Genomic DNA, 144,179 nt, shown 5'->3' with positions numbered 1-144,179 from the left:
TGGTAAAGGGGATTAACATTGATATGACCCAAGATAGAATTGTGTGGAGAAATGCAATTAGGGAAGCCGACCCCGCATAGGGATAAGGCAAAGAGAATGATGATGATGAATGAAAATAATACGAAATAGGTTAAAAAATATAGGTTTAACACATATTTTCACTCCAAAGTAGTACTCAAGACTAACTAATATCTCGAGGTGTAATACTCTACCTAAAGGATTTCGCCACCCAGGAAGATTACGGTGTAATTTGCATAATAGTAAACAAACTAAATTTTCATAAAGTTTATTGTATATTGAAATGTTTATTAGTACTAAGCAAGAAACATTTTGCCTAGAAAGTTGGCTTTCATTATTATGTTGAAACCCTTCTGAGAAAAGAATAGGTGAGTGATTAGATTAGCCGACGTACCGATAGAACGTGTTTATTCCGACAAAACCCATCTTTACAAATTAAGTAGGACGCATAAGTAAGAAGAATTATTATAAGTTAATACTTTGTCATATCAATTTACTATTTTTTTGAGAATAAGCCGTAAAATTGAAATAATAATTCTTATTATTTTCGCGTTACATTCACTTTGTAAAGATTTTTTTGTTAGCACTGTAATAATACAGCTTATACATAGCATCCCTCGGTAGACCGCAAGCTGTATAGTAGAAACATTATTATATTTTTTAATATCTTATATTATTATGTGTTTTATAAGTTAATTTGACCGATAGAATATTATGTTTACTTGTATTACAGCTTCAGCGGTCTATACAGGGTGTCCAGAAACTCTACCGACAAACGAAAACAGGAGATTCCTCAGATAATTTTAAGACAATTTAACCCAATTCACCTAGTCCGAAAATGCTTCTCAAGGGAGCTAGAGCTCTTTGAAGATGGCGTCATGAAATTAGTTTTTCTTAAATACCTCCAGAACGCTTCTATTTAGAAAAACGAAAATTGGTATGCATATTTACTTTTCAGAGATGAATCGATTCTATCCATTGCAAATTTCTAGTACCGGTCATAGGCGTGCGTTTTGGGTAGAGCAACGGGTATTTTATCGCATAACTTTTTTGTCCTTTACTTTTATGCATCTTTGACACCGGATTATTAAATTGTGAGGTATTCTAGTACTAAAAGATACTCTTGATTTAAGTCGGTAGGACACATCGTTTTCGAGAAAAATCGATTTGAAGTTTTTCGTTTTTGGAATTTGAAAAAAAAATGAAAGAACTTTTCAACAAAAAATAAGAGTAACTTTTAGTACTCGAATACCTCATAATTTAATAATCTAGTGTCAAAAATGCCCAAAAATTCAAGACAAAAAAGTTATGCTATAAAATAACTGTTGACCTACCTAAAACGGACGCCTATGACCAGTATTAGAAATTCGCAATTAATGAAATCGATTTATCTCTGGAATATAAATAAATGTACCAGTTTTCGTCTTTCTAAACAGTTTTTTTTTTGAAATTTTTTTTTTAATTCAAAAAGCGAAAAGTTTTCAAATTGATTTTTCTAGAAAACAGTGTGTCCTAGCAATTTAAAACAAGAGTACCTTTTAGTACTAAAATACTTCCCAATTTAATAATCCAATATCAGAAATGCATAAAAGGTAAAGATAAAAAAGTTATGCGATAAAATAACCGTTGCCCTACTCAAAACGGACGCCTATGATCGGTACTAGAAATTTGCAATGGATGGATTAGATTTATATCTTGAAGATAAATACGCGTACCAATTTTTTTTTATTTATTTAGAAAGTATAGCCGCATCCACCTTAATGGTGATTAGCGGCGGCTACAGAATACAAAGGTAAATTCTATAAAATATTCCTATGGATTTTAGAAATGTTACAATATTGTCCATTGAGTAATTAGTGCCCAATAAATTACTTATACATTAGGTATATCCACTTGCACAAAACACGATTCTTAATGTAAGCTTTTATATCACTCGCGGTATTTCGGCACTCATTTTTTCTATATTAGCACACACGGCAATTTCACTCGTGCACTGGTTGGATTTTTCGTTGCCTGTAATGCCAATGTGGGATGGTATCTATAAAAATCTGATTCGTCTAGCGTTTTCTTGAGCCTGCATCAGTTCGAATTTAATGTGTTTCTCAATAGGACATTGCGGATAGATCTGTTAAAGGGTTTGAAGAGCGCTTAGTGAATCACTAAGTTAACTGAATCAGAAATGCCATTAGAATTAATAGGCATGATAGCTTTGAGCACAGCATAGAGCTTAGCAGATAAAACCGCAATAGAAAATTCAGAAATAAGTGTTTGAAAGGTTGGTAGTCGATGGAAAAATTTATCTATATTCTACTCCAGTAGCTTAGTGAATTTTATTATATGAAAATTTAAGTTTACTGGCTAACCTGATATGACTCGCCCTCGGATTCAGAGACCTCGTTACCCAAGTGTCGTAGGATTTTCTTTCTGAGAGTGGTGATAAAGCGTTTGAGTGATCTGTTTTTCAATTGTGTATAAACTTCAGTTAACATATGGTGTAATTGCATTAGGTCGGGAGTAAAATCTTGAATAATGATATCAATAGGATTTTTCGCGCCAGTAATATTGCTAATAAGAAGGTTCAGTTGGTCATAATTGAGGACAAAAGGGGTCGAACGATTTTGGATAAAATTTTTGACAGGTTCAAGGTCATATGATTTTGATGATTTCGATGTTACATGCTCCTCGTCGCTTTTAATCTTCTTGACTTTAGGTTTAGATGTAGGTACAGTAAAGGGTTTTTCTGTATGACTTGTTTCTGGAGAAGTGAGAACCTCGCTGATACTACGTTTCGACTGAAGGTCGACATTAATGGCTATGAAGGTGTCCATGGTGCTATCTTCTTGACTTTCTTCTATATTAGAATTGTTTAGATTATTTGCTGAGCTTTCTTCGATAGGAATTTGTTCGTGAGATAGAATTGTAGCTGTAGGTTGAGGCATAGTTTCGGGTAAGGAAGAAGAGATCGGTTGACTGTTATTTGAATTTGCTAGTGATTCCATTTTATCGGGACAGTTTGTGGCGATGTGTCCAGCCTTTTTGCAGGTATAACAGGCCATAGTTTCTAAGAAAATGCGATATGTTGTATTATCGAAGTCTAAAAGGAATGAGTCGGGTAAGGAGATATTGTGAGGACTAACGTAAATTTGTCTTCTGAAGCTCAAAATATGATTGTATTCAGGAAGATTAGAACTGATTTTTAGGAAGGTGACTGGGGAGAGAAGATTAAGTCCTATTTTTTGTAAATAATCAGTTAACAAACTGTGTGGTATACTGGGACATACGTTTGACAAAACAATACGTTCGGCTGGAGAAATCAGTCTTCTAGCTTGTACAATATTATTCTCGATTTTTATTTGTCCGTGCTTTTGCATAAATTCGTCCACCAGTTGTTTGCTTGAAAGGTACATACATATCCGATTGTTCGACAATCGAGACGAAAATATAATATTTTTTGGTTGAATTAGATTGCCCAACGGAATTAAGTAATCTTGCAGCTTCGTATTTTCTAAGGCGCTGAAGACAATCGCTTGCAGTTTCGACGGAAAAGAAGAAGAATTTGCTAATGAATAGGTTTTATTGGTATTTGTCCGGTTGTTGTACATGTTGCGAGTCAGAGAGACTCTGAATGTTAGGTTCCATTTTTAAATTTAACACGAGACATGTGTTCAAATCTAATACGGACCTGACCAGTAATTAAGCATGTAATTAAACCAGTAACAAAACTGGAATAAATTGTAGCTTATATCGTACTTTATTGATGTTATTAAATAACAATTAGCCAAAACTGGTTTACCACGTTATGTTAAACAAAAATAATACGATGGATGCACTTACTGGTATCTAATAAACTTGTCACTGAACTATTTATAAATAAACTATTACTTTTTCTGCACAAAATTTGCCATTTTGTTGAGACCAGAAATAAACACACCTTTCGTTAGGTCATTCAGGGCCGTATTCAAAGAGCTCTAGCTCCCTTAGGAAGCATTTTCGGACTTAGTGAATTGGGTTAAATTATCTTAAAATTATGTGAAGAATCTCCTGTCTTCGTTTGTCGGTAGAGTTTCTGGACCCTGTATACTTAGTGTACTAATACGTACATATTATTATGACGATTAGAACTCTTTCAACTCTTTGAATCGTTGTATCAAAAACTGTGGCTCTTAGGAAAAAATGTATTAAGATTATTTTTATAGATAATTATCTGATCTACATTTTTTGTTAGAACTAATTTTATGATAAATCTACCGTTTCGCTGAGAATCGCTAAAAACCATATTTGGTGACCTTTGACCCCGCGTACATTTTTTAGCTCCGGTCGGATTTATGAGGACTTTTTAGATTTCATTTATGATGGTATTTTGAACAATCCTGCCAATTTTCAGCTTGATGGTAATTATTGTAACCTCACTCTTATTTTTGAGACTAACTAGACCGGTCTATTAAGTAAATGATAATTTCGTAGCAGCTTTTATTTCTTTGTTGATACATAGTTCGATTGTGAAAATTTCTTGTGAATATGTTTACTTATGCAATTAATATACATATGTATAGGAAACACGAATGTCTAATCTTTTTATTATTACTTTTTGCACGACCTCAAAAGCTTATTCCCAAAACTATCCATTTTTGATTTAAGTATACTGATTAACAGATAATTATAATTTCAGGTTTCTCTTGCAAAGATAACCAAACTGATGCAAGTAGCCTATTAACCAATCATGCTAGAAGGAATGTACATGCTGGGGAAGAATCTTTTGGATGTGAAGTTTGCACCAAACAGTTTTCAACGAAGGACAATCTAATAATACACATGAAATTGCATAGTGGTGAAGAACCATTTTCAATGAATGTGAAAATGAATGAAAAACCATTTGAATCTGAGATTTTCACCAAACATTTTTCAACGAAACCCCTTTTAAAATCTCATAGGAGAGTACATATTGGTGAAAAACGATTTAAATGTGAAATCTGCACCAAACAGTTTTCAACGAAACAACTGTTAAAAGTGCATTTAAGAGTGCATACTGGTGAAAAACCATTTGAATGTGATATTTGCACCAAACAGTTTTCGGCAAAGCACCATTTAAAAAATCATATGACAATGCATACTGGTGAAAAACTATTTCAGTGTGAAATTTGCACCACACAGTTTTCACTAAAGGGAAGTTTAACAAAACATATGAAATTGCATACTGGCGAAAAACCATTTGCTTGTGAAATTTGCACCAAACAATTTTCAACAAATGGTAGTTTAAAAACACATATGACAATGCATACTGATGAAAAACCATTTAAATGTGAAATTTGCACCAAACAGTTCTCAACGAAATATATTTCAAAATTACATATGAGAGTGCATACTGGTGAAAAACCGTTTGAATGTAAAATTTGCACCAAACAGTTTTCAACGAAACCATATTTAACATCGCATATGCGAGTACATACTGGTCAAAAACCATCTTTAATGACTGTGACATTTGCATGTGACATTTGCACCAAACAGTTTTCAGCAAAAAGTAGTTTAAAAACCCATATGAAAAGTCATACTGGGGAAAAACCGTTTGAATGTGAAATTTGCACCAAACAGTTTTCAACGAAACAACTTTTAAAAGTGCATTTAAGAGTGCATACTGGTGAAAAACCATTTGTTTGTGAAATTTGCACTAAACAGTTTTCAACAAATGGTATTTTAAAAAATCATATGACTATGCATACTGGTGAAAAACTATTTGAATGTGAAATTTGCACCACACAGTTTTCAATAAAGGGAAATTTAACAATACATATGAAATTGCATACTGGCGAAAAACCATTTGCTTGTGAATTTTGCACCAAACAATTTTCAACAAATGGTAGTTTAAAAAGACATATGACAATGCATACTGATGAAAAACCATTTACATGTGAAATTTGCAACAAACAGTTCTCAACGGAACATATTTTAAAATTACATATGAGAGTGCATACTGGTGAAAAACCATTTGAATGTGAAGGTTGCCCCAAACAGTTTTCAACAAAGGCACATTTAAAAAGGCATATGAGAGTGCATACAGGTGAAAAACCATTTTAATGTAAAATTTGCCCCTAACATTTTTCAACGAAACCATATTTAACATGGCAGATGCGAGTACATACTGGTGAAAAACTCAGTGTCGAAGCTTAAGAATAGACAAGGTAGACATTGTCTACCCAAATATAAAAATCCCCACAATATTTTTAGAAATGTCTTTAAAAATAATTAATATTAGCCAAACATACTAAAAGCCTGCACTATTGTTACAGAAAAATTAAAACTAAACTGAACAAATTCTAAACCTTTAGGACGAATAATCTTTAGTGTTTATAAAGACAATACTATATTTGTCTAGTGGGTATTACATTATCCTAAATTCAGGACCGATATTCAGGATACGATTTAGGACACTAAATTCAGTCAACGAAGCTAGCGATTACACGATCCTAAATTTAGGATCGTAAATTATAAAAGGCAGCACAAAGATAGGGTTTGAAAACCAAGTGTGAAAACCACAGGGGTTCGGTTTAAGTAGGTAAAACTTTTAAAAGCAGGTAAAAAAACAAAAGCTTTTCCTAATCAGATTTGAACAACCACTTGAGTGACGGACGTGTCGAGTGAATAATTACGTGTCGGTGACATGTTTATCGTTTTGGGTACAAAAGGTACAGATTGTACAGATTGGGTACAGGTATTGTACCAGATGTTCTCTGATTTTACACCCATCCGATTTTAGACGGCGCTGTAGCGTCGCCCCCGTACGAAATTATTCCGATTCGACTTTTTTGCACAAATTTACTCAAAAAGAGGTCCTTATATCATATCCACAGGGTGCTGGGAGGTGCCGAGGTCGGAACATTGTTTAAACATTTTTTTAAACAAATTCAAAAAATCAATTTTTCGCTTCGTATACTTTTTTTAGATTATATGGGTCGTTCTGGGCAAAAAAGGTCTCTTGTGATTTTTCTCTAAAATTAATTTTTGTCGAGTTATACGCAATTTAAAATTTGAAAAATGCGAAAATGGCCATTTTCAAGGCTTAATATTTTAATTAAAAATAATTATTATTATGAAAGTCAGAAAGTGACCAAATCAAAGTTTAAAACCTCTCCTTCTGAAGAAATGCCTGAAGAAATTTTGTCATTATTTTATTACAAAGCTATTATTTTTAATTATTAACAATTAGCGCTATATAATACTCATTTTTAATCGAGTTATTAAGCGTTGAAAATGGCTATTTCCACATTTTTCAAATTTTAAATCGCGTGTAAATAGACAACAATCAATTTTAGAGAAAAATCACAAGAGACTTTTTGTGCTCAGAATGACCCAAATTATCTAAAAAAAATTGTTCGAAGTGAAAAAACCTGTGGATTTGTTATAAGGGGACGTTCAAGTATTACGTAACGCAGGTTGGGGAGAGGGGAGGGCAAAAATCTTCAAAAATTGCGGTACGTAATACTTAAAGTTAAAGTTTGCGCAAAAAAAATATACTTAATAGGTTATTTGTATTTTATTTAAATATTAAACTAACTTTCTTACCTACCACTTTTAAAAAAAATTTATTAAAACAATACCAAAAATTAAAAAAAAAAGGAATATGAATCGTCTGGGGTTTCTCGATCTCCGGTCACACGCTCGACCACTGAGCTATATTCCCTTTGCTTTGACAGGTTACACAAGATTTCTCATACATACTGACACATTTAATAGACTAAGTGAAGTATACAAAAATACTTTAAAATATACTTATTATTATTATAAAATATCTTATTCCCGAGGAAGACAAATCCAAAGACACAAAAATTATAATAAATAATATATTTACTAAAAACACTAATATATCCTTTTAATTCAATTAATTCTTCAATTCTGTATCAAGAACTAATTCATCACGAGTGTCCATTGCCACTAAATATTACAGCTCTCCTTTCTTCCTCAGATAAAGCGGTACTAGATTCCATCATTAATTTTATCAGAAATTCAAAAATAGCGGTATAGTTTAGAAATAGACAATATGAAATCATTTAATGTAATTAAGAATTTACATGTTTTGTGGCAAATAGATTTTGTCTGATGCCAGGATCTCTCTCTCACACACACACACACACACACACACACACACACACACACACACACACACACACACACACACACACACACACACACACATACATATCTTGAAAGATTAGCAACGAACTACATACTGTCTGTGTGCGATGCGCCCGGTATTAGACAATTTCACTCCCCATCGTAAAGAAGTATAACTTCAAAAATCTAATCGAAATAATTTCGCTAACCGGGGAGACGATACAGCCTATATCGCTAATTGTTAATATGTAATTAAAAATAACAGCTTCGTAATAAAATAATGACTAAAGTTTCTTCAGGATCTTGAAAGAGGGGGTTTTAATCTGTGATTTGGTCACTTTTTACTTTCATAATAATTTTTAATCAAGTTATTAAGCCTTAAAAATAGCCATTTTTGCATTTTTCAAATATTAAATAGCGTATATCTCGACAATAATCAATTTTAGAGAAAAATGACTAGAAACCTTTTTTGCTCAGAATGACTCAAGGTATCAAAAAAATTTGTTCGAAATGAAACAATTATTTTTGTGAATTTGTATAGAAAAATTGTTTAAACAATTTTTCGACCACTGCACCGCCTGGCACCCTGTGGATTTGTTATATGGACCTGTTTGTGAGAAAGTTTGTGCAAAAGAATCGAGTCGGAATAATTTCGCTAACGGGGGCGACGTTATAATCTCAACTATTTAGCCATTTAGGATGTCGAAAACCATCCTAATTAGGATGCTAACTGTCTAAATGCGATTACACTATCCTGAATTCAGGACGTTCTAAATATCGGACACTAAATTTAGGAAGATGTAATAACCTCTATATCAGGGGTGGCCAAGCAGCTTGATAGTTCGAGCCATTTTTCAAAATTTGAAATTTTTTGCGAGCCGCAATTAAACAATTATCTAAAAAGTGTATAAAAGGTATTAAATTTTTTTCTTACCGTTTGGATTTCACGAATTTTAAAGTGAAATAAAATGGTTCACGTCGTTGTTTCAAATATGCAAATAATTCTATAAGCAGCCTTTACTAATTCAGGATACTTCGATTCTTCATCATCCTTCCAACTTTTTCTGGGATGGCCTATTGATCTTCTATCAAAATACACCGTCTTTAACACTATGCACTCCTCTGATCTACCACATGACCTGCCCATCTTATCTTAGCTTTTGTATGTCTGACGATGCATGTTTTCATAATCACGCTCCTGTCAATTCATCTCTTTGATGACCAAATATCATTCTGAGGAGTTTGCTTTCAAATACCAGCAGCTTATTTATTTCCCAGTAGCTTATTTATTTAATTTGTGACAACATAGCCGATCTTCAACAACTTGTCACTATAGTCGGAGAATACAGTAAGTGAATGGGATTAGAGTGTAATACCAAAAAGATCAAATTCGTGATCATCTCCGGAAACATGGATGCACTTTGAAACTCCACCATAACACTGCATACCAAGTCCATTGAAAAAGTGAGCAAATTTAAATATCGGACAGGGAAGTAAAAGGTCGCATTGAGCAAGCTCGACAAGCTTTCGTAAAATTCAGGAAGGTACTGACCTGTTCAGAGTTCGATCTCAACTGGGACTAAGGTTTACTAAGTGCTACGTATGGTCGGTGCTGCTATATGGCTTAGAGGCCTGGACACTCAAAACGAGGCATATAAACAGATTAGAAGCTTTCGAAATGTGGCTTTATCGCCGTATCCTAAAGATACCGTGGACAGTGAAAGTCACAAATGTAGATGTCATTAAAAGAGTCAGCCAAGAATGCCAACTTTTCGAAACCATCAAGAAAAGGAAAACTGTGTATCAAGGTCGCACCATGCGAAATGAAAGATACCAGTTCCTCCAACTTATAATCGAGGGTAAAGTTTAAGGCAAGAGAGGAATGGAACGCAAGAAAATGTCCTGGCTCCGAAACATAAGGCAATGTACAGGTATTAACGACAATAAATCTTTGATACATTTTGCAAGAAACAGAGAGTTAATGAAAAATGCTATCGCTAACATCCATTACTGGATATGCATCTGAAGAAGATTTATTTCCCACTGATGTAAAGTCCAAGTTTCACTTCCATATTTACCAATTGGGCGAATCATTGGCTGTATAGTCTGAATTTAGATTGTTTTTTAGCAGCTTAGATCTTAGTAATAATGATAGGGAGCATAATGCTCTCTTCCAAGCAGCTATCCTTGCTAAGACCTCTTTTTATAATGTGATTGTCATCTGTGATTACCGTTCCTAGATATTTAAACTCATTTACTACTTCGAAGTTGTGGTCATTAATAGTTATGTTCTGCCTAACTCTTGATCTTAGATTTTTGGTTACTAGCATGTATTTCGTGTTATCTTTATTAATTCGAAGGCCCAGACTACCTGAGAGGTGTGAAAACACCTCTCTCACTTCTCTTGTAGAATGATTGACTGGACCTATATCATCAGCAAAGGCCAACAATAGTTTTGATCCTCGATTTGCAAATCCTCCTGTCAGCTCAGATGATATTTTACTTATTAGATATTCTAAGGCCAAACTGAATAGCAACAGTGATAAAGGGTCTCCTTGGCCAAGACCTGATGTTACGCTTAGTCTTTTATATTTGTTGCCACATTAAAAAAAATTAAAAGTAATTCAGGGACATTTATTGAGAGCCACAAATAATCCTTCAAAGAGCCACATGTGGCTCGCGAGCCACAGTTTGGCCACCCCTGCTCTATATCTTTGAACCGATAAACGCGTGGATCTCTCACAGTCCGACCGAGTCCGAATGGTTGATGATCGCGAAATTTATGTTCAGAAGAGACAAACTGATTTGTCTATCACAGCCACAGCGGACCAAATTAAATCGTTGATATGTGTCGCGCGGGTTTTCAACAATATTTAGCACTTATTTGATTTGTTTAGTTGTCTCGGTCGGAAAGGGATTTAAGAGCGTTCAAGTTCAATATCAATAGATCTATTTTCTTAATTTTCTTTTTTAAATACTTTATCATGGATTCAGTTGATTTCGACGCCGTCGTGTTTTTAAAAGAGAACCTATTTTCACATCACAGACCACCTCTATTTGATTTTACAGTCAAAAATTTCTGGCGATGTAGGCTTATGTGTCGAAGAAATACATAAACTGACACAAAATATTAACAATCTGAGAAATGACCAAAGAATTGAAATATGCGTAAATGAGTGCACCAAACAAACAACTCTTGATGTTAACACAGTAAAAACTTTTAAAAGAATAGGTTTTGAAATACTGGATACAATCTGTAGGTATGCAATTACAACAAATATTCGAAGATACCCATTTACTCTCATTTGTCAACTTACTAAACAAAAACAGTTTCGTAAATTATAATAAACAATTTCCAAAAAATCTCTTAGTTGTTCTAGATAAAGTAGGTATATCTTTTTATATGAGAAAATTAGAAAACGAGTTGATTGTAATTTATTCAGATGAACAAAAACATTTATGCCCGGTTGCACCAACAGATCTTAAGCTTAAGTCGAGAATATCATAAGAATTAATATAATATAATTATAATATATTACAATAAGAATACCATAATATAATAATAGATATAATTGATAATAAGGTAAGAATCTAAAATTATTCTAAATTAGTCTAAGACAGACGACAGTGCTCCCGATAAAAATAGTTCGTCAAAATTCAGCAGAAACTAGTGAGTAAGCATTGCAAAAAGCATAATAACCTCTCAAACAATTAATAAACAACGACAAAAACATTCCGATAAGAGGTGAAGTTCCGTCGAAAATAAAAGCGACGTTGCCGGCTATTGAAAAATTTCTGCAATAAAGCCGAATCATTAATACGAAAATCTATATCTGAGTAAAACTCCAAAGTGCTGAGAAGGGTTGACGCTCCGCCAAGTCGATTGGGCTGACCCCCTTACCGCGGTACAATGGAGCAAATATCAGAAAAATTAGAGAGAATGGATGAAAGAAATGTAAGAATCGAAAGCAAAATAGATAAAATGCAAGTAGACCTGGATAAAGTAAATAAAGAAAACGAGCAGTTGAAAGCAGATAACCAAGCAATGAGAACTAAAATCACGGAACAAGAAGTTAGAATCGAATTACTGGAACGACAAGCCAGAAGAAAAAACATAATAATACAGGGGGTCGAAGAAAACCAAACAGAAAGCGAACAAGAGATGATAAATAAGATAAAGGGGATAATGGAAAAAATCGACGTACAAACAAACCTAGATGAAGAACTGGTAGAGATGAGAAGAATAGGTAGACAAGGTGATCCCCAAAATGTACCCAGACCCATCTTATTAGAAATGAAAAAGGAAGCTACGAGAATGGAAATTCTGAAGGCTGCTAAAAACCTAATAGTCTAAGAGCTGGGAGCGGATTTTGTGCGTGATAAGTAATATGGAAAAACTATACGGGGATATGTTAAATTAGTTGTGTACATGACTTTCACCAACGGCCGGAAACCAGAGTTGGGGCCGAGGGTAGTTATAAGGGGTCAAAGTCGCGGATTTTATTATTTTTTTTTTATGACGATTATGATCGAGATAGTGCACCAAAATTTGGGAATAAGTAGGTCATGACGTACCTAAGTAAAATCTCTAGGGGCTCAACGCTGCGTGGCAGACAAAGGGGTGGGAGTAGGGGTGAATATAAAAAATATAAGGGTTTTTTGCGACGTTCGTGATTGAGATAGTGCACCAAAATTTGGGTATAAGTAGACCATGACATAAATAATTAAAATCCCCAGAGCCGGAAACCAGAATGGGGAAGGAAGGTAGTTATAAGGGGTCAAAGTTCCGTTTTTTATTATTTTTTTTTTGTGACGCTCATGATCGAGATAGCGCGCCAAAGTTTGGGAATAAGTAGGTCATGACGTAACTAAGTAAGATCTCTAGGAGTGGAATGCTGCGTGGCCGACAAAGGGGTGGGGCAGGGTTGAATATAAAAAATGTAAGGGTTTTTTGCGACGTTCGTGATTGAGATAGTGCACCAAAATTTGGGAATAAGTAGACCATGACATAACTAAGTAATATCCCCAGAGACGGAAACCAGAGTGGCGGACGAGGGTAGTTATAAGGGGTAAAAGCCGCGGTTTTCATTATTTTTTTTGTGGCGCTCATGATGGAGATAGTGCACCAAAATTTGGGAATAAGCAGATCATAACATTACTAAGTAAAATCTCCAGGGGCAGAACGCTGCGTGGGGGACAAATGTTGTGCCGGGTCACAAAAAAATAATACACACTGCGACTTTGACCCCTTAAAACTACCCTCATCCCCAACTCTGGTTTCCGGTTCTGGGGATTTTACTTTGCTAAGTCATGGTCTACTTATTGCCAAATTTTGGTGCACTATCTCAATCTAGCACGTCGCAAAAAACCCCTTATATTTTTTATATTCACACCTACCCCCACCCCTTTATCGGCCAAGCAGCGTTCCACCCCTGGCTACTTATTCCCAAATTTTGGTGCAATATCTCGATCATGAGCGTCAAAAAAAAAATAATAAAAACGGCGATTTTGACCCCTTAACTACCCTCATGCCCAACTCTGGTTTCCGGCTCTGAGGATTTTACTTAGTTATGTCATGGTCTACTTATTTCCAAATTTTGGTGCACTCTCTCAATCACGAACGTCGCAAAAAACCCCTTATATTTTTTGTATTCACCCCTGCCCCACCCCTTTGTCGGCCACGCAGCGTGCCACCCCTGGAGATTTTACTTAGTTACGTCATGACCTACTTATTCCCAAATTTTGGTGCACTCTCTCGATCATGAGCGTCACAAAAAAAAATAATAAAAACAGCGACTTTGATCCCTTATAACTACCCTTATCCCCAACTCTGGTTTCCGGCTCTGGGGATTTTACTTAGTAATGTCATGATCTACTTACTCCCAAATTTTAGTCCACTATCGCAATCACGAACATCGCAAAAAACCCTTTATATTTTTTATATTCACCCCTACCCCCACCCCTTTGTCGGCCACGCAGCGTTCCGCCCCTAGAGATTTTTTTTAGTTACGTCATGACCTACTTATTCCCAAATTTTGGTGCACTATCTCGATCATAAGCGTCATAAAAAAAATAATAAAATCCGCGACTTTGACCCCTTATAACTACCCTCGGCCCCAGCTCTGGTTTCCGGCCGTTGGGAAAGTCATGTACACAACTAATTCAACATATCCCCGGATAGTTTTTCCATATTACTTATCACGCACAAAATCCGCTTCTATCTCTCCGACTATAAGAGGAACTAAAATATATATCAATGAGGACTTCCCGAAAAAAATACTACAAGAAAGGAAGCATCTTCTCCAGCACATGAAAATGGTACGCCAGGAAGGACACACAGCCGCCCTAAAATACAACAAATTATGGATAAATGGTGAACTGTTCTCACTGGAGCAACTAGAAGGCATGGATGTAAATTACTGGAAGAAACCTGAAGAGTAACGCTAGGACAATAAACGACAGATCCCCCCTATCTGATGATATAGATCCACGCGGAAAATTGATAAAAATGACGTCAAAAAACTAGCAGAACATATAACAAAAGACGGCGACAGTATAACGGAGCTGGCAATGAATACGGACATGAAAATATTTTGTAAGAAAAGACGCAAAAACAAAACAAACAAAAATAAAATAAAAGACAAAAACAGGAAAATAAGAATAGGAACGTGGAACATCAAAACACTTCTAAGACCAGGCAAAATAGAAGAGTTGGCAAAAGAAATGACAAAATACAGGATGGGAATACTAGCGCTACAAGAAATAAGGTGGGCAGGAGAAGGGATGATCGATAGAAGAAACCACACAATGTACTACGCAGGAGAAAGCAAACAGGGTCGCAATGGAACCGCCTTTCTAGTTAGTAATAGCGTAAGAGACAAGATTATTAACTTTAAAGCGGTTGATGGAAGAATATTATATATAAGAATGAAAAATAAACAAGCAAATTTAACATTTGTTAATATATATGCACCTACAGAGAATGCTCCCGAAGAAGAAAAGAATGAATTATATGAGAAACTTGAAGAATTGTACGAAGAACTACCAAAGAACGACATACTAATCCTGTTAGGAGACTTTAACGCACAGATAGGGAAAGAAGACACGAACAGAGAAATCGCAGGAAAAGAAACGATCCATCAAGATACGAACAACAATGGCAGGAGAATATGTAATCTAGCAGCAGCAACCAATACTTTTATTATTAGCACCTAATTCAAGCACAAAAAAGAGCACAAAGTAACGTGGCTAATACCTGGAACGACAGACGGAAACCAAATAGACCACATCCTAATTTCAAAAAATGAAGAACAATTGTACAGAATGTGAGGTCCTACAGGGGAGCCAATGCTGATTCGGATCACATTTTGGTGATAGGCGACATGAAATTGAAGATACTTAAAGACAAAAACGACAGAAAGAAAATAAAGAGGTGGAATAGGTCAAAACTAAACACAGATAATGCAAACAGAAAATTCTGCACTAAGTTGGAAGAAAAACTACTAGTCCTAAAACCATCGGACATAGATGAAACATGGCAAGACATAAAAGATAGTATTTTAACAGCAGCAGAGGAGACGATAGGACTAATGAAAGACAATAAAAGAAAAGATTGGTACGATGAAGAATGCGAGCAAGCTAGTAAAGGCAAGGACCAAGCAAGACACAGGTGGTTGGCCACAGGGAAACAAGAAGATCTCCTACACTATAAAGAGAAAAAGAAAGAGTCAGACAAATGTTGCAGAACTAAAAAGAAGAAATGGATTGAAGACTTACTGCTGGAACTCGAAGCTAATAGTAACGATAATGCAAGACTATATAAACACGTAAAAGCACAGAATAAGAAAAAGATACCGGCAAATATTGGAAAAAAGGAATGGGAAACACACTATAGAGAATTGTTTAAAAAGATAGGCGATGCTGAAAATGCAGAAAATGAAGAACAAACAGAAAATAGGAATGAAGAACAATCAGAGCCTCCCTCATACAACGAAGCATTGGCGACAATAAACAGACTAAAGACAAGGAAAGCAGCAGGACCAGACGACATTATAAATGAGTTCTTCAAGAAAGGAGGAGAGGAACTAGCCCACAGAATCCACAAGCTGATAGAACGAATATGGGAAGAAGAACGCATGCCGAACGACTGGAATTGCGGTCTGATAACACCAATCCCTAAAAAAGGTGACAAGACGAAATGCACTAACTACAGGGGAATCACGCTGTTAAATACAATGTACAAAATATTAACTAATTTGATCAGACAAAGAGTAGAAAAAGAAACTAGAACAAAAATAGGTGAATACCAGCATGGATTCAGGTAAGTCAACAATAGATGCAATACACATTGTAACGCAAATCGTCGAAAAAAGTTACGAGCATGGAATAGATCTACATATACTGTTTATTGACTACAAGCAAGCTTTTGACAGTGTAATAAGGGAGGAGCTAATTAATGATATGAAGCAACTAGGCATTCAAGAAAAACTAGTAAGTCTCACGAAAATGACGATGAAGGAATCCAAAGCACGAATCTTAACAAGGGAAGGCCCGTCAGATGAAGTACAAATGGAGGTAGGTGTCAGACAGGGAGACTCCCTATCAGCAACATTATTTAACATTGCCATAGAGGGTGCAGTAAGAGCAGCCAAAATTAGGGGAATAATTATCGTATCTTCAGCCCAACTGATAGCGTATGCAGACGATATTGCACTGGTTACTAGAGATTTAAAAACCATGCAGAATATAATATTAATACTAGATAAAGAAGCAAAGAGAGGGCTAGTAATAAACCAAAGCAAAACGAAATACCTCAAGTGCTCAAGAGAGAATACGAACATCGAGAAAGAAATTAAGCTTGGAGCATATACATTTGAAAGAGTACACCGTTTCAAATATTTGGGAGTGATGGTGAATGGCAGAAATGATAGAACGGATGAAATAAATGAACGCATCCTACTGGGTAATAAAACCTATTGGAACCAGGGCCCCGTAACCGGGCGTGCAACGCGTGCGGCGCACGCGGGCGTAACCCCGAAGGGGCGCCAAACCGAAGGTTTGGTAAATAAAAAATATTTATTTTAAATGAGATAATCATTTTTTATACACAATTTTAATTATTTCATGAACAGCTAGAGAAATCTCAAAAATCAAATATTGTCTTATTACTGAAAAAATAATTATTCCCATCCTGAAATGTTGAAGTTACTCCGTCAAAAATATATTACATTTTTTTGTTCTTACCTAATTTTTTTCTTTGAAGTAGATTGAATTACGCTTGGCATACCTACCATCCAATCGATTTTATGTTGTAAACTAAAGCGACACTCAAAATAGCCAAATAAACATCAAATCACACTCCTTTACGAGTAGAAACATAAATTAACACCCATGAAATGCAACGCAGTTTTACTCCAACAAAAACACAACTTGCTGGATCAAGCAGTTTTACTCGTATAAAGTGAATCTTTTACTCGAATTTATGATAATTACGAATTATGATTATGTATTTGACTTGAGTATCTTTTCCCTTCTCGTCTATGCCTTTATTAGGCACAAACATTATTTACTGTTAGTGGTGAACGGGTGGCTCCCTGCAGTGAAAGGTTTAAAATTTTATTTTTATATTGGTGTTAATAATTATTACCTACGACTACTGATTTTAAACTTTTGTTTTCGTGTAATATTGAATATTGGACAATCTTTTTTATTTGTTGTTATTTTAAGTGGTGTGAAAATTAAATTAATTGTGAAAATGGTAAATATCATAATCATTGCATAGAATAATAATAATTCATTTTAAATAGTTATAATCGGGTTTCCTCTAATAAAATCCACAATTTACAATTTATTTTGAAAAAAAAAAAAGAAAATAATTAAGACATTGTGTCTGCGTAACTTGAAACCATATATGGGAAACTTTTTTGTTATTAATTTTACGGAAAAAATGTATTCTTCATAAAATGCTTTGCATAGTCTAAAAACTAAAATGGAACCAAATATAAAATTGTGTCAATCTTATGAGTATCAAAAATATGAGTTTCGATCAAGAGTACCTTATATTTCACAATATCGAAAATTATTATTATGAAAAGTTGTTTGGAATTAATTAAAAACTATGTTTTAATATGCAATTACACCCTTTTAATTGAATTTTTTTCTCAAATTACAGATACCTAACGCCATTTTCATTTAGTAAAAAGTTCTTTCTAAAAAGCTTTGCATGGTCTAAAATCTAAGATGCAACCATCAAATCATATCAAATTTTTTTAATTTTATATGAGATATATGTAAAAAAATATGAGTTCCGATCAAAAGTAAAGTGCCTTTCTAGATCACAATATTTGAGGCCTTGTGTTTAGAACACAAGGGGTATAAAGTGGCAAGTTTTGAGAAAACAATGTTCAAGTAGGTAATTTTTTTGTTTTTTTGCCAATTTTGCCAAAATTGACAAAATTACTAACTATTTCGTAATTATTAACTATTTAATAATTATTTTTTTGCCAATTTTACCAAATTTTCAAAATTACTAAAATCACTAGCCAGTTGTGTCTGAGTTTAGCGAACCGACTATAGGAACTACTTAGCATGTTTTCAATGACATGTCATTTTTGATCATTTTATTGTTAGTTTATGTAGAAAGTTTGTTTGCGCTGGAGCGATGACATCAAAAGAGTCGCAGGACCAATGTGGAAACGCCTCACACACAACAGAGATGAATGGCGAGAAATGGGACAGACCTTTATTCGACATTTCAAATAGAAAAAAAAAACGTACTCTGCTCTTGGCCGAAATTCATATTTTTTGACATACCTCGTATAAGATTCATAAAATTTGATATTATTTGATGGTTGCATTCTGTGTTCTAGACAATGCAGAACTTTTTATGAAGAATAACTTTTTCTCGTAAAATTAATAATAAAACAGTTTCCCATATGGTTCCTAGTTATGTAGACACCCTGTATAAAATTTGTTATGTCCTAGTTATGTTTGAAAACTTTAAGATGACAAAATATTATTGTTTATTTACTTAAATGTTTATTTTTAATTTAACATGCAGTGTGCTTCATCAATGTTGCAACAAAATTTAAGGGGAAAGGCGCAAAACGTCGCCTGTCAAAATTTTCAATGCGTTTTAAATGTATTCATTTTTTTTCGAATCCTGAGAAAACTCATAAGCATTTTTAAAAAATTTAAACGCACAATGAAGGATAACGTTATTGCCAAGGGTCGACAGTCCCTTAAAATAAATAAAAAGTTTCTTTTGAATTAAATATTTGCAATTATTAAAAATCACACTAAATTTTCTCTTTTATTTTCACCCCTGTAACTTATTAAAATAAACATATTGAAGTTTTCGGCCTCAGTAGTAATGTAGCCTTTCATTCTGGGTTTAAATTTTTCAAAAATATTTATTAGTTTTATATGTATAGTATATTTAAAGGGCGCTAAAATATGCCCCGCACGCGGGCGCCAATCAGCCTTGCGGGGGCCCTGATTGGAACTACCAAAAATTCTTGAAAGAAAAACACATTAGTAAGACAACCAAATTAAAAATTTACAAGACTGCAATCAGACCAGTGATCACCTATGGTGCAGAGACGATGTGCCTAGCACAAAAAGATGAAATGAGATTAGAAATCTTAGAGAGAAAGATAATTCGGCGAATAATGGGACGGGTGAAGATAAGTGCAGGCGAATGTAGAAGATTAACAAATGAAGAAATTAAAGAAGTCATCCAGGGCGAAGACATAATCAAGTTCGTGAAGGCGCAGAGGCTCAGGTGGCTGGGACACACAGAAAGAGCTAACCCAGACTCTACGCTAAAGCGAATAACTGGCTGGAGACCAACAACAAAGAGACCAAAGGGAAGACCCACAACAAGATGGAGAGATCAAGTCTTAGGAGACATAAAGAAGCTGAGAATCTACAATTGGAAGGAGCTTTGTAAGGATCGGAAAGAATGGAGGAAAGTTGTAGACAAAGCCAAGTCACACACGCTGCTATAATAATAAAAAACAACAGCGGACTGATTCTCCGCAACAAATGAATCAGAGAGCCCAAAAGGGCGGCAAACACTCCGCCAGGAGTGAATAAGCCATGATGATATTCGAAGATACCCATTTACTCTCATTTGTCAACTTACTAAACAAAAACAGTTTCGTAAATTATAATAAACAATTTCCAAAAAATTTCTTAGTTGTTCTAGATAAAGTAGGTATGTCTTTTTATATGAGAAAATTAGAAAACGAGTTGATTGTAATTTATTCAGATGAACAAAAACATTTATGCCCGGTTGCACCAACAGATCTTAAGCTTAAGTCGAGAATATCATAAGAATTAATATAATATAATTATAATATATTACAATAAGAATACCATAATATAATAATAGATATAATTGATAATAAGGTAAGAATCTAAAATTATGTTGCAACGTAAGTGATACCCAAGGAGGCCCTATCTATAAGTAGAACTTAGCTAAGCTGTAGCTTAAGATCTGTTGGTGCAACCAGGCATTAGAACCTTACCAACTTTTTTTCATAAATTTTTGACAACGATAATATATAAAAAAAATTAATATTTATTGTTTAATATAGCGAATAAACATTATAGTTAAGTTTATTTATTGTTTTAAAAAATGTGTCCATGTTTTTGTTGTGTTTACTTGTTTATGAAAATAAAATATTTAAAAAATATTCTATTTTATTTTCCACACTCCTGAAATAAGGATTACTCCTTTAAAATTGCCTACCCAAAATTTTTCATCAAGCATCGCCACTGGAAAATCTATCTTTAATGACTGACATTTGCATGTGACATTTGCACCAGTTTTCAACAAAAACTAGTTTAAAAACACATACAGTAGGAAAAATTAAAGAATACCCACGAACGAACATATAAAACACGCTGTATTTTCCTGTCACCGTGTCACACAAAAAATTGGCCAGCGCAAGTACATGTAATAATTATTGTTACATGTACTTGCACTGGACAATTTTCTTGGTGACACGGTGACAGGAAAATACAGCGTGTTTTATATGTTCGTTCATGGGTATTCTTTCATTTTTCCGACTGTATGACAATTCATACTGGTGAAAAACCGTTTGAATGTGAAATTTGGGTTTTCAAGGAAACAAGCTTTAAAATGGCATATGGCAGTGCATACTGGTGAAAAACCATTTAAATGTAACCTTTGTAGAAAGCAGTTTTCAATGAAGGCTAATTTAAAAGTACATATCAAGTTGCATACTGGTGAAAAGCCATTTGAATATGAAATTTGCGCCAAACAATTTTCATCAATGTGGAATTTAAACGCACATATGACAGTGAAAAACCATTTGAATGTAAAATTTGCACCAAGCAGTTTTCACCGAAACCATTTTTAAAATCACATATGAGAGTGCATACTGGTAAAAAACCCTTTAACCCTTAATATCCTCAATTTTAATTTCTTGGCAAAATTTTATTTTTTTTATTTCGATGTATACCGGAGTAGGTTTTAAAATAAAATACATACACTTTTTTTCTTAATTATTTTGGATGTCCTAGAAAATTGCCGTAACATATATGTAACCAAGGCCGGTTCTAGGGTTTTGAGCGCCCCGGGCAAAATAAAATTGGGCGCCCTTTCATACAAAAATATACCTACAAATTTACTACAAATATAAAAAAATAGCAGAATAGGCAAAAAAAAATCAAAATTTCATTATAAGGAACTATGTAAAAATATATTTATTTAAAAAATAGTACACTAGTTTTTATTTATAACTGATCCAACATATGACATAGCATAAGCAAGTTTAAACGACGAAGGAGCGAGCTAAAAGATAAAGATAAATGCTCATTGTGGACAAGCAGAAAACAATGTGTATAATGTTGTACAATACCAAAAAAGATTTTGATTGTGCGGAAAGCTACATCCCAATGACATTGAAGGGGTGGCATCCATATGGCATAAAAAGAGCACAACGATATTCTTTGCAAAACAAAGGTGTACAAGCAACGAGCTTGTACACCTTTATTTTTTTCATTCATGTTAGAGTCACTGGCTTATCCTTGGCCTTACAATCATCTAAATTCAATTAAAAATCATTCATTAATTTTTTATTACTTATCTCTTATAATGTGTAGGACTATGATTCGATACTTAGAACCAAACTATAGGAAGCAATGGGAAACATCGATATTCCACGAATATTAATAAGAGCAGTAAAAGCAGTCTTCAAGAATAACAAAGTAGCTATCAAAATGGATAATAGAATATGCAGTCCATTTAGACAATACAGTGAAAACTGCTTCAATCCTTAGTAATATGCAAGGTGTTTCTAAATAAGTGCGACAAAGTTTAAGGTCAAATGGTTTAAATGAAAAAAATAATGACAATTTCTATACAGTGCTAGTCAAAAGTCCGTGCCCCCCCCCTCGTATCTTTTGAACGGATATACCTATAATAGTGAAATTTGGATGGAGGAAATAAACGGATGTAAGCTTCTTAACTAGACATGACAGGTGACGTAATAGTGACAGATGACGTTACAGAGCCACTGTGACCGATAATTTTAAATGGGACCTTATGGCAAGCGATACCTCGTTTGAAAGGTATTCAAAATACCTATTTAGTCATACTAATTTTTTTTGAGTTTAAGCTAATTTTGATGAATAAATGAAATAAATATAAAATTGAAATTTCGCATTTAATTAATAAAAATTCCAAATTCCGCATATAATTACTTGTCAAATAGGTTGACGTTGACGTAAAAACTACTAGAGAATTGAAATACGTCAACCTTTTTGACAAAAAAACCATAGGCGGACATTTGAATTTTTATTAATTAAATGCGAAACTAAAATATTATATTCATTTAATTTATTCACCAAAATCAAAATCAACCAAAACCCAATAAAATTAGTATGACTGAATAGGTATTTAGAATACCTTTCAAACGAGGTGTCACTTGCCATAAGGTCCCATTTAAAATTATCGGTATCATTGGCTCTGTAACGTCATCTGTCACTATTACGTCATCTGTCGTGACTAGTTAAGAAGGTCACGTTCGTTTATTTCCTCCCTCCAAATTTCACTATTATAGGTATAACCGTTAAAAAGATACGAGGGGGGGTACGGACTTTTGACTAGCACTGTATAGGGGAGTGCAATTAGAACGAAAAGATACAATGTTTCGGAAAAAATCAAATAAGTTTATATTTTTCTAAAACTTTTTTTGTTAGTTTATAAATATGTTAAAGTAAAAAGTTCTACTCCCAAATTTCGCCGCTAATTTTTTATTAATTGTTTAAACAATAACAATTGTTTTGTATAAATAATGTTAAGAATATGGGTGAATTCAACATTTTATTTTGATAAAAAATGTTTTTATTTTAGTTTTGATTATGCTGAACCCGAATCTGACATTACAATTTGCAAATTCAAAATGGCGGATATTTTCCTAAAAATCCTTAAAAAGCAGTTGTAAAATCCGAATTTTTTTTATAAAACGTGTTTGTTTACATATATGTGGATATTTTTGAGAGGTTGCTGAACCTGAATCAAATTTTGATAATTTAAATTATAAAATGGCAGATCCAAAATGGCGGATAACTTAAAAAATAGATGTAAAATCATAATTTCTTTACAAAATGTATTTATTTCTACATATATTTATTTTTAAGAGCTTTGATAAACCTAACTTAAATGTTAACATTATAAACTATAAAATGGCGGATCCAAAATGCGGATTTTCTAAAAAGAACATTTTTCTAAAACATTTATTGTCTTTATTTTTATCAGGTCGTTGAATCTGAATTAAAGATTAAAAATTTCAATTTCAAAATGGCGGATCCAAAATGGCGGATATTTAAATGAAAAACAAGTAGAATTCAATCAAACAAATATGGAATTTCATTCTTATAAAAAAGATAAACAAATAATTTTCACAATAATATTAAAAATTAAAATGTATTAGAAAGAATGAACAAATTATTTAAAATCTATCTCTTCAATATTCAAAAAATTGTTGCAATGGGATCATAAATAAAAAAGTTATTCTTAGTAAAAAGCTCTGCATATTCTAAAACTTTAAATGCAATCATAAAATATCAATTTTTATCAATTTTGTACAAGATATGTCAATAAATAAAAATTTCAGTTAGGAGTAAAATACCTATATTTTTCATAATACTGAACATTGTTATTATGGAAAGTTGTTCAGAATTAAAAACGATGTGTCAATATGCAATTACACTCTTCTAATCGAAATATTGTGAACTGTAAAGGTACATATTTATTGCGCGAAATATAATTTTTTTACATACCTCGTATAATATTGATAAAATATAATATTTTATATTTGCATATTAAGTATTAGACCATGCACAGCTATTTATGAGGAATAACTTTCTTCATAAAATTAATAATAAATCAGTTAGCATAAACAATAAGTGAAAATTTAATGATGTATATCTAAGTATAATTAATTTGAAACAATATTAAAAAAAACAAATTTTTGATTACAAGGATATAATTACATATTGGAACAGTTTTTAATTCCAAACAACTTTTTTTTATAAAAATTTTCGATATTGTGAAATATAAAGGTACTTTACTCTTGAGAGAAATTCATATTTTTTGACATACCTCGTACAAAATTAACAAAATTTGATATTTGATGTTATATGTTATATATCTTATGTTATATACGATGCAGAGTATTTTATAAAGAATACCTTTTTTTCGTAAAACTGATATTAAAAAAGTTACCAATAGGTTCCAAGTTACGCAGACATACTGTATAAGAGCTAAAAAAAATTTTTTGTTGAACATTTATTATTGTTGAAGCTTATTATTAAATATATTTTAGGTAAGTTTTACAGAAAAAAGTTTTGATCACTCTGTATATACATTTTTTCAGCTGGTAATTTTCGGTTTTTGTATTACATTTTTGTTATCTTTCTTAGCTTTCTCAAAAAGAAATTATTTATTTCATTTTTAAACTAAAATAATTTAGTGTTTTTTTAAAGATTACATCCTAAGCTTTAAAAAAATATCAATAAAATTGTATTAGATTTATTCAAACTTGAGTAATACCGTCTTAAAGGGTACCCCGTCAAAATAGCCCCGTCAAAAAAGCTCCGACAAAATAGCCCCGACATAATATCCCGCACACAAAATAGCTCCGACAAAATAGCCTGCAGACAAAATAGCCGCGGAATAATAGCCCGCCGACAAAATAGCCCCGACAAAATAGCCCCGAAAAAAAGCTCCCTTCAGAATCCATCATGAAATAATTCCTTAAAAATACATTTTTTCGGAAATGGTAATTATTCTCTATTCAGATGTTTATCTTAACCACATTAAATAAAAATTGTCTTTTCAGAGAACTCGAGTCCTGTCTTTCCTGCCTCTTGGAAGTTTGAACATTTAAGTTAGCGAAAATCAATGTTAATTTATGATATAAACATTTTTTTCTGTTTTCGGGCAACAGTAAAATGTATTTTAAATTAAATAAATTAAATACATTCTTCCTTTTTGTCAAATAATTTAAATAAAAAAAAAAAGTTTTTGGACACCTTATTTAAATAATTATGTACCTAATTGTTTATAAGAGGCTATTTTAGACGGGGCTGTTTTGACCGGGGCTATTTTGTGTGCGATCTATTTTGTCGGGGCTATTTTGTTTGCGGGCTATTTTGTCGAGGCTATTTTGTGTTCGGGCTATTTTGACGGGGCTGTTTTGACCGGGCTATTTTGACGGGTCACGGTCTTAAAGTGGTGGGAATTTTGTAAAACTACGAAGTTTTCAAAAATTATATTTTTTGAGACAGCGTATTATTTGAACTAAATTTTTGAGATATTTTTTTAATAAAACATCGTTTAGTAAGATGATTGAGAAGTAAGTTGTGCAAATTTGAGAGTTTTATAAGTAAAATTGTATTAGTTACACATTTTTAAATCATTTTTAAACAAAATTCATGTAAGGCTCACTTTCCGCCCACACCGTACTTATGTCCATACATTTTATTTCTTTTTATTACAACCATAAAATAGCTTATTTCACCTTCTTTCATGTCCAATTTGTAAAATTTCTTTTGATCCGTTAGTTAAAGAATTACATTAAAAAAACTCAACCGTGCACTTCTTTCAACGCTAGTTTACAGTGCGCCAGTGTGTGTGAGAAGGGTGACTTAAGCGTTATAAATAAAAAATTACAGAAGCTAGAGAATTAATTTTAGAAAAATCTTTATACAAGGTTTTTTTTGTAAAATTTTCTGAATTTTTCAATGGTTAAGTCAGTTTTTTTCTAAAAATTATATTTTCGGAGTTATTTAAAAAAAACAACTAACTTCGCTGTTCATTTGTTTAATAAAAAATGAAGCACCCACTTCTCGAGTAGAACTTTTTGATATGTTGTTTAATAAACATTTCTTAATGAAATTACAAAAAGTTTTATCTTGTTTGATTTTTTCCGAAGTGAAAATCTAAATGCACTCCCCTAGTTATATTTATACTATCCTCAATTGTTATATCGACTTGTTATTAAATAATATTATATGAAACCTATTAAATTTTGTTTTGAAATGAGTAGACGTTGTTTATAGCATTACATAGAGAGTAGGAATAGATAGATACAAAAAATGTGCAAATAAAAAAACTACATATATATTTGATTCTAGGATACATTTTGCATATAATAGGATAGTACTTTTACTTATGAAATTTGCTATTTGTAAATTAATTTAACTTTAATAGTTATTTATGATATAAGTGTTAAAAGTACACGTTTAAGGCACGCATGTGAAAGTTTGCAGAATGAGCGATAGCGAGTTCTGCAATTCACATGAGTGCCTTAAAAATGTACTTTTTAACACGCATATCATACAATATTTTTTCTACAAACGTAATTACAGGACAATATCTACAAAAACTTTTACTTGAACTTGACTGACATTCCATTTTTATATTTTTTTGACATTACATCAAAATTGCCTATACGGTTAATACGAACTGCAGTGCCTTAAAAATATTTTAAAGCACTAGTGCCTTAAAGTAGCATTTTTAACGCTCGTATGGAGTGCTAAAAATTGCATTTTTAACACGGTTGTAGAAAAAAATATATTAATACAAAGATTAACTTACTGTGACAGATATTTTATATGGATTACTCTGTATTTAGACCGCTATATATTTTCAATTATTATTAATAATTCAGAAAATAAGTGAGCCTAATTTATACACCACTATAGACAAAAAAATTAAAAATAGATCTGAAAATGTAAAACAATTTTGATTAATAAATCTTACGGTTTATTTAAAATAAAGTAGTCTAATTTTAAATATTTAAGAATTTTTATATAACTCATTTTATGTATTTGTATAGACGAGATTTATAGACAAGCCGAAAATGACGGGTTCGTTGGAAAAAATATGCCCATGAGATTTTTTTGCATAAACACATTCGTGAGACATCCCAGAATATGGTTCAATAAGTCGCCCAAGTGGTCCAAATTTTTTTTTAACAATTTTTTTAATCAAATTGCAAAAATCAATATTTTTGGCCTGGACATTTTTTTTAGGTTTTTTGGACCATTCTGCACAAAAAAAAGTTTCTTATAATTTTTCTCTATTGATCGTTTTCGAGATACAAGCAATTTAAAATAAAAAATACGAAAAATGGCGATTTTCAAGGCTTAATTACTTGGTTAAAAGTTATTATTATGAAAGTCAGAAAGTGACTAAATCAAAGTTTAAAGCTCCCCCTACAAGATCCTAAAGAAATTTTTGACATTATTTTATTACTAAGCTGTTATTTTTAAGTAATAATCATGAGCGCCATGCACGTATTAGCCGGCCATCAATGGTGAGTGCGAGAAAGATGCCATTCCGGCAGTCAATGGTGCATCTTACTCGCACTCACATTTACAGCCGCGTCAATACGATCTTACCGCTGATTGTTAATAATTAAAAATAACAACTTAGTAATAAATTAATGACACAAATTTCTTCAGGATCATGTAGAGGGGGCTTTAAACTTTGATTTAGTCACTTTCTGACTTTCATAATAATAATTTTTAGGCGAGTTATTAAGTCTTAAAAATGGCCGTATTCGCGTTTTTCAAATTTTAAATTGCTTATAACTCGAAAACGATCAACTTCAGAGAAAAATTAAAAGAGAACTTTTTTGTCCAGAATGGTCCAAAAAATTTAAAAAAATTTTGTCGGGACCGAAAATATTAATTTTTGCAATTTGATTAAAAAAAGTGTTAAAAAAAATTTGAACCACTTTTCGCGTGGGCGACTTCTTGAACCTTATTCTAGGGTGTCTATTAATAATTTGGTTGTAGAAGCTGATACAGTATTTCTCATGATCATCTTTCAGTGCGTCACAGTTTTTCGATTTCTTTCTAACGCTTTAAATTGTATGTGACAGAAAAAAAGGCACGTTGGTGATTACATTTCGTCGGTGACATTTTTATAACATTTCTTCTAGTTATTCTAGTTGTCGATAGATGGCGCCATAATAAAAAAATAATTTTTTTTTAATTAGATAATAATATTACAAATGTAATCTGTATAATTTATAAGACTATACAAATCAAAGAAAATACCATTTTATAAATGCAAGAAACACATTTGATTTGTTTTTATTCCAAATTGAAAATAAAATGTGACAGCTGTCAGATTTAACTAAAATGTCATGTTAGAATAAATGTCATAAATGTGTATTATCACGGACTTACCCTTTTTCCTATCATTTGTTACGCACTGAAAAATGATCATGAAAAGGACAATATAACCCTTCGCCTTAAATTAACGACATTCACGCTTTTAGAAAGCGCTATACTTGACTTGTATGTGTAATAAACGTGTTTAATAAATATTTTTTACAATGATATTGGTTGTTTATCTTCAAACATAATTTCTTGTAATAGCAAAATATATCCTAGAAGAAAGTTTATTGTGCATCAATTCATTTTTTTTAATTAAGCTAATACCGAAATACCGGTATTTTTATTATAAATACCGGTATCGAATACCGGACAAAAATCGTCCGGGATCCCGGAATTCCGGTATTGTAAGCCCTACTAACAATGGACAGTTCGGCGGTTGACCTAAAAAAATACCCCTTTGTTCGGGTGGTATTCTGTCTGCATCTTCTTTTATTGTCAGAGTTTTTGTAAAAATCGCCATTTTATTTGTAATCAATCGAAAACTAAAGTAGGTACTTTTTGGGGATGCACCGCTAGCCTCATATGGCCACACTAAACAACAACAAATTTTATATTATATACGATTAAATATATGAATGGCAGTCCAAAGATGGTGACATTTCGTTCATAATTCTCTTGCACCAAAATTTACAGATTGGCTTCTTATGTATACAAATCTAAACTCTCTTTTATCCAAATTTAATGAATTTATAAGTACTGTTCAACTTTTAAATCCTCATATTATTCTCCTAACAGAAACATGGCTTAATTCTTCAATCCCCGATACTATTGTAAACATTGATAATTTTACTATATTTCGCAGAGACAGAAGTACTCGTCGGGGGGGGAGGAGTATGCATCTATTTAGCAAATGAAATTACTAATATTTTTTCAATAACTAATAAAACAATAGACTTGCCAGGTATAGAAGTTATCCATTTACTTGTTACTAACAATTCTTTTACATTTAATGTAGTTTGCATATACCGACCTCCGGATACAGTACTTACTGAGGACAATATGCTTATTGACAAACTTGAGGAATTATCATCCCTTGAAAATCTCATTGTCGTTGGAGATTTCAATTTTCCAATTTTCCTGAGATTAGCTGGCCCATTATTTCCAAAACTGACACTATTAACTCCCAAAATTTGTTTAAAAACTTTGTCATGAACTCAAACTTAATCCAACTAATAACTGAACCTACAAGGTTTAGAGTTAATAATCATCCTTCAATTTTAGACTTATTTTTTACAAATGATGATCAATTAGTTTCTACACTTGATGTGTCCTCTCCTGTGGATATTTCTGACCACTCACTTATTACTGCTCACATTCAATTTAATCTAACACCACTTTGCAAAAATAATCTCGTAACGTATGCCACTACTGATTTCTTTACTGTTAATTTTGTTTTGTCCCAGATAGACTGGCAATCTATTTTTCTTAATCACCCAGATCCATCGTCAATGTGGGACTCTTTTCTTCATACTGCTATTACAACAATTTCTGATAATACAACTGAACGTCAAATATACAAAAATCGATTAAAACCTTGGATTAACCTCTCAGCTATCCGCTTAATTCGACATAAACGAAAGCTTTGGCGAACGTATAAACTTACTGGTTCCCTGCATGATTTTCTCGCTCACCGTAATTTTTCTAACAGAGTCAAACAATCGTTGCTAAAACTAAGAACAGAATATGAAGAATCTATCATTTCTAGTGGTAACAGTAAAAAAATTTATCGGTACATTCGCACATCTTTATCTTCTAAAGTCTCCATACCATTACTTCAAAAAGATGATGGGTTCATATGTTCTTCTAATAATGAATCTTCGGAATGTTTATCCTTATTTTTTTTCTCAGGTTTTTACAGACGAACCAAATGACACCATTCCTCAAATAATGAGTCCACGTCTCCTTACAACTCTTGATAATATCTCTTTCACTCCAGATGTTATTAAACAACATTTGTCGAAACTACGCAATAATTCATCACCTGGATTAGATGGACTAACTTCCTTTTTCCTTAAACAGTGTGCAGAGTCTGTAGCCATTCCTATATCCTTTATAATGAATACTTCTTTTAATCAGGGTTCTCTTCCCTCGTCATGGAAATTGGCTTCGGTTACTCCTATATTCAAGAAAGGAAATAAACTTGACTGCAATAATTATCGTCCAATCAGCCTAGTTCCTATTGTCGGCAAGGTCATGGAATCCATTATTTCTGAAGCTATGTCTGAATTCCTCTTTCAAGAAAATGTCATCCCTCACCAGCAGCATGGTTTTATCAAGGGTCGTTCAACGATCACAAACTTACTTCATTGTATAAGTGACTGGTCTTCATCTTTAAACAATCGACATCTTGTTGGTGTAGTCTATTTAGATTTCTCCAAAGCTTTCGATCGTGTTCCCAAACGTCGATTACTAGCTAAATTGGATCACTATGGTATCCGCGGAAAGTTAAACTTTTGGATTCAAAATTTTCTATCAGACAGGTACTTCCGAGTTCGTGTTGGGGAAGCTTATTCACTGGACAAACCAGTCAAGAGTGGAGTTCCACAAGGATCAGTACTTGGACCACTACTATTTTGTATATACACTAGTGATCTTCCTCTTGTTGTATCCAGTAAGGTTTCCATCTACGCAGATGATACTAAATTATATGTGAATCCAATTATTGACCAACATGTTCTTCAAACCGACCTTGACGCAATATTCAAATGGTCCTCAGAGTGGTTACTTCCACTGAATATTGAAAAATGCGTCATACTACATATTGGCAAAAATAACCCATTACTACCGTACTTTATTAATGGGCATCCCATAGAGTCAGTAACCTCCCACAAAGATCTTGGAGTGATAGTTAACAGTAACTTAAATTGGTCTGACCATATAGTGTCCGTGTGTAAACGTGCAAATTCCAAACTGTTTCTAATCCGCAAATGTTTTACACGAATATCTCTAACCTCAATGAGTAAACTTTACTCTATATACGTCAGACCTATTCTTGAGTTTGCCGGACCAGTGTGGAGTCCAGATCTTAACCGTGATAAAGTCTTACTTGAAAATGTTGAACGTAAAGCCACAAGACTGGCATTTGGCCGTGTAAGACCTAATTATGAAGACAGACTATCCTTGTCTCACCTAACAACATTTGAACATCGACGTCTTCGAGGTGACCTAATTATATCCTTCCGTATTTTAAAATATAATTTTGGTAACTTTAACACAATATTTACGCTAAATCTAGACGAACGATTAAGAGGTCATCGTTATAAATTAAAGAGGGAACAGACGACAACAAGATCCAGAATGAACTTTTTACCAAACAGAATATTTAACATCTGGAATAACTTAGATGAAGACACCATATCGGCAACTAGTGTTAACATTTTTAAAAATAGACTTGATAATTCTTTATTTTCTTTGCAAGACTGAATAATTTTAGGACGGCATTATTTATTGTTTCAAAATTTTGTTTGAAATTGTAATCTTTAAAATTTTTATTAGTTTTATAACGATATTTTTTCTTTGTTTTGAACATTATGGGAGCTTTACAGGATTGAATTGTTTTAGGGCAACATTGTTTTATTGTTTCAATATTTTTATTTGATGTTTGTTAATTTTTAACTTTATTCTTAATTTGTATTAGTTGTAAAATGATATTTCTCTTTGTTTTTGGGCATAATAGGAGCTCGCTCCTCTGCCCTTATTTGATTTATAATAATAATAATAATAATATTTATTACCAACGTCCACCAACGCCAAATTATAATTTTCTCGTTATCAGTTGAAAGTTAGATGGCTAAATTGCTGACTTCCCATAACTAAAACACAATTTCATAGCCGCTTTTATTTTTTTGCAAATTGTTCAACAGTGAAAGTTTCAACTTATGTAATTTCTTGTGAATACGTTTACTTACCAGCCTTACTTTAGGCATACCAGATACAATGGTGAGCGCGCTAATAACCGGCAAAATAACGGAAAAGATGTAAAACATATTAAATGGTGAGATAAAAAGAGATGAAACTAGTTTATATGGGAAATTTAGCTATAGAAATCTATAAATTGGCATTATATTGATTGTTTCCCACCTTTAGACGTATCGGACGAGTTTGGCAACTACCACTGTGGCGGTGACAGTTTTAGTTGACATATATCCTCTGATACGCGTAAAGGTGGGAAACAATCAATATAATGTAAATTTATAGGTTTATTTCGCTAAATTTCCCACCTCTACTAGTTTTATCTCGATAACTAATATTGGTTCCATCTTTTGCGTTATTTTGCCGGTTATTATCGCGCTCATCTCTGTATAGTAAATACGAATGTCTAATTTGTTTATTATTATCATGTCAATAACCTAAAAAGCTTATTGTCCAAACATTTTCTAGAATTGACTTCTATCATACATTATTGATTTTTTATATTTGATTTAAATATACTGATTAACGGATAATTATAATTTCAGGTTTCTTTTGCAAAGATAAACAAACTGATGCGAGCAGCCTATTAAAAGATCATGTTAGATGTAATGCACACACTGGAGGAAAATCTTATGCTTGTGAAGTTTGCACCAAACAGTTTTCAAGAAGGCATGGTTTGAATAGACATATGATAGTGCATGCTAGTGAAAAACCATTCACTTGTGAAATTTGTACCACACAGTTTTCAGCAAAAAGTAGTTTAAAAACACATATGGCATTGCATACTGGTGATAAACCGTTTGGATGTGAAATTTGCATCAAACAGTTTTCTACGAGACAAGTTTTAAAAGGGCATATGAGAGTGCATACTGGTGAAAAACCATTTGAATGTAAAATTTGCAGCAAACAGTTTTCAAGAAGGAATGGTTTGGATAGACATATGATAGTGCATACTGGTGAAAAACCATTCACTTGTGAAATTTGTACCACACAGTTTTCAGCAAAAAGTAGTTTAAAAACACATATGGCATTGCATACTGGTGATCAACCGTTTGGATGTGAAATTTGCACCAAACAGTTTTCAATAAAGAGTAATTTAAAAGCGCATATGACAGTGCATACAGGAGAAAAACCATTTGAATGTAAAATTTGCAGCAAACAGTTTTCATTTAAGTCTAGTGTAAAAATACATATGCAATTGCATACTGGTGAAAAACCATTTGGATGTGAAAATTGCACCAAACAGTTTTCAAATAAAGCACTTTTAATATCGCATATGAGAGTGCATACTGGTGAAAAACCATTTAAATGTGAAATTTGCACCAAACAGTTTTCAGCAAAGTGTAATTTAACAATACATATGAAATATCATACCAATGAAAAACCATTTGTATGTGAAATTTGTACTAAACAGTTTTTAACAAAGGGTAGATTAAAAGTACATATGATAGTGCATACTGGTGAAAAACCATTTAAATGTGAAATTTGCACCAAACAGTTTTCAGCAAAGTGTAATTTAACAATACATATGAAATATCATACCAATGAAAAACCATTTGTATGTGAAATTTGTACTAAACAGTTTTTAACAAAGGGTAGATTAAAAGTACATATGATAGTGCATACTGGTGAAAAACCATTTGGATGTGAAATTTGCACCAAACAGTTTTCAAATAAACCACTCTTAATATCACATATGAGAGTGCATACTGGTGAAAAACTATTTAAATGTGAAATGTGCACCAAAAAGTTTTCAACAAAGTATAGTTTAACAATACATATGAAATTTCATGCTAATGAAAAACCATTTGTATGTGAAATTTGCACCAAACACTTTTCAACAAAGGGTAGATTAAAAGCACATGTGATAGTGCATACCGGTGAAAAACCATTTGGATGTGAAATTTGCACCAAACAATTTTCAACAGAAAGTATTTTAAAAACACATAAGAGGGTACATACTACTGGTGAAAAACCATTTGGATGTAAAATTTGCAGCAAACACTTTTCAACGAAGCAATGTTTAAAAAGGCATATGAGAGTGCATACTGGTAAAAAGCCTTTCACATAAAAATATGCCCAAAACAATATTCATATAGTTCTAATGTAAACTACAAATATATGGGGATGCGCCGCTAGCCTCATATGGCCACACTAAACAACAACAAATTTTATAGTTATTACCAACGTCCACCAACGCCAAATTATAATTTTCTTGTTATTAGTTGAAAGTTAGATGGCTAAATTACAGACTTCCCATAACTAAAAAACAATTTCATAACCGCTGTTATTTTTTTGCTAATTGTTCAATAGTGAAAAATTAAGAGCACACAGTAGCGATCAACAGGTAGCAACAAACGCGGTCCAAGATTGCGAAAGTTCTGCGAACTTTCAAAAGTGAGACAACAGTGCGTCAGTAATTCGACACTGACAGTGACGTTTATACTATCAAAAACAATAATTTTTATACACATAGGCGCGAAATGTTGCCAAGTCAGTGACGTTCGATTTCTTGTTATAAAAAAATCGATATTTAGTAGTTCCAATGTGACAGAAAATCTAGGCACGGGATAAAAAAGTTTATTTGAAGAAAGTGTATTTTTTTGTCTTTCTTAATGGCGCTACAGGCTCATTTTTTCAATATTTTTTTTAGGTATAGAGTAATTTCCAAATACTAACATATTTCTGAAATTGGGCTCTGTACCGCCATTCTTTATTATATTACGAATATGTGTGCCAAATATCTTGACAACGCGTTTGTTCCTTCCTGTTGATCGCTACTGTTTGCTCTTAAACTTATCTAATTTCTTGTAAATACGTTTACTTAGGTATACATAAACAGTGATAAGCGCGCTAATAACCGGCGAAATAACGCAAAAGATGGAAAACATATTAAGTGGTGAGATAAAAAGAGATGGAACTTGTAGATGTGGGAAATTTAGCTATAAAAAATCTATAAATTTGCATTATATTGATTGTTTTCCACCTTTAGACGTATCGCACGAGTTTGGTAACTACCACTGTGACAGTGACAGTTTTAGTTGACATATATCCTTTGATACGTCTAAAGGTGGGAAACAATCAATATAATGTAAATTTATAGGTTTCTATCGCTAAATTTCCCACCTATAGAAGTTTCATCTCTTTTTATCTCACAACTAACATGGATTCCATCTTTTGCGTTATTTTGCCGGTTATTAAGCGCGCTCATCACTGTATATATAGTAAACACGAATGTTTAATTTACTTATTATTACTATGTCCATGATCTAAAAAGTTTATTTTCCAAAGTTTTGCTAGAATTGACTTCTTCTATTATCCATTATTGATTTTTATTTTTAATTTAAATATACTGATTAACGGATAATTATAATTTCAGGTTCCTCTTGCAAAGATACACAAACTGCTGCGAGCAGCCTATTAACAGATCGTGCTAGAAGTAATGCACACACTGGGGAAAAATCTTTTCTTTGTGAAGTTTGCACCAAACAGTTTTCAAGAAAGTATGATTTGAAAAGACATATGATAGTGCATACTGGTGAAAAACCATTTACTTGTGATATTTGTACCACACAGTTTTCAGCAAAAAGTAGTTTAAAAACACATATGGCATTACATACTGGTGAAAAACCATTTAGATGTGAAATTTGCACCAAACAGTTTTCTACGGGTCAAGTTTTAAAATGGCATATGAGTGTGCATACTGGGGAAAAACCATTTGAATGTGAAATTTGCATGAAACGGTTTAAAGGGAAGGCTCATGTAAAAGTACATATGCAATTGCATACTGGTGAAAAACTATTTGAATGTGAAATTTGCACCAAACAGTATTCAACAAAGCCTAGTTTCAAAGCACATATGATAGGGCACAGTGATAGAAAACCATTTGTATGTGAAATTTGTACGAAACCGTTTTCAACGAAACATTTTTTAAAATCACATATGAGAGTGCATACTGGTGAAAAACCATTTGAATGTGAAATTTGCACCAAACATTTTTCTACAAATAGTAAGTTAAAACAACATATGAGGGTGCATACTGGTGAAAAACCATTTGGATGTGAAAATTGCACCAAACTGTTTTCAAATAAAGAACTTTTAAAATCGCATATGAGAGTGCATGCTGGTGAAAAACCATTTAAATGTGAAATTTGCACCAAACAGTTTTCAACGAAACAAGTTTTAAAAATACATATGATAGTGCATACTAGTGAAACACCATTTGCATGTCAATTTTGCACCAAACAGTTTTCAACTAAGGGTAGATTAAAACAACATATTATGATAGTGCATACTGGTGAAAAACCATTTGTATGTGAAATTTGTACCAAACAATTTTCAGCAAAAAGTAGTTTAAAAATACATATGAGAGTGCATACTGGTGAAAAACCATTTGAATGTAAAATTTGTACCAAACAGTTTTCAACGGGACAAATTTTAAAATCGCATATGAGAGTGCATACTGGTGAAAGGCCAGTTAAATGTGAAATTTGCTTAAAACAGTTTTCAACGAAGCAAATTTTAAAATCTCATATGAGAGTGCATACTGATGAAAATCCATTTTCAATGAATGTGAAATTTGCACCGAACAATATTCAGCAAACAGTAGTTTAAAAACAAATATGTATAGGGAGGTACTGGCGAGAAAAAATTTTTCTTAAATTTTCACCAAAAAATTTTCAACGAAACAATTTTTAATATCGCATATGAGAGTGCATACTGGTGAAAAATCATTTGAATGTAAAATTTTTAAAGAAACCACTTTTAAAAGTGCATATCGCACCAGCGCTCAAATAGTGTCACAACTCAAAAAAAAAATAAAAACGGTTTTATTGCACCAACAATTTAATAAAATTACCAAATATTATCTCAAAAAGTATTACGTTTATAGTTCAAGTATTTGTCGTTAGATGACACTCGAGTCATTATACGATTATCCAAAATCAATGACGCACCGAACACAAACAGTGTCATATATCGACTTGTGCAAAGCATTTGTCCATCTAACATGTGTATAAAGCGTCGTTTGTCGAGTTAACACAGTATATGTGATTATTTTATTTAAAACAATCTGCGTATGTGCTCAAGAAATGTGACACATTTGTCACTTCTTATTTATCTTTCTTTTCGCAGTATTTTGTGTTTAATGTTGTTGCTTATTAAAAAAAGTCACATCATTAAAAAGTATAAGTCTGTTAACCAGATAATAATAATTAAATTCTGTACTGCAATGTCACTTGATAATTATTATTTCGTAAATTTTTCATTTTATCTGTATTACAGCTCAAAAAAATAATTTTTTTTAAATATTTTTAATATACTTAATACGCTATTTTATAGAGCTTCAAAAATCATTGTAACGAACTAAAATAGTTATTATTCTAATTTTAATAGTTTTTTAATTAATCCCGAAAATGTTGTATGACAAACTTTAAACGCCGTTTTCTCGAAACTTTGCTTTTTTGACTTATGACACTTCTTTAGTGGAGGTGCGATATTCAAACAGGTCTAGTTTAAAAGAGCATGTTGTCGGCCTAATGTGAATATGTCCAAAATACCTGATTTTACAGGAGATACAAAAAACAAAACTGTGCATAACTTCACTTGTATACAACTAAATACGGAATGGGACGTTTCGATGCCTCCGGTTCATCGCCGTCATATCTCGCATTTCCTAGAATTCCTAATTAATACTAAAAATAACTAATAATTGTAACTGTCGAAAATTCGGAAATATATCATCATCATCATCATTTGGCTCTACAACTCTACGTGAGTCTTGGCCGCGTTTACTATTTCCCTCCATTGTTGTCGGTCCTGAGCAGCTATTTCCCATTGCTGTACTCCCATTTTGCGTAGATCGCTTGCTACTGCGTCCTTCCATCTCTTTCTTGGGCGACCAACTGACCTTTTTCCGTCGGGCCTTTCCCAGAATGTGGCGTTTAGGAGTCTTTCGTCACTTGATCTTAGTACGTGACCCGCCCATCGTATTCTGTTTGATTTAATGTAGCGTACTATGTTTTCATCTCCATATATTGTCTGGAGTTCATCATTGTGTCTTCTTCTCAATTCTCCTGTTGTCTCTTCTCTGCAAGGCCCATAGATAGTCCGCAGTATCTTTCTTTCAAGTACCAGTAATTTTGTTGTTTCCCGCTGATTCAGAGTCCATGTTTCGCTTCCATACGTTATTGTGGGACGAATTATTGTCTTATATACTCTTATTTTTGCTGGTCTTGAGAGTATTTTTGATTTAAGTAGGGTCCTTAATGAGTAATGTGCCCTGTTTCCTGCAATAATCCTTGCTGCCACGTCCTTTTCATAGTTATTTTCAGATGTTATGATCGCTCCCAGGTACTTAAATTCTTTGACGACTTCAAAATTGTATTCATTAATTGTTATGTTTTGTCTAACCCTTGGTCTTGGGTTCTTCGTAACCACCATGTACTTGGTCTTGTCCTCGTTGACCTTAAGACCAACTTCCTTGGTTCCGTTCTCGAATAGGGTGAAAACTTCTTTTGCATCTCTGGTGGATTGTGCAATTGTGTCCACGTCATCCGCAAAGGCTAATAGTATTTTTGATCCTTGGGCGGCAAATCCGTTTGTCAGTTGTGGCTGAGCTTTCCTTACTGCATGTTCCAGTGCAAAGTTAAACAGCATGGGGGCGAGAGGATCTCCTTGTCTAAGTCCGGTGTCAATGAGGAATTCCTCCGACGTGTTGCTGCCAATTCTGATTCGTGCGGAAGCGTTCTCCGTGCTCACCTTTGCTAGTCGTACCAGTTTTCCAGGTACTCCCATTTCTACCATAGTCTCCCACAATGCTTCTCTGCTAACAGAATCGTAAGCTTGTTTGAAGTCCACGAAGATTTGGTGTACATCGCGGTTGAATTCCCAGTTTTTTTCCAACACCTGGCGTAGGACGAAGATCTGGTCTATAGTCGACCTTCCCGGTCTGAATCCGCTTTGGTAGTCGCCTATTATTTCCTCTGCGTATGGAGTTAGTCTTCTAAACAGTATTATGGATATAATCTTGTATGTTGTATTAATTAACGATATTCCTCTATAGTTCCGACATATTTGTTTGTCTCCCTTCTTGTGAATAGGTATTATATGGCTTTCATGCCAGTGTTTCGGTATTTCTTCTTTTCCCAGACTTCTCTTATAAGATGATATATCTCAAGATGTAGTTTGTCTCCCCCTTTTTTTAGTAGTTCCGCCTGTATGCCGTCTGGGCCTGGGGCTTTATGGTTTTTTAGGGACGAAATTGCGGACTTTACTTCAACTAGTGTGGGCCCTGGTATTGCAGGTTCGGCTAACTGGTACTGTCTTTGTTGCCCTGTCGTTGTGGGGTTTTCTGTATTTAAGAGTTGCTCAAAGTACTTTCTCCATTGGCGGCTTATCTCTTCGTCGTCTGTGAGCAATTGTCCTGCATCGTCTTTTATAAATCTTGGGCTGTTGATCGTGTTGCCCGTCATTGTTTTTATGTCCCTATAAAACTGTCTAGACTGACCGGTTCTATGTTCCTCCTCGAGTTGCTGTATTCGTGCTTCTAGGTACTGTTTCTTTTTTCTTCTCAAAAGTCTTCTCGTTTGAGTCCTTGCTCTGTTGTAGTCTTCCCTGTTCTCTTCTGTAGGTCGCGTTAGTAACTCCAGCCTCTTGATTGCTTTCTGCTGTAAGCTTTGTTCGCAGTCCTGGTCAAACCACTGGTTTTTCTTCTTGTTATTCTTTTGTTTCCCTATAGTTTCCGCTGCGGCGCTTTCTATGGCGTTTGTTATATTTTGCAATTTCTGGTCTATGGTCAATTCTGGTGTTGATGTTTCTTCTTCTTCCAGTATCTGCAATTTATTTTGGATCAGTGACTGATATTGGCGTTCATTATCAGGTAGATTGAGCCTTGAAATGTCCCATCTGTTTCCTTGTTGGCGTTGCTTTGGATGTCTCGTGTTTAGCCTTGTTCTCATTTTTATTCTGACCAGGAAGTGGTCAGAGTCACTTTCTGCTCCCCTTAAACTGTGCGCGCCGATGATATTGCTAGAGTGTCTTCCGTCGATGAGCACGTGGTCTATCTGGTTTCGTGTGATTCCGTCATTTGACACCCAGGTTACTTTATGTATATTTTTCCTTTGGAACTGTGTAATTTTCACTACCATATTGTTGGCTACAGCGAACTCTGCCAATCTTGATCCGTTATCATTGGTGTTATCGTGTAAGCTATGTGTACCGATCACCGCTCTAAGATGGTCCTCTTTACCTAGTTTGGCATTGAAGTCTCCCAGTATGATTTTGACGTCGTGTCTGGGTGCCATTCTGTACTGTTGTTCTAGAATTTCATAAAATTCCTCCTTGTCGTCTTCATTTGCTTCTTCAGTTGGTGCGTGGGTTGAGAAGAGGGTTAAGTTAAACCATTTTCCTTTAAGCCTTAGAGAACACATGCGCTTGTTGATTGGTTTGAAATCAATTATGGCAGACTTGAGTTTGCCGTTAACTACAAACCCACATCCAAATTCGTGCCTTTCCTCTTCTCCTGACCAGAAAACCAGGGAATTTTCCATTTGCAGGCTTCCCGATCCTGTCCATCTCATTTCCTGGATCGCTGTTACGTCCATCTTATATTTTTGAAGCTGTTTTATGGCATGTGTTGCAATTCCGGGCCTGAACCAGCTTAGCACGTTCCATGTGCCTAAAAGAATGTCCTTATTTCGTAGCTTGGGTCTAATCCGTGTTTCATGTCTATTCCGAGGCAATAGTATTCGATTCGTAGCGTCTTTCTTTTTCCTTGTATGGGTTGCTGGTCCATAGCAAAACCCCCTTTTCGGAGGACCATTTCTCCCTTCCTCGCCAGCCCTGACCCTGCCTTCCACTGGGGTTGGTTACCCAATCTCCAGCAGGGTTGCTCAGGTTCTCCGGGGTTCACCCGTGCAGCCTAAGCCGCACTTCGTGGAGGTGAGGATAGGAATTGAGTAGGAGAGGCTAGAGATGCTAACTGGAAACAGCATCATGTATTGCGCTTCACTACCCCATTTGAACCCCGGAAATATATCAGATAGCGATTAATTAACTGGCGATGAATCGGCCGGCATCGGCATCGAACTGGCGGCATCGAAACGGCGGCGATGAAACGTCCTAGACCCAACTAAATATAATGTGAAAATTGCACAAGTTCCTAAACAATGTAAATTCCCATTTTTAGTTTTAGTAACCTATTTGTTTAATTATCAAACAATATATTGTGTCATTTTAACCTGTATTCTGTAGGTACACACCCGTTACAATGAAAATATTTTTTATTGTATTAACATCAGAGAAACACGAAACACCGATACGTTTGAACGGTCTGGCCACTAACAAGAGCGGATTTGTGGGACTTGTGCAGATTTCATATGGTTTTCAACATGAATGGAGTTATGCAGATTTCATTTTTACAATTTTAGCAAAATCTAGTAAATTAGGTATATTAGAAGAAAGCAGGTCCGTACATACAGTCCGTCCAATATACTTACCGTTGCACGTCATCCGCGTCATAGCCCGTGACGTCACATGGTACCAACACGAAATATTTAGGCGGTAGGTCTGTTCCTTTTTAGAATCATTTAGCCGAGTACACGGGAATTACATTCACTAGACATATCTTATTATTTACGGGTCGAAATAATATTGGAAGATTTCTGTTAATGTCCATTTAAAGAAACATACCCTAACTTGTTTTATTTAATTTGTATAAGTGGAATATAAAGCGTTTTTATAAAGCATACTTGTTCGGATTACACTCTAACTGCAATCGAACAAAGTTGACATTTTGGCGTAAATTGGTAACATTTGACAGTTGCGGTGATGACACTTGATATTTGTTTTTATGCTTTACCATAATTATTTGTTTTATTATATTTACTGTTTTTATTGTTTACTTTAACGTAGGATTAGGTATAACTTAATTCTTGTTTTCTATTTTTAAAGTTTTTATTTATTACATTGAATATTAATTTGTTTTGTTGTATAATCCACTTCCGCAAAAATTATGTGACATATTTGATTTAAAATGAATTCAAGAATTTTTTGTAATTGGGCAACAATGTCAACTTAGATCTCTGACGTAGATAATGACGTGCAACGGTAAGACGAACTGTAACTTTTGGATAACGCCATTAAAAGTCTAAAATTGAATATTTTGGAATTATGCATTTTTCACATTAGGCTGTGTTACTAGACGATGTACAAAGGCACATTAGTCAATTACTGTAGAGTCAATGAACGATTAACTGATATTATTATGTATTTAAAAATTACTTGAGGGTTCACCAGTTCAGAATGACGTATGTGTTTCGATTCTCTAATCGATTCGAGGGATAAAAATTAATAAATTGTTACATGTTAGTGTAGGATGTATTGGAATGTTATGTAGGTATATTTTAATAGTATTTAAGTTTGTAATGCCGCCATAGAAAGAAATAAAAATTTTAAACTACTTGTGTATTTTTAATACGAAAGTAATTTTTGTGCAATTGAAATTTCGTTTCATATTATATGCTACCTACGGTAGCAGGTAGGAACTCCTTTTGGATAGTCCTATCAGGGAAATTGAATCGATCCCTGCCTTCTGCAGATTCCAGGTGTTTCCTGACCCGGGAAACTAGTACCTGCTAACGGTCCCCTGTCCAGGGTCACGGATGAAGCCCACAACGGCATCCAGGGCGGAGAAGAAGGTCTTCACAACGGTCTGGAGGACGGAGGTGGCAGCCCCCTGGTTTTAGGGCTTGTATAAAATCGAACCTGGAAATCAGCAGCTGGTTTTTCAGTATCTGTATTGAGCGGAAGTCATTTAGGCCAGAACGGTCAATACAGAATAGTACTCGGTGCGGTGGCAACCACTTAAACAGCGTGTACACAGCGGTGTAGAAAGCCAAGGGAATGACTACTACACTATTTTTCCCAGGTTAATCAATATGGCTGAGGAAATAAACGATGGCCCCGAGTACGGGCGCTTCTTAAATGGGGCAGGGGTGCGAAGAATCTCCCGCTTGGCCAAATTTGATATACAGAGAAGTTGTAGAATAGGCACATGGAATGTGCGGAGTTTATATGAACCAGGAAAAACACACAATGCCATAAATGAGATGAAAAGGCTGCAAATATCAATTCTGGGTATCAGTGAAATGCGATGGCCCGGATCTGGCCAATGCCATGTGGATGATCATGAAGTATTCGCTCCGAGCGTTAACAAAGTGTCAAAGCAAAATCGACCGACCTGCTCATGGTGGCGGTTTTTTGAAATTTTATAAGGACGCTTTGTGTATGTTTAAATGAGACATTTAAAAAAATGTCGTGTCACGCTAGTGATATTATGTATTAATATAAACAGAAAATAAAAACGCACTATAAATTCTTCACTTTCCAATATTGATTATCAGTTTGATTTTGTATGCATAACCTCACTATCGCAGTTTATGTCAATAAATATTTATTAACGAAAAAGAAAATATTTTGTTGCACTATAAATTACAGTATAAATTAATAACTAATGAATTCTAACAATTGTATTCGGTTATTATCACTACAAAATAAAATATTCAAGTTTAACAAAATAATCCCATAAGACTCAATGTTAAAACGTCCTTACAAAATCTGACAGCGTATCACGTGACTGTACGTAGAGGGGAGACGCACGGAGCCAATATTATGCAGGAGAAGAGAGTAATTACCATCGTCATGGTGTTGGATTCATAGTCTCAAACGAGGTTAGCAAATGTGTTAGGGCGGTATGCCAGGTATCTGAACGAGTCATAATGATTCAGTTGAACGCGAAACCCAGAAACATAAATTTAATACAAGTGTATGCACCGACAGCGGAAAGTGAACTGGAAGAACTTGACAAGTTCTACGCCGATGTAAAAACTGTTACCGACCAACTCAAGACTAGAGATCTCACCATTCTGATGGGTGACCTTAATGCTAAGATAGGAAAAGGCAGACAAAGTAATATTATTGGCTGTTACGGACTGGGCGATAGAAATGAAAGGGGAGACTATTTCGCAGATTTTTGCAAAGAACATAATCTATGTATAATGAATACCTTTTTCAAATTACCTAAAAGGAGATTATATACGTGGAAATCTCCAGCAGATACCCCCAATAATATCGTAAGAAACCAAATTGACTACATAACCATCAGTGAGCGTTACAGAAATGCAGTAAAGTCTGTAAAAACCTATCCTGGCGCCGATGTGCCATCTGATCACAATCTATTGTTAGCCGAAATAAAATTAAAACTTAAACGGATAAAACAACAACGATCCTCTAACAAACTGGATACCGATTTTATTAGAAACAACAGTCAGGGGATTTCAAACAATTTAGAGAGCAATTTTGAGAATAGCGAACAACAAGAATCCATCGAGGATCATTGGAACCAAATCAAAACGATTATAAGCAACTCAACTCCAAACTTCAAAGAGAAAAATCAAAAGAAGCAACAGTGGATAAACGATGAGATTTTGAATTTGATGGAAAAAAGACGCAAATTTAAGAATCAAAACATCGAAATGTATAAACGCATTAATAAAGAGATAAGGACTAAAATACGAGCGGCAAAAGAAACATATACTTTGAAAAAAAATGTTTAGAAATTGAAGAGTTGCAGAGAAAACATGATTCATTTAATATGTATAAAAAAATAAAAGAACTCACCGGTCAGAACAAAAAACATGCAAATAACATCGTTGATAGAGACGGAAAACTGATTATCACTGATTTGGATAAAATAGACAGATGGAAAGAATACATTGAGGAACTGTTTAATGATGAAAGGCCCGAGTTTGAAATTAACGAAGTAGTTACAGGACCTGACATAACTATGGACGAAATTGAACAAGCAATAAGATTAGCAAAGGCCAGAAAAGCGACGGGACCAGACGAAATACCGAATGAAATAATAAAGCTCTTCGAAAATTCAGGTAAAAGATCTCTCCTTCATCTTTTTAATAAAGTTTATCAAACTGGCTATATACCAACGGATTGGCTGCTGTCGACTTTTGTGACGATACCTAAAAAAGCAAACGCGAAAAGATGTAGTGACTACCGAACCATTAGCTTGATGAGTCATGTTTTAAAGATATTTCTACGAATTTCGCACTCTAGGATGTACCAAAAAATAGAAGAACAGCTTGGTGATACACAGTTTGGATTCCGCAATAACCTTGGGACCAGAGAAGCACTGTTTAGTATTCAGGTTATGGTACAGAGATGCAGAGATGTCGGACATCCGGTTTATATGTGTTTCATTGACTTTGAGAAGGCCTTTGATCGGGTAAAACATACGGAAATGATTGCTATTCTTCAGAAAGTGGGTATTGATGATAAAGACCTACGCATTATCAAAAATCTTTACTGGCATCAACGTGCAAACATCAGGATTGGCTGGGACACGTCTGAAGAACTTCAAATACGAAGAGGAGTAAGGCAGGGCTGCATTTTGTCCCCACTAATATTTAACATCTATTCTGAGTTTGTTTTTAATAAAGCAGTGGATAATGCTCAATGTGGTATCAAAATGAATGGCGTCAATATTAATAATTTGAGATATGCGGATGACACGGTGTTAATTGCGAGCAATTATGAAGAACTTAACATCTGATTAATAGGATTACCACAACGTGTGATGAATATGGACTCAAGCTAAACACCGCAAAGACCAAGGTGATGGTTGTCAGTAAGACGCCAATACAACCGGAAGTAGTAACAGCTTATGGTGAACAATTAGAGAGAACTAACAGTATCACCTACCTTGGTTGTAATCTAAATGAGAACTGGGACATGAGCAAAGAAATTAGAATACGTATAGAGAAGGCCAGAGCTGCATTCTTTAAGATAAAGAAACTTTTATGTGGAAACAACATTACTTTGAATCTTAAAATTAGATTAGTGAGATGTTATGTGTTCTCTACTCTTTTGTACGGTGTCGAAGGTTGGACTTTAACAGATACTCTTCTCAAGAAATTGGAAGCCTTTGAAATTTGGGTATACCGAAGAATCCTACGAATAAGTTGGGTGGATAGAGTTCGTAACGAAGTTGTTTTGCACCGGATGGGAAAAGTCACAGAAGTCGTCAGAATAGTTAAAAATCGAAAACTTAAATATTTTGCCATGTTATGCGACACCCAGAGAGATATAATATACTCCATTTAATAATACAAGGCAAGGTAGACGGAAGAAGGGGGCCAGGTCGAAGAAGACCGTCATGGCTTAAAAACCTGAGAGAATGGTATAACAGATCCTCTGCATCCCTTTTCCGAGCTGCCGTTAACAAAATTGCTATAGCCAACGTTCGATAATCGAGCACGGCACATGAAGAAGAATTATTTACGAACCCTTAACCCGCCATTACACGCGCTATGAGGAAATCCCTCACCATATTTGTTTATAACCAATGAAATTGTGTAAACTAATACGATAACCTTAAGCACCCAGGAATGCCTTTAGCATGGTTTATGAGAGGGTATGAAAAAGTTATAGAATATTTCAGGCGGCCAGTATGCTGTGTGATAGTTGAAAGAAGAGACATCCCTCTTCAAGTGAGGGAATTCCTCACTGCGCGTGCAATCACAGTGAAATCACGTTTCTATTATCTCAAAGAAACTTTTAGATTTTTATTTAATATTTAGGTAGGTTTAATTAAAATATTATTGTTTGGATTAGGTTAGGAACAGTGGCACACCGAGGGGGTTTGGGGGTTAAAATCCCACCCAGAGCATATAGATATATATAACAGAAAGTAGGAAAATGTAACTTGTCTTTCACAAATAATACAAAAAACTTTCGGTGCCCAAGCAAACCCCGCTCCCCCCAGAGGAAAATCCTAGGTGCGCCACTGGTTAAGAACCCATTTTTAAATTTACCTATTCTGATTGGGAAATAAGCCAAAATTTAACTTGAAAAATTGATTTTATTGACGTTTCGAATCCACCTCGGACGTCGTTATCAAAATACAAAATATTAATAGTTAATTACATAAATGCTACAAAGAAATAGCTTCAGAACAGTTTTTAATTTTAATTTGTATTTTTAGTAAAATGAATTCGCGTAAAGAACGTTAATTTCTTCAGTGGCTTGCTGAAATTGAAAATTAAGAAAACTTGCTTTTGATCTATATTATTTTTACTTTTGTTTTGTTAAATTAATAAAAAAAACGGTTTACGAGACTTTCTATAATATGTGAGTACAACCCATATTATATTTATACATGTTGACATTCATTCTTCCTCGAAATAAGTCGAATTTATGTAGGTGAGGGCGACGCTCATACGCGTGCAACCACGTCACAATAGAAGACGCGTGTAACGGCGGGTTAAGGGGTTAGAACTCTATTTATTATCCCCTTCTTGTTTAAACTACTCATGGCCAAAATTATAAATAAAGCAACATCTCTTAATCTCGGATATAGAATTGGCAACAAAAGAATTGATATGGTGTGTTACGCAGACGATGCAGCAATTATTGCAGAATAGGAAAATGATCAATATGAACATTTCTACCAACAAAACTAAATGTATGACAATAGCAAAAGATCTTCTCAGATGTAAGATATTGGTTGAGAACAACCCCATAGAACATGTGATCTAATTCAGATATCTGGGCATAGATAGGTATAATATCAAGCGGTACACGACAAATAGACCGAAATCATTAGACCGAAAAGCACTTTACCGAAACCTCACTAGACCGAAATGGTACATAAATTTAAAAAAATTGCAGTAAATTATGCCAAGATTTTGTATATCTGTCTTTTTGTTTATTGTATTTTTTTGTACTATTTTATATACAGTGAGCACGAAAGGTTGGAATAAATTCATTTTCTCGAGAATGGACGACTTTGGAAAAAATCCCGAAACAGGTCAATTTTTATTTTTAAATTACCAATTTTTGGCATATATATCATACAAGTGACGTCACCCATCTGGGCGTGATGACGGCATCGATGATTTTTTTAAATGAGAATAGGGGTCTTGTGATAGCTCATTTGAAAGATAATTCAATTCTCTATTCAGTAATATAAACATTAACATAATTATTTATACAGGATGCTAAAAAATTTTCTTGAATTAAATTTATTGACATAAAAAGAAGAATGTATATAATTTATTTAATTCAAAATACATTTTATTGCTCAGAAAAGAGAAAAAAATGTTTATTTGAAAAATAATCATTGCTTTTCGCTTACATTAAATGTTTAAACTGTCAAGAGGCAGGTGGATGGCTGCTTCAATATTGAATTTAAGCAAAAAACAATATTTATTTATCAAATAAACATTTTTTCCTGTTTTCAGATAACAGTAAAATGTATTTTGAATTAAGTAAATTACACGCATTCTTCTTTTTATGTCAATAAATTTAATTCAAAAAAAATTTTTTTGGACACCCTATATAAATAATTATGTTAATGTTTATATTACTGAATACAGAATTTAATTATCTTTCAAATGAGCTATCACTCGACCGATATTCTCATTTTAAAAAAATTATCGATGACGTCATCACGCCCAGATGGGTGACGTCACTAGTATGATATATATATATATATATATATATATATATATATATATAGAAAAGGAAAAGAAGTCTTTGCTGACAACGTAGAAAACGGAATTCTGAGGTTATTGGGATATGCAGCGGTGAAATAAGTGTACTCTTTTAACTAAGTTTCAAGCTTTCGAAAATGTTTATTTTCATCATCAGGAATAACTGAAATAAAGTGCTACTGTTAGTACAGCATCCTCGAAAACATACAGTACAAGGTGTAAAGGTTTAAAAACTTACGTTATTGAGATTTGCTTTCCGTGGATGTTATACTCACAGGTGACAAATTCACGCACCACTCATTGATTGAGTCAAATATTAAAAAATACATGGTGTAAAAGACCAAATTGACAAATTATTTTCTACACTAACACATAAGAAAAAGACAATTAAAAAGGTTTACATGCCACGTGTGCCGGCAAGTGTGAAATGTGAGGTTAGAAGTCAATGTCATTCCTGGACATACGCAAATGACACCACTTCTTCTTTTTTCTTTGTCTTATGTAGTACTAATACTTTAAGAATACACATCAAAAATTTACCAGAGTTTTGTTTGAAGTTAAAAACCAAAATTATAAATAATTTACATTTCAATGTACTGAAAGCTGGAAACTTTACAATGAATCAGTTGATAAGACATCATTGAAATGAGGATAGTTGTCCAAACATAATAGATATGAGTAAATACCCAAGTAGCAATTTGTCGACGCAACAACGTTGTCTACCGCGTGGCAACGTTTTGTTACAACGTTGTTATTGCCTAGAAGACGACCCAATTCTGCACTAATTTGGTGGACGATTTTTGAGTTGTCTTGACGTTGCCTAGGCAACCTTAAGCGTTGCATAAGACAACTGAAGCGACTATAAAAAGTGCCTGCGTGCAATGGTTGCTCAAAGAGTCGGACTGGTTATGTTTTTTTACCTATATAAAAAGTAAACTATTTTGACATCATATCAGGTATTTAAATTTATATAAATACATAAATAAGGACTTAAACAAAATTACCTGATGTGAAATTTATAAACGCATCTCAGATTACCGTCAAATATGGATATTCCACCTTTAAAAAACACACGCGCTCATTTTTTATCACCTTTTTAACAAAAAATATGTAAATTTAAAAAATTTAATTTTAATATAAAAGCCAGAATTTATGTTAAAGATGTTTTGTATAAATTTAATGTATTGATGGTGCTTTTAAAGGTATTAGAAAATGCCTGCATTTTTTATATTTTGTGTTTTTATTTTCTTTACATCCCAAAAAAACCAAAATGGTGCATTAAACAACATTACCAATATTACTTAAAATATACCTTATTACCAACCATAGACGGATGAGACAACCGAGAAGTCCAATCGCCGACCAAACACGGCCTGGACCGACTATCCCAACCACTTTAGAACGCACCCTCTTATTGGGTGACAGAGGTCATGTGACCAGTGCAATGAAGTGCATCATTCTCCTTAACAGCGCTGCCACATTTAGTAGATATCTACTGTTTTGGTATATTTTTGATATTATTTAAAAAATTCTAGTAGGCAATGTTTTTTATTAGATGTTTGGTATATTTCAATATTTTGTTATCACTAAAATAAAATTTGCTTTTTAATAGTATTTACCCCATTTCTAAATTAATTTTCAGACACATTGTTACAATTTCCCAATGTCGTTACCGAAAATAAGATTCAGGACGTAGATGATGATAATAGATGGACAGAGAAATGAGACTGGTAAATACCAGATCTAAATAAAGAAATCTTCATATAATTGGTTTGGAGAATTTTCAAAATGATTGTAATGCTCGGTTTCATAATCAGTTTTTTAAATTTTAAGTAAGTTGGTACCTACCTTTATCACAATTCATATATGCGTAAATGTCAATTTAAAGTGAACTTTACTGTTTACTTTAAGTTGATTATGAAACCGGGCGATTTTGACAGGTAACCGTTAACACAGATTTTACTGTATTTACAGGGCCTAAAAAGAATCTACTGATTTCTATTGATTTTTTGAAAGCAAAACTAGATAATTCGGATGGAATTCAGACAAAATATGTACAAAAAGTACATATTTTGTCGGAGTTTCAGCCAAATTATCTTGCAATGGATATAGTACTGAAAGAGTAAGAACTGGCCTGGCAACCCTGTCTAGCAAAGCTGATACAAAGATTTAAGCTTATCAAATCTACTGACAAAACAATGGACACTGGAGAAACCAGCTAATAAAAAACAAATAAACAGGTTGTTAAATAAATCGAAAATTTCCAGCAAAATAAAATATAAAATAATAAGAAAAAAGTAAGGTTATAAAGCAAATTCTTTTTTTGCTCCTGAAGTTGCCGTAAACGTGTCACACATCTATAGAACTATACGTAAAGGCCCTGGGGTCGTGAGAGACAACTACCTAGTCGGCCAGAAAACCCATGGGCGTAAATTAGTTTAGCATTATAACGTTTTTAAGTAGTTGCGATTGTTGAAAAAACTTAACTGTGATATGTAGTTGTCACAATAGTAATAACTTAGTTGCCCATATAACTAAAGATATTACTTAACGTTGTAACATCGTAATGTCAGTCGGGTTAGGTGTCGTTGGCCGAAACAACTGAAAGTCCACTGTGGCAACGTTATATACAGTGCATTTGTTTGTACTGACAACCAATGCGTCGAAAAATTGCTACTTGGGTAGAGCTTAATTGATTTATGTCACTCCTTTTGTTCATTGCATTAGAATTCTGCGAAATGAAAGCCATCTCTAAGAACAGTCTTTTAGTATAGTTGGATTCAGAAGCTAAAACTCTGACCGATTCGTAATTCATTTTGTGATGTTCTTTATTAACATGTTCGGCAAGAGCAGATCTTTCAGGATATAATCTGCTATCACTGCGGTGACTAACTAAACGACTACCTAAATTGCGTGCGGTTTGTCCAACATATACCAAATTACAGTTGTTACAGGGAATCTGGTAAACAACGTTAGAACAATCCCTAATGTCACTCTCGTCCTTAACCTTTGAAAATATAGATCGTGAAGTTAAAGATGTTTTAAAGGCTATTTTCAAGTTAGGGATGTCTTTAAACAGTCTAGCCAGTCTGGGTGTTATGCCTTTCACGTATTTTAAAGAAGTATATAAACAATTGGCATTTTGTTCTCCGCTTGTAACAGTAATTTGCAACTCATCATTATGGCGTATTATGTCAGGGGTCAAACTGAATAATATCTTGGTGACTAGGTGTTTTGGATAAGAGTTGTCGATAAAAAGGTTAGACAGGATTCTCAGGTTCTTCTGATGGCAAGAAGGATCACTGATAGCTATGATTCTAGCCTTCATTTGCTTAATCAAGTTGATTTTTATTGAGTGTCGATGATATGACCAATAGTTAAGAAAACGTACGGGCACTCAAGGATTGGTCAAAGACTAAACAAAAATTGGCAAGAGAATACAATAAAAGATGTTTTTTATTAAGATGTAGATCATCAAACATCTCACCTACACACATCATACACTCCACTTCATCCATCACTAAATTATTACAAAGACAGGACATCCAGTCGAACAAGGATGCTTTACAATTTACCAGGTTAGAAAACAGAATTTTGAATTTAGAAATTTCTAATTGCATTAAAGTCATTAACAATTTAGAGTCTAATTTATCTAAACTCAAAAGAGACATCATTGACTTTACTTCTGAATTCATTTTTAACAACTTTTCTAGTAAACAACAAGTTTTATATAACAAAACTTTTCATAAAACCAAATTAGTAAATACTAACAAATATAATAGATTATTTAATCAAGAACTGAACTTGAAACTAAAGACAAAACCGGGTTGGATTAAGAACCTCTCCAATGTAACCTTGCCCGATGATATTTCTAGATTTTTGTCTTTGGGTCCAAAGTTCAGTATAGAACCTATTGTAGGGAAAGATATCCCTATCAGGGATGTGTTGGCTGACGTTGAAACAATTATGCACTCTGTCACGGATGCACAACTGAGGGACGTACTAGTAGCTAAATCTACGTACATCATTACTGATTATGTACATAAAAATAACAGTAAGAGTAGCTTTAACTTCTACAGAGCTATGTTACATAAAACTCGTAAGTTTCTTAGTGAAAACACTAACATTATTGTCATGCCTTCTGACAAATGTAATGTAACTGTAGTTCTGGAGAAGCAGAGATACTTAGATCTATGTCTCGAATTGCTGAATTCTGATAACATATATGAGAGATTGAACAGAGATCCAACTAATACTGTTCAAACTAAATGCAATAACCTCATCAAGGAATTATGCAGTTCGGGACAAATAGATGATGATACAAAGAAAAAATTAACAGGGTATAAGGGTGTCATACCCAAGTTTTACGCTTTACCTAAGATTCATAAACCACAGCTTTCGGTACGTCCCATTGTTGCATGCATTGGTTCACCTACTAATTTATTAGCATCTTTTTTGACTGAGATTTTGACCAATGCATATGTCTCTAATGAATATGACGTAAAAAGTTCTTTTGATGTCTTTAACAGCTTTAACAACTATCAGTTACCTGAGGGCTATGTTATTATCAGTCTGGATGTAGTCTCTTTGTTCACTAATGTACATCTAGATGCAGCCTTAATAGCTGTTGAAAACAATTGGAATTTTATTAGTTCTCATTGCAATATTAGCTTGGAATCTTTCAAAAAACTCATCTCCTTTCTTTTTAACAACACCTATTTCACATTTAATAATACTGTGTTTAGACAAACACAAGGGACTCCTATGGGAGGTACTATCTCTCCCATTCTGGCCTGTTATGTGATGGATCATTTACTGGATATGGTGATCCCAGAATTGTCCTTCTATATTCCTTTTGTTAAAAAGTATGTGGATGACTTAATCCTCGCTATTCCTAGCAATAGATCAGCTGAAATTTTGCAAGTATTCAATAGTTATGACCCTCTATTACAGTTCACAATTGAACATGAGGATGATCTATGCTCAGTCCCCTTTCTTGATACCCGGTTCATTAGAACCCATAACAACTCCCTGAGAATTGACTGGCATAGAAAACCTCATAGTTCTGGACGTTTTCTTAACTATTGGTCATATCATCGACACTCAATAAAAATCAACTTGATTAAGCAAATGAAGGCTAGAATCATAGCTATCAGTGATCCTTCTTGCCATCAGAAGAACCTGAGAATCCTGTCTAACCTTTTTATCGACAACTCTTATCCAAAACACCTAGTCACCAAGATATTATTCAGTTTGACCCCTGACATAATACGCCATAATGATGAGTTGCAAATTACTGTTACAAGCGGAGAACAAAATGCCAATTGTTTATATACTTCTTTAAAATACGTGAAAGGCATAACACCCAGACTGGCTAGACTGTTTAAAGACATCCCTAACTTGAAAATAGCCTTTAAAACATCTTTAACTTCACGATCTATATTTTCAAAGGTTAAGGACAAGAGTGACATTAGGGATTGTTCTAACGTTGTCTACCAGATTCCCTGTAACAACTGTAATTTGGTATATGTTGGACAAACCGCACGCAATTTAGGTAGTCGTTTAGTTAGTCACCGCAGTGATAGCAGATTATATCCTGAAAGATCTGCTCTTGCCGAACATGTTAATAAAGAACATCACAAAATGAATTACGAATCGGTCAGAGTTTTAGCTTCTGAATCCAACTATACTAAAAGACTGTTCTTAGAGATGGCTTTCATTTCGCAGAATTCTAATGCAATGAACAAAAGGAGTGACATAAATCAATTAAGCTCTATTTACTCATATCTATTATGTTTGGACAACTATCCTCATTTCAATGATGTCTTATCAACTGATTCATTGTAAAGTTTCCAGCTTTCAGTACATTGAAATGTAAATTATTTATAATTTTGGTTTTTAACTTCAAACAAAACTCTGGTAAATTTTTGATGTGTATTCTTAAAGTATTAGTACTACATAAGACAAAGAAAAAAGAAGAAGTGGTGTCAATTGCGTATGTCCAGGAATGACATTGACTTCTAACCTCACATTTCACACTTGCCGGCACACGTGGCATGTAAACCTTTTTAATTGTCTTTTTCTTATGTGTTAGTGTAGAAAATAATTTGTCAATTTGGTCTTTTACACCATGTATTTTTTAATATTTGACTCAATCAATGAGTGGTGCGTGAATTTGTCACCTGTGAGTATAACATCCACGGAAAGCAAATCTCAATAACGTAAGTTTTTAAACCTTTACACCTTGTACTGTATGTTTTTGAGGATGCTGTACTAACAGTAGCACTTTATTTCAGTTATTCCTGATGATGAAAATAAACATTTTCGAAAGCTTGAAACTTAGTTAAAAGAGTACACTTATTTCACCGCTGCATATCCCAATAACCTCAGAATTCCGTATATATATATATATATATACGTCTTCATATCAAGGCGAGATCCGACTAAATCGAGGACAACCCGAGATCCGCCAATGGGAAATTAATTATTGGAGTATATTGTTCATAACTATCTTTATAATTAACATGTTAATCATGGCACACTTAGAGGGGAAAAGATTTTTGTACTTAAATTTTTCTGATAAATTTACAGCGAAACGAGATCCGTAGCTGAAAAGGAAAGGGTAGGACTTATATACGAAATTTTAGATATTTACTGATCAACGCGAGATCACACACTGATGCCAGCTCTAAAGAGTATTAGTCGAGCGCCCGGAGCTCGTGTTGTATTGTATATTTCCCACGATATACAGGTATATAGTGGGCGGAGTCAATGACCGCAGCAACAGCGTTGTCTCGAATTCTTTATGTAACTTTTATGTATCGTTTCTTTTGTGTCTTTAACGTCTACCGTGGTTTTCTTTTAATATTTTGAGTTTATTGTGTATTAACCATATCTACTACCCTCTTTAACTATAACTATTTAGATTTACCTGTCAGAATGTCCCTTAGTTTTGTTACATACATAAGGGTGTGAAAAAGGAAAAAGAATACTTCACAAATAATAACCATTTAATAATGATAATTATTTGCAATACAATATTTTAAAACTATACATTAATATTCTTAAAAAACACTTACTACGAAACCAAAATGTAATTATTATATTCTTAAATAATACAAATTGTTACAAAATAATTATTTAAATGATTGCTTGTTTTACAAATACATTACAAAAAATTAAATATTTTTATAATTATTATTAAAATTTAAAAAATAAAATAACTCAATATGTAATTATTATTTGATAGTTAAAAAATGGTTAAGTAAATGGTTTTAAAAGATAAAATGAAACACACATAATTTTCAGGGTCAACTCCTAATTGCATGAAAATTTGGATTTAGGTTCTACCCATCCTCCACTTCAAAGTTGAATTTGTGCCATTGATTGCTTTTACTTGGAGGGTGAAAAAATATACGTTTAAAATAAGTCCGGAAACAGATCTGACTAACTTTAAGCAACTTTTGTTCTATAGAGTTTTTTAACTTAGGTACTAGGTTAATTCAGTAGTAGGTACTAGAGTCAGTTGTGACTAAAAATGTTTACTTTTCAACAAAAAAAAACACGTTTTTCGGCGGTTTTTCGCAAATACTCAAAAAGTAAGTATTTTATCGAAAAAATATTCTTGGAAAAAATGCATATAAAAAAAGAAAAAATGGTATATTCTTAGTCTATAGAACCAGTAAAAGTAAATTTGTAGCTCATAAAAAAGACGATCGTATCCTTCAAATTCCAAATCAAATATTCCAACGTTATACATAGTACCAAAAAATGAAGCTCTTTTCGGGGAAAAACCCATTAAATTTGTTTTAAAGTGTTTGCAAAAAGCTTTATTATATTTTATAAAAGTTATATACGGGTAGGAAAGACAAAGGAACGAGTTTTCGAACGTTTAAACAGACGACATCCCAGATTTACCAATTTCTGGACAATTTATCCAAACGCCAACAGTTTTGGATTTTCAAGTTTTCAATGAGAGTCAGAAAGAAAAAACATTAGTGACTTCGAGTATGATGGTTTGGAGAATTTGGCTGGTTATATCTGCCATAAATTGAAGGACTCCAGTATTCAATCCGAAGATGTTTCAACGTACACGTTTGTTGATCATTTGAGTGAGTGTGGTTTATGTAAACCATCAGACACTCTCTTGTCATATATTAAGTAACTGGAGACAATTTTTCCTTCCACATAAATGGTGATTCCATTTTGGTAACTAAAAATTATTTAGAAAACCTTATGCCCAAAAGTGTAACTGTAGACTGTTCTAATAAAGCGAACAAGTTATTTTTAGGTCTCGGAGATACTTACGAATTAAAGAATTAAACAAGTCTCTTAACAACCTGACATTGCGTAAAAGAAAAATTATAAAAACTGCTACATAGTTGCTGTATGTACGTCTATTTCACATGCACAAAATTTGAATAAAGTGCATGGCATGAAAACTGTAAAACTTATTTTTGTCTTTTCCAAGCCTCTTACTTTTTTTATAGCCTTTTTTTCTATTCGAAATGTCGAATAAAGGCCTCTCCCATTTCTCGCCATTCATCTCTGTTGTGTGTGAGGCGTTTCCACATTGGTCCTGCAACTCTTCTGATGTCATCGCTCCAGCGCATTTGAGGTCTTCCTCTTGGTCTCTTCGCTTCGTACGGTCGCCAGTTTCCAACTTCCTTGCTCCATCTACCATTTTCGAGACGTTCGTTGTGTCCAGCCCATTTCCATTTTAATTTAGCTGCTTGTTCCACGGCATCCCTTACTTTTGTTTTGTTTCGGGTTGCTTCGTTTGTTTGCCGATCTATGAGTGAGATACCAAGCATCTGTCGTTCCATGGCTCTTTGAGTTTTTCTAATCTTGTCCATGTTCATTTTTGTGAATGTCCAGGTTTGAGCTCCGTAAGTGAGAACGGAAAGGATACAAGAATCGAACACTTTGGTTCGAAAGTATTGTGGTATCTTTTTGTCTTTTAGTATATATGAGAGTTTTCCGAATGCAGCCCAGCCCATCCCATTCTTACTCGTCTGCTTATTTCGGTAGTTTGGGTTTCTTTGTTTACCTTGATATTCTGACCTAAATATATATATTCTTTTACATGTTCCACTTTTGTTCCTTGGATTGTTATCGTTGGTAGATCATCTTTGTTCGACATTAGCTTAGTTTTGCTCAAGTTCATTTTTAGTCCCTTTTTTAAGGATTCCCTATGAAGCTCATCGATCATCACCTTCAGTTCTTTCCTATTAGTACCACATCATCTGCATATCTTAGGTGGTTTAAATACTTTCCATTTATCGAGAGTCCCTTTGTTTCCCAATTTAATGATTTAAAGATGTCTTCAAGTGCGGCAGTAAATAGTTTTGGAGATATAGTGTCTCCCTGTCTTACACCTCGGTTGATTTTGATTGGCCTAGTTTTTATGTCGTTATCCATCGTGACTACCATTTCAGCATGTTTGTATATATTATGTATTAATATCCTATATCTAGAATCGATTCTGCTATTGACCAGTGCTTCCTCAATATCCCATAATTCTATGCTGTCAAAAGCTTTTTCGTAATCTATAAATGCTAAGCAGATTGGTAAATTGTATTCGTTGACTTTTTATATTAGGATCTTTAGTGTGTGAAGATGGTCGCATGTACTGAAGCCTTTTCTAAAAGCGGCTTGTTCTGCTGGTTGATGTACATCGAACTTTGTTGTCAATCTATTTGTAATTATTTTTGTGAATGTTTTATAAAGTTGTGATAGTAGTGATATTGGACGATAATTTTTCAGATCTGTATTGTCACCTTTTTTGTGTATTAAGCTTGTGTTAGCAGTATTACATTCCTTTGGTATGTTTCCTTCAAATAGGCATTTATTAAAAAGTATTTTTAGGTATCTGATAACTTCTTCCCCGCCGTCTTTCAGCATTTCTGCCAGAATTCCATCGTTACCCGGTGCTTTATTTCTTTTCATTTCTTTAAGTCCATTTTCTATTTCTGCTTCGCTTAAGGCAACGAAAACAAGGAAGACATGGAAAATGTTATGATTACAATGATGAAAGAGCTAATGAATAAAAACGATGAAATGCTTCAGGAAATAAAAGAAATAAGGAAAGAACAACTACAAACCAATAAAGAGTTAATGGATGTAAAAGCAGAGAATCAAAAACTAAAAAAGAAGTAAAACAGCTACATGAACGAATGGAGCAACTGGAGAAATTTAGCAAAAAGAAAAGCTTGATCGTAACTGGGTTGAAAGTAGAAACAAATGATTATAAGAAAAAAAGAAGAAATGGAAAATTTCATAGCCTAAGAGTTGCAAACACAAATAAAACTAAGAAGTGTAACAAAAATAGAAGAAGCAGTATGCGCAATAGAAAAAGAAACCCTCACGGATAAAATGGAAATCCTAAACAAGAAACGTAAACTAAAACAGCATAAAGATCGTATCTGTATAAGCAATGATTGGACATCGAAAGAAAAAGAAATACAAAAGGAAATAACTAAAATAGCAAAGGAAGAAAGAAGCAAAGGTAAGCAAACGAAAATCGGCTACAAGAAATTAATAGTGAATGGCAAAATCTGGATATGGGACGAAGAGAGAGAACAGCTGATAACAAATGCAAAAAACTAATAAACGAAGAACAGCGGCTGAAATATGATATTGACATGGCAAAAAAAGACTCGACAATGCAAACGGTTAACGAAAACAAAATAACGCACACAAAATAAAGAAAGAATCTCAATAAGAAGAAAAGAACGAAACCCATTAGAATGGGATCTTGGAATATAGAACCATGCTAGCAGTAGGTAAGATGCAAGAAATAGCTCTTGAAATGAAAAAATACCAACTAGAAATCCTAGTCCTACAGGAAATACGATGTAAGAAAGAAGGAAAAATTGAGAAGAAAAACTTTAGCATGTATTATTCGGGAGAAAACAAACAGGGAACGAATGGTACGGCATTTATGGTGAACAAAAAAATGAGGGAAAAAGTGATACAATTCAAAGCAGTTAATGAAAGGATATCTTACATAAGAATAGAAAATAAACAAGCCAACATCTCGATAGTTAATTGCTATGCACCCACCGAAGAAGCAAACCAAGAAGATATAGCAGAATTCTACGGCATCCTGGAATAAACCTGTGAAAATATTCCGATTAATGACATATTAATAATATTGGGTGATTTCAATGCAAAGATCGGAATGGTGGACTATAATCGTAATGTAGCTGGCAAAGAAACCATTCATGAAACTACGAATGATAATGGAGGAGAAATCTGCAACCTAGCAGCAGCAACAAACACATATATAGTTATTACTAGGCATAAAAATAAAAAAGAACACAAAATAACATGGATGATACCAGGAAGAATGGATGGAAAAGAAATAGATCATAGTCTAATTTCGAAACAGTGGACACAAATAGTACAAGACGTAAGGTCATATAGAGGGACAAATGGGGGCACTGACCACATATTGTTGATAGCAAAACTTAAGATGAAAATAATCAAAGCAAATAATCATAAGGAAGGAAAAAGGAGGAAATGGAATATAGCCAAACTGAAAACGCAAGAATATACAGAACAACTGGAACAGAAATTGGGTCAGTACGAGCACATAGAAATATAAGTGGAATGGAAAAACATAAAGAACAGCATAATAGAGACAGCAGAACAAATAATAGGATTCCAAAAAAACAAAGAATCGAAAGAATGGTTTGATGTGGAATGTCATCAAAAAAGTCAACTGAAGCACCTCGCAAGAAACAAATGGCTGCAAAGTGCCGAACAGGAACAACTGGACCAATATAGAAAAGAAAAACAAGAAGCATTGAAACTCTATAGAAGAAAGAAGAACACATGGATATCTGAACAAATGCAAGAATTAGAAACGAATAATAAATCTAAACGGGAATTCTATTTACGAATAATAAAGACAACAAGAAATTGTTCAAATAGATAAAACAACAATACAGTACCAAAAAATCTGTCATAAAAATAAACAAAAAAGATTGGGAAAAACATTTCACGGACCTATACAAAACCGACAACAAGGCATATTCAGAGGATGAGGATATAAGAGATAACAGAGATGAAGAGGAAGGCGCACCTACTTATCAGGAATTCATGGAGGTATTAAAACAACTAAAAGTAAACAAAACACCAGGGCCAGATGAAATCAACAACGAACTGATCATCAACGGAGGAGAGGAGCTCACGAAGCGAATGCACAAGTTAATGGTTACAATTTGGAAGGACGAAAGCATGCCCATAGAATGGAACAACGGACATATCGCACCAATCTTTAAGAAAGGAGATCCAACTAAGTGCTGCAACTACAGACCAATTATGCTACTAAATACAACGTATAAGATATTGACCACAATTATAAGAAACCGACTAAATCAATACATGAAAAAATTATAGGACCATACCATGGACGTATAAATAAAGATTTATTTATACGTCCATGGACCATACCAACAGGGTTGTAGAAAAGGAAGATCAACAATAGATGCAATACACATACTGACACAAACAATTGAAAAAAGCTATGAACATGACATAGAATTACACATACTATTCATCGACTTCCAACAGGCATTCGCCACCATATACAGACAACAATTATTAAAAGAAATGAAAAAATGGAGATACCGGCAAAATTAATAAGACTAATTAGAATGACAATAAAAGACTCAACAGTAAAAGTTAAAACAAATGAGGGCGATACAAATGACATCACAATAGAACTTGAAGTAAGACAAGGAGACAGTCTGTCAACGACACTATTTAATATCGCTCTAGAAGGAGTAATTAGGGACACGGCTGAAAAAGACAATTATTCAAAGCTCAACACAGATCATAGGATATGCAGATGACCTGGGACTAGTAGCACGAGATAAAAAAAGACTAGAAGAGGCACTTTTAACCCTGGTAAGAGAAGCAAAGACGAGAGGATTAATAATCAATCAGAATAAAATAAAATATCTTATAAGCACACGAGACAATGTAAACAGAATAACAGAAATAAAGATAGGTGAAAATACATTCCAAAGAGTAGATTTCTTCAAATACCTGGGGATGATGGTGGACGGCAAAAACGGAAGAAGTATAGAGATAAACGAAAGAATTAAAGCGGGTAATAGAGTATATTGGAAATATCACCGACTACTCAAGGACAAAAACCTGACCAAAAAAAACAAAATCAAAAATATACACAGCAGCAATCAGACCAGTGATAGAATATGGAGCAGAAGTAAAAGCAGAAGTAATGTGCCTTACGAAAAAAGACGAAGAAAAGTTAAGAACAATTAAGAGAAAAATTATGAGAAGAATACATGGCCCAGTAAAGACAGAAACAGGGGAATATAGAAAGCTGATGAACCATGAAATAATAAATATAAATGAAGGAGAAGATATAGTAAAATTCATTAAAGCACAATGGCTCAGATGGTTTGGGTACACACAAAGAAGAACTGATCAGGAAGATAATGAACTGGAATCCAGTAAAAAATAGACCAAGAGGAAGACCAAAAATAAGATGGGAAGATCAACTGCTAGACGATATATCAAAGATGGAAATTGCAAACTGAAGAGAAAAGATTCAGGGCCGGAGAGAGTGCAAGAAGATAGTAGAGAAGGCAAAAAACATCACAACCTATGAACTACGACCTAAAGGAAAAGCGGACTAATCCACCGCGTGAAATGGATTAAAAGAGCTCATTTTTGAGCGAACTATACTCTAACAAGGGTGAACGGTCCATATAATAATTTCAGGCATGTACCTGTATAAATTACCCTCCTTGAAGGTGGTGTAAAAGGTACTCATCATTTATGTATTGTCTTTTGGAAGGATTACTAGAGAAAATCCAAATAAATTTTGAAAAAATGGCTGAAATCGCTGAAATTCTTGTAACAGATTTCGTAATGAGTGAACATGGGTGTAAGTTATTGGTGGTAAATGATTTTAAATTTCACTTAAAGAAAGTGCTAAAAAGTGGAAAACATTTATGGTACTGTTCTGCATCTGGTTGTCAGGCAACCTGTTAGTAAGGTATGCTTTATTGTCAAAATTTTTTTCCAATTTGTGGACAAAGCTTATACAAAAATAAAAAATACAATAAAAAACAAAAAATAATAAAAACTACAAACAAAACAAAAACAAAAAAAGACACCAAATAAATGGCGTGAGTTATACTACTTAAATCCCGTTATACTACTTAAATCCCGTTATACCGACGGTTAGTTTTTTTTTTAATTTTGAGTAGTAACTATGTTGGTTATCAACAATTTGATGTCGAAAATGCACATTTTTGCCATTTTTTGTCTGCCAGTAAGAAGAAAAACATTCAAAACAAAATTTATGATAACCGCATTATAGAGCATGTAAAACAATTTATACAAGGTTTTATAAATTTCGCTATACTTAATTGTTGCTTATAAAACTATAAATTAAGTCAGTTTAACGTTAATATGTATAACTTATATAAAAATACAACTTAACAAGGTTGTTTTAGTTTCTATATGGACGGAATAACAAAATTTATGTAAATCTGACTAACTTTTTCTCAATTTAATTATTTATTGACAATTTAAATGAAAAATAGCCGATTTTAAGAATTTTCGTCTATAAGTTACAACATTTTACCAAAAAGCTGAAAAAAGAACCAATTAGTTTATTGAAATAGCCTTAAAATGAGTTGAAGTAAAATAGAATTGGAGCTTTGTTTATCAATAAACATTAATGAAAAGTATACATTTGCGATAGGCTCTGTGTTGGCTTAATCCGTTACTGTTCAAATTTATTTCTTACGTTTTAAGCTAACTGCCTGAGGTACCCCTAAACCCTAAAAATGTCATCAAAACGACGATTTTGAAGCTCTTCCGACTGGAAAAGAAGCTATTATACAGGGTGTCCCGGAAAATAGTGCGTTCCTTAAAGGTATAAGTAGAAGGCACCATGTAGAAAAAAAAACTCTTATAACATTTTTTTCTAAATGCAACCGTTTGACCAAAAAATTAAAATGTATTCTGGTATGTAAATTTAAATCTGACAACTATGTGCGGTACGCAAATTTAAGCATAGACAGTCCCATGTAAACAGAAACAGATAGTTTTAGAGAATCCTGTTTAGTGTCAATGCCGAAAATGTTTTCGAATAGTGAGTGTATTACCTATTATGTTATTACCTATGAATGGTGTTTGTGAAAGGTTACTTGAAACATCTATTCGGTATAATAATTATTTTCAAGTAAGTACAACTTAGTTATTTCAGTTCACAAGTAAACAAATTACTGAGACATTATCTGGCGTATTTAAGTTCCACTGTAAACTATTAAAACTATGTAATTCAGTTAAAGCCCTCAGCAATACTCAGCATTCAACCCATTTAAACCTTACTAAATACATAATACTAGTTCAGTTAAAAGATGTGTTTTTATGTTAAAAGATGTGGTAATTCGTTTAAAATTATGCAAGCGGTATCTCAATACATTTCAAAAGAAAATAATTTTAGTAAACAAATCGTAAATACATAAGTATTACCTACTATTAGGTTGGATTATTTTAAATACTGTTAATCACAATCACAAACGAGTTTTTATTATCTGTTATTATTCCGTAGTGCGTACGATGTTGCCAGTTTATTAAAATTTCCAAACATTAAAATACAGGTATATGGAAAACAATGTTAACTTTTTTTTGGAAACGGTTAATTTTAGAAAAAAATGGTATAGGACTTTTTTGTTCCAAATTGTGTATTCTCTCCATACCTTAAAGGAACGCACTATTTTCCGGGACACCCTGTAGATTTAAACAAAGGTTGTGTATTTTAATTCTAAATTTCAATTATTTAATTAAAAATAAAGGGTTTCAGTTGAAAATTCAAAGTTGCTACACCCACCGCTTTCGCAGGCAGAATAAGAACCCTGCTATTACATAAGTATATATAGATTTTGAAAAACCATTAAAAAAGCATTCCAAAGTTTTTTCGATATGACGTCTAGTTCTCGAGATATTTGACAATCGCCTTTCTGGACAGAGCCCTTTAATAATGTAAATATTCTTATTCAAGCTAGACATAAGCCGAGTGAGAGAGCTGACCGTAAAATTCATTTGCGATGTTTCCAAATTTACCGGATCTCGGATTGTCTGCAAAATGTATATTTAGCATATACATAACGGATCACGCGCGCTGCCCTCTACAGCGGATTTAGTGGAACCACTGCAATATAAAATTCACCAAAAGGGGTGCAAAATGAGGTCCAGACAAAAATCGATTTCCTTGTACCCCAACCATTGTTACATCGAGATGTCACTATATACACGTGAATACAAGGTGAGATCCAAAATCGGATCTCGCCTTGCAAAACGGATCTCATCTTGTATAGCTCATGATACAAACGGATCTCGCCTTGATATGAAGACATATATATATATATATATATATATATATATATATATATATATATATATATTTATAAAGCAGTTAGGTAATATTGACTGACACTATGTAAAATCTTGTTAATTTTGAGGTTGCAGTCATAAATATATATATATATATACGTCTTCATATCAAGGCGAGATCCGACTAAATCGAGGACAACCCGAGATCCACCAATAGGAAATTAATTATTGGAGTATATTGTTCATAACTATCTTTATAATTAACATATTAATCATGGCACACTTAGAGGGGAAAAGATTTTTGTACTTAAATTTTTCTGATAAATTTACAGCGAAACGAGATCCGTAGCTGAAAAGTAAAGGGGAGGACTTATATACGAAATTTTAGATATTTACCGATCAACGCGAGATCACACACTGATGCCAGCTCAAAAGAGTATTAGTCGAGCGATTGGAGCTCGTGTTGTATTGTATATTTCCCACGATATACAGATATATGGCGGAGTCAATGACGGCACCAACAGCGTTGTCTCGAATTCTTTATGTAACTTTTAAGTATCGCTTCTTTTGTGTCTTTAACGTCTACGATTTACCTTTCAGAAAGTCCCTTAGTTTTGTTACATACATAAGGGTGTGAAAAAAGAAAAATAATACTTCACAAATAATAACCATTTAATAATGATAATTATTTGCAATACAATATTTTAAAACTATACATTAATATTCTTAAAAAACACTTACTACGAAACCAGAATGTAATTATGATATTCTTAAATAATACAAATTGTTACAAAATAATTATTTAAATGATTGCTTGTTTTAAAAATCCATTACAAGAAAGTAAGAATTTTTATAATTATTATTAAAGTTTAAAAAATCAAATAACTCAATATGTAATTATTATTTGGTAGTTAAAAAATGATTTTAAGTGAAATAATTTAAAAGATAAAAAGAAACCCACATAATTTTCAGGGTCAACTCCTAATTGCATGAAAATTTGGATTTAGATTCTACCCATCCCCCACTTCAAAGTTGAATTTGTACCGTTGATTGCTTTTACTTGGAGGGTGAAAAAATATACGTTTAAAATAAGTCCGGAAACAGATCTGACTAACTTTAAGCAACTTTTGCTCTATAGAGTTTTTTTAACTTAGGTACTAGGTTAATTCAGTGGTAGGTACTAGAGTCACTTGCGACTAAAAATGTTTACTTTTCAACAAAAAAAAACACGTTTTTCGGCGGCTTTTCGCAAATGCTAAAAAAGTAAGTATTTTATCGAAAAAATATTCTTGGAAAAAATGTAGCATATAAAAAAAACGAAAAAATGGTATATTCTTAGTCTATAGAACCAGTAGAAGTAAATTTGTAGCTCATAAAAAAGAAGATCTTATCCTTCAAATTCCAAATCAAATATTTTAACGTGATACATAGTACCAAAAAATGAAGCTCTTTTCGGGGAAAACCCATTAAAATTTTTTTAAAGTGTTTACAAAAAGGTTTATTATATTTTATAAAAGTTATATACGGGTAGGATAGACAACGGAACGAATTTTCGAACGTTTATACAGACGACATCCCAGATTTACCAATTTCTGGACAATTGATCCAAAGGCTGGATTCTAACAACGAAACAGTTGTGGATTTTTAAGTTCTCAATGAGAGTCAGAATGAAAAAACATTAGTGACCTCGAGTATGATGGTTTGGAGAATTTGGCTGGTTATATCTGCCATAAATTGAAGGACTCCAGTATTCAATCCGAAGATGTTTCAACGTACACGTGGGTTGATCATTTGAGTAAGTGTGGTTTATGTAAACCATCAGACACTCTCTTGTCATATATTAAGTAACTGGAGACAATTTTTCCTTCCACATGAATGGTGATTCCATTTTGGTAACTAAAAATTATTTAGAAAACCTTATGTCCAAAAGTGTAACTGTAGACTGTTCTAACAAAGCGAACAAGTTATTTTTTAGGTCTCGGATGTACTTCCGAATTAAAGAATTAAACAAGTCTCTTAACAACCTGACATTGCGTAAAAGAAAAATTATGAAAACTGATACATAGTTGCTGTATGTACATCCATTTCACATGCACAAAATTTAAATAAAGTGCATGGCATGAAAACTGTAAAACTTATTTTTGTCTTTTCCAAGCCTCTTACTTAAACCTGATGAAATACATTATTTAAAAAACAAAAAAATTTGGTTTTTTATCAATCCATTAAATTTATGGTTTTATTTTGGGGCTTTTCTTCCCCTTGGTAAAAACTATATTTACTAATATGTAGGCCACTAATCAATTTTTGCCAACTAACGAAATATAATAATTTTATTAGATATCGATTATATGAATATTTTTATTTTCCGGATACCAATATAATCAAGAAACTGGGAACTTTACAAATAACTGAAAATCAATTTAAATAAAAGTAAATAGTTTAATAATTTTCCTCTAAACTATAAAAATCACTTAGTTTCTTTTAGTCATAATTCATTCATTTGTACTATTCTCAAATTTCATTCGCGTTCGTATTACGAACGCATAGACGGGACTATGCTTTACCCTGTTGCTGACGTCATGCGCCAATCGGACGAGCTTAGGTAACTAGAATATCAGGGTGTGCATATTTCCGGGTCCCGGTGAATTCGTATCTATTTTAATCCCCCATCCTAATTACAGGCCAACTGGCAACTCTGGTGAGCAAGTAATTTTTAGATAACCCATTAACTACCGGTGAATTGGTAACTTTAATTTTTTAAGTATTGTTGATAATCTAATATCGGTATTCCAGGTATTTAGCGCTGCACTCCTAGAAAATGGAAAAAATGGCACAGGAAGTGAAACCGATGATGAAACGAAACGCAAAAGAGAAAACTTGGATGATTGTTTTAATAGAAGTGGAATTAAAAAACGGTCACCAAGCAAAGCAGGCAACGAAAACAAGGAAGACATGGAAAATGTTATGATTACAATATTGAAAGAGCTAATGAATAAAAACGATGAAATGCTTCAGGAAGTAAAACAAATAAGGAAAGAATAACAACAAACCAATAAAGAGTTAATGGATGTAAAAGCAGAGAATCAAAAACTAAAAAAAGAAGTAAAACAGCTACATGAAAGAATGGAGCAACTGGAGAAATTTAGCAAAAAGAAAAGCTTGATCGTAACTGGGTTGAAAGTAGAAACAAATGATTATAAGAAATTAAAAGAAGAAATGGAAAATTTCATAGCCCAAGAGTTGCAAATACAAATAAAACTAAGAAGTGCAAAAAAAATAGGAGAAACAGTATGCGCAATAGAAACAGAAGCCCTCACGGATAAAATGGAAATCCTAAACAAGAAACGTAAACTAAAACAGCATAAAGATCGTATCTATATAAAAAAACGATTGGACATTCAAAGAAAAAGAAATACAAAAGGAAATAACTAAAATAGCAAAGGACGAAAGAACCAAAGGTAAGCAAACGAAAATCGGCTACAAGAAATTAATAGTGAATGGCAAAATCTAGATATGGGACGAAGAGAGAGAACAGCTGATAGAAAATTCAAAAAACTAATTAACGAAGAACAGCGGCTGAAATATGATATTGACATGGCAAAAAAAGACTCAGAAATGCAAACGGTTAACGAAAACAAAATAACGCACACAAAATAAAGAAATAATCTCAATAAGAAGAAAAGAACAACACCCATTAGAATGGGATCTTGGAATATTAGAACCATGCTGGCAGTAGGTAAGATGCAAGAAATAGCTCTTGAAATGAAAAAATACCAACTAGAAATCCTAGCCCTACAGGAAATACGACGGAAGAAAGAAGGAAAAATTGAGAAGAAAAACTTTAGCATGTATTATTCGGGAGAAAACAAACAGGGAACGAATGGTACGGCATTTATGGTGAACAAAAAAATGAGGGAAAAAGTGATACAATTCAAAGCAGTTAATGAAAGGATATCTTACATAAGAAAATAAACAAGCCAACATCTCGATAGTCAATTGCTATGCACCCACCGAAGAAGCAAACCAAGAAGATAAAGCAGAATTATACGACATCCTGGAAGAAACCTGTGAAAATATTCCGAGGAATGACATATTAATAATATTGGGTGATTTTAATGCAAAGATCGGAAAGGAGGACTATAATCGTAATGTAGCTGGCAAAGAAACCATTCATGAAACTACGAATGATAATGGAGGAGAAATCTGCAACCTAGCAGTAGCAACAAACACATATATAGTTAGTACTGGGCATAAACATAAAAAAGAACACAAAATAACATGGATGATACCAGGAAGAATGGATGGAAACCAAATAAATCATACTCTAATTTCGAAAAAGTGGACACAAATAGTACAAGACGTAAGGTCATATAGAGGGGCAAATGGAGGCACTGACCACATATTGTTGATAGCAAAACTTAAGATGAAAATAATCAAAGCAAATAACCATAAGGAAGGAAAAAGGAGAAAATGGAATATAGCCAATCTGAAAACGCAAGAAACAAAGCAACAATATACAGAACAACTGGAACAGATACTGAGTCAGTACGAGCACAGAGAAATAGAAGGAGAATGGAAAAACATAAAGAACAGCATAACAGAGACAGCAGAAAAAATAATAGGATTCCAAAAAACAAAGAATCGAAAGAATGGTTTGATGAGGAATGTCACCAAAAAAGTCAACTGAAGCACCTCGCAAAAAACAAATGGCTACAAAGTGCCGAACAGGAACAACTGGACCAATATAGAAAAGAAAAACAAGAAGCATTGAAACTCTATAGAAGAAAGAACAACACATGGATCTCTGAACAAATGCAAGAATTAGAAACGAATAATAAAGACAACAAGAAATTGTTCGAATAGATAAAACAACAATACAGTACCAAAAAATCTGTCACAAAAATAAACAAAAAAGATTGGGAAAAACATTTCACGGACCTATACAAAAACGAAAATAAGGCATATTCAGAGGATGAGGATATAAGAGATAACAGAGATGAAGAGGAAGGCGCACCTACTTATCAGGAATTCATGGAGGTATTAAAACAACTAAAAGTAAACAAAACGCCAGGGCCAGATGAAATCAACAACGAACTGATCATCAACGGAGGAGAGGAGCTCACGAAGCGAATGCACAAGTTAATGGTTACAATTTGGAAGGACGAAAGCATGCCCATAGAATGGAAAAACGGACACATCGCACCAACCTTTAAGAAAGGAGATCCAACTAAGTGCTGCAACTACAGACCAATTATGCTACTAAATACAGCGTATAAGATATTGACCACAATTATAAGAAACCGACTAGAAATATCATAATTCAATACACAGAAAAAATTATAGGACCATACCAACAGGGTTTTAGAAAAGGAAGATCAACAATAGATGCAATACACGTACTTACACAAACAATTGAAAAAAGCTATGAACATGACATAGAATTACACATACTATTCATCGACTTCTAACAGGCCTTCGACAGCATATATAGACAACAATTATTAAAATAAATGAAAAAAATGGAGATAACGGCAAAATTAATAAGATTATCTAGAATGACAATAAAAGACTTAACAGCAAAAGTTAAAACAAATGAGGGCGATACAAATGACATCAAAATAGAACTTGAAGTAAGACAAGGAGACAGTCTGTCAACGACAAACGACACTATTTAATATCGCTCTAGAAGGAGTAATTAGTGACACAGGGCTGAAAAAGACAATCATTCAAAGCTCAACACAGATCATAGGATATGCAGATGACCTGGGACTGGTAGCACGAGATAAAAAAAGACTAGAAGAGGCACTTTTAACCCTGGTAAGAGAAGCAAAGACGAGAGGATTAATAATCAATCAGAATAAAACAAAATACGAGTATCTTATAAGCAAACGAGACAATGTAAACAGAATAACAGAAATAAAGATAGGTGAAAATACATTCCAGAGAGTAGATTGCTTCAAATACCTGGGGGTGATGGTGGACGGCAAAAACGGAAGGACTATAGAGATAAACGAAAGAATTAAAGCAGGTAATAGAGTATATTGGAAATATCACCAATTACTCAAGGACAAAAACCTGAGCAAAAAACAAAATCAAAAATATACACAGCAGCAATCAGATCAGTGATAGCCTATGGAGCAGAAGTAATGTGCCTTACGAAAAAAGTCGAAGAAAAGTTAAGAATAATTGAGAGAAAAATTATGAGAAGAATACATGGCCCAGTAAAGACAGAAACAGGGGAATATAGAACGCTGATGAAACATGAAATAATAAATATAAATAAAGGAGAAGATATAGTAAAATTCATTAAAGCACAAAGGCTCAGATGGTTTGGGCACACACAAAGAAGAGGGGTAGAAGAACTGATCAGGAAGATAATGAACTGGAAACCAGTAAAAAATAGACCAAGAGGAAGACCAAAAATATCAACTGCTAGACGATATATCAAAGATGGAAATTGCAAACTGGAGAGAAAAGATTCAGGACCGGAGAGAGTGGAAGAAGATAGTAGAGAAGGCAAAAAAACATCACAACCTATGAACTACAACCTAAAGGAAAAGCGGACTAATTTACCGCGTGAAATGGATTAAAAGAGATATTTAAAGGATATTTGAGCGAACTATACTCTAACAAGAGTGAACGGTCCATATAATAATTCCAGGTATGTACCTGTATAAATTACTCTTCTTGAAGTTGGTGTAAAAGGTATTCATCATTTATGTATTGTTTTTTGGAAGGATTATTAGAGAAAATCCAAATAAATTTTGAAAAAATGGCTGAAATCGCTGAAATTCTTGTAACAGATTTCGTAATGAGTGAACATGGGTGTAAGTTATTGGTGGTAAATGATTTTAAATTTCACTTAAAGAAAGTGCTAAAAAGTGGAAAACATTTATGGTACTCTTCTGCATCTGGTTGTCAGGCAACCTGTTATACCGACGGTTAGTTTTTTTAAATATTTTGAGTAGTAACTATGTTGGTTATCAACAATTTGATGTCAAAAATGCACATTTTGCCATTTTTTGTCTACCAGTAAGAAGAAAAACATTCAAAACAAAATTTAAGATAACCGCATTATAGAGCATGTAAAACAATTTAAACAAGGTTTTATAATTTCGCTATACTTAATCGTTGCTTATAAAACTATAAACTAAGTCAGTTTAACGTTAATATAACTTATGTAAAAATACAACTTATATCTCGATTTTACGTGAAATAGCTCAAAGCAATGAGTAAAAATACACGGTTTTTATGACACTCAGTGTAACTACGTAACAATTGTTTTAGTTTCTATATGGCCGGAATAAAAAAATTTATGTAAATCTGACCAATTTTTTCTCAATTTAATTATTTATTGACAATTTAAATGAAAAATAGCCGATTTTGAAAAGTTGTATGAAAACCGTATGAAAAAAAAGTTGAATAATAGCAAGCTGAAAATTTGTTAATAGCTTAAGGGTGTCTAGTCGAATAAACTTTGATATGTGTGAACAGTGGAACAGGGGTAGTTTTAATTGTGGAACAGGTTAAAAATTTGGAACGGTCACAGCACGAAAACGGCACATTTATTTTGTCCGACAGAACAGACTTAAACTCTTCGAACAGAGATTAAACTCTCATGCAAAAATCAGACTGCTATTTATCACCAAATGGGCGTTTTAATGAGTGGAACATGTAGAATATGTCAAATGACAGGAATTATGACAGGTAATAAATAGCAGTCTGATTTTTTCATGAGAGTTTAATCTCTGTTCGGAGAGTTTAAGTCTGTTCTGTCGGACAAAATAAATATGCCGTTTTCGTGCTGTGACCGTTCCAAATTTTTAACCTGTTCCACAATTAAAACTACCCCTGTTTCAGTGTTCCCATATATCAAAGTTTATTCGACTAGACACCCTTAAGCTATTAACAAATTTTCAGCTTGCTATTAATCAACTTTTTTTTCATACGCGGGATCCAGACCTATAATTAAAAGTATACATTTGCGATAGGCTCTGTGTTGGCTTAATCCGTTACTATTCAAATTTATTTCTTACGTTTTAAGCTACCTGAGGTACCCCTAAACCCTAAAAATGTCATCAAAACGACGATTTTGAAGCTCTTCCGACTGGATTAAAGAAGCTATTATCGATTCAAACAAAGGTTGTGTATTTTTAATTCTAAATTTCAACTATTTAATTAAAAATAAAGGGTTTCAGTTGATAATTCAAAGTTGCTACACCCACCGCTTTCCCAGGCAGAATAAGAACCCTGCTATTGCATAAGTATATAGATTTTGAAAAACCATTAAAAAAGTATTCCAAAGTTTTTTCGATATGCCGTCTAGTCTCGAGATATTTGACAATCGCCTTTCTGGACAGAGCCCTTAAATAATGTAAATATTCTTTATTCTTATTCAAGCTAGACATAAGCCGAGTGAGAGAGCTGACCGTGAAATTCATTTGCGATGTTTCCAAATTTACCGGATCTCGGATTGTCTGCAAAATATATATTAGCATATACACAACGGATCGCGCGCGCTGCCCTCTACAGCGGATTTAGTGGAACCACTGCAATATAAAATTCACCAAAAGGGGTGCAGAATGAGGTCCAGACAAAAATCGATTTCCTTGTACCCCAACCATTGTTACATCGAGATGTCACTATATACACGTGAATACAAGGTGAGATCCAAAATCGGATCTCGCCTTGCAAAACGGATCTCATCTTTTATAGCTTATGATACAAACGGATCTCGCCTTGATATGAAGACATATATATATATATATATATATATATATATATATATATATATATATATATATATATATAGATTATAGTTTTGTTTTGGGGTTGCAGTCATTTATTTTTTAGGGGCAGGATAAGTAAAACTCTGTGTTATTACCTAGCTTTCGCAAAATATATTTGCTTCTTCAGGGTAAGCTGAAATGAGTATATTATAAATACAATGAAATACATAGTATCAGTCAATATTACCTAATTACTTTATATATATATATATATATATATATATATATATATATATATATATATATATATATATATATATAACAGGTATATAATATTTGCTGAACAGTTAGGAAACAAGGCCGAAATATTGGGGTAGCAGCAATCTCAAAGAAAACTCTTTATAATAGTTCCAAGCTTTCGAAAATGTTTATTTTCATCATCAGGGAAAATTATTTGAGGATGTTGAGCCTAGTTGTTAAACACTGACATATAAAACGAAATTTTGTCTTGGTACAAATCGTAAATAAAAATTAAAATTAAAAACTATATATAAAAAATTGTTCTAAAAATCGAGTATAAATTGAAAAATGGTAAAATATTTTAAAAAATGATGTATGTCAAATGGCATTTTTGAAAATGTCTAACAAATGTTATATCGATTTTTATTAAATTTTGTTTGAATTCATACGGAAACGTTACCACCACTGAACCAATTATAATTATTTAATAAATGTTTTTTAAATTTTGAAATAGGAAAATTCCGAAATGAGAATAAAACAGTTTTAATCAATGCAAAGTTTTTTTAATAGTAGATGTCTTTTTTATTATGTGATTTATATTGAAAAAATCTATAAATTATATATTAAATGAAAGAAGAATTTGAATTATTAAATTTAAATTGGTTATTTTTATCTAAAGTGAGTAAATAAGAATAAATTTCACTGAGATGTCTTACATCTGATTTTTTGTTTATTGAATTTTCTTCTTGAAAGATAAAAGCCATTTCCAAAAAGAGTCTTTTGTTATATGAGTTCTCAGAAGCTAGTACTTTAGTATATTGATAATCCATTGTATGACCCTCTTTGGAAACGTGTTCTGCTAAAGCACAACGTTCAGGATGTAGTCTAGAATCACTTTTATGTGATATTATTCGAGATGATAAAGTTCTCGAGGTGATACCTATATAGTTCATATTACAACTATGACAAGGTATACTATAAACTACATTGGAACAAGATAATGCAGGAGTTTTATCTTTCAGTCTAGTAAAAATTGAGTTTATAGATAATGTGATACTATTAGCTATTTTTATGCCACTAATTTGATTAAAGATTCTGCATAGCTTTGGTGTGATGTTCTTAATGTAAGGGACTGAAAAATATTTAAAGTTAATGGGTTCCTGGTTTTCTGTAACATTAGTAAGATTATTTAAATTTTGGTTGTTAATACTATTATTATTTGTGTATGAGATGTCAGATGTGTTAAAAAGTAATTTCTTTATAAGGGCTTTTGGATAGGAATTGTCAGTGAATATATTAAATAATATTTTTAGATTTGTATTATGAAATGAGCTGTCTGATATTTTTAAAACCCTTGATTTCATTTGTTTTATTAAATTAACTTTTTGAGAAAATTTATGGTACGACCAATAATTCATATACCTACCTGAGCTTATTGGTTTTTGGTACCAGTCAATCATTAAGGTGTTTGTAGTAGTATTACGAATAAATTTAGTATCTAAGAAGGGTAGAGTACCATTTTCATCTTCTCTTTCTAAGGTAAATTGAATGTAAGGATCATAACTGTTGAAGATGAATAAGATTTCATCCAAGGCATTGGAAGGTAGGCTAAGTATTATGTCATCAACATATTTCTTAATAAAACAAAGGTCAAAAGGTAGTACTGGTATTACTACGTCTAACAAATCGTCCATCACATAACATGCAATAATAGGTGAAATTGTCGCTCCCATAGGAGTACCAAATTTTTGTGAATAATATTGATTATTAAAAGAAAAATATGTGTTATTAAATAAAAAGCTAATTAAATTTAAGAAGGTGTCTTTCTCAATGTTACAGAAGTTACGAATAGAAGACCATTTTTTATTAATAGCTCTTAGAGCTGCATCTAAGTAAACATTACTAAAAAGGGACACGACATCTAAGCTTGCAATAACATAATTAGGTGGAAGTTTAAGGTTATTGAATTTGTTAGTAACTTCAAAAGAATCTTTTACGTAGTAATCATTATTAGTGTATAATAATACACTAATGGTACCAAAGTAACACATCTGTCTTTTACCATAAACTACTAGTTAAAACTAAATCTTTTCTAAAAAATAATCCTAATATTGTTGTTACAAAATCTGATAAAGGTAATGTAACAGTAATTTTATATAAAGAACAATATTTAGAATTATCTTCAAATATACTAAATAATAGAGGGGCCTATTCTATTTTACCAAAGGACCCAACTTCTTCTATTCAACAGAAATGTAATAAATTAATAAAATCACTAGTAGATACAAACCAAATAGATCCTAATACAAAAAAGAAACTTATGTGTTATAGTGGTATTTCACCAAAATTTTATGCTCTCCCTAAAATACATAAACCTACACTATCAGTACGTCCTATAGTAGCTTGTATTAATGCTCCTACATAGTTTTTGGCTTCTTTTTTAACTGATATATTGACTAAAGCTTATGACACTAATAATGATTACTACGTAAAAGATTCTTTTGAAGTTACTAACAAATTCAATAACCTTAAACTTCCACCTAATTATGTTATTGCAAGCTTAGATGTCGTGTCCCTTTTTAGTAATGTTTACTTAGATGCAGCTCTAAGAGCTATTAATAAAAAATGGTCTTCTATTCGTAACTTCTGTAACATTGAGAAAGACACCTTCTTAAATTTAATTAGCTTTTTATTTAATAACACATATTTTTCTTTTAATAATCAATATTATTCACAAAAATTTGGTACTCCTATGGGAGCGACAATTTCACCTATTATTGCATGTTATGTGATGGACGATTTGTTAGACGTAGTAATACCAGTACTACCTTTTGACCTTTGTTTTATTAAGAAATATGTTGATGACATAATACTTAGCCTACCTTCCAATGCCTTGGATGAAATCTTATTCATCTTCAACAGTTATGATCCTTACATTCAATTTACCTTAGAAAGAGAAGATGAAAATGGTACTCTACCCTTCTTAGATACTAAATTTATTCGTAATACTACTACAAACACCTTAATGATTGACTGGTACCAAAAACCAATAAGCTCAGGTAGGTATATGAATTATTGGTCGTACCATAAATTTTCTCAAAAAGTTAATTTAATAAAACAAATGAAATCAAGGGTTTTAAAAATATCAGACAGCTCATTTCATAATACAAATCTAAAAATATTATTTAATATATTCACTGACAATTCCTATCCAAAAGCCCTTATAAAGAAATTACTTTTTAACACATCTGACATCTCATACACAAATAATAATAGTATTAACAACCAAAATTTAAATAATCTTACTAATGTTACAGAAAACCAGGAACCCATTAACTTTAAATATTTTTCAGTCCCTTACATTAAGAACATCACACCAAAGCTATGCAGAATCTTTAATCAAATTAGTGGCATAAAAATAGCTAATAGTATCACATTATCTATAAACTCAATTTTTACTAGACTGAAAGATAAAACTCCTGCATTATCTTGTTCCAATGTAGTTTATAGTATACCTTGTCATAGTTGTAATATGAACTATATAGGTATCACCTCGAGAACTTTATCATCTCGAATAATATCACATAAAAGTGATTCTAGACTACATCCTGAACGTTGTGCTTTAGCAGAACACGTTTCCAAAGAGGGTCATACAATGGATTATCAATATACTAAAGTACTAGCTTCTGAGAACTCATATAACAAAAGACTCTTTTTGGAAATGGCTTTTATCTTTCAAGAAGAAAATTCAATAAACAAAAAATCAGATGTAAGACATCTCAGTGAAATTTATTCTTATTTACTCACTTTAGATAAAAATAACCAATTTAAATTTAATAATTCAAATTCTTCTTTCATTTAATATATAATTTATAGATTTTTTCAATATAAATCACATAATAAAAAAGACATCTACTATTAAAAAAACTTTGCATTGATTAAAACTGTTTTATTCTCATTTCGGAATTTTCCTATTTCAAAATTTAAAAAACATTTATTAAATAATTATAATTGGTTCAGTGGTGGTAACGTTTCCGTATGAATTCAAACAAAATTTAATAAAAATCGATATAACATTTGTTAGACATTTTCAAAAATGCCATTTGACATACATCATTTTTTAAAATATTTTACCATTTTTCAATTTATACTCGATTTTTAGAACAATTTTTTATATATAGTTTTTAATTTTAATTTTTATTTACGATTTGTACCAAGACAAAATTTCGTTTTATATGTCAGTGTTTAACAACTAGGCTCAACATCCTCAAATAATTTTCCCTGATGATGAAAATAAACATTTTCGAAAGCTTGGAACTATTATAAAGAGTTTTCTTTGAGATTGCTGCTACCCCAATATTTCGGCCTTGTTTTATATATATATATATATATATATATATATATATATATATGCCAAAAAGTCGTAATTTCAAATTAGAAATTGACCTGTTTTGGGATTTTTTTCCCAGGTCATTCATTCTCGAGAAAATGAATTTATTCCAACCTTTACGTGCTCACTGTATAGACTTTATATATAGACTGTGTAAATTGTTACTATGTACGCAGTCTGATATGAAAAAAATTTCATGCGTTAAACAAATTAGTGAAGGTAAAAATAAATTAAGGGTAGAGTGACGTTAACACGATTTTAACTGTTTATAATAACCATCCAAATAACAAATAACATTTAGTTGTAATTACATTAATCTTATCTCCTTTACTGCGACAAGTAAAAATAACTGCTTTTCGGTCTAGTGAGGTTTCGGTAAAGTGCTTTTCGGTCTAATGAGTTCGGTCTCTTTACAGTAAACCATATCAAGCTACCACGACCCAGTAAAGGACCTGAGGAGGCAGATCAATAAAGCATCTGCATTGTTAGGATGTCTGCGGGAGATAGTCTGGTCAAATCCGTATATGCGCACACATAGTAAAATTAGAATCTACAATACTTGCATAGGACCGATCATGACATATGGCATAGAAGTGCGCGAAGACACCAACAAAACGAGATAGATGCTAAGGGTCACCGAAATGAAAACCTTAAGAACAATAGTGCGGAAAACAAGAAGAGACAGGGTGAGAAATACAAACATTAGAGAGTAATGCAAAATTCAAAAAATTGTAAAATGGGAAGGCAGCGCAAGTTGATGTGGTACAGCCGTATAAGACGAACGGATCAGAATAGACTTCCAAAAATTTCCCTAGAAAACAACCCATCCGGTTCAAGACTACCTAAAAGATGAAGGGGTAGTTAACAATCTACCTTCCAGGAAATTAACCAGAGGAATTAACCATCTTCAAGAAGTAAAAGAGAAAGATTATTTACGAACCATTAGAAAATTCTGCGAAATGTACCTACCTCGTAAGACCCAAACTATGAAAGAGGTAACAAATTTAAGAAACACAATGTCAAAAAATATTAACAAATAAAATATGTTCGTTTGCGGTCCCAGTCGCGGACTTTTAGTCATGGCATGCTCCACTTGTCGACTAGTCCCTGGCTGTCTCTGTGAATACTCTTATGTCCAGTTGCACCAACAAATAAACGATTGATATTTTGATTTGGATTGCCCGTTTATTTTAAAATATAAAAATTGTCAATTAAAAACAGAAATTTTAACGATTCTCCGGAAAATATTAAATTTTTACCATCAAATGTATTCTTTCGAAAAAGATTAAAATTTGATATTTTTGGGAGCACCGTTAAAATTTATATTTTTAATTTGACAGTTTTTCACAATTAAATTTTAAAATAAACGGGCAATCCAAATCAATCGTTTATTTGTTGGTGCAACTTTTTTTTTGTGAGAGTGGGAATCTTCTAAAGACCGTACCAAGCGAATCGTACCTGGCGTGTGTTGGATTCAGAGTAAACGGAGTACATCACATCCGAACGCAGTTCCCCCTCTGGGGGCCTTGCCTCCGGATGCATCCGTGTTACAAACAATGCGTACCAACTTATCCCACTCTCGGTTTGCGCGCGTGGCACGTCTTTCCAGACCGTTCTCTCGCACGGGCAGCCTCCCTTTCTCTGCTATTTTTCTTTTTCTCTCTGTTGCTTATTTGCTTTTGTTTACCCCTGTTGTCTCTCTCTTTCTATGATCTCTTTTCTTTTAATGATTTTTGTCACAGCCTCTATCACTTCTTTAAACTCCCTCTCCCCTCTTGTCACTATGGCCATAAAATTGTTTGCTCCTAAGATGCCTACTTTTGCATATAGCTCCGCTCTTTCTTCATTAAACTTTCTACATTCAAACACGCAATGTTCTGCTGTGTCGCTTACTCCGCAATCTACTCAACTATCATCTATTGCCTTGCCTATATCCTCTTAAGGTATGCTCTAAACGATCCGTGTCCTGTAAGGAATTGCGTGAAGAAGTAGTTCGTATTTTTATATTTGCACTTCACCCATGATACTATAAATAACAAGATAATATATTGCACATCCGGAAGTCGTGACGTAACTGGAGACCGGCAAGTTCGTAATGGTTCGTAATCATTCGTTATGTCCGATTTCTTTGAATTGTTCGCGGTTGTATTTTATATTTTATCTTTGACAGTTATTTTGACTGGAATCTGGACACTAAATTCTTTTCGAATACATTGAAGTTTAATGTTATTTTGCTAATTGAATAATTTCATCACATAATGCATACAAATCCCATTTAACTTTAACAAGAATTCAAATTCAACTTCCGGTCTCCAGTTACGTAATCAATGCGCGAACTGGGACGTATTTGAGCTAAGGGGAAATACTATCTCTTTATTTATAGTATCATGACTTCACCCACTCCTCCACGTCAGGGATCAGAGTCTTTGTCCATGCCACTTTGTAATGGTTTCTCTCCTTTCTTCTGTATTCTCCTCGTTTGTCTTGCCGTATGTTTTGGCTCTCTCTTTTACCTGCAGGTGTATTGGTGTTACCCCAGCCATGATACTATAAATAACAAGATAATATATTGCACATCAGGAAGTCGTGACGTAACTGGAGACCGGCAAGTTCATAATGGTTCGTAATCATTCGTAATGTCCGATTACTTTGAATTGTTCGCGGTTGTATTTAATATTTGATCTTTGACAGTTATTTTGACTGGAATCTCGACACTAAATTTTCTTCGAATACGTTGAAGTTTAATTTTATTTTGTTAATTAAATAATTTCATCACATCATCATCATCATTGGCTCGACAGCCCTTTCTGGGTCTTGGCCTGTTCCAGGATTCTTCTCCACTCTGATCTGTTTCGTGCTTTTTTTCTCCAGTTTTTTATTTTTAAGGTTTTTATATCATTTTCTATTTGTTCTAAATATCTCAGCTTCGGTCTTCCTCTTGTTCTTTTTCCTACTGGCATCTGTTTGAATATTTTTTTGGTATTTCGCCTTCTTCCATTCTTTCTACATGTCCCATCCAACGCAGCCGTCCTATTTTAATGAATGTTATGATATCCGGATCCTTGTATATTTCGTATAGTTCAAAGTTGTACCTTCTTCGCCAAATTCCATTTTCTTTTGTGCCCTTATATATGTCGCAAGATTTTTCTTTCAAAGGTGGCTAGCAATGTTTCCTCTCTTTTAGTGAGTGTCCAGGTTTCTGAGCCGTATGTGAGTACCGGTCTTATTAAGTTTTTGTAATTATGTAATTATGCATTATGTAATTTCATCACATAATGCATACAAATCCCATTTAACTTTAACAAGAATTCAATTTCAACTTCCGGTCTCCAGTTACATCATCAATGCGTGAGCTCGGACGTATTTGCGCTACGGGAAAATACTATCTCTTTATTTATAGTATCATGACCCCAGCTTGGTGCAACTGAACCTTATCAATTGCCTCTCAGCGATGACATAAACGTCACAGTCTTGAAATGCCCTATGTATTCGATGGAGACACCAATCGTAATCGATCTGTCAATACTTTTGGTTGGCCACCCTGAACTGGCGGTACTCCACCTTTACAAGCCATGAAGAGAAAAAGGCAACGTCGCAATTGATGACGTCGGTAGTCTGACTTTCGGACTACCTGCTTCGAAACCACAATTTTAAAGTACAAATTCAAGTAAAATTTATAGTATTTTTTCAGTCGAACAGGAAAATATATTAATTAGAAGCTTTTACAAAATTAAATTAAAAGTAATTCCTTGTAAGTAACGTTTATTATACAAAAAAAAACAAACAATGACAAGAATATGTGTAAAATACTTTATTTTAAATAACTTATATCTTATTTTAAATTATATACAAAATATCGTTAGAAATAACTACAAAAACAATTGCTCACGATGTTTAACGTATATTGTTGGGGTCTAGAGTAGATAACTTTCTTTATTGTTACCGCCCTTATCGTTATTTTTCTTTTTATACTTTTTTGAAGATTCATTACTTTGATGGCTGCAATTTTGTATAATTATTTAAAACAATATTACATACAATTCTTATAACAGCAGAATAAACTTTGAAGGCATTTTCCCCACCTTCACACTAAAATTCAAAATTTAAGTGAAATACTTCATGCTGTTGTAAACTTTTCATTACCAAAGATCATAATACATCAGGTAAAAATAATTGTTTTGCAAAAATAATTTTTTAATATTGGGATTGTTAATAATAAATTCAAATGTTGAACAACGGTGATATTAATAATGAATAAATTTTACTGAATCCGTTGCTAAGCACAAAAAATCCCTTTGCAAATAATCATAGTAATCTGCTCCAGTTGTCTCTCCTTAATCTCCTTTACTGCAAAAAACAAGCTGTTTAAACTAGAGTCATCTTAATTATATACCTTTTAAAGCTCTTTATAATTTGTAGCACGAAATATTGTAAAATTTTTCAGTTTCTCTGTAAATATGGTGAATATTGTTGTATACAAACAAATGAGAACTGACCGTGACCCGGTCTACTGAACTTAACCGGTCTACCATTAGATGTTGCCAAGATTCAACTTCATGGCTTGTTAAGTAAAGGTGGCTATGGTACTACGACTAACGACTACGCTACGTGATTTTTTGAGGTTATGGTTATATGTTATGTTATTAATGTTATTTTTTGATATTTTTCCTAATACAAAATCAAAATAGACGTATTATATATTACTAAAACTAAAAATCATGTTTAATCAAAGTGAAGTAAAAGAAGAAGTTGGTGAAACGACTTGCAAAAGAGAAATATATAATGAAGTAGATGAAGTTCTAGAGAACACCTGTAAAATCGAAATTAAGGATGAACCTATCAGGGAAAGTACAAATGATACATTTGATTATTTAGACGGTAATATATGTTCTATAAAAGCTGAAATCAAACAAGATGATGGTAAGTAAATAAAGAGTATGTAGTTAATTTACCTAAGCTCCTATTATCTCACTGAATAACACAAAATATTCCTCTTCAACCTCTAACCCTTAACTCTTTCGTTGAAGATGACGTCGAAAGACGTCATTCGTTTCTTAAGTTACAGGTCTTTCGATGCCATAGGTATAGGTAGGTACATAGCTTACTTTAGTATATCGTCAGTCTTAAGTGAATGATGTCTTTCGAGTCTTCCTCAGCAAAAGGGTTAAGTGGTCACTAAGGCAGTGATTCTCAACCTGTGGGGCGCGCCCCCCTAGGGGGGCGCGCTTTTAGCAATGAGGGGCGTGAAAATATAAAAAAAAACACCTAAAAAATTGACTAATTTACTAAAATCAAAGCAAAACAAAATTCTGACAAACAAAAAAATAAAATACCCATGAACAAGGAGCTATACATAGTTATGAGCACTAAATACTAAATCAACTAATTTAATGTAAATTAGTGACTCCCTTGGGCCTGTTTTGCAGAACAAAGCTTATCAAAACAGGGTGTAATATTAGAAATAGACGCTCTCAGTCCTTTCTCTATATTTAGCTGCGATTTATATTTGGTCTTTAAAGCAGCCATCGCGGAAAATCCTGTTTCGCAAAGGTAGGATGGTGAAAACGGTAATAGTATACGAAACGCTCTGGTTTTCAGTACAGAAAACTCATCATTTACCCCTGCCCAAAATTCAAAGAGGGATCTAATATTAAACTGTTTCTTGATTTCGGCATTTGCTGTGAAGTCTATGAAGGTTTCTTCTTTTGCAGTAGAGAGCTCTTCGGGTGTAATTTGAAACGGATTCCCGACCCACTCATAACTATTATGTAAGTATTAATTGGTCGTCGGCAAAAAAGTATCTTTTAAAATTTTTTGTCAGCATTGCTAAATGATTTTCAATGGTTACAAAAACAACTTTCACATGTTGTTCTTCAACCTGGTAAGTTTGAAAACATTCATCCTCATTTTCAAATATTTCTAGGTTTTTTGCTTTAAATTTCCGCTCCACAATTTCAATTTTCTACAGAAAGCGTTAATTTTGTCATTCGTATCAAATATATGTGTATTATACCCTTGAAGTTGTAAGTTCAAAATATTTAGTTTCTCGAATATATCAACCAAGTAACTCAATTTCATCAAAAATAAACCATCGTAAAACATCTTGGTTTGCGGCCTCTTTTCTTCTTCTAGAAAAATGGCGATTCCATGTCTTAATTCAAAACACGTAAAAATTTCCCACGTAATAACCAGCTTGCCTCATAATAAAATAATGCTGAATGTACCGCATCCATGTCTTTGCAAAGTACCTACAGAAAAGATTCTAGTTTTCAAAGGTCTCATTTTTATGTAGATAATTAACTATTGTTACAACCGTAGTTAGCACAATATTCAAGCCAGAGATTCTCTGTTGATCATACAGTGTCTCTATTTTTGCTTCATTTATATAATCAGTTAACATAGCAAATAATGCAAGCAACTTTGCAATCAATTCTATTGGTTTGCAGAAAAGTAGTTCTGCTACTGATCTGCCATCACAAAATCGAACGTAGGCAATAAAATGGACATATTTATTGCTAATGTTGCCTCATCAAGCTGAATCGAAAACGGCTTTTCACGCAACTTCCTGATTAGCTGATCCTGTACATATGTAGCAGACAAAGACGAAGAGGAAATAGAACAATTCTATAATAACTTAGAAGAGGTGATGAGAACAACAAAGAGACAACACATTAACATAGTAATGGGCGATCTGAACGCCAAGGTAGGTCAGGGTAAAGTTGGAGAAAATGTCGGTAAATACGGCTTAGGTAATAGAAATGAAAGGGGTGATCGTTTAGTTCAGTTTTGTCAAAGCGAAGATTTAATAATAACTAATACATTCTTTAAATTACCCCCAAGGAGACTCTATACGTGGACGTCACCTCAACACACACAAGAAAAAGTAATCAGAAACCAAATAGATTACATAATGGTGACAAAAAGATACCGTAATGCCGTGAAATCTACTAAAACTTACCCTGGAACTGATATCGGTTCGGATCATAATCCAGTAGTATTTGTGTTAGAAGCTAGACCAAAGAAAATGAGAAAAACCTTCATCCCAACGTTAGACTTAAGTCAGCTTAAAAGTGAACACCGACGACAAACAGTGCGCGAAGAAATCAACACCGACCTTAGTGTAGCAGAAAACCAAATCCGCAGAACAGACAACATAGATGAAAAACTGAAGTATATAAACACTATAATAAGAACTACGGGAAAGAAACACCTAACCAAATCTCCAAAGAAACATAAGGTGTGGATGACACCAGACATACTAGAACTAATGGATGAAAGACGCAAATTGAAGAGTAATTCAGAAAAATACAGAGAGGTTGATAAGAACATAAAGCAAATAATAAAGAAGGCCAAAGAATCATGGATTACAGAACAATGTGTAGAAATGGAAGACTATGAAAGAAAGTATGACACATTCAATATACATAAAAAAGTAAAAGAACAGGAACCCAAAGAAGACATCAAATAAGTTTGCTTAAGGACAAAGACGGAAATATTGTAGACTTAACAGAAAAAATTAATAGATGGAGTGAATACATAAGAGAATTGTTTGAGGACAACAGAAATGACATTGACAAGGTAAATGGTGAAACGGCACCTGAAATCCTAAAATGTGAAGTAGAAATGGCACTTAGAAATTCCAAAACTGGAAAGGCAAATGGACCCGATGAGGTTCCTACTGAATTACTAAAGCTCTTGAATGATGAATCAATAGGTATAATATTGCACTTATTTAACACAGTATACAATACTGGTATTATACCTCAAGAGTGGCTGCTGTCTACATTCGTTACACTGCCAAAGAAATCCAATGCAAAATAATGTTCAGAACATCGAACAATATCTTTAATGAGCCATCTACTAAAGATATTTCTAAAAATCATCCACAACCGAGTTTATCAAAAGTTGGAGTCAGATATTAGTAATACACAGATGGGGTTCAGAAAAGGACTAGGTACTCGAGAAGCTCTCTTCGGTTTGAATGTTCTTACACAAAGATGCCTAGACGTTAATCAAGAAGTACATGCATGTTTTATCGATTTTGAAAAAGCGTTTGACAGAGTACGCCACGATAGGCTAAGAGACATTCTTGAAAGAAAAGACATAGATAATAAAGATCTGCGAATAATTCTCAACTTATATTGGAATCAGAAAGCTAACATCAAAATAGAAAACGAGATATCAAAAGCAATAGAAATACGTAGAGGAGTAAGACAGGGATGCATTTTGTCACCACTGCTATTTAATGTATATAGTGAAAGCATCTGTCAGGAAGCCCTTTTGCAAGCAAATGAAGGAATCGTAATCAATGGAGAGGTTGTAAATAATATTCGATACGCAGACGACACTGTACTAGTTGCAAGAACAGTAGAAGAATTACAACGATTACTTACAAACATAAATATTGCTTGCAACAATTATGGCATAAACATTAATATCAAAAAAACCAAGTATATGGTCTTCAGTAAAATCATGACACAACCAGCACATATTAGTATAAACGGCATTCAAATTGAAAAAGTATCAAGTTATAAATACTTGGGAACTTTAATAAACGAAACTGGAGATCAAAACAATGAAATAAAAAGACGTATCGAAATTGCCAGGGCCACCTTCATAAAGATGAGAAAATTCTTCTGCAACAGAGATATAAGCATCCCTCTACGATTAAGAATGCTAAGTGGCTACGTATTTAACACGCTATTATACGGTGTAGAGGCCTGGACTCTCAAACAGAACAACATAAAAAATATTGAAAGTTTCGAGATGTGGTGCTACCGTCGAATGCTGAAGATAAGTTGGGTTGAAAGAATCACAAATCTTGAAGTAATACGAAGGATAGGAAGAGACCCAGAAATTTTATTAACGATAAAACGAAGAAAACTCGAGTATTTGGGTCACCTGATGAGAGGTCATAAATACGCATTACTTCAAAATATAATGCAAGGAAAAATAGAAGGAAAACGGAATCCAGGCCGTAGAAGAATGTCGTGGATGCGGAATTTGAGAGAGTGGTTTGGCTGCACCACTAATGAACTTTTTAGGTCAGCTGTAAACAAAGTCAGGGTAGCCTTGATGATTTCCAATCTCCCATAGGAGTGGCACAAGAAGAAGAAGTACATATTCAGCTATATCACCAATTTGGCGGGCAACAGTATCATTTGATAGAATAGAATAGAATAGAATAGAATAATTTTTATTTGCATAAAATTTTTACATATTTGAGCAAATAACGTCAAGTAAATGTAAAAGTAAAAAGAAAAGAGATTGTATAAATCTAAAGTACATAGAACAATTTTTATCATAGTTAAAATTAAAATTAAAAATAAAAATTTAGACATTACATGTTACAAAAACAAAAAACAACTAATACTCCAGGTATTCCACCACAGTATATGGTTCTACAATGACCAGATATTTAAATAACTCTCTTTTAAATCTTCCAAATTGAATCTCTTGTTTTAACGCTGATGGTAACTTGTTGTGAAATTTGATACAGGCATATAGTGGACTTCGTTCTGTTAGAGTAAGCCTGTGTCTAGGGATAGTTAGGTTTAGAGCTCTTGTGTGATGGGTATGATTGGGGATGTAATGGTTAAATAATAAAGGGTTCTTAAAAAGAAATTTTAAACATTCATAAATGTAGATGGCTGGAAAAGTAAGTATATTTAGTAGTTTAAATTTCCCCCTGCATGAGTCTTTGATTTTCATCCCAAGAATAATCCGTATTACTTTTTTCTGAATGATAAGAAGCTCTGATGTTGCCACTGCACTTCCCCAGAACATGATTCCATAACGTAGTTGAGAATAAAAGTTAGCATAATAAACAGTAAGAAGAGTATCCTGCTGTAAGTACTCTTTAAGCACTCTTATTGAGTAGCATGCAGAGTTCAGTTTTTTACATAACTGCAATAGGTGTACATCCCACTGCAGATATTGGTCAATGTAGATACCCAGGAATTTGACAGAGTTGGATGTTTCTATGTGGTCTGATTGAATATTTACCATATTCGTGATCAGACCTCGAGACTGAATGGTTCTAAAATAGATGAAGACAGTCTTGTCACAGTTCAACAATAATTTATTCCCAGCGAACCATCTCTCAGCCCTCTCCAGATTTTCACCTGTTTTCAAGAGCAACTCTTCAACAGTTTTGGCCCAAATCAGATAATTTGAGTCATCTGCGAAATTAATGAGGCTAGATGATTCATCTGTTACAGATTCAGCAAGATCATTGATGTATACAAGAAATAAAAAAGGTCCAAGAACACTTCCCTGGGGTATCCCCAACTCGAGATTCAGTGCTTCTGAGAGTGTTCTCTCACCATTAGTTTCCAGACAAACTCTCTGTGACCTTCCTGTGATAAATGACTCTATCCAACGTAAAGCTGGGCCTCGTATTCCATACTTTTCAAGTTTGATCAGCAGTATTTGATGATCTAAACTGTCAAATGCTTTTGACAGATCTAGAAAAGCTCCTAGTGTTTTGTTTTTTAGTTCCAAGTTTTCAAGTATTTTAGTAACAAAGTCAAATATAGCTGTATCAGTTGATTTGCCCTTTAGGAAACCATGCTGTGTTTGTTTGAGAAGATTTTTTGACCTGAAGAAATTTTCAAGTCTATTATACATAGCTTTTTCAAAAATCTTAGAGAAGGACGAGAGAAGACTGATGGGTCGATAATTTTCCACTTTAGTTGGATCCCCTTTCTTGTGCAGTGGTTTCACCAGAGCCATCTTTAAATTTTGTGGAAAGTAGCCATATGCGAAGGAATTATTTATAATGTAAGTTAGAGGATAACTTAATTCCGCTATATAGGATATTTGTGGAAATTCCATCATGACCAGAGCTATGTTTATTTTTTAGATTTTGAATTATTTTAAGAATTTCAGTTTCAGAAACAGAAAACAAAAACATACTTTCTGAGACAGTGCTGATATTAATGCTGAAGTTTTCTACCGGCTTGATTTTATTGACTGCATTTATAGCTGCATTTGCCATAAAAGTGTTGATTTCATTGGATAGAGCATTCGACTCACCTTGTAAGCCCAGAACATTGGAGCTTTTTGAGTTCCCTTTAATTTCTTTGATTATTTGCCATGAAACCTTAGATTTGTTATCACTACTTTCCAACCTTTTATGATAAAAGTTTTTTCGAGACTCAACCAAAAGTTTATTATATCTACGCTTTTCAGCCCTATAGTCCTCTCGATACAGCTCATTATTGGCACTTAAAGTGAACAAAATATCCAGCCGTGATTTACAGGAAGTAACCTCTGGTGCACTTGTCCAACTATCTTTACGATTTTTGCTATTAAATCTTTTTATAGGAAAACATTGCTGAAATAATGTTTCTATAATATTTTTAAATTCTTCCCATTGGCTGTCTATTTGTGAAGAATGACATGCAAAGAGATTTGACCAATCCATCTGACTTAACAAGAATTTGAAATGTTGTTTGTTTTCTGCGCTAAACTGACGTTTTTTACTACTTACCGAACGCACTCCACCGATCTCAAATCTAACTATCTGAGCCAAATGATCTGATGTGTGAGGGTTGAAAACTTGATGAAAATGCTTCAATATTTGTATAAATATTGTCAATGCACGACTTTTTGGCACCATCTATGCGTGTGAATTCTGTTATTGAAGGAATTATATTAAAAGAGCTTAAAAATTTTTTAAAAATACCTGGCCATTTTGCGTCCTGGAGTATATTTAAGTTAAAATCTCCTGCTAAAAAAATTTTACAATCTTTACAAATTAAATCGGACAATATTTCATCTAACTTCTCAATAAGAATCTGTGGTTGTTCGGTTCTGTAAATTGATAGCACAACAATCTTCATTTTATTAAGCTGGACTTCTGCTGCTGCACATTCAAATACTGATTTTTCAGACAAACTAATAATGTCCTCCCTGGCTGTACTGGCATATTTATCTCGAACATATACAGCTGCTCCACCATGTTCATTGGTACCTCTACAGAATGAAGATACAAGTTTAAAATTTTTGATATTGTAATTTTGAAGCTGGTCTTCAGTTTTCCAATGCTCCGTAAGGCAAAGAGCAAGGCAATCTTCATATTCTTTTGAGATGCTATTTAATACATTGATACTGGTGCCAATTGATTGAGTGTTTAAGTGTATAACACTCAATTTTGAGGGTTCACCACGCCGCTCTGATTTATTCTGAGAGAGCGTCTTTGCAGGTTTAGAAAATGGTTAATGATAGTACCATTTGGCCATAGATCTTCTCTCATTATATTTGCTTTTTTATTATCACGTAAAGTGAGTTTAAAAGAGCTTTTGTATTTGTCTGTTTTAGTCTTCATTTTCTCACATATTACCTCTTTGTCCAGATCTTTGTGTTTTAGAAAATCGAGTATCTGTTGTGCCTCTGTTTTTGGAGAAAAACCAGATACAAATATTGCCGATTGTTTTGTTGCCATTGTAAGATCTGCACATACATTCATGCTCGTTCCTTTAATTGGATTGGGTCGATTGTTGTTTTTAGGCCGGTTTTTGCGTTGCACTAGCGTCCAACCTTCCTGGATATTCTCGAAATTCTCTATTTCTTCCGACTTGGAATGGATATTTTTGTTGCATTCTATAATGTTTTGGTTAGGTTTTTGAGTGACAGTTGTCAGCTGGTCTGACTGTGATACCTTCACGGAATGTCTATTCCGATAGAGGTATAAACTCCAATTTTTTAGCAAAATTATCTCCAAACACAGTTTCTACAATTTTGATTGCATCAGACTTTATAAGAGGCAAGTAAAGCTATTTCATTCGCAGTCAAAGTTTTTATGAAAACTAATTTTTGCTTTTCACGCCGTTTTAATTTTAACTCGAAGAATTCTCGGGGTTTGTTAATGTACTCACTACGAAGCGTTTCCCAATGTCTTTTTAGTTTATTAGGTTTCATGCTGCTCAAGTTATATTATTACTGCATAGATATATTGTTATTGAACGAGGAGGGGCACGGTGAAAATAATTATGGAAAATTGGGGCGCAAATGGTAAAACGTTGAGAAACGCTGCACTAAGGCATAAAAAGTACTCCATTCTTATTTAGAATGCCATCACTTTACATCTATATGTTTAATAGACAAGGCAGCTTCTGTATCGTCCTACCACACATTCTCCTACATTAGAGTCTAGTTTAATTCTTCCTCACTACAAATTTAGTACTAGATTAGATGTCATTGTTGGTGACAGAAATATGGTATGAAATAAACGTCCTATTGTAAGTAAAATTGCCAAGCGACCCCCAAAAAAATTGTGAAAATTCTTCCACAACCTATAGTCGATGCAGAAAGTGTATTTTTCTCATTTTTTTTTTTTCATAAAGGAATGGTAGAAAGTGTAACATCCCACACAGGCAAAAGGATAAGGCTCTCATATTACTCGCTATGTAACATTCTTATTTATTTATTTATTTATTGTTATATATATATATATATATATATATATATATATATATATATATATATATATATATATATATATATATATATATATATATATATATATATATACGTCTTCATATCAAGGCGAGATCCGACTAAATCGAGGACAACCCGAGATCCACCAATAGGAAATTAATTATTGGAGTATATTGTTCATAAGTATCTTTAAAATTAACATATTAATCATGGCACACTTAGAGGGGAAAAGATTTTTGTACTTAAATTTTTCTGATAAATTTACAGCGAAACGAGATCCGTCGCTGAAAAGTAAAGGGGAGGACTTATATACGAAATTTTAGATATTTACCGTTCAACGCGAGATCACACACTGATGCCAGCTCTAAAGAGTATTAGTCGAGCGGTTGGAGCTCGTGTTGTATTGTATATTTCCCACGATATAAAGATATATAATGGGCGTAACTTTTAAGTATCGCTTCTTTTGTGTCTTTAAAGTCTACGATTGACCTTTCAGAAAGTCCCTTAGTTTTATTACATACATAAGGGTGTGAAAAAAGAAAAAGAATACTTGACAAATAATAACCATTTAATAATGATAATTATTTGCAATACAATATTTTAAAACTATACATTAATATTCTTAAAAAAACACTTACTACGAAACCAAAATGTAATTATTATATTCTTAAATAATACAAATTGTTACAAAATAATTATTTAAATGATTGCTTGTTTTAAAGATACATTACAAGAAAGTAAAATTTTTTATAAATATTATTAAAGTTTAAAAAATAAAATAACTCAATATGTAATTATTATTTGATAGTTAAAAAATGATTTTAAGTAAAATGATTTAAAAGATAAAAAGAAACACACATAATTTTCAGGGTCAACTCCTAACTGCATGAAAATTTGGATTTAGATTCTACCCATCCCCCACTTCAAAGTTGAATTTGTGCCGTTGATTGCTTTTACTTGGAGGGTGAAAAAATATACGTTTAAAATAAGTCCGGAAACAGATCTGACTAAGTTTAAGCAACTTTTGTTCTATAGAGATTTTTTAACTTAGGTACTAGGTTAATTTAGTAGTAGGTACTAGAGTCACTTGCGACTAAAAATATTTACTTTTCAACAAAAAAAAAACACAAATACTCAAAAAGTAAGTATTATATCGAAAAAATATTCTTGGAAAAAATGTAGCATATAAAAAAAACGAAAAAATGGTATATTCTTAGTCTATAGAACCAGTAAAAGTAAATTTGTAGCTCATAAAAAAGACGATATTATCCTTCAAATTCCAAATCAAATATTTTAACGTGATACATAGTACCAAAAAATTAAGATCTTTTCGGGGAAAACCCATTAAAATTTTTTTAAAGTGTTAACAAAAAGCTTTATTTTATTTTATAAAAGTTATATACGGGTAGGAGAGACAACGGAACGAATTTTCGAACGTTTAAACAGACGACATCCCAGATTTACCAATTTCTGGACAATTGATCCAAAGGCTGGATTCTAACAACGAAACAGTTGTGGATTTTCAAGTTTTCAATGAGAGTTAGAATGAAAAAACATTAGTGACCTCGAGTATGATGGTTTGGAGAATTTGGCTGGTTATATCTGCCATAAATTGAAGGACTCCAGTATTCAATCCGAAGATGTTTCAACATACACGTGGGTTGATCATTTGAGTAAGTGTGGTTTATGTAAACCATCAGACACTCTCTTGTCATATATTAAGTAACTGGAGACAATTTTTCCTTCCACATGAATGGTGATTCCATTTTGGTAACTAAAAATTATTTAGAAAACCTTATGTCCAAAAGTGTAACTGTAGACTGTTCTAACAAAGCGAACAAGTTATTTTTTAGGTCTCGGATGTACTTCCGAATTAAAGAATTAAACAAGTCTCTTAACAACCTGACATTGCGTAAAAGAAAAATTATGAAAACTGCTACATAGTTGCTGTATGTACGTCTATTTCACATGCACAAAATTTAAATAAAGTGCATGGCATGAAAACTGTAAAACTTATTTTTGTCTTTTCCAAGCCTCTTACTTAAATCTGATGAAATACATTATTTAAAAAGTAAAAAATTTTGTTTTTTTATCAATCCATTAAATTTATGGTTTTATTTTGGGGCTTTTCTTCCCCTTGGTAAAAATTATATTTACTAATATGTAGGCCACTAATCAATTTTTGCCAACTAACGAAATATAATAATTTTAGTAGATATCGATTATATGAATATTTTTATTTTCCGGATACCAATATAATCAAGAAACTGGGAACTTTACAAATAACTGAAAATCAATTTAAATAAAAGTAAATAGTTTAATAATTTTCTAATTCTCTAAACTATAAAAATCACTTAGTTTCTTTTAGTCATAATTCATTCATTTGTATTATTCTCAAATTTCATTCGCGTTCGTATTACGAACGCATAGACGGGACTATGCTTTACTCTGTTGTTAATGTCATGCGCCAATCGGACGAGCTTACGTAACTAGAATATCAGGGTGTGCATATTTCCGGGTCCCGGTGAATTCGTATCTATTTTAATCCCCATCCTAATTACAGACCAACTGGCAACTCTGGTGCGCAGGTAATTTTTAAATAACGCATTAACTACCGGTGAATTGGTAACTTTCATTTTTTAAGTATTGTTGATAATCTAATATCGGTATTCCAGGTATTTAGCGCTGCACTCCTAGAAAATGGAAAAAATGGAAAAAATGTCACAGGAAGTGAAACCGATGATGAAACGAAACGCAAAAGAGAAAACTTGGATGATTGTTTTAACAGAAGTAAAATTAAAAAACGGTCACCAAGCAAAGCAGGCAACGAAAACAAGGAAGACATGGAAAATGTTATGATTACAATAATGAAAGAGCTAATGAATAAAAACGATGAAATGCTTCAGGAAATAAAACAAATAAGGAAAGAATAACAACAAACCAATAAAGAGTTAATGGGTGTAAAAGCAGAGAAACAAAAACTAAAAAAAGAAGTAAAAAAGCTACATGAATGAATGGAGCAACTGGAGAAATTTAGCAAAAAGAAAAGCTTGATCGTAACTGGGTTGAAAGTAGAAACAAATGATTATAAGAAATTAAAAGAAGAAATGGAAAATTTCAGAGCCCAAGAGTTGCAAATACAAATAAAACTAAGAAGTGAAAAAAAAATAGGAGAAACAGTATGCGCAATAGAAATAGAAGCCCTCACGGATAAAATGGAAATCCTAAACAAGAAACGTAAACTAAAACAGCATAAAGATCGTATCTATATAATGGTAGGGGAGCCCAAGCGGGGATTTTTGCAGTTACTCGAGCGCGTCAGATTATCATATGGGGAGAAACGTGGTACCCTGCAGATGTACCTCTGCCATATATTGGCTCTTAACACAGGGAAATTGTCAGATTAAGATAAGGTAAGTTAAGTACATGCAAAACAGTATATATTTAAAAAATCTGACGATTTGAGCAGGGCGTAAGGGAATTGGTGAGTCACAAAGTTTCACAAGAAAAAGGCGAATATTTCGCGAAATAAACGTCAGATCGAAAAACTAAAAACTACACGTTCAATATTTTTCAAAAATCTATCGATAGATACCAAACACGACCCCTCGCAGAGAGGGGTGGGGGGTAAATTTTAAATACAAATCCCGCGATATTTAGCAAAATAAACATCAGATCGAAAAACTGCAAAATACACTTATTTAATATTTTTGAAAAATATATCGAATGGTACCAAACGCGACCCCCACGGAGGTGGGGTGGGGGGTTACTTTAAAATCTTAAATGGGAGCCCCCATTTTTTATTGCAGATTTGAATTCTCTGCATAAAAATAAGCAACTTTTATTCGAACTATTTTTTCGAATTATGGATAGATGGCGCTATATTAAAAAAAAACGATTAATGGAAATGGAAAATTAAATTAAAAAATGGCAAGCGCCCGCTAAAATGGAAAATTTTACTTAACTTTTTTTGGTTTTAGGACCTAATAATCACAACCCAATAGGTCCCCAAAGCGCTCGAGTGACTGCACATTTAGCATACTTTGCTCCCCTACCATAAACAACGATTTGACATCGAAAGAAAAAGAAATACAAAAGGAAATAACTAAAATAGCAAAGGACGAAAGAAGCAAAGGTAAGCAAACGAAAATCGGCTACAAGAAATTAATAGTGAATGGCAAAATCTAGATATGGGACGAAGAGAGAGAACAGCTGATAGAAATTTCAAAAAACTAATAAACGAAGAACAGCGGCTGAAATATGATATTGACATGGCAAAAAAAGACTCGGAAATGCAAACGGTTAACGAAAACAAAATAACGCACACAAAATAAAGAAAGAATCTCAATAAGAAGAAAAGAACAAAACCCATTAGAATGGGCTCTTGGATATTAGAACCATGCTGGCATCAGGTAAGATGCAAGAAATAGCTCTTGAAATGAAAAAATACCAACTAGAAATCCTAGCCGTACAGGAAATACGATGGAAGAAAGAAGGAAAAATTGAGAAGAAAAACTTTAGCATGTATTATTCGGGAGAAAACAAACAGGGAACGAATGGTACGGCATTTATGGTGAACAAAAAAATGAGGGAAAAACTGATAGAATTCAAAGCAGTTAATGAAAGGATATCTTACATAAGAAAATAAACAAGCCCACATCTCGATAGTCAATTGCTATGCACCCACCGAAGAAGCAAACCAAGAAGATAAAACAGAATTCTAAGACATCCTGGAAGAAACCTGTGAAAATATTCCGAGGAATGACATATTAATAATATTGGGTGATTTCAATGCAAAGATCGGAAAGGAGGACTATAATCGTAATGTAGCTGGCAAAGAAACCATTCATGAAACTACGAATGATAATGGAGGAGAAATCTGCAACCTAGCAGCAGCAACAAATACATATATAGTTAGTACTGGGCATAAACATAAAAAAGAAAACAAAATAACATGGATGATACCAGGAAGAATGGATGGAAACCAAATAAATCATACTCTAATTTCGAAAAAGTGGACACAAATAGTACAAGACGTAAGGTCATATAGAGGGGCAAATGGAGGCACTGACCACATATTGTTGATAGCAAAACTTAAGATGAAAATAATCAAAGCAAATAATCATAAGAAAGGAAAAAGGAGGAAATGGAATATAGCCAATCTGAAAACGCAAGAAACAAAGCAACAATATACAGAACAACTGGAACAGAAATTGGGTCAGTACGAGCACAAAGAAATAGAAGGAGAATGGAAAAACATAAAGAACAGCATAATAGAGACAGCAGAACAAATAATAGGATTCCAAAAAACAAAGAATCGAAAGAATGGTTTGATGAGGAATATCACCAAAAAAGTCAACCGAAGCACCTCGCAAGAAACAAATGGCTACAAAGTGCCGAACAGGAACAACTGGATCAATATAGAAAAGAAAAACAAGAAGCATTGAAACTCTATAGAAGAAAGAAGAACACATGGATCTCTGAACAAATGCAAGAATTAGAAACGAATAATAAAGACAACAAGAAATTGTTCGAATAGATAAAACAACAACACAGTACCAAAAAATCTGTCACAAAAATAAACAAAAAAGATTGGGAAAAACATTTTACGGACCTATACAAAAACGACAATAAGGCATATTCAGAGGATGAGGATATAAGAGATAACAGAGATGAAGAGGAAGTTGCACCTACTTATTAGGAATTCATGGAGGTATTAAAACAACTAAAAGTAAACAAAACGCCAGGGCCAGATGAAATCAACAACGAACTGATCATCAACGGCGGAGAGGAGCTCACGAAGCGAATGCACAAGTTAATGGTTACAATTTGGAAGGACGAAAGCATGCCCATAGAATGGAAAAACGGACACATCGCACCAATCTTTAAGAAAGGAGATCCAACTAAGTGCTGCAACTACAGACCAATTATGCTACTAAATACAACGTATAAGATATTGACCACAATTATAAGAAACCGACTAAATCAATACACAGAAAAAATTATAGGACCATATCAACAGGGTTTTAGAACAATAGATCAAAGGAAGATCAACAATAGATGCAATACAGCAAAAGTTAAATCAAATGAGGGCGATACAAATGACATCAAAATAGAACTTGAAGTAAGACAAGGAGACAGTCTGTCAACGACAAACGACACTATTTAATATCGCTCTAGAAGGAGTAATTAGGGACACAGGGCTGAAAAAGACAATTATTCAAAGCTCAACACAGATCATAGGATATGCAGATGAACTGGGACTGGTAGCACGAGATAAAAAAAGACTAGAAGAGGCACTTTTAACCCTGGTAAGAGAAGCAAAGACGAGAGGACTAATAATCAATCAGAATAAAACAAAATATCTTATAAGCACACGAGACAATGTAAACAGAATAGCAGAAATAAAGATAGGTGAAAATACATTCCAGAGAGTAGATTGCTTCAAATACCTGGGGGTGATGGTGGACGGCAAAAACGGAAGGATTATAGAGATAAACGACAGAATTAAAGCAGGTAATAGAGTATATTGGAAATATCACCAACTACTCAAGGACAAAACTTGAGCAAAAAAAACAAAATCAAAAATATACATAGCAGCAATCAGATCAGTGATAGCCTATGGAGCAGAAGTAATGTGCCTTACGAAAAAAGACGAAGAAAAGTTAAAAATAATTGAGAGAAAAATTATAAGGATACATGGCCCAGTAAAGACAGAAACAGGGGAATATTGAAAGCTGATGAACCATGAAATAATAAATATAAATAAAGGAGAAGATATAGTAAAATTCATTAAAGCACAAAGCCTCAGATGGTTTGGGCACACACAAAGAAGAGGGGTAAAAGAACTGATCAGGAAGATAATGAACTGGAAACCAGTAAAAAATAGACCAAGAGGAAGACCAAAAATTAGATGGGAAGATCAACTGCTAGACGATATATCAAAGATGGAAATTGCAAACTGGAGAGAAAAGATTCAGGACCGGAGAGAGTGGAAGAAGATAGTAGAGAGGGCAAAAAAACATCACAACCTATGAACTAAGACCTAAAGGAAAAGCGGACTAATTTACCGCGTGAAATGGATTAAAAGAGCTCATATTTGAGCGAGAAAAAAACATCACAACCTATGAACTAAGACCTAAAGGAAAAGCGGACTAATTTACCGCGTGAAATGGATTAAAAGAGCTCATATTTGAGCGAACTATACTCTAACAAGAGTGAACGGTCCATATAATAATTCCAGGTATGTACCTGTATAAATTACCCTCCTTGAAGTTGGTGTAAAAGGTATTCACCATTTATGTATTGTCTTTTGGAAGGATTACTAGAGAAAATCCAAATAAATTTTGAAAAAATGGCTGAAATCGCTGAAATTCTTGTAACAGATTCCGTAATGAGTGTACATGGGTGGTAAATGATTTTAAATTTCACTTAAAGAAAGTGCTAAAAAGTCTAAAACATTTATGGTACTGTTCTGCATCTGGTTTCCAGGCAACCTGTTATACCGACGGTTAGTTTTTTTAATATTTTGAGTAGTAACTATGTTGGTTATCAACAATTTGATGTCAAAAATGCACATTTTGCCATTTTTTGTCTACCAGTAAGAAGAAAAACATTCAAAACAAAATTTAAGATAACCGCATTATAGAGCATGTAAAACAATTTAAACAAGGTTTTATAAATTTCGCTATACTTAATTGTTGCTTATAAAACTATAAATTAAGTCAGTTTAACGTTAATATAACTTATGTAAAAAATACAACTTATATCTCGATATTACGTGAAATAGCTCAAAGAAATGAGTAAAAATACACGGTTTTTATGACACTCAGTGTAACTACGTAACAATTGTTTTAGTTTCTCTATGGACGGAATAACAAAATTTATGTAAATCTGACCAATCTTTTCTCAATTTAACTATTTATTGACAATTTAAATGAAAAATAGCCGATTTTAAGAATTTTCGTCTATAAGTTACACTGTTTTACCAAAAAACTGAAAAAAGAACCGATTAGTTTATTGAAATAGCCTTAAAATGAGTTGAAGTAAAATAGAATTGGAGCTTTGTTTATCAATAAACATTAACTATTCAAATTTATTTCTTACGTTTTAAGCTAACTACCTGAGGTACCCCTAAACCCTAAAAATGTCATCAAAACGACGATTTTGAAGCTCTTTCGACTGGATTAAAGAAGCTATTATCGATTCAAACAAAAGTTGTGTATTTTTAATTCTAAATTTCAACTATTTAATTAAAAATAAAGTGTTTCAGTTGAAAATTCAAAGTTGCTACACCCACCGCTTTCGCAGGCAGAATAAGAACCCTGCTATTGCATAAGTATATAGATTTTGAAAAACCATTCAAAAAGCATTCCAAAGTTTTTTCGATATGCCGTCTAGTTCTCGAGATATTTGACAATCGCCTTTCTGGACAGAGCCCTTAAATAATGTAAACATTCTTATTCAAGCTAGACATAAGCCGAGTGAGAGAGCTGACCGTGAAATTCATTTGCGATGTTTCCAAATTTACCGGATCTCGGATTGTCTGCAAAATATATATTTACCATATACACAACGGATCGCGCGCGCTGCCCTCTACAGCGGATTTAGTGGAACCACTGCAATATAAAATTCACCAAAAGGGGTGCAAAATGAGGTCCAGACAAAAATCGATTTCCTTGTACTCTAACCATTGTTACATCGAGATGTCACTATATACACGTGAATACAAGGTGAGATCCAAAATCGGATCTCGCCTTGCAAAACGGATCTCATCTTGTATAGCTTATGATACAAACGGATCTCGCCTTGATATGAAGACATATATATATATATATATATATATATATATATATATATATATATATATATATATATATATATATATATGTAAGGGGATTTTTCCACATTCTCTATTTCATCTGTTTGATTATATATATATATATATATATATATATATATATATATATATATATATATATATATATATATATATATATATATATTGATACATGTATCCATGTGACTTCCAAAGTAGATTCTCGTAATACGTTGTTACTTCATATATACCGTTATGACTTCCGATTTCGGAAGTCACAAAGTTTTGCCTATATTTTTATGAATTTGGCTACTAGATGGTATCAGAAGGCTTATATTAAAAATTTCGCTGGAAGTCATATCGTATCTAACATACTCATAAGATCAGATTTTAGTTCGACGGTATATCACTAGCGCTAGTGTCGCTCCCGTGCTACTATACAGGTTATGTACACAACGCGTAGCGTCTTCCGTATACCACACCGCTCGGTGTGACTTCCGTTTTTTGGCAACCCTGTGTAACGGTTTCCAGACATTGATCTGTTGTAGATTCGCGGTCCTAATCGTACTTAGTGTTTTGTGTGCCTTTTGTTTTTAAACATGAATAATAGCAGATCTGCTTTACTTTTAAAGTTAGCCTTAAATGAAGGTACAATAAGTGATTATATATCTCTATAATTATATATTTTCTGTACTTATTTTAATCTATAATATTTACTTACCTATTTACTTATATAAATTCATTTTTCTCGTGTTTTTGTTTACTTCCTTTTTTACAATGAACTTCTAATTTAATCTACACTCACCGGCACGAAAAACGGGCACCCCAAAAAAATGGGTAATTTTTGATGTCTCGTATCTTCCAAACCTGTTGTCCGATTTAAGTAATTTTTTTAATATGTTATAGCCTTATTCTTTATCAATATAGATATGATAATATTGTTGATAGACAGGTAAATTTTCATTGTATACCGGGTGTACCAATCAAACTGGGTTTTTTTCTCAATTTTCACAACACCCTGTGGAATATTCTAGCCTTTATAAAATATTTAAATTAAAGCCTAACTATAGCTCCAGGTTTTATTAACATTCTTTTTTTTATTCATTCGCTTACGTTGGATAATAAAAAAGTTAAGGAATTTAACAACTAGCCATGTTCTTTATCGATACAGGTGTTTCTAAATATAAGTGCGACAAACTTTAAGGGGTAATTTCTGCATGAAAAAATAATGATCGTTTGGCAAAAGAATTTTATATTTGCAAGCATTTGCGGACATAGCTTTATCAAGTAAACGATCATTATTTTTTCATGCAGAATTACCCCTTAAAGTTTGTCGCACTTATTTAGAAACACCATGTATTGATAAAGAACATGTTTAGTTGTTAAAGTCCCTAACTTTTTTATTATCCAACATAAGCGAATGAATAACAAACAGAACGTTAAGAAAACCTGGGGCTATAGTTGGGTTTTAATTTCAATATTGTATAAAGGCTAGAATATTCCACAGGGTGTTGTGAAAACTGAAAAAAAAAACAGTTTGATTGGTACGCCCAGTATACAATGATGATTTACCTGTCTAGAAACAATATTATTACAGCGATATAGTTAAAGAATAAGGCTATAACATATTAAAGAAATACTTAAATCGGAGAATAGGTTTAGGAGATACGAGCCATCAAAAATGACCCATTTTTTGGGGTGCCCGTTTTTCGTGCCGGTGAATGTATCTATTAAATAATCTAAATTATTTTTAAAAATCTTATTAAAAGCTTAAATACAAGAAATGTAGGTAAATGTTCTCATTTAACGAAATTTCCGAACATTGCGTATTTTTTTTACCCAAGTAGGCTGAAAAATCGATTTTATAGTTATTGTCATTTCGAAAGTAATAAAACGTAAAAATATACAAAAAAATTGAATGTACAATTAGGGAATGAATGCAATTAAATACACGAAAAAAGAGCGACAAAAAGTTTAAAGAAATAAATTATAGTAATAATATGAAATACAGTAAACTCTCTCAATGGGGTAGGCGCAAAATCTCGGTCCAATGCTATTTAAATGCATTCATTTTTTACGATTTCTGAGAAAACTAATAAATACTTTTTAAAACTTACACCCAGAATGAAAGATTATTATTGCGGAGGACCGAAAGTCCCTTAGAATAAACAAAAAGTTTCTTGATAATGAAATATTCGAAATTAAAAATCACACTAACTTTTCTCTTGTTTTTTTATCCCGTTATCTTATTAAAATAAACATTATATAAGTTTTCAGGGACTTTCGGCCCTCGTTAATAATGTAATATTCCATTCTGCGTTTAAATTTTTCAAAAATACTTATTAGTTTTCTCAGAATTCGAAAAAAATTAGTGCATTTAATTAGCATTTTACCAAGATTTTGCGCCTATCTCCTTAACGGACACCTCCTCTATACGGACGGTATTTAAGACAAAACTCATTTGCCGATAATATTGAACCTGTACTCTTCAACGGACACTCCCTTAAAATGATGTGTAAATGAAAAAAAAATACATAGGTATTTTTTCCAAATATTTTAGAATACAAAACTACATATATATTTTATTATTTAAAATTAATACAGAGATGTCAACGAGTGATATTTGATACTGTTTAATTTATCAGCAGTAGGTAATAAAAATATGTTTCTTAAGTTTAATGTTTCTACTACATTCTCAACTGTTTAGCAAAATGTGGGATCCGTAATTAAAATATAATATGTGTGTCGGTCATTAAAAGAAACGTGACACCGTAACGTTTTTCTAATAATATTTAACATTGATATGTTGTGACTAAAAATTCTGCTTGAACGGAAATGTCTGCTTGAACATATCAAATAAAAATTTTATTTTCTTTTAAAAATGTTTGGGATTCAAGGGCGACTTGACTGTATGATAAAACAATAATTTATACAAACAAAACTTGTAATTATCAAGATTTTTGCTGTAAACTCGTGGAGAAATACATCAAATTAATAGAGCTCGGGAAGTATGCACTTAAAAAAACCTTAAATTATGCAAAAAACAGTTGAATAGTTGAAATATGCACTAAAATATTATGCTTTTATACATTTATAAAAAACGCAATGATTATTGGTGTATTGAAAGTAGGTATTTTATTTTACCTAGTCCAGGTTGTATCTTAGTCGATAGGAAAAATATTCTGATTCGTTTTTTACGATCTTACCGAAATACATTCGAACCCGCTTATTGGAATAGTCTTCGTGCCAATCAAAAGTATTCCTATACCCGGGATATTCTAGTCGCTATATATATAATTGGTCGCTAGTAGAAACGTTTCCGGACCGCAAATTTCTATTCCTTAAACCGGGATATTCCTTTAAGAGGTATTCTAATAAGCGGGTTTGACTGCAGTATAGTTCATTAACGGTTTTTGCTCCAAATTTTAAAGAACGGATTGACGTGAAATTTAGCATACACATAGGTAATATGTCAAAGAAAAAAGTGAAAAGAAAACTTTGCCCTGGGGGGCGAGTTTCTCCTCTTCTCGGAGGTGAAAAATATACGTTCAAAATAAGTTCGGAAATGGATAAACTGACTAATTCTAAGCAACTTTTGTTATATAGAATTTTTTCACTAAGTTAATACTTTTTGAGTTATTTGCGAGTCAATATGTCAATTTATCATCAAAAAAACACTTTTGTACGGTTTTTTGCCAATAACTCAAAAAGTAAGTATGTTAACGGGAAAAACATTAAAAATATAGCTTATAAAGTAACAAAATTGATGTACGTATGAACTTTTTCGAATCAGTAGAAGCAAAGTTGTAGCTAATGTAAAACAGGAAACAGGTTCATATTCGTCAAATTTAAAAACGAATAATTTCACGTGAAATAACCAAAAAATGATAGCAACCAAAAAATAATGCACTGTTCTGAGACAACTTATTACAACTTTTTTAAAGTTGTAAAAAAATATTTTTTATGTTTTCTAAAAAAGTTTCTAGCATCAAAATTAAGCAAGATACGCTCAAAATAAAGTAGGTACTATTTTTGTTAAAAAAATTCGAAAAAGCACCCCCTAAATGGAATCTCATATGAAATTAATACTTACCGCTTCACAAGTTACTTAACTTATGTAATATTTATATGATGTGTATATCTTATATGATCGGCTCAAAGGGCTAATTTTTGAAAAAAAATTATTTTAAAGTAAAATTATTTGCAGAAAAAAATGCTGTTTCAAAATGACATAAAATTTATTAGTGGTACTAAAAATTACGAATAGTAAAAAATGTAGGTTTTGCTTTTCTGAATATTTAGGATTATGTGTTTTTCTTTGAGACAAATATTGGTTAAAATATGGCTGTTCAAAATTGGCTTACACAGTTGGTTAGTGACTAGTTCAATCCCTTTCAATTACATCCCCTTAAAATAAGCATTTTGAACCGATGAAGCTTACAGATCATATTTATAAAAAATACATACACGAGTAAATCAACTTCTGAAGTGGTGACTATTAATTTCATTTCGGATGCTAATTAGGGGGTGAATTTTATAATTTTTTACAAAAAAAAAGGATCTTCATTTTGAGCGTAACTTCCTTAATTTAATGCTAAAACTGCTTTAACCTTTTTTTAAACACTACAAAAAAGTTGTAATGAGTGTTCCCCAAAAAGTGCTTTAGTTTTTGACAGTTCACGTTGAAATATTCAATTTGGAATTTGGCGTGTATGAACCTATTTTTCATTAGTTACAACTCTTCTTTTACTGGGTCTAGGGATCTCATTCATAAGCACACCATTTTTTTTACTTTTTTATGGGCTATATTTTTCCTAAGAATGGTTTTTTCGATAAAATATTTACTTTTTGAGTTAATTGCCAAAAAACCGTTAAAAAATGTTTTTTTTTTGTTGAAAAATGAACATATTTACTCGCAAATAACTCGAAAAGTAACTAAGTGAAAAAATGCTATAGAACAAAATTTGCCTAGAATTAGTCAGTTAATCCATTTCCGGACTTATTTTGAACGTATATTTTTTCATCCCGAGACGAGGTAAAAGTCACCCCCATGGTAAAAGCACACATCGGCACAATATCAATGTGCTTCTTTGACATGTTACCTATGTGTATGCCAAATTTCATGTCAATCTAAGCGGTTTTTTTAAATTTATGGGTTTTGCAATGTTTTACCGTCAGCGAACGGACTAATAGTAGAGGATCCGATATAAGGCCGATCTGCACCGATCTATTTAATGGATAACGTGTGCGTGAAGTAACAATGTATTTTAAACGGAATTTACTTTTTCGCACTGTTTTTGACACACTTTCATATAATCAAATATCCTTAACTTTCGCGTTGTCATGGTGATGACATAATGAGCAATAAATTACAAAAAAAAAATTTGACAGTTTTGTGGTTTGAAAGAAATTAGAATGTTTAAATGTCAAAGTTCTAAAAATTGTAGAATAGGAATGAATTCCAGTGATAAAGAGTTACAGTTTTTTTATTTGTTTATCGTAGATAAAATATTGTATGAAACTGTGCGTGAAGTACTTTTTGCGAACTTACGCGATGTATAGCACTCGCTCCGTTGTCGCTCGTGCTCTAAACATCACGTGCATTCGTAAAAAGCATACTTCACGAACTGTTTCATAAATAACTATTTTCATATATTAAAAAAAATGTTTCTGACTCGGGTAGATATTATTCCAGATTTTCAGATTTCAGCACAGTGTTAGATGGTTGGGGCATATATGGAGAGCAGGTAGCGTAACAACTATAAACTCAATTTTACAATGGAAACCCGGAGTTAGAAGGAGACGCGGAGGAACTAGAATAAATGGTTACAGGAAGTAAAGGAAAATTTATATAGGGCAGGAATTAGAGACTAGCAGAAAAAGACAGAGGATAGAAAGAAATGGAGAAGCACAGTCAATAGTATCGAGTAGCAGACTGGGACTAATCTGCTCTAAAAAGATGGATCTAGATAGCTTTTTAGCGGCTCAACCCCACCTGGTGTATTTAGCCATTTAATTTTCTTGTTACACATTATTATTGGTACATCAAAAATTAAAAGGACGGTGCCTGTAATAAAATCTAAAATTCAAAATTTAATCAAGAAAAATAATAAATATTAAAATTTCCTATAAGTTCAAATTTATTTATTAAAATTTTTGATATAATTTTCATAAATAAATTACTTACTAATAACACTTTTTTAATTAATTCCAAAAAATCCGTTTTGCAGCAATAATAAAATATTAGTATTTGTAAAATAAATATCAATCATATCATAAATAACACAGGTTTACAAAAAAAAACTAAATTTCGGACTATTTGACGAAACCATATGACAAGGGGGTTTTTGGGGTGGCTGATCACGAATCCGGGGTCCGCTCACCTCTTTCACGCCAGGTAAAGGTCATTTCAAGGTAAAATCAAGATAAATCGACAGTCGCTCTGAGAAAGTATATTAGGGCGTTTTTGGTGTCGCTGATGACGAATCATTAGTCCGCTGACCTCTATCACGTCTAGTTCAAGGTCAAATCAACATAAATCGACACAATCGCTCTGAAAATATAGGGGTTTTTGGAGTCACTGATCATGAAAACTGCGGTCCGTTGAGCTCTACCACGTAAGGTAATGGTCATTTCAAGGCCAAATTAGGACAAGTCCACAAAACTGATTTGACCTTGAAATGACCTTTACCTGTCGCGGTTGAGCTCAACGGACCCCAGTTTTGTGATCAGCGACCCCAAAAACCCCTTAATATACTTTTTCAGAGCGATCGTGTCCATTTATCTTGATTTGACCTCGAAATGACCTTGAGCTAGACGTGATAGAGGTCAGCGGACACAAATTCGTCATCAGCGACCACAAAAACCCCCTAATATACTTTTTCAGAGCGACTGTCGGTTTATCTTGATTTGACCTTGAGATTACCATTACCTGACGTGATAGAGGTCAGCGGACCCCGGATTCGTGACCAGCGACCCCAAAAACCCCCTAGTCATATGGTTTCGTCAAATATTCCGAAATGTATTTTTTTGTAAACCTGTTTAATCAAAAGAATATCAATCTTTTAATTTAAATAGACAACTTTAAAACATAGAACTGCATTCACAACTGTATTCACAGTAAAAGTTTCAAAAGATCACACATTACGCTTAAAGTAAGAGGTAAATCAGCAGACGAGTCGTTGTGACTTCCAAAATATGACAACACCGCTGGAAGTGACAACGCACCTTGAACTACCCTATATATGGAAGCCATAACGTATGCTGTACGCTTCGGTATATACGTATATATATACAAAATTTATTTTGGTAAATCCTTTCCCCTCAATAGGTAGACCCATTTTATAAGCCCCCCTTTTACCAAATACACAATTTTTAAAAAATAATTCCTAGTAGAAAAGGTGGAAGTCGGACAGCCTCTTCTGTATACCGGAAGTCACAACTTAACGTGCATCAATATATATATATATATTTTATATCACTTAAAACTTTTTTGACTTTTTAAAAAATATTTTATTTTGAAAATACAAGAAATAAAGTTACATGAATGAAATCTAAATTATTACGAACGAACATTAAACACCGGCAAATGGTTTTATATGATTTACAAAATGCTGAGGTTGTGAGAAAGCCTGGACGTAGTAGTTCTCGCTGACATTGGCATTGAAACTGGATGCGTCGATTCAGATGGCTGACACCTGATATATCCTGATGGGAAATAAGTAGGTACTTCATTATTAAGGTTAGTTGGTAAAAACGGATATAACAGCTCCCCTTGTTAGAAGGAAGTTGACGCGTGGCAGCAACTTCCAGAGTGTCTGTTTATTGGTATTCAGTGCGATTTGCTCTTCTTCGTCTATGGAGTCGCTTAGATGGATACTGGGTTTTTGTCTTGGAAAGATTTTGTCTGAGAAGTGATTGCAGCAACTGAATGGTATTTGAACTGGATGACTTTAGTATGTAACATGGTCGTAAGCGTCGATCAATTTCTGGGAGTGTACTCTTGTACTACCAATAAGGGCATCGCACGTGGGTTGTAGATTGAGCACGTGGTTAGTTTTGATGATTTCTGACTTGACTTCTCTGAATTAGCATTTGATTGTAATGGGCTCATTACAAAAATTCAAGCTGATCTTCTGAACGGTGTAGTCTTTGGCAAATATTACGGAAGTCTGGCATATTCTAGGAAGGCGTTCTTGTCGCTTCAGAAGTTGGGCTTAGCATTTGGCGTCGCTGTCGATTGGATAACAGATCTTGGTTCTGGCTCGAAGTGTTTTGCATAACTCAAGGCTATCTATTTATTGTAAGGTATAACAAAGAATCATCGTTTCGCGCAATATATTTATGAGTTCTTTTTAATATCGAATGTAAACCTGTTCGATTATCCAGTATTGGTATTGGATAGAGACTATATAAAGTATATTGTTCTGTATCAGTTAAAGGAATATTTAGGACAAACACAATTCTTGTGTCTAATTGATAGGCCTGTAATTCGATAATATCGAGATATTGAGGGAGATTTGAAGTATAGATTGATGGGAGAAGATTATTTTTCTGTAATGATTGTGATATATGCCTAAGCGATTCAATTAAATCAAACGGGGTAATAATTGAACTATGTAATATTTTTAATCTAGCAAAAGTTATAGCATTTACTATATTATTTAACGAATCTTTGATAAATGAATAACTTTCCATTAGCAATTCACAAAAGTTCAGCATATCGATTTGAGATTTATAGAATTTGAATTGGTCAGAGATATTCATTATTGATTTTCTAATTTCTTTAATATTATTGTTGAAAGTTTCCTCATCTATTTGTAATTTTCGGATTGTCGCGTTGAAACTATTAATGAAAGAAGTGGTAACCGATATTTGAATTTTTAATAGGTTTTCGATTTGATACTCATCGCGGGGTATCTTATTAAATTTATACATTCATTGAAATATTCGCCATCTGACGAATCTAAGTTTCCGGTTATTGTTATTGATTTCTATATTGAACCTATACCGTTAATAAGTTCAAGTTTTTCTCGGAAAGAGTATTGTTTTTCGTATCAGCCATTATTTCTGTATTTTTAAGATTAACGGAACTAGAGGTTTGAGGAGACTTATGTGAGTTTGGAGTTCAGATTTGAATGATTCGAGGTATATTTTATTTAGTGCTATCTAATAAATTGTCTAAGATTCTGTCGTTTTTGTCGATAACATCTCTGATTGAATATTGAAGCATGTCTTTGTATACCAGGAGGGTCCATTTGTCGTTTGAAATTTTGAGATTGAAAATATTTAGTGAAAACATACAGGAAGCAGCGTTAAACATTAGTAAAGTTATCTTAGTTAAATTAATTAGTTAATAGTTAAAAATGGAAAACAAAAAACAAAAGAATGATGTGATGGAGAAATGCTAAAAATGGTAGAAGCAATTGGAAAAATAAGAATAAAAAGTAATCAATAATAGTGGCTGTAGTAGAAAAGAATACAGAGAATTGAGGACAATGATTAAAATAATGTGCAAGGCAAAAAAAAATACAATGAAGATGAACTCAAAAGAGGTCGAAGAAAGATTCCAAACAAAAGGCATTAAATCCTTTTACCAGGGAACAAGAACAATGGAAAGAGAATATAAGAAAAATATCACATATTATGAAAAATGATGAAGGTAGGTACATTAATAAATGAACCAGGGAGTTAATGAGAAATTATCAAATTTACTTTATGCAACTGCTATACCAAAATGAAGAAGAAAGGAGAATAATCCATGAAATTGAATACGACCTTATAGTGATAGAAACTTCTACAAAGGAAGAAATAGAAAATGATATAAAGGGAGAAAACAATAAAAGTCTAGGAAATTTGAACGAAAATAAAAGAGCAGAAAATTTATCAGTCTTTCAACTAATAACAGAAATATCGGCGGAAATGATAAAAGTAGGAGAGAAAAGGCTACCCAAAGAGATACATAACTTGATAAAAGCACATGGGAAACAGAAAAATGTCAACAGAGTGTGCGATAGCAGGGGTATGTCCTATACACAAAATTTGACGAAATGAAAGGTGAAAACTATTATAGTAGAGACAACTATAATAGAGATATCGCGCTGTTATAAGTAGTTAGTTTAGACAATCTTGACACAAATCATACGAAAAAGCTAAATCAATATAAGGAAAATATATTGGTCGAATATCAGGCAGAATTTAGAAATAAAATAATAGGTCGACGGCAGACCAAAAGTTTGCGCTAAAAGGAATCCGTACTACGTGCTACGAATATAAACATCAGTATTATGTCCTGTTCGTTGACTTTTCAAGTACGACTAAGATAAGGTAAAGTGGCAACAGATATACGATCTAATGAAAGAGATAAGCCTACTAATTAAAATCGTCATGATGAAAAAAAATGCCTATGGATAACAAAATAAACGAAATAGCAAACAAGGGGCATAAACCAAGCAATTTTACGGTAAGGGTAAAAATTTACGGTTTACGGTTTGGATTACAGTAAGGGTAAAAATTATCAATGACTCTTTTTTTAATCTAATACTAGAAGGAATAATCAGAAAAAGTAAAATAAAGATGCAGGAAATATTTTCTTTTAACATGGCCATCTAAGTATGGCAATGTATAGATTTAACACTATTAATGACAAGTAAGAAAGAACTAAAAGGATTAATGAACAATAATATAATAATAGAAAAGAAAAGGGGTAAAAGATTTAGTCTTCTAATAAATAAGGAAATAAGTAATAAATAAGGAAAAGACAAAATGCATGATAATGGGAAAAGCGATAAAGAAAGAAGATAATTTCGCCTTAGATACAATGAAAAAATTTCTGTTCGAATGAGTTTCAGAGTTTACTCAGGTGAGTTTGAAATTATGTGAAAATGGACACGGGGAAGGAAAGATAAAGACAAAAATAGCAAAAGGAAACAAAAAGTATGGAGTGTTGCGATCATTAGTGAAATTCGAATATGTCTCGAGAAAAACAAAAATTATAATCTACAAAACAGTTATCAGGCATACAGCTACATATGCATGTGAAACATGGGTACAAAAATCAGAAATAGACTTTTTAGAGAGATGGGAGAGAAAATACAAAAGCAATATACAGAGGTGTGAAAATAAATTATTAATAAAGTAGAAAGAATAATAACAGACCTTTTTTTATTTTATAATGGCTTTGGCTTTGGCTTGTCAATTAGCCAGACTATTTGTTTTTTTTTTGTATGGAATAAGAGACTTAAATAATGAGTCAATAATAATAATGTCAATCAGAGCATATGGAATATGATATTTAGGACAAATTGAAAGAATGGGAAAGGAAAGAATGTTGAAAATGGTACTATCACAAAAATCAGTACATCAAGAAGAAAAGATAGACCAGGAAGGATATTAAATGTCACAGTATATGAAGACTTGCGAAAAAGTAATAAATATCGAGAATTGGAAAGAAAAAGCTTTAGACAGAAAACAATGGAAACAAGTAGTTAAGAAAAAATGTATGGAAAGACTATATAAAATTTGTATATTGTAAATATTTAATATTAAGCGTTTAATAAAAATAAATGTAATATTGTCTATAGTCTATATTATAGTAGTACAGTGTAATATTATTATGTACTTAATAACTTAATACTAATTGTGGGGAAAGTTAAATTTCTCAACACTATGTCTTCAAGGGCTGTGGAGCTTAATAAATAAAATAAATTCTTCATGAAAGAAAATTCCAATGTTGATTGGGGTTAACATATACTGGGAGTGGATGACTGAAATGAGTCTAAGGAATTTGAAAGAGAATTCATGATAGATAATTTATCAAAATTTACTTTATTATTTTATTGGATTTGCTATTTAATAAAGTAACAAAATTTACGTGGGTTTCTTGGGTTTCGAAAGGGCTAATAAACTTATTTTGGGGTTGGATGCAAAGTGCTCAAAATATGGCACAATGGGCAAAAATGAGGAAGGCCTATGTCCATTAGTGGACGTAAAGGGCTGGAAAATGAATGAACTTATTTTGGGTTTTGGCTTTAGGATTACTTAAGTCCCTAAAGTACTTTGATAAAGAGTTTTCTCATTATAAAGTGTTTCGGGTGGTCTAACAGAAGTATATCCAAAAATTAGGGCGTAAGGTATAAATCCATGAGTTTTTGCATTATAAAATAATTCGGGTGGTCTAATGGAAGTATATCCAAAAATGAGTTCGTATGGCATAAATCTGTGAGTTTTCGCATTATAAAATATTTCGGGTGGTCTAATAGAAGTATATCCAAAAATGGGTTTGTACGGTGTAAATTCGTTAGTTTTGTTTTTTGTGTTATTAGGACAAATAATTGCATAAGGCAGGATATTGAAAGGATGTTCATCGAAATTTTCAGATTGATTGGCTCTTTTGTTTTTATATTTTAAGAAAAGGTTTTTTACTAGTTCTCGTTCTTCCTTGTTAATATGTTGTATTAGAAGTCGAGACTTGATGTTGTCGTTTCGGTATATTTTATCAGAGCAATAATTTATTATGTTATCGTTTGACTGGAAATTTAGAATCGGGTAGTTTGAATAGGGTTCCGTTATTGCGGTATCGGGAAAATCAATAATTTTGGAGATTGTGTTTGAGTTTACTATAGATGTCAGAAATTTTTCTTTTTCATTCACGTGTACTAATTCGTTGGGGGTATGGACTTTATCATTTTCATTTTTGTGCAAAATTGCATCTGTATTCGACAGATGACATGTTAGATTAAATATTTGCTCGGATCTGGGATCTATTTTAATTTGATTAGGAGATTCATGGTTAAGCGAATTAGTTTCTACTTTGTAGAGAGGTAATGTTTGAAAATTTGTGATTAGTTGTTTGTTCTTGAAATCTATTGTACATTCGTAATGTTCAAAAAAATCGAGGCCTAAGATTCCATCAAAATCAATATCTAAATTATAGATAAATACTTTATGGGCGTTTCCCATTTGGAAAGGGAATAAAGTGGATTCGGTGATAAGAAGTTTTTGGTCTGTACTACCTTGTATGGTAATACTTTCGGGAAAACGCGGTTTGAAATTTTTCGCGGTATTTTCTTTAAAAATAGAGATACCAACACCGGTATCGATAAGTAGTCTAAACTTGTTTGATGCGTCTGTTATATAATAAAGATTTTTATTGTTTAGAGCAAAAGGAGGGCTCAGAGAAATTTTTGTTCTGGAAAATTCAGAGACGGGTTCATGTCGTCCAAATTTAGAGTTTGGATCTGATTTTCTATTTGAGACAAAGGTTCGCTGATTGAAATGGCATTGTCTGGTGGGTGGTTTTGATTTGGAACTGTGAGAAAATCCTGATAGTCTTGGCTATCAATTAAATCGGTCTGTTCATCGAATGAATTGTAATAATCAGGAGGTGAATAATAATTATTATCGGAGAAATCTTCGTAATGATAGTTTTCAATTGGAACTGGGGTATAATCATGAACATAGTCATGTTCGTAGTTAACGAAATGAGCTCTCTGTCTATCGTTAGAAAAATTTGGGTTCTTATGAATTACAGAAGGGCGTATTTGTGAGTTATTTTGATTGAATTGAGGTCTTTGTTGGTCGTTAGATCTAGCGTTTTGATAGTTATTATTCGGGCTGAAGTTTTGCCTCTGAAAGCCATTATTTTGGGCATTATTGAAGTTTTGATAGCTAGTGAAATTTCGAGTATCGTTAAAATTCTGGGAATTATTTTGGGAATTTTGTCTAGAGCGACATTCGTTATTTGAGTGGCCAATGCGTCCACAAAAGGTGCATCTAGGTGGTTGAAAGTTTGGTCTTCTAATGGGTTGATTATTTTGATTGGGTCTTGGAGGATTGGGGCGATTGGTTTTCTGTATTTCGAAATAGGATAATTGTAGCTCTCTTCTGATGCGGACCTGAGCTTGAAGAAGGTCTTTCGGATTACTAGCACGAACAATATGTGCAATTTTTGGATCTAGGCCGGTCAATAAGGTATTCAGCGCCATTGATTCGATTAGTACGATTTGGGCTTGTTTCTCTTCAGGAGTGAGGCCAGATTTCTGGATATTGGCATGCATTTTTGCATTAAGGACTTGGACACGATTGAGGAATGTAAGAGCCGATTCATTTGGAAGTTGTTTGACTCTCTGTAAATCTTGTATGAGAGAAGATAGGTCTCTAGTGTCTCCAAAGTGGGAGTTAAGAAGTTGCTTAATTTCTAGATATGATAAGGGATTTCTAGAGCTTATGAGTTGCGCTGCTCTTCCGCGAAGTTTATTTTTTATGTGAATTACTAATAGTTGTTTTTGATCACGCGTAGACATATTGTAGGCATAGTCACAAGCATTTAGAAAGGTTTGTAAAAATATTTGATCGCCTTCAAATTCGGGTACGATCGAAAATATTTCGGATAGTTTATAAGGTTCTACTTCGGGTTCATTCTCGATATGAGATACGGGGACTGCGGGGCGAGAAGTGTTACTGTTGTCAGTCATGATGATCAAATAAATTTAAATAAAAAAAATCAATATATGGAATAATAAAAATGGCCAAATAAATCAATATAAATAAAATAGGTAGTCAATATATCAAAAATAGAGAAAAAAAATGGTCAAATAAAACAATTTAAATATGAGATAATCAATATCAAAAAATAAAAATAAAAAAAATGTTCAAATCAATTAATTTAAATATCAAATAATAATCAAAAATAATAATAAAAAAAAATATCAGTAAATGTTTTTATAACAACTGTCCGATTAGCGAAATTTGTGCGTGTTTCAGACGTGTATATAATAACAATAATGATAATAAAAAGTAATATTTAGTAGTTGCATTTAATAGGTATCAGAAAAATGTTTTTATAATAACTGTCTGATGAGCGAAAGGTGCGTGTTTCAGACGTTTATATAAGAACAGTAGTGAAAATAAAGAAATGACGATTAACAGAATAAACGTCAAATAGTTAAAAGATAATCAGAAAAATATATAGTGGTTGTATTTAATATTTAAAAAATGTTCTTATAATAACCGCCCGATGAGCGAAAAGTGCGTGTTTCAGGCGTTTATAACAACAATAAATAAAAAAAATTGACGATTTACAGTATAAACGTCAAATAATGAGAATAAATATGTACTTGTTTTTATTGATTTTCAGTATAATCAATATTGGAATATCGAACAGTATTCAATAATAATAATAATAATATTGTAAAATAATGTAATAATAATATACGAGATGATTCAATATTAGACTTACACTAAATCCAAAAACATCTAGTCGTCTTGTTCTCGACAGCGTCTCTACCAGGGGCTTCACCAGGTGTTCCTAATCCGTAGATATCTGCAAAGTGATGACGGCTCTGCCTTTTGGATGGTTCGTTTCTGAATCAAAGGATTGGAATCCACCGTTGTTAGTTAGGCCTTTCCGTGTTCTAACAACGTTTCCAGATCCTACTGACTGCGCCAATTTTTATATCACTTAAAACTTTTTTGACTTTTTAAAAAATATTTTATTTTGAAAATACAAGAAATAAAGTTACATGAATGAAATCTAAATTATTACGAACGAACATTAAACACCGGCAAATGGTTTTATATGATTTACAAAATGCTGAGGTTGTGAGAAAGCCTGGACGTAGTAGTTCTCGCTGACATTGGCATTGAAACTGGATGCGTCGATTCAGATGGCTGACACCTGATATATCCTGATGGGAAATAAGTAGGTACTTCATTATTAAGGTTAGTTGGTAAAAACGGATATAACATATATATATATATATATATATATATATATATATATATTCGTATGAACTTTACACATTGCAGTTTTACATAAAAAAAGACAATAACAATAATAAATAAAAAAGAAAACACAAACATAGAACATATAAAATTAAAAATTATTAAATTAAAGTCGAAGGTTACATCCTCGAAGCCACTCTCTTGCCTTGGGAGTGAGTTGGTGGATTTCTTGAAGACTGCCAAGGAACTTGGTGGTTGGGCACTCAAAGACGATGTGGTTAATTGTTTGTTCAGCAGCGCTGCATTTGTCACATTCCGGACTGGCATTTATACCCCATTGATTTAGCGATTTGTTACAAATCCCATGACCTACTCGTATTCTATTTAGGTTGCACCATTCACGACGAGGAAGAGAAAAGCCGTCTGGTTTAATTGTGGGGTTTTCTATTAGATTGGAATTTCTGATGTCTGGACTCCATTCGCCCATCCAGTGCTCTTCCGTAGTGAAATCAGCCAATCTTGTAGCAGTTCTAGTATGTGGATGTCTGGATTTCAGTCTTAACTGCCTTTGGTGTAGTTCAGCGATTTCTGTATTTATCGGTAGTGCTGGATTTTGTTGGCATTTTTGCACTAGGGTGTTGAGTGCGGCTAGTCGTCTTGTTGCTGGTGGAGCGATGTTGCTTAAAACTGGAAGCCATTGGGTTGGTGTGGGCTTTATAGTTCCCGTTATATGCCTCATTGTTTGGTTTAACTGAGTATCAATGACTTTTGTGTGATGACTGTTTAGCCAGACAGGAGCGCAATATTCTGCAGTAGGATATACTTACTATATGCTTACTTATGGATAATATTATTGCGGGTCTTAATTTTTGCTGAAGTTTTTTCCAAATGCTGTTTGAATGTTAGGGTACGATCTAGAGTTATGCCGAGGTATTTTGGGTTAGAACTGTGCTTTAGAATGGTTCCATCGCATTCTATATTTAGTCTGTAATTTGCCTTGTGGTTGTTAAGATGGAAAGCTGTTACTTCAGTCTTCGATGGGTTTGGTTGTAGGCCCCATTTCTTAAAGTATCTGTTAACAGTGTTTAGATCTGCTTATATGGTGGTTTCAGCGATTTTTATGTCTTCTTCTTGGGCACCTAGAGCCATGTCATCGGCATAAATAAATTTGCGCGAGGTGGTAGTTGGTACATCTGACGTATAAATATTAAAAAGAAGAGGAGACATAAAACTGACCCTTGTGGCAAGCCATTTTGCAGGTTTCTGAAATTACTATTTTTCCCATTTAGGTGTACTTGGAAAAGTCTGTCACTTAGCATTTGGTTGATCAACCTGTTGAACGAACGGCACGGTACCATCTGGTATATTTTATATAAAAGACCCCCCTTCCACACTGTGTCGTAGGCACAGGTCAAGTCTATGAAAGCTGCTACTGTTTTAAGTTTCTTTTGGAATCCGTTCTCAATAAATGTTGTTAAGGAGAGGACTTGGTCACCACAGCTTCTTCCCGGCATGAATCCAGCTTGTTCTTGAGGAATATTTGACTTTGTAAAGTAAAATAGTCTCGTTTGGATTATCCTCTCGAATATCTTGTAGCAGACGCTTAAAAGAGCGAATGGTCTGTAGCTCTCAGGTAGTGCAGGGTCTTTCCCAGGTTTAGATATTGAGATGATCTTACTCTTTTTGAAGGATTTTGGAAACTTCTGCTTAGTCAAGATTTGATTGTAAAATTCAAGAAGCCACTTACTGGTATTCGGACCAATGTGTTTTATAAATTCAGGATAAATGTTGTCAACTCCTGCGGCTTTACGACATTTAATTAATTTTAGAGCTTCTGCAAGTTCTTCTGGCTCGATGAGCTTCATTATTGGTAGGCTTTCTTGTTGAGCAATTTTGGCTTCTTTTAACTGAGATTGAACTTCTCTTTTATGATCTTTTTCTATTACTGGTTCTGAGAGGTTGGCTATGCGTTTGCCTATGTCTTCCGGTTGTGGGGCTGTAGAGTTTGCTGTAGTTTTGTTTGAGCCAGAGTCTAGTTTCCTTAGAAGGTTCCATGCGGTGCGGCTGCTGTGTGTGAAATTGAGATTTTCTAAAGTTTCCCTCCACCTTGTGGTTCTCGCGGAGTTTAGGGTTTCTAAGAGTTGTTCACCAACTTCAGGATCTCCAGATTTCTCATACCGATCAAGTAGTTCTTTACATTCATCGTTCCAGCATGGGATGTAGGATTTGGTAACTCCACGTGGAATGCGCTTTTTTGCACACCTAATCACTAGTGATGTGAATCTTTCATAATTTTGAACCTCGGGTTTGATATGTCTTATATCCCTTTCAAGTTGAAATTTAAACTCTTCCCACCTTGCCTTCCGGAAATTCCATCTTGGCAAAGGGATTGAATTTATAATAGGGATGGTGGTGCCCAAGGTTGTAATTATTGGTCTATGTTGGGATTTAGGAAAGTTATCGAGAACTTCCCTTGTGGCGTTCCTAAAGTCATTTTTTGAGCCCGTTCCGCTGGAAGATATAAACGTGAGATCGGGATTGTAGCCCTTTTTCCATCTTGCAGAATGGAAGGTGGGTTTCTGTTTTGCATCGTATAAAAGTTTGAGATGGTGAAACTCAGCCCATTCGGCGATTTGTTCTCCTTGTTGGTTACATTGGTTAGATCCCCATGTAGTATGGTGGCTGTTAAAGTCTCCAGTGTATATTGTCGGGTGAGAAAATGTGGGAAGTACGTTTGGTGGCCATCCAGCGTTTGGTGGTTTGTATATATTGACTATAGCTATTTCGTCTACTTTCACAGCAAGTATAAAAATCTCTTGTGTCGAGTTAGAGTGAAATGTGCTGTAATGTTTGATATCTGCTCTACAATAAGTCGCTATACCATAATGAGCGTGGTTGAGTGAAGCTATTAGTGTGTATCCAGGGATTTGGCCACGGTTTTTTAATTGTATGTCGTCTGCAGTATGTGTTTCTTGAACGGTAACCACGTCAATCTTATTCTTTGTCAGAAGCTTGCCAAGATACTCGCTCTTGCTTCGGCTGATGCCTTCGATGTTCAATTGGCATACTCGAACCGTTGGTCCGATTGTCAACTGGCTCTGACAAGAGCCAACATTTGATCGTTTTGTGTTGTTCATTGCAATGTGTTCGCCAGGAGATCTACGAGAGACAGGTCTGGCGGTTCTATTGTTGCTAGTTCATTTAGCGTTACCCAGGGTGCACGTGTAGTATTCTACTACGGACGCGAACTAGCTTTACACCCCTATTTATTGTTAATAAACGGGGCAAGCCCATTGACAAAAAAATATACAATTAAGCAACATTTATAAACATTACAAACAAATACTAAATAAAATACAAAATCATAAAATAAATATGTATATAGGACCACATATAAAGGTTCAAAATTAGATATGAGGCCATCTCAGATTTTACTTTTTACAAAAATGACGGGCATTCAAAATTACGACGATACATATGTGACTAATTATTAGTAACTATTATAGCACGATAACTTTTAAACGAAAAGTCAGACTTCAACCAAATTTGGTATGTGGGTTCTTTTTTTGATGTATGAGATCGAGCTCATGAAGCGGAAGAATCGGTTTACCAGAAGTTGAGTTTTTTTTCAAAAATATGTTTTTTTTTTAATTTTTTAACCCTGTGTTACGCGATTGACTCTACTATTTTATTTATTTATATCTTTAGGCACTAAGTTTAATTTAAATAAAGGAAGACTTACTTATATTATTTTATTTACATCACTTATTTATTTTAATAATTACAAATAACACCAACTAACACATCTAATTTATTTACAAACTCAAATTTATGATTTAATTAACTAAACATAATAATTACGATAACTAATAAATACATTTCACTAAATCCGATTCGAATACAATTATATCACGCGTCGCGGCTCGTTCATTGACTGACTGGCCTGTGCTCGAATTCCTGTTCTTAAATACTCTGACAGCGGTCGTCTCAAATCGCCGTGGAAGGTCTGGCCTTTACTCGTAACGCCGAGAAGATTCAAGAATAACTAGGCCGGGTTGTGAGGCGTCACATTGCCCCCTCCTTAAAAGATGGTTCCTCCTGGAACCTTGTCGGGGCTGGAACTGGATGCTGGTATCTGCAACTGGACCCTCTTTTACAACTCCCAGTTGTATAAAAGTGACAGGGGATGGTCTTCTCTCCGCACCAGTAACTATGCGGATTGCAACAGACTAACACCTGGACCTCGGTGTCTTGGAAAATTTCTTCTACCATATTTCGGATAACTCTCCAGTCTAATTGGCTGCATTCTAACTTTGGCATGGCTAACTTTTGCACGTCAGACTCCAACACGTGCTCTCTCAATTGAATTAATGCATCCCATACATCTTGGTAGGTAGGTTGGTCGCGGACAGTGTCTTTTGTTACCAGATAGAATAGGTAACGTGATGCATCTTGGAGTTTCAATGCTTTGCCAGGAGCTGGCAGTTGGCATTGAAGTTCTGCAACTTGACCAAACTTCCTTCGGAAGGCGGATGCCAACCCTCGTGCGTCTTTGATACTGGCCGGGATGGTATGGGCCAGCGAATAGTCATCGGGAAGTGCGAGAAGATCTCGCTTTTCTTCAGTGGTAACACCATGTCTTGCTTTACCGGTACCTCCGTAGGCACCCATGAACTCTTCAAAGGTAAGGTCAGGTATTCCTCGAATTTGGTTGACTTCCACTTCTTCATCTACGTCGTGGTCTCCCTCGTACGGCGCCAACCGGTTATGGTGGACTATCATCGGCTTTCCCCTAGGAATCTTGCTTATTCGGTAGATAACGTCATTGATTTTCTTGACAATGAGGTACGGACCTTCCCAGAACTGCTGCAACTTGGGAGAACAACCTGTTCGCTTCTTTGGATTATAAAGCCAGACTTTTTCGTGCTCCTTGAAACATCCCTTCTCGGCTTGGGTATCGTATCGTTTCTTCATTCGGTCGCTAGCGATCTGAAGATTAGAACGGACCAATACATGTATATCGTCCATTCTTCTTCGTAATTCATTCACGTAATCCTCACCAGCAACATCTTCTCCAGGTCGACATCCAAACTCTAGATCACATGGTAGACGCATCTCACGTCCAAATAGGACTTTTGTTGGTGTTTGCCCAGTTGATTCATTAACAGCAGATCTATAGGCCATTGCGAAGAACGGAAGGTACTGGTCCCAGTCTCGTTGATGATTGGACACCATCTTTGTCAAATACTTGCCGACTGTACTATTCATACGCTCCACCATTCCATCCGATTGCGGGTGATAGGCCGTGGTCCTTGTCTTCTTCATGCCTAGTTTATCACAGATTCCTTGAAATAGATCGCTCTCAAAGTTCCTTCCTTGGTCACTATGGATCTCCAGAGGTACTCCAAATCGGCTGATGCAGTCTTTGATTAACACATCTGCAATAGTGGCGGCCTTCTGGTCTGGAATTGCGTAGATCTCCACCCACTTCGTGAAGTAATCCATTACCACCAACATGTATTTGCATCCATTGTCACTTTCTGGAAATGGCCCGGCAATATCCAAAGCTATTCTTTCAAACGGACTTCCAACATTGTACTGTCTCATAGGAGCCTCTTTTCCGGTAGGGCCCGTTACTTGTAGCACAGGTAGTACATTTCTTACACCAGTCCTTCACATCGTCGGAACTATTCATCCAATAAAATCGTTCCCGAATTCTCTGAAGGGTCTTCCTGTGGCTAACTCCGGCCCGATGCTCGATCTTGAAATCATATTCTTGAAGTCGTTCAATCCATCTGGCTATCTGACCCTCTGGATTCTTAAACTGCATTAACCATTTAAGGGCGGCATGGTCGGTTCGGATTAGAAACTTCCTTCCGTAGAGGTATTGATAGAAGTGTTCCACTGATTTTACTACTGCTAGAAGTTCTCTTCTCGTGACGCAATAATTTCGTTCAGGTTTTGAAAGCACTTTACTAAAATATCCAAGGACTCGTTCCTGTCCTCCTTGGATCTGCGACAGCACTCCTCCAATTCCCACATTGCTTGCATCCGTATCTAAGATGAACTCTCCTTCTGGCAGTGGATACCCTAATATTGGCGCTGTAATTAAATGCCTCTTCAAAGTTTCAAAGGCCGTTTGGCAGTCTTCATCCCAGCAATAATCCCTTGCTTCCTCTGTAAGTCGCGTTAATGGCTTAGCGATATCTGCAAACTTCTTAATGAATCTCCGGTAGTAAGTACAGTGGAACCCCGATAAGTCGGCCCCCGATAACCCGGAAGTCCGGCTAACCCGGACCGATTTTCATCAGACAAAAATTTAACAAATAAACAATTTAACAATTTTATCAAATAAAAATGTATGTAGGTCAAATAATATTTGAGAGATAATGTGTATTTGTGTAATTTGAACACATATAAGTATGTACAACAGTAAAAATGATTCATGCACACGGCGGCAGGCAAAGCGACCGTCTCAGCTTATCGGAAAGAACAGGCACCTGTCTGTATTCCTTTTCCGTTATTTATGTCAAACTGTCTTAGCATTGTTTAAAATAGACGTGACTATTTAAAAATTCTTTTTTAAAACAATGGCCTTAGTCTGTTCTTAAATAACAACATTGTTTTAATCACTTCCGTTCTGTAATCGTGCTTCAGATTGTGTTTGCCTGATTTTTGTCTACGTAATGGTAACAAAACTGTAATGTTAACAAAACGTAAAAATGTTGTGACAATGGAAAAGAAACTAGAAACATTAGGTAGGATTGATAAAGACGAATCTTTAAAATAAATTTATTGCAGCATCATAATATGATATTATGATACCATAGGTCTGGATCCCGCGTATGAAAAAAAAGTTGATTAATAGCAAGCTAAAAATTTGTTAATAGCTTAAGGGTGTCTAGTCGGATAAACTTTGATATATGAGAACACTGGAACAGGGGCAGTTTTAATTGTGGAACAGGTAAAAAATCTGGAACGGTCAGAACACGAAAATGGCACATTTGTTTTGTCCGACAGAACAGACATAAACTCTCCGAACAGAGATTAAACTCTAATGCAAAAATCAGACTGCTATTTATCACCTGTCATAATTCCTGTCATTTGACATATTCTACATGTTCCACTCATTAAAACGCCAATTTGGTGATAAATAGCAGTCTGATTTTTGCATGAGAGTTTAATCTCTGTTCGGAGAGTTTAAGTCTGTTCTGTCGGACAAAATACATGTGCCGTTTTCGTGGTCTGACCGTTCCAAATTTTTAGCCTGTTCCACAGTTAAAACTTCCCCTGTTCCAGTGTTCCCATATATTAATGTTTGTCCGACTAGACACCCTTAAGCTAATAACAAATTTTCAGCTTGCTATTTATCAACTTTTTTTTCGTACGCGGGATCCAGACCTACCATATTATGGTGTCGGTACATCTCTACAGTATGACTGAGTTTTTTACCAAGAAATGAACAAAACTCTACACTCTATACAACTATACGTAATTTAGATGTGTACTGTGCATATGTGTTTCATGTTTTTGTAATTATAATGGAGGTTATTTATTAATTTTTACTATATTCTCCGGCTAACCCGGATTTTCGATAACCCGGATCGGCCGCGGTCCCGATTAATCCGGGTTATCGAGGTTCCACTGTACACAGTCCCAGAAAACTTCTCACTTGATGTTTATCAGTTGGTTCAGGCCATCCCTTAATGGAATCGATTTTTCCCTTATCCACGGCCACTCCTTCTTTGCTGACTATATGGCCTAAATAATTGACTTTACTTTGAAATAGCTGGCATTTCTTGGGGTTTAACATTAACTGGGCAGCTTTAAGTCGATTAAAAACGTCTTCTAAATTCTTCAGGTGGTCTTCAAACGTCTCTCCCAAAACGATTATGTCGTCTAAATACACCAGGCACGTTTTCCAAGATAACCCTCTCAATACATTTTCCATAAGCCTCTCAAATGTCGCAGGAGCATTACAGAGTCCGAACGGCATAACGTTGAATTCCCATAATCCAGATCCTGTCGTAAAGGCCGTCTTCTCCTTGTCCACTGGATCCATTTCTACCTGCCAATATCCAGACTTCAAGTCCAACGTAGAAAACAATTTACTTCCAGCCAGTGTGTCCAACGTGTCGTCGATCCTAGGCAGAGGATAACTATCTTTCTTGGTAACATTGTTCAACAAACGGTAGTCCACACAGAACCTCGTAGTTCCATCTTTCTTCTTGACCAGGACCACCGGAGAGACCCATGGGCTCGTAGAAGATTCTATCACCCCGTCTTTCTTCATTTCTTGAACAATCCTTTCAGCTTCCTCTCTCTTTGCCTGTGGTAATCGTCGAGCTGTTTGACGAATTGGCCTAGCGGTACCAGTGTCAATTTTATGTTTTACAACTGTCGTTCTTCCTGTCTTTCCTCCTTTCGGTACGAATATGTCACGATATTGCCTAAGAAATTCCCTTAATTTTCTTTTTTCCATTTGATTTAGAGACTGGCCTGCAACTGCAACCATTTGGTCGAACTTGTCGTTGGAATTATCTGATGTTGTCGTCTGACGGATTATGGACGTCACGGGTACACAAGTTCCTACTTTTGTCTCCTTCTTGATGGTCACTGGGTAGTCATTGACATTAATCAATCTCACGGGAATTTCTTTAGCAGAAGTAACCAATTCCTTTCCAATTATGATTCCTCTGCCAACCTCCTCGTCGTGGTTCCATGGCTCCATCATAACAGGTGTTCCTTCTTCCACAATTCCCTGTAGCCGCGCTACGATGATCGTTTTACTCCTCGCAGGCACAACTGTATCTTCTTTAATGGCTGCTAGCACAGTGCTGTCATCATGTGGATGAAGAAATACCTCCTCGTTGCCAACTTTGATTACCCTGTTCTTAAAATCCAATTGAAATCCATGCAAATTCATTACGTCCATTCCTAATATAACATCTTCTTCGATGTCTGCAACTATGACAGTATGGACGAACTTTTCTGCTCCAATCCCTAATTGTATCTGGATTTCTCCGTGGATGTTGGCATTTTCACCGGTGGCAGTCCGCAGTCGCAACCGCGTTGGTAAGAGCTTCTTATGACTGTTTATAACTGACGGTCGTATAATGGTCCTGGTCGCTCCGGTATCCACCAACAATGTATACTTTTTACCATTTATTTCTCCATCTACATATACACTATCTTCACGACATTTCAAAGAAGCTATTAGTATGAGAGGGTCTTTGGAAAAATTACGGGTCGAAGCTGCCCCCCTAAGGCCGACCCGTTCTAGTTTTCCTGATGGTGAGTCTCTTGATTGTTATTGTACCTAGTCCTTCGGGAGCTGTTGGATATGCATATCGTACCAACCTGGCAATATCGACCTCGTATTCTTGAAGAGCTTCATCTTTCTTTTGTCTTCGATTTTTAAACTGCGACTGATAGACATGCTCTAAATGTTCGTGTCCGTATCGCATATTCAGTCTCTTTTTAAGCTGCTCGAAGTCATCGGTCTCCTCTACGGCTATGGTCTGGAGCAGCGGTTCTCAATCTTTTTGAGTCATGTACCATCTAAAGTTTCTTTTATTATATTTCTATATTTTTAGATTGTATAATCCAGACTTACTGTGTACTACTATTTTAAGTTTTTGTGTGTTTTGTGTACCACCGCAAATAATGATATGTACCACCAGTGGTACATGTACCACAGATTGAGAACCGCTGGTCTGGAGGACATCCAAAGCGTCGCCTCGAAGAGCAATAGTGAGGTTTACAGCCTTTTCTTTTTCGGACCATCCGTTCGCTCTGGCCGCCGATTCGAACTGTTTCTGTAGTTGTTCCATGATGACTTTCCGTCGAAATTTGGCACCTTAACACGAGCATAACCCACACTCCCTTCAACCATAGACCGTGGCTCCAATTTGTATTTCTTTTCATCATCTTTAATGTCTGTTAAGATGGATTCCATCCCTTTGTCTACTTTCTCCGTTTCCTCCATTTTCTTTTCTATTTCCTTGATCTTTTCTTCAAAAGTAGATTTTATGGACGATATCTTGTCGTCAAAATCCGAAGTGACTTTAGAGATTTCGTTAGTCATCTTGTTTTCAAGGGATGAAATATCACCCGAAACTTTCGAAATTTCACTAGAAACTTTCTGTTCTAATGATGCAATGTCTGTCGAAACTTTAGAAACATCGGAGGAAACTTTGGAAACGTCGGAGGAAACTTTCGAAATCTCGCCAGAAACTTGTGAGATTTCGCTAGAAACTTTGCTCTCTAATGATGTAATGTCTGTCGAAACTTTGTTCTCTAGCGATGTAATGTCTGTCGAAACCTTCGAAATCGACGAGATCACAGCAGCATGCTTGTCTTCAAACAAATAGGTTTCTGGATCTTTACCCTCTTCCTGAAGAGCGTTCTTTAGACGTTCGACCAGATCAGCCTTTTTCCCAGTAGAACTCAGATCCCTTTCTTCCAATTCAAGTCTCGGGTCTGCAATTTTTAGCTTACACAAGGTAGACATCACACACTTTATTTATTACGATTTATATTTTATTTATTTTTAAAGTATCCTCACTTCTGCACCATTTGTTACGCGATTGACTCTACTATTTTATTTATTTATATCTTTAGGCACTAAGTTTAATTTAAATAAAGGAAGACTTACTTATATTATTTTATTTACATCACTTATTTATTTTAATAATTACAAATAACACCAACTAACACATCTAATTTATTTACAAACTCAAATTTATGATTTAATTAACTAAACATAATAATTACGATAACTAATAAATACATTTCACTAAATCCGATTCGAATACAATTATATCACGCGTCGCGGCTCGTTCATTGACTGACTGGCCTGTGCTCGAATTCCTGTTCTTAAATACTCTGACAGCGGTCGTCTCGAATCGCCGTGGAAGGTCTGGCCTTTACTCGTAACGCCGAGAAGATTCAAGAATAACTAGGCCGGGTTGTGAGGCGTCACACCTGTATATATTAATTTTTCAAAAAGGTAATACCGGCGTTGAAAAGAGCGTAAAATATGTTTTAGGAAATATTTTGAACACTTTAGTTATAATAATTACCATTTAATAAATGCATAACGTATCATCACATTATGTAGGTACCTACGAGCCCTAACAACTATATGTTGGAAGAAACAGTTATTTTGCAAATAAAATGCCAATTTACCGAAATTCTTTTATTTAATTTTTTTTTAATTGTAGATATGATATTAATAACATTTTTTTTGATTTGTAGAATTATTTTTACAATTTAATTATATATTTTATGTTGATTACAATTGAATTAATTGTTGGACAATCTAAAAATGCTGACAACTAAATATTGGAACAAGAGGTTTTTAACAAATTTAAATAAAAATTAATAAAGCGTAACATCGCCCTTAGCTTGATTAACAGCCTGAACCCTATTAGCCCTTGTGTCAACTAGGCCTTCACAGAATTCCGGGTGAGACTATCCCATATTTCTTGTAATTTAGTACGTAGTTGTGGCAAAGTGCGCTGAGGGTTATTTCTTGGGCGTTGTTTCATTTTGTGCGAAAGTTTCTTTATTGGATTAAGATCCGAGCAATTACAAGGATGTGACAAAACTTTAATGTCATGTTCTCCTATCCCATTTTTTGGTAGATTTAGCCGTATGGCATGAGGCTCCGTCCTGTTAAAAGATAAAATCTCCGGATGGATATAACGTTGCTGCACTTGGTAAAAACGAATGTTCAAAGATATCTTGATATTTGGCTGCGTTTACTATGCCTTCAATAAAATATAAAGTTCCCACCCCTTTGGCCGACATACAACCCCACACCATGATACCCTGTGGAAACTTTAGTCCTTTTGAGACAATCTTTATGGAGTACTTCTGTAATTTCCCTAATCACACGCTTTCGGTAATCTCCCACGCAGACATCAAATTTGCTTTCGTCGTTATAGATAACTTTGTCCCAGTCAAGTTTGGTCCACGAAAGTTTAGATTTAGCCCAAATATAACGATTTCTTTTTTGAGTTTCCGTCAACAATAGTTTTTCTTTGGCCTATTCGAATAAATAAAAAAATAGAAAATTTATCTCGCAAATAAGTACCTATCAAACATACCTTACAAAAACTAAGACCGCTTTTGTGGATATATTTGCGACAGCATTCTCTGGAAACATGTATCCCAGTTTAACTATTCCATCTAGCAGTTACTTCTCGTAGTGTATTTCTTCTTCCCGACTTATATACAAGAATAGAAAACCGCTAAACGCCGTAAAAATGAGTGGCGCATACAATATTTCAGCTACAAAAGATCTGATATGAAAATTACGTGGCGCGAAAATGTATTTTCATTTTGATGCAAAACAAAATTCTAGTTTTATTTTAAAATATTTTTCCATAATATTTGCTTAATTTGAAGTAAACGCGCCACAAAAGAGTTTCAAAATTCAAACTGTATCAAATTTACTCTTTTGTGGCGCGTTTACTTCAAATTAAGCAAATATTATGGAAAAATCTTTTAAAATAAAACTAGAATTTTATTTTGCATCAAAATGAAAATACATTTTCGCGCCACGTAATTTTCATATCAGATCTTTTGTAGCTGAAATATTGTATGCGCCACTCATTTTTACGGCGTTTAGCGGTTTTTTATTCTTGTATCAGGAGTTTTTCAAGTTATATACAAATTAAATGTATGAAGTTGAATGCAATTTTTCTCGATTACACGTTAAGCTTTATAAATGGCCACCTTTGTCGCATTATCTGCCAAATGATTTAGTGTCCATCGAATGTACACTAGATTTTTTTTCTAGTCGAAATAGATTGAATAAAAATATTGGGATGGCCGGTAAATGAACTCGGATTGCCCGTTGCAGATCAAATTTAGCGTCGTAACCACTTCAACTACATAAACCATTTCGGGAATAATCGTTAATTGGATTATACTTTTGTAGCTTAATAACTTCTAAACAGCTTAACCGATTTTGATCACTAAACATGAGTTTAAAACGTATTGACAAGTAGTATCTGATGCATCCAAGATCAAGTATGATAACTGAATGTATTACAGGAATTATTGAGCTTGAAAAACGGTTTTTGTCCATAAGAAATAGATTTGATCATACTTATGAAGCCTATAACAAAAAAGTTCGAATTTTCCCAGATATGAGATATACACCGTTAGACGCGTCATGAGTCCTCCTACAAACGCTCAGTTATTGGCGCAATTTGTAGGTTGAAATTTTGAGTAATTGTCGAAAAACCAATATTTTCAAAGTTTAATTTTTCAGTTTTTCGGCTATGGTGAGCAGTGTGTATGTCTCAGGTTGATCGCTTAAGCACCATTTGAAAGCTTAACTCAACCCTATTGATTTGGTGTATTTGCGGTTTTCCTGTCTCTCCTTGAACCTAAGATATATACGCCCAAAAAATATGCTATTTTGTATCTACCTAGTCCTCTAGCTGGCTTACGGGTAGTCAGAAGTCAAAAATTAGACCGGTTCTGAATCGGCCCTCACACCCTCTTGAAACACAGAAAAAAAAATTCAGATCGGTGTAACTTTTCCACACACATACATACATACATAACATTTTCCCTTTTTTAAATAAAAATTGAGTCATACTTCTGAGCTCGATAACTTTTGAATGGTATAACCGATTTTCAAAATTAAACATGCGTTGGAAAGGTAATGATCTGCGCTATCTGAAGCCGCAAAGGTCGGGCTAAAGTTTTTGAAATTTTTGGGAGTTTTGGGGACGAGAACGAAAAACAGACTCTAAATGGGAAGGGCCGTAAAATCCACACCCTTGGACCAAAATAGAGATGTAACATACGGATGGACGAGTCTTTTCCTATACTTTGAGATGGGATTTGGCCCAATTTTCAATTCAGTCAGGTTTGGAAAATCGAAAATTTCGTGTATATATAGTGTCGCTTGTAGGGGGTGTTGTGCGCCACTGGTGAGAACTGCCGTTCTCTGTGGATTCTGATTAAATGTCTTACACTCCTTTGAGAAACAGCTTTTGGTCGGTCTGAGCTTTTGGCGCGAACATCAATACTGGCAGTTTCACCATATTTCTTAATTATATTAAACACAGTAGTTGTTACTACAGTCAATTCACTGGAAATTTCTGGCATTGTTTTCCTTTTGTGGTACCGGTGAATAATAATTTCTCGCTCTTTTGGATCAGTAGGTTTTCCACGTGCCATTATTGTATTTTACTAATAATAAAACTGACAGTTGTTAATTTATTTATACTTAAATGACGCGTTATAATTATTGTTGACAACAAACTAGCTATTCGTATGTTTGATTTCAAAACCTTCTTTCCGTCAGGCTGATAAAACTGAACGCGATGTCGCCAGGGCACGCTAAAACGCGAGGAAAATTAAAAAATGTTCCAATATTTAGTTGTCAGCAGTTTTCGATTATTAAACAGTTAATTGAACAGTAATCAACAGAAAATATATAATTAAACGGTAAAAATAATTCCATACATCATAAAAAATGTTGTTAATTTCATATTTACTTTTCAAAAAATTTAAATAAAAGAATTTCGGTAAATTGACATTTTATTCGCCAAATAACTGCTTGTTCCAACATATAGTTGTTAGGGCTCGTATAAGCGGTAGATTCGTGCAAATAGTAATATAAGAATTATTGTGCATTTAATAGTAGTAGTATATAATAGTATAGACATCTCAGATTTTGTCTTTTACAAAAATGGCGGGCATTCAAAATGAATCTGCCGCCCATAGTTACATGTGAACATACGTTATGCATTTATTAAATGGTAATGAACATAACTAAAAAGTTCAAAATATTTACTAAAAATATTTTTACACTCTTTTCAATGGCGGTATTATCTGCGGAGTGAAAAATTATTACATACAGGGTGAAATAATTGAAAAAGAAACAACATATTTTTGACTGAGATGACAACAACAAATGAGAAACAACAAACACTGAGATAACCGCATATCTAAATTTGAACCTTTATATGTGTAGTATATGTGGTCCAAATTAAATGCTTCTACCATTAAATGCACAATAATTCTAATACTATTTGTACGAATCTGCCGCACATAGGTACACTTCACGTCAATAAAAACTGGTACACTTTTTTTTCCAATGTAAACCTGTGTTCAGACTGACAATTATTGTTCGTGAATCACTTCGTTGTTGCCATCACAGACAACGGAATTGCACTAAATCTAAATACAAAAAAATAACGTTTAGAATGTATATTTCGAAATGTAATACATATATTTAAATTCCACACTTGTTCACTGTAAAAGTTATTTATTTTGTATTAATTTCAAATTAAATTTTTAATTTTTCCAGTGTGTTTTATTTATTCTACACAACTCAATGCAGTTTTGTCCTACAATTTACGAGAAACCAATCACACCTCTCGATTTGACATTAAACATAATAATTTAAAGTCATGTCAAGATTTATTATCTATCATTATTTTTGAATTGAAATATTTTCATAAATTATAATAAAACACTATTCAATGTATGAATACTTAATTGAGATGACGGAAAATTACAATTGTTTTAGTTTTTAGTACCTATATTAAAAAATGCGGACTGTCGCACAGCCCCGTTTTTACCTTTTTTTTTTTGAGTGAATTTGATGGCCTTGGCCGAGCTATTAGCCAGACATTTTGTTATTTTAAAAACAAACAAATTTGATTTTTCAATCAGAGGAATTTTTTCTGTATTTCTAACTCTAAACACATAACAAACTAACATTATTATCTACAGTTATTATCTAAATCAGCGGCCGGGGAACTTTTTTAATCATTACCCCAAAAGATTTTTATGTAAGTTGATATTACCCCATGGCGAAGAGCAAAAAAAACAAAATCGCCTCTTTTTATAAATAGCAAATTAAAAATATATACTTTTTAGTCACAAAAGCTTCATTTTTACCCCCAAAAATTTCATTTTTACCCCATTTGGGGTAATTTACCCCGGTTCCCCGACCGCTGATCTAAATAATACTCTGTTTTGGTTGTTAATTTTTTTTGTAAATTTTTATTTTTTTTTGTATTTTTTTTGCATTTTTTTTATATTGTTAATTTGTTTTTTTATTAATTTTTTTATTTTTTGTAAATTGTTTTTTTTTACTACGCTAAGATGTAAACCCGATTCATCCTCGCGGAGGTTTACATCTTCTTAGTTTTTTTTTGCTTTTTTTATTTACCTAGTTTGATATAATATTTTCGTTGAACTGGCAACGAAACTACCCTAGAAATTAGAATGACACTTGTGACAAGATCAACTTACACAACTTGAAAAACACGATTTTCGGTTATAAGAGTTGTACCAGTTTTTTTTTGACGCGAAGTGTACATGTGAAGATACGTTATGCATTTATTAAATGGTAACTAATATATCTAAAAAGTTCAAAATATTTTTACGCTCTTTTCAATGGCGGTGTTATATTTTTGAAAAATTAATATATACTGTTATATTCCTAATTGATATAAGAAATAAAAGTTTATAATTATAAATTAAAGTCAAATTAAAATAAAGGTTTTCATTTTTCTCGACCACGGGCATGTAAATTTGGAACACCCTGTATAAAACAAATTATGTATAGGTAGCTTTTAAGAGAGTGATTCGGAGAACTGTTTACGAACCGCGGGAACAATACGACTCAAGTAAACAATTAGAGTGATGTGTACAAAGAAAGTGTTCGCGGAAGGATTTGTCATTAACCACCGCTAACTAATACTCTAGTGAATAAGATAATAGGTCATTAAATTTGTAAATGTTGTATTAATGTAGAAAGTAAAATTGAAATGGGGAATATTATTTTTTCTTGAAATCCATTAAGATATTTAGAAAAAGGAAAGTTGTGTTGATAAATACGGATAATTGAAAGTTGCTTGGGATTGGTTGATTTTTGAATGCTGGAAGGGGTAATTTGGAACTAGGAGAATGGATGAGAGATGTGTGGCAGTAGGTTTTTGGCGATCGAGAGGCGAAGACCAGTTTTCGAGAAGAGTGTACAAAAAAGTGAAACGCCGGTATAGTTAGTTTGTTTTTGAAAATTAAAAAGTAAGATATCGTGGAACGAGTGTTGGGCCGAGTCGAGATAGTATATAACTCCTTGAGTCTAGAGTATCCCGGTTTTGTTGAAGTGTTTGAAAAAGGTAGAACACGGAATCAGGAGACGGCAGGAACGAGGGCTGTACGAGGCGTAGTTGTCAGAAAGGAGCAGAGGCCTTACTGGGAAGCTGGTACGAGTCGTTTGATCGCAACCCAAGATAGGAGGAAACGTGTTTTGTGGGAAGACATTGTCAAATCTCCAGAAAAAAGTCAGTCTATTTTGTTATGACATGAATGTATGGTTTGTGTATTAAATACCACATTGAAAATTGGGGCACACAATCACTATTCCAAATTTTTCATCAAACTTAAATAAATTTGTTACTGATAAATCATAATAGTTCTTGTTAAATAAAAAATTTTGGAAACAAAAAGAAATAAGATTCCCATTTTTTGTAAATGTTGTATTAAATAAAGATAAGATATAAGAAATATTAAATAGTGATGGCCATTTAGATAAAATAAACGATTTTATAATTTCTAATTGAAATCCATATGTGTGTATTATTTTACTCTCTTTTATCTATCCCGATTAGGAATCCACTGAGAAATATTTTGAAGCCACGAAAGTAAGTAATTGATATTATAATTTACCCTGAGATTGAGACTATATTGGTATTGGATCTGTTTGATTAATGAGATAATTATTAATTAATTAATTAAAATAAATTACATCTGAGAACAGCATCAGATATCAAAAGTAAGATCACAACAACATGGCGCCCAACGTGGGGCATTGAAAAGTATTTCTAGTGGCAAATTTGAAGGAATAGGAAGAGAAAAGCCGGTGGTTGGAAATTTATATGCCCGTGGTAAAAAGTGAGATATTTACATTTGATGACATCAAATTTTAGATATCTTTAGGTACAAATTTGGCATAATTGATTTAATTTATCGATATTTACATTTGATATATTTATTGACAATTTATTAAATTTGGGTGAGAAAAATTCGTCTTGGTAACATACTATTCAAATTTTCATATTTGGCGGGGATAGTACTTCTTGAAAACAAATGTCTGTGACAAGAAGCAAAAGCAAAGACAACAAAAAACAAGAAGAACATTCAGATCAAGAGGAAAATTGATTAACTTATTAGGTTCATCGTCCTTTTCTCTCGCACTAATGGAGAGTATACGCGCTTGTGCGTCTTACAACCTTTTATTTTCACCCTTGTAACTTATTAAAATAAACATTACAGTTTTCAGGGACTTTCGGCCCTCGGTAATAACGTAATCTTTCATTCTGCGTTTAAATTTTTCAAAAATATCTATTAGTTTTCTCAGGATTTGAAAAAAATGAATACATTTAAAACACATTGAAAATTTTGACAGGCGACATTTTGCGCCTTTCCTCTTAATTGCACCATTCTGATTTAACAAGTAATTATCATTTTAGGTTTCTCTTCTAATGACACGAAAACAGCTGCCAGTAACCTCTTAACACATGCTACAACTGACAAAAATTTGAAGCAATATATAACTTCCACTACCAATGTGAACACTGGAGGACAACGTTTTATATGTATCATTTGCAAGAAACCATTTTCAAACAATTATCGTTTAGAACTACATATGAGGATACACACTGGTAAAAAACCTTTTGCATGTGAAATTTGCACTAAACAGTTTTCAACCAAGGGTAATTTAAAAGCACATATGACAGTGCATACGGGTGAAAAACCATTTGAATGTGAAATTTGCAATAAACAGTTTTCAAAAAAACATTATTTGAAATTGCATATGAGAGTGCATACTGGTGAAAAACCATTTGAATGTGAAATTTGCAATAAACAGTTTTTAAGAAAACATTATTTGAAATTGCATATGAGAGTGCATACTGGTGAAAAACCATTTGAATGTGAAAATTGCACCGAACAGTTTTCAACAAAGGCACATTTAAAATTGCATATGAGAGTGCATACTGGTGAAAAACCATTTGAATGTGAAATTTGCCACAAACAGTTTTCAACAAAACATGTTTTAAAATTGCATATGAGAGTGCATACTGGTGAAAAACCATTTGAATGTGAAATTTGCACCAAACAGTTTTCAACAAAACAAGTTTTAAAATGGCATATGAGAACGCATACTGGTGAAAAACCATTTAAATGTGAAATTTGCAATAAACAGTTTTTAAGAAAACATAATTTGAAATTGCATATGAGAGTGCATACTGGTGAAAAACCATTTGAGTGTGAAATTTGCAACAAACAGTTTTCAACCAAACAAGTTTTAAAATTGCATATGAGAACGCATACTGGTGAAAAACCATTTAAATGTGAAATTTGCAATAAACAGTTTTTAAGAAAACATTATTTGAAATTGCATATGATAGTGCATACTGGTGAAAAACCATTTGAATGTGAAATTTGCAACAAACAGTTTTCAACAAAATCACCTTTAAAAAGGCATGTGAGAGTGCATACTGGTGAAAAACCATTTGAATGTGAAATTTGCAATAAACAGTTTTCAGCAAAACAAGTTTTAAAATCACATATGATAGTGCATACTGGATTTTAAATAGAAGAACGGCTTGAAAGTTTAGAAAATCAAAAAAGGCGAAAAAATATAATTATACAGGGTTTGAACATAGATACAAATGGCCCAGATATCCTAAAGCATGCAATTAAAAATGTTATGCAGACAGAATTAGAAGTAGATGTACAAATAGAGAAGGCTCTGAAGTTAGGAGAAAAAGTTTGTTTGGTTGAGCTTGAAAAGGAAGAAGATAAAAGAAAAATCATGCGAAACAAAACCAAATTGGAAATCGAGAAGAAGGTCTAGTTTATATCAACGATGACCTATCAAAGAACGACAGAATTGTACAGAAAAGTGTCAGACAAAAAGCGCAAGAACTAAGAAAGGAAGGGAGAAAAGTGAAAGTAGGGTATAAGAAAATATATGCCGATCATGAAATATGGCGCTGGGATGGAATGAACCAAACGTTGGTGATAAAGCAAAAAACTAAACAACAGCAATGAAAGGAAACAAATGACGACGAACAATGCAAAGAAGAGGATTACGAACTATGGAAATAAAACAAATCAAGACAGCAATAAAAAAGAAAAGCCGAAAAATGACAAGATACAGTCTGCAACAGAGATAAATGAGACGGAAACGACGCAGGCAATTGACAAGGCAATAAGTAAAAATAACAAAAAGGAAACTAAAGTCAATTTGGGTACATGGGATGTAAGAGGCACATACGAAACAGGAAAACTCAAAGAATTAATTAGAGAAATTAAAAGATATAATGTAGAAATAATAGCTTTACAAGAGACAAAACAATTAGAGACAGAAATAGTAGAAATAGAAGACGTGGTATTTTTTAAAAGCGTGGGAGAAACCAGAAGGTTAGGAACAGGCTTTATAATACAGCGAAAATGGAAGGAAAGAGTAATGGCATTCCAACCAATATCAGACAGATTATGCACAATAAGATTAAAAGGGGACAAACGAAACATAAGCATAATAAATGTACACGCACCGATTGAAGATGCCACAGAAGAAGAAAAAGATGAATTCTACGAGCAATTGGAAAGAGAATATGATAAATTACCAGGGTTTGACATCAAAATAATAATGGGAGACTGCAACGCCAAAGTCGGAAGAGAGAATATACATATACGAGCACATAATAGGGAAATATAGCAAACATGAGGTGTCAAACGATAATGGACAAAGAATAATAGGCTTTGCAACAGAAAGGCAAATGGTGATAAGAAGCACACAATTACGCCGAAAAGATATATATAAAGGAACGTGGATTTCCCCTGATAAAAAGACAGTAAATCAGATAGACCATATTTTAATAGAGAAGAAACATGTAAACAATGTAATAAATGTAAAGAGCATGAGAGGAGCGGACTGTAACTCGGACCACTACTTGGTGAGAGCAGAATACAAAATTGAGCATAACATAAAGAAAAAGAATAAAACAAAAGAAAAAATTAAAAAACAATTCAACATAGGACTATTAAAAGATAATAACACACAGAAGAAGTATGAACAGGGAATAACTAACAGACTAATCAGGGAACAAGAAACGTTAAACCCAGACAAACAATGGGAAAATATAAAAGAAGCAATCGTGAACACAAGTAAAGCAATCCTAGCGAAAACCAAAAGAAAACACAAAACAAAAGATTGGTATGATGAAGAATGTCAAGAAGTAGCAGAAGCAATAAGAAAGGTAAGACTCAAAAATCTAACAAATGACGAAGAAAGCACTAGAAAAGAATACAGAGAATTGAGAAAAATCATGAAAAGAAAATGTAGAAGCAAAAAGAGAAAATACAACGAGAACAAACTGAAAGAAATAGAAGAAAAATTAAAAAAAAAAAGAAATAAGATCATTCTACCAGGACGCAAAAAAAATGGAAAGAGGATATCAAAAAAACAACCCATATATGAGAGATGATAAAGGGATGTTGCTAAATGAGCTGGAAAAAATAATGGGAAACTGGCAAAACTATTTCACAGAACTGCTAAATAAGAGCGAAGTACAAAAGAAACAAACCACGAAATTGAAGATGATAGATAGCAATAGAAATACCAACAGAACAAGAAATAGAGAACGAAATAAAGAGCTTGAAAAATAACAAAAGCCCAGGAATAACAGAAATATCGGCCGAAATGATAAAATCAGGAGGGAAAAGACTACAGAAAGAGATATATGACCTGATAAAAAGAATATGGTAAGTAGAAAAAATGCCAGAAGAGTGGACCATAGCACAGTATAAAGAGGGACAGTAAAACCGCTTCCATGTCGGCACTTTGATCTCAGGAAGTAATACCGGCAGTACGCAATTGGTAATTCACCAGTGGTGGATACGGGTTTTCCCTGTTAAAAGCCGTACGTTCCTATGCTACTAGCAATGCGAGATTGGGGCAAAAGCGACTGCCAACATTGCGCGGTCGCCATGCGCGACTAAAGATTTTACTTCCAATTTTTCGGAGAGTGGTTCTACTGTCCCTCTTTATACTGTGACCATAGCAAGGATGTGCCCTATACATAAAAAAGGTGATAGAATGCTTTGCGAAAACTACAGAGGCATCGCATTATTAGAAATAATTTACAAAATCTTGGCACAAAGTATCAGAAAAAGGCTAAGTCAGTACTCGGAAAAAATACTGGGAGAATACCAGGCAGGTTTTAGAAACAACAGATCAACGACTGACCAAATATTTGCCTTAAAAGAAACACAGACTACCTGTTACGAATATAAAACAGTACTATATGCTTTGTTCATAGACTTTAAGCAGGCTTACGACACAGTAAATAGACAGCAGATGTACGAACTGGTGAAAGAATTGGGGATACCAAGTAAAATTGTCAGGATGGTAAAGATGACGATGGAAAACACAACAAACGAAATAGCTTGGAAAGGGTGTACATCCAAAAAGTTTGAAACCAAGGAAGGATTACGACAAGGAGACCCACTATCAACAACTACATTCAATCTAACATTGGAAGGAATAATCAGGAAAAGCAGAATAAACATGCAAGAAATGATATTTAAAAACGGCCACCAATGCATAGCATTTGCAGATGATCTGACGCTATTAGCAACAAGCAAAAAAGAACTACAAAAGTTAATGAAAAATGGGAATATGATAATGGGAGAGATCCAAAAAGAAAAAGAGCATAACATCATAGTACAAATAGATGGAGAAAAAACTTACTCGTTCAAAAGAGCCAAAGAAATTATTTACCTGGGAGCCAAAATAGATGAAAATGGTCATGAAGAAGAGGAGATAAAAGCAAGAATAGCTAAAGGAAATAAAAAATATGGAGCATTACGCACATTATTGAAATCCAAATACGTATCAAGAAAAACAAAAATAAGAATTTATAAGACTGTTGTCAGACCTACAGTAACATACGCATGCGAAACATGGGTGCTCAAAAAGTCAGAAACAGACCTTTTAGAAAGATGGGAGAGAAAAATGCAAAAAGGAATACATGGAGGTGTGAAAATAGAAGGTCAGTGGAGAAGAAGAACCAATAAAGAATTGGAAGAACTATATCAAGAGCCAACGATCACGACGACGATCAAAGTACAGAGAATACGATACTTGGAACACATCGAGAGAAGTAAACGAATGCCAAAAATGGTACTCTCACGAAGACCAATACAAAAGAGAAGGAAAGGCAGGCCAAGGAAAAGATGGAAGGACAGTGTGTATGAAGACTTGAAGAAAAGTAACATTGAGAGATGGAAAGAATTAGCATTGGACAGAAGGAGATGGAGGGAGGTGGTGAAGAAGTGTATCAAAAAACTGAAGTGTAATAATTTATAAGTTTTATAAGTTATGTAAGCTATATTAAGTTATTTATTATTTATGTAATCAGAAATGTAAACATGTTAGCCCTAGGCCTACAAGGCCTGTTTTGCGCTTAATAAATAAATATGAATATGCATACTGATGAAAAACCATTTGAATGTGAAATTTGCACCAAACAGTTTTCAATGAAACAAATTTTAATATAGCATATGACAGTGTATACTAGATGTTACAAACCTTGTAACATATTGATAATTATTATAATTTCGCCCCAATATATAATTTATAGCATTTTTGATAATTTCTTAAATGAACACACATGTTGGGCCATCTGTCCCTTGTAGTAACTCGAACATAAGAAAAGGCCATTAAATTAATAAATACCATATTTCCGTTGACCGTCGCAAATCTCATTGATTTGTAAATTTTTATACTATGCAAACAAGGCCATAATCCCTATTCTGATCTATTTTTTCTTTCTCACACATTTTCAGTACTGATGCCGACCGGATAACCAGATTAGGATAATGTTGGATTGGAACTAAACGTTGTATTTACTCTAAAACTTAAACTAGACACGCACAAAAGTTAATCAATTCTACTCCTTCGTTTGTAAGAGACAAAAAGACCGAAAAATGTTTCTTAGTCAGTTTTAATACGTTCTCTCAGTTGGTTACCAGTCAGGCTCAGAGCTAGTCGGTCGCGTTTAGCCCAATTCAGAATGTAGTCTCCCGAATGACAATACAGTCTTAATTCACGGTTCACGTTTTATTACTACACGGTTATTTACGCGAATTACTCATCTCTCTCTCTCTCTCTCTCTCTATCTTTCTCTCTCTCTCTTTCTATCTTTCTCTCTCTCTCTCTTTCTATCTTTCTCTCTCTCTCTCTCTCTTTCTCTCTCTCTCTCTCTCTGTCTGTCTCCTAACCGCGGTTCAATTTAGTAGCAATTCTACATAGCAAATGTATGTATGTTTTGTATTAAACCCAGTAATAGTTATTATTGTATAGTGATTGTAAATAGTGTTGTGATACAAAATAAAATAACTACCCCACACGTATTATTACTCATTTCAACTCGGAATTACACCTTGCTTCGATTCGACAAAAGATAATCAGAGTCTACTTTATCAACGGCTAAAGAAGCTGATTCCAGTCTTGTGTGAAGGACAAGAGATATTCACCAGGTCCATTTAACAACTGGTGAAGCCTTCTGTACACTAGTGAAATTTACAACAAACAGTTTTGAATGAAGAAAATTTTAAAGACGCATATGAGAGCACATACTGGTAAAAAGCCTTTCACATAAAAAATATGCCCAAACCAATATTCATACAGTTCTAGTTTAAAAGCACATGTTTCATACTCACGTTGAGCATTTTCTCAATATTCGGATTAACAAGGGTCTACACAACCTACCTTCATATTTGGCTAAATGGAACTACATAATTTGTAGCGCCATCCCATGAGCATAATGGAAATACAAATGCAAATATTGCATTGATCAAAACTTCGTTTTGGGGGTTAGGCTATTAAAAAAAAAAACAATGAAAAAATGAATTTTATTTGAAAATCTTTATTGTCGTAAAAAAGAAACATTCTTTACAATTACTTCTTAAAGATAATTTCTTTCAAATGTTGACCATGACTGCGGTTAAGACGGTCCCTTCTGAAGGTCTAATTCTCGATGACGCATTCGAGCTTTTCGATTTGTATTTGACCAGTGACTCGACTAATACTGGCCTCCAATGCCTCAATGGTAGCCGGTTTATTCATGTAGACTTTGGACTTGATGTAGCCCCAGAGGAAAACGACTAGACGTGTGATGTCACAGGATATAGGCGGCCAATAGTCTAAGAGCTAGAGCCGAAAAATCATCGTCATAAGTAATATGGAGTTTGGCATGTGAAATGTGTCTTGTATATTGATAATTATGACCCCTTTCAGGCTGACACCTCAGTGGGTGCAGGAAGTAGCAATAAGGGATGAAAGGGGAAAGTTAGTGCAGTCATTAAAGGTTTTCACCTCCTATTTTGTTAAACCTCCATCGATTTGCATGAAAATTGGTGACTAGTTAGAGCATACCTCAAGAAACAAAACTGATTTGGTGCCAACTTGCACTTTTTCCCTGGGGGTGCATACTACCCCTTCTCGAGGGTGAAAACTATTTTATTAAAAATAACCCCACAAATCGATAGAGGGACAAGTTTTAAGTAAAGTTTGTTATATCATGTTGTTAAAATAGATCAAAGATTTGAATTTTTCGTAAAGAAAATGCATGGTGTAAAGCGGTTTTTCATAAATAACTCAAAAACTATAAGTTTTATTAAAAAAGTTATAATTATCAAAATTGAAGATAATAAAAAACAAAATAGATTTCCTATTCGAAAAACCTTTGAGAATTGATTAAAAGTGAGTTATAGGTGATTGAATGTAATTTTTTTTTTATAAAAAAAAATATTTTATAAAATATAAAATATTTACTAAACACTTGTCAAAGTACTCAGAAATATGTATCAAATGAGCTCTCGGAGAAGTTGATACCATAAAAGATTATGCTACAAACATTTTTCAAAGTTTAGGCTCCAAAAATTTGGAGTTTAGAATTGTTTTTTAAATTGTTTAAAGACATTTATGTAAAAGGACCCCGCACAAACCTTATGGAAAATAGGTCCCGGTGGATTTCGTTCATACTTTGGGAAAATACTCTTTGAAGCATCCTGATAAAAAGTTCTCATGGGCACAACTCAATCGTATGAAGGATTTTCAAGATATAGAGGAAAAAAAGCCCAAACTCGGAAAATTATAAGATTTACGGGGTATTCCAATTCGGTGAGTTACTGGATATTTGGCAACATGTAGAAGTTTGGATCAAAGAAAAGTGCTAGTAGTCTATGATTTTTTCCTGGCTATCCAATGGCGACCTTCACTTTGACCTTGACCTTCAACGGACGTCATCGTCTAGAGTTTCGAGGGTTTTCGGCATTCAATTGATATAAACAGATTACTCATGGGTTTTTGGGATCGCTAAACACGAATATGCCATCAGAATTGCCCTCCGGATGACGTGGTGGCCAGGGCCTCTGCAAGGGTCGTCATCTTCTAGAGTTTCGATGGTTGTCGGCAATTAATTGATGCAAATGAATTACTGGAGTGTTTTTCGAGGTCGCTATACACGAATATGCCAGCAGAACCAGATCTCTATATAGAACCATATTTCCAAGGTCAATGAAAGGGGCTCCTGGAGTTTCGAGGGTCTTTGGTACTACATTAATGCAAACAGATTAGTTATAGGTTTTTGGGGTTGCTGAACACGAATACGTGATCAGCACAGACACAAGAGCATCTTTTGGAGTTTCGGAGGAATCAAATGGATTACTCTTAGATTTTTGGGGTTGCTGAACTAGCCTACACTATCAGATCCGACCCACGAATCACATTGTGCCTACGGCACAATGTGATCACGTATTAGTGTTCAGCAACCCCAAAAACCTATAATTAATCCGTTTGCATCAATGTAGTACCAAAGACGCTCGAAACTCCAGGAGTCCCTTTCATTGACCTTGGAAACCAGGTGCTCCGGGAGTCGGTTCTGGTGGCATATTCGTGTTTAGCGACCTCAAAAAGCCCTCCAGTAATTCATTTGCATCAATTAAATGCCGAAAACCATCGAAACTCTAGAAGATGACGTCCCTTGCAGTGGCCCTGGCCA

The 144,179-nt window shown here is 33.6% G+C and overlaps 2 protein-coding genes across 4 annotated transcripts in view; both read left to right on the top strand.

The window, feature by feature from the left end:
* LOC126892624 (zinc finger protein OZF-like) overlaps positions 1–43,222 on the top strand; it is a 151,450-nt gene extending 108,228 nt beyond the window's left edge. The window contains exon 2 of one of the 3 annotated variants that reach the window (XM_050662241.1): positions 36,143–43,222. In XM_050662241.1, the coding sequence (XP_050518198.1) occupies positions 36,143–37,377 (1,235 nt within the window). In that variant the 3' untranslated portion in view covers positions 37,378–43,222. Of the gene's footprint in view, positions 1–4,687; positions 6,335–33,308; positions 36,117–36,142 lie in introns of those variants that run through there. The other 2 variants (XM_050662238.1, XM_050662239.1) reach the window with 2 other exon arrangements.
* A 40,643-nt stretch (positions 43,223–83,865) lies between these two features.
* LOC126892632 (gastrula zinc finger protein xLCGF3.1-like) lies at positions 83,866–136,733 on the top strand. Its single transcript, XM_050662267.1, has 3 exons — positions 83,866–83,993; positions 84,785–84,841; positions 135,576–136,733. Exon 3 carries the CDS (start codon positions 135,752–135,754, stop codon positions 136,697–136,699), a length of 948 nt encoding a protein of 315 aa, XP_050518224.1. The 5' UTR covers positions 83,866–83,993; positions 84,785–84,841; positions 135,576–135,751; the 3' UTR covers positions 136,700–136,733.
* Positions 136,734–144,179: the final 7,446 nt, after the last annotated feature.

The sequence above is a fragment of the Diabrotica virgifera genome, chromosome 9, assembly GCF_917563875.1.
Source record: "Diabrotica virgifera virgifera chromosome 9, PGI_DIABVI_V3a".
Taxonomy (NCBI): Eukaryota; Metazoa; Arthropoda; class Insecta; order Coleoptera; family Chrysomelidae; genus Diabrotica; species Diabrotica virgifera.
This window is presented reverse-complemented; position numbering and strand designations above follow the sequence as displayed.

Coding starts and splice junctions, on each gene's coding strand:
- LOC126892632 (XM_050662267.1), top strand. CDS start 135,752: ATGAGGATACACACTGGTAAAAAACCTTTTGCATGTGAAATTTGCACT.